Source organism: Saccopteryx leptura, chromosome 1, assembly GCF_036850995.1.
Source record: "Saccopteryx leptura isolate mSacLep1 chromosome 1, mSacLep1_pri_phased_curated, whole genome shotgun sequence".
Classification (NCBI taxonomy): Eukaryota; Metazoa; Chordata; class Mammalia; order Chiroptera; family Emballonuridae; genus Saccopteryx; species Saccopteryx leptura.
Genome location: NC_089503.1, coordinates 106,998,706 through 107,142,884, shown reverse-complemented (window position 1 = coordinate 107,142,884; position 144,179 = coordinate 106,998,706). Strand labels below are relative to the sequence as shown.

The window sequence follows — 144,179 nt, the reverse complement described above, 5'->3', positions numbered from 1 at the left end:
TGGGGCTGGGGTGAGAAGGGAGGTCAGGCGTGCAGGGAGGCTGAGCCGGAGCAGAGCAGACCTCAGGTCTGCACAGGGTGAGAGCGGATCTGCAGAGGAGGGCGCATGATGCCGGGTAATGGAACCCAGAACCCAAACGAGGGGAGAAAGGCGTCCTTGTTGACGGGGAAGTGATCCAGTGCTAGGTTTCAGAGTCTGAGCTTTGAGACTCCCCCAGGGAAACAGCCTTGATGGAGAATCAAAGCCCAGTGACCCGGCAGGCGGGTCAGAGCCCACGCAGGGGGGAGAGGGCACTTACCCGAGGCACGGGGGCTGGGAAGGGGGGCAGCACAGCATGCAGAAGCCCAACTGAAGTGAGTCAGGCATTTATGCAAGAGAGGAAGTACACGTAGAAATGGCAGCAAGGGAGTATTGGCTATAAACAGGGATTGATCAAATGAGTAAGCAAGCTAAGAACAATGGGGGCCAGTTTTGTCATTGCCAGAGAAAATGTTTTTACATATTTTGGAAAGAAAGAAAGCTAGTTGGTCCCATAGTATGGGACTGGAATGAGATCCACTGGCATAGATTCATAATATTTTATATAGAGACAGACATACTAATAACTACAGATATAACTGCATGCATTGGCTTACATGTATACATGCATGTACAAACATCTATTCCACAGAGAGGGCCTGGCACAGCCACACCCAACAGCAGTGAGCACATCTGGTCCCCAGATCCTTGCCTCCAGGTATCACTCCTCAGGCGAGGGGCAAAGAAGTTCCCTAAGGAAACGCCTGATTCCAAGGCTAGGAAAGTTCAGGATGAGCCTAGACCATCTCATTGTACCTGGAAACAATGGCATACTCAAAGAATGAGGAGACCAGCCAAACAGACACTGGAGCCAGACCAAAGGGCTTCCGCCAGCCAAACTGAAATAATGGAACATCACAATACATGGTGATGGACTAGTATGGGCACAGTTCAGACTGGTATAAATGAATGAATGAATGAATTGAAAGCCTTTGAGAAAGACAATGTTTACGTATTTTTAAAGTCTCTTTCCCCTAAATATTAATTACAAAGAAGAAAAAAATTAACTTGCTATCTGCTCTGCAGCCACACTACTTTCTTGCAGCTCCTCCCAGGGACGCCATGCTCCTTCCTGTTCCAGGGACCATATGCATGTGCACTAAGCCCCTCTGCATCTTACGTTTTATAGCATGTAAATGTACTACCTGCTGAAAAAGTATTATTATAAATAAAGGAAAAAAACCCAGAGTCCTCTAGATTACTTTATCTTATCCTGGATCAGCGATAAAGGAGAAGATGGGTGCGAGGAGTGAAAACCACACACTAAGCTTAAAGTGAAAAAAAAAGTATAATTATTAAAAAAGAAATAATTGAAAAGTTCTAACTTAAAGACTAAAGAATAAATAATAAAGTATATGCTAGGTCTAGGGCACTGCAGATAAATGTGAATAAATAAAACTATTGATGGAACATTGGAAGACATTTCCTGCAGGACACCGAGCCTTCTAGGTAGTTATTCTGCAATTGTAGCAGCAACATTAATAATAATAAAAATAGCCACAGTGATAATAATGGCTAGTTTCTAGAACATCCAATCTATTCAAGTCACAGGGTTACAAATTCAATGTTTTATTTAATCCTCACAGTCAACCAATAAAATAAGTATTAGATTAGCCACCTTGTACAATCCCATAGATAATTTGCCTGAACTTATAGAGCTAATTAATAACCATAATCTATATAACTCAAGGGCCCACCAGGCTCCAAACACCATATGCTTCTCATCAAGGCAGCCCTGGGAAATTTCTAGAATAAATTATTACAGGAAAAACTCCAGTGTCAGCATCATCCTTCTGCAATCCCTCATTTCTGCAGTGCAGGAAATGTGAATAGCTACCCCTGTACAACTTGGGCCAGAACGCTCTTTCTCACTAACATTTTTTTGACGTTTTAGTTTTTCAGATTCAATTCTTTTTTTTTTTTTTTTTTGTATTTTTCTGAAGCTGGAAACGGGGAGAGACAGTCAGACAGACTCCCGCATGCGCCCGACCAGGATCCACCCGGCACGCCCACCAGGGGTGATGCTCTGCCCCTCCGGGGGGTCGCTCTGCCGCCACCAGAGCCACTCTAGCGCCTGGGGCAGAGGCCAAGGAGCCATCCCCAGTGCCCGGGCCATCTTTGCTCCAATGGAGCCTTGGCTGCGGGAGGGGAAGAGAGAGACAGAGAGGAAGGAGGGGGGGGGGAGTGGAGAAGCAAATGGGCGCTTCTCCTATGTGCCCTGGCCGGGAATCGAACCCGGGTCCCCCGCACGCCAGGTCGACGCTCTACCGCTGAGCCAACCGGCCAGGGCCCAGATTCAATTCTTAATGAGAGGCTTTACCCATGCATGGATTAAAAAAAAACACACCTTATGTTTGCACACATCGCCACATTATAGTACACCTCTTACTGCCAATCACTCAAAGTATTGAAGTTTCTGAGTTTGATGAGCTGGTAGAAATTGCTCAGCCTTCATTTTCCAGAGGAGGAAGCTGGGACCTCGATGTGGTAAGGGACTTGTCTTACTTCGAGCTCCTGCTAGCTTGGAGCCATCGGACATAAAGTGCAGTCTCTCAACACCAAGTCCCATGCCTTGGGTAAATAAAAGCTTAAATCACAGTGGACTGTCCTAAAGATGAAAGTAAATGAGAAGAAAAGCCTGCTTATCAAATTTGCATTTCTTTATTGAAACAGTTTAATGTAAATAAAACTAACTAGTAAAGGAGGGGATTCTCTCCAGAGGAAGGATTTATCCGTAGATCTCAAATCCCTCCTTGGTCATTGGCCAAGGGAACTGCCATTGCAACCTTTGGACAGAAAAGAATTCCCACTCAGAAGGGAAACAGTGTTTGCCCGGTCCACCCTCCAGGCTCGGACAAGCCCTCTGCTCCACTGCATTTCAAATCAATGTGGTCAAGGATGTTTATACATCTTTAACTATAACTGTGACTTCATCAATTTCATGTGAATCATAGTTTCAGACAAAAATCCCTTTCTGTGAACTTACTCATGTTAGCTATCTCCCTCTTTCCACTCCTAACACGCACCTGTGCACACACACACAAACACTCACACGCACACACACATGCACATGCCTGCTCCACTACCTGCAATAAACGTTGACTTTTCCAAAGTGCTGCTATGATCAGCCCATTTCCCATATGCTTTCTCTATCAAGCTATGCAGAGGTCGGAAAAGAGATAAATACATAAATTATATAAGTTAAATAACATAAGATATGTGTTATATACCTTAAATATATATTTATAAAATAGTATATCTTGTAAAATATACAATACATTAAATATCTGTAAGCTATATGAATTGAATAACTTATAAGTTATAGATGTTAAATAAGCCTATTTTAGCTAATAGCTCAACCTCATATGTTGCTTCTGCAGATGTGCTTAAAAATAAGGAACAGTAAAAAGAAAAATCACTAAAGCACAGCAAGAGCAAGGAAGAGAAAGGAAAGCAAAAAGAAGGCCCAAAAAACCCACAACCGGGGGGAAAAAATCAGTCATTGGAGATAAGCTGAGAATGTTGGAGGATCGGAAAGAGAACCTTGGTTTCAAACTTAAATAGAAGAAAAAAGGCCTGCTTGGAAGAAAGACAGTGATTGATACTGATGAACCAGCCAGAGACTGTGGAAACTACATTTTCAAATGTAGTTTGAAATGGTGTGACTCACTCCTCAGGGTTAAACCAGAAATTGAGTGAGGAAAACATTTCCAGAGACAAATCTGTCCGTAAACATGGTGGCGGGTGGCTGGCTTAGCGAAGGGGAAAGTCAATGGCATCAAATGGGACCACCAGCATGAAACTGTCCAACTCCGATACATCTGTTTCTCAGAACTGCTAAGTGTCCTCCCACCTGATTTCACGGCCCAACCATGAAGTGGGAATGCATGTACTGAATGGTAGAGAAGCATGGTTCTGTAGGAAACGCTCAAGTACAGACATCACTCTTTTCAAATGAGTGCCTGAAATGTCCCAAGGAGGAAAATAAGAAAATCAAATTAATTACACCACTGGGAAATCTCAGGTGGTCATGGTTTTCTAAGGTGTTTGGAGGAAGATTTTCCCATGCTGGACTATTTGAAAAGCAATAACCAGGTACAATCCATGAAGACAGCCAACAGGCCAACTGCAGGGTTAACAACCAGTTTATGAAGAAGTGGAAGACAAACACATGCACACCTGCTCTAAATCCCCAACGTATCTAGTCAGGGATATAGAACCTGGTGGAAGGAGGGTGGTCCCGGCCCTGGGGTAGAGGCCATGTCTCCTGTCCCTGTCGTCTATGGGGTGTACTTCCAGATTGGTCCCCATGTGTGGACAGAGCAAAGGAGGAAGCCTCTTTCATGCTTTGCCATTCCCCTTTTGTACCTAGACTTTCATTAACATCTGAAAAACTCCAGACTGGCAATCTCTTAAAGAAATGTTTATAAACATCAAGGTCTCCTCGTTCTTAACCCAAACCTAGCATCAACAGGCTCCATCCCCCTTGGGAGTAGCAACAGAAGGCTACACAGTGCCTGTCCCAGCATTCCAGAGTCCCAAAAAGCCTGCCTCTTCTCAACCGTTCAGATGAAGACGCTGAAACAAGACAGCATTGCTGAGTACACTCACCAGAGAGATGAGGATGAAAGAATCTGAGAACTGGAAGCTGTACGGTGACATCTGTCTCTGACAAGACACGGATTCTAACATCACTGCAAAGCACAGCAGAGTAGCAAAGGATGACAATAGGTACATGCGTCCTACCTTATTTGGCTCCCAACGCCCTGTGGATCTTTTCAATATTTTTCTGAATTCCATTATCTAAGATTCCTTGTCCACCCTTTCACTCATCGACATTGATGAGAACAGCAGCATCCCCCCCCCCCACACACACACACTGTTTCTAAGAATCATTAGGTGCCAGGTGTTTGCCAAAAGGATGCAATACATGAAAGGCTATACTCAGAATTAGTGTCTCTGGGTTTGATAGGCCAATGTTTGTCAAATTTTAATGCACAAGCAAATCACCTGGGGATCTTGTTAAAGTTTAGGTTCTGATGCAGCAGATGTGGGTAGGATCTGAGATTCTGCATTTCTAGCCAGCTCTCAGCTGATGTCCCGAATGCTGATCCACAGGCCACACATCTGGCAGCAAGGACCCAGGCCACTCACATCACAGAATCAAGGCGGCAGAGGGTCTCGTCCCAGTCAAAAATAAACCGGTCATGCCATACTGCACGATCCCCTCCAACAACCAAGTAAAACATTTTTCCACTTACCAAACCTAAAACCCAGGCCTCCTGTTTTCTCAAAGTTCTTATTAATATCGGTCAGTGAACAGAGACACTTTTGACAGGAACTAGATCTTCCTAAAAACTAATATTTACATGTCCTGGATCTACAAGTCATGCTGCATCAGAAAAGAAGAGAAACATTAAGACATTGGTACTGGGAAACTCTGGACACCTAATCTTCCATGTCTATAATGAAAACAGAAATGCATTTCAAAGTCAAGTCTTCCCAGAAGAGGTAGGTATACAGGAGAAGGCAGTAACATCTCTGGTTGGTGTGGCCCTGTAAGCCAAGTGACTAGCCCAGTAATAATGAGAGCACTGGCCTCTTGTCTCCTACGGCAGCTGAGGGCTCTTGCTTCTCCCGCACTCACCGAGCCACAGGGAACGTCCTTAATTCAAGACCCAGAAAAAGAAACTAGTGCTGCTCCTTGACGTACAGGTTGTTCAGTTTTCTCTCTCACTTCCAATCGATCCTGCTGGGAACTCCCAAAATGAGCCCAATGAATCAAAAAGTAAGCAGAATGGTAAAAGAGGGGGGGCACTCATGTTTAAGAGCCTGTAACCCAAAGCAGCACATCAACAGTGAAGGGAGGAATCTCCCACCAGCCAGGGGCCCTGCTCCAGTCTCATGTCTGAGAAAGGAAATCCCCAAAGGTCAGGGGTGAGGGTGAATTCTTCAGCCTGGGAGCAGAGTCAGGAAATGCAGAGAGCATTTCTTTCCCTCTCTGGGGCGAGGAACAATGAACCCTGAACCACAGTCATGCTATAATTCAAATGAGTGTTTCCTGCCAATAAGCCATGAAGTCGGATAGAGGATCAAGGCTAGAAGCCATGATGAGAAAGATTTCCCACGTGGCTCTGCCAGTGGTGTCACTCCTCAGCCACCACCCCAGGCTGTGGCCGGAGTTCAGGAACGTGGGGACAGAAATCATTGCATTCTTTGATTGTACAGAATGGAACTGGTAGGGACGTTTCATCAGGGCGCAAATTCAGGGGGCCATGTGGTACAATGCCCAGCCGTCTCCAAAGAGGCACCCTCATACGGCACAAATTTCTAAACGTCACTAATGTCATTTGTAGCATTTACACAGAGAACACTTAATTCTTGCATTTTGGGAAATTAGAACCCAACACAACTTAAAAAGTTAAAATGATTATGACAGTATATCCTAGAGCAAACTGACACCTTGCCAGTTAAAAGCTGGGAAGCTATTCTAAACTTTCATTGTGTACTGCATCCGAAGAGAAGGAAGGTCCAAGTTCTTTTTGGAGCATACCTTCTATGTGTTCTGGTGACAAAACATTTTATTTCTCAGTTCAATGTCAAGATGGCTATTCAAGGACACTAGTTGGGGTTGCTGTCAAACATAGCTGTCAAATACATATTTCAGCACAGAAGTTTCACTGAAAATTTGGGTGTTTGTATGGAAGAAATGTTTCTCCTTTATACATGTTTATGGGATCTGAGCCTTTATGTAATTATCTTACAGATAAGGCCTCCTCCTTTGTACTCAGCTCAAGGAGTTGTTCACCAGAGAACAGAAGCAAAGACCCAATGGTTTCAGGAAATGGACACAAATTCATTCTTCACCTTGAGCAGAAGGAGAGATTAGGAGAGGGAATTGGTTATGTCTTGTGGCAGCTCAATGGAAAAAGATCCTCTATTAACACACACAAACACCCTGTCCCTCCACCCTGTTGTTTGAAACTGAACACCTCAGGCCTTGGGGAACATCTGGCAATGGATTTTTACGTTCCCATGCGACTGTCACCCAGGGGCCACGAAGCCAGGCCAAATTCTATAGGTAGGGGCCTCCGTGGCTACTCTAGTAGCAAACATTTGTGCAAATTGCAAGAATGCATGCAGCAAAGACAGATGAAATTCTCAAAGTTGCCTCTTCCAGACAGATGAATTTTAAAAGGCACCAATCTAGGTAGACAGATTACAAAAGAATGCTCCACTTTGGGCTAAGGAATCATAAAAAGGGCCCTTTTCCTCCTGGAGACAGGACTTGGTTCGGCAGGCAGACACAAGTCCAATCATTATCCTTTGACTAGGTGATCGTTGGCGAATTAAGGCACATGAGCATATGAACTTGAAGCCAGCCAGCTTGCATGCCCACAGAAAGGAAAGAAACTCATTTGGCTTTTGGTGCCTTTTAAAATAAACATCCATTAATTGTCTCATTATGTGTGAAAAGCTCCAAAATAATCCCAGTGGACTGTTTCTTTGGCAAAATCACTCAATGATTTGGATCTAAAATTCTTCCATCATCATGGTTACTGCCACATTATTCTGTTACTTAGTATTTGCTTCTTTGTGCTCCTGTACTTAGAATGCATCTGGAAACTGAATTTGAAAATGCCCACCTGATGGTTCTCACTGTTGTCTGGGAAATTTCCTGTGAGAAAGGCCATCAGAGTGGGATTTATACTCAAGAGGCTGTACCATTATCAGGAGGTATTGGAAGGAGGAACATGCTTCCAGTTCCAGCAGTCAACCCACACAAGTCTGTCTCTGGGCAGAATTGGAAGAGACCTACCATGTTCATGGACTGAAAGATCAAACATAGCAAATGTCAATCTCCCACCCCTGCAATTAACATACAGGTTTAGTGCAATTCCTATCAAAATCCCAGTAAGGTTTTTACAGTCAGATTATTCTAAAATTGATACAGAAGGCAAAGGAACTAGAATTGCTAACCCAATTTTTGAAAAAGAAGAATAAAATGGGAGAACCAGTCTACCTGATTTCAAGACTAATTATATAGCTATAGTAATAAAGGTTCTATTGGTGAAACAGAATATAAAACTCAGAAATGGACTCACAAAACTATGTCCAACTGATTTCAAAATTATAATCCATAGTTGAGCTCAAAACAAGACAGGAAGTCTTAATGGGCCGAAGGGACGGAAAGGGGAGGAGAGTGCGTCCCTGGGGGGAGCCATGCCAGCTATCAGATTAGGGATCAGGGCTGAATTCCAGCCGGAGCTGGAATTGAGGCTGGGGTTTAGGGTAGAGCCAAGAACGACATTTATTTTTAATAAAGCCTGAGCTAAGAAAGATTGCCCCTGAGTGCACAGGAATTAAAAATGTTTGTTTATTGACTCAGAGATACAGTCTAGGTGGTGGGTACCTAAACCAGGCCTTTGGTGAAAGTGGGGTACCCCATATAACGGGTCTGAACCCTAATCCTATATCATAACATTTTAGACTATCCTCTCAGTGCAAAAATCTAAACTGAAATACTAACAACAAACTAACCAAGAACAAATCCCTCAGGGTCCCTGGCAACAGCAAATTCAAAGTCACCCCACTGGGATCCTCACAGGTCACAACTCCCACTGAGGACGAATTCCGAGTCTAATTGATTAAAGAACACAATTTCTCCATCAAAGAACTGAGAGGGGAACAAATCAACTAAACTGTTCAAAAAAACAAATCCTATAACTTCAGAGTTATAAAAGTGTTGAGGGGAAAGGGTGGTGAAAATAGCTGAGATGAGCAGAGGGAGAGCTGGGAAGCCAGGGACATGGGCTAACTCAGTCTGACAGCGGGCAGCCTCCAGGGGATGGGGACCAGAGCCCAGTGAGAGGGCATTAAATGGAAGGTGGTGGTCCCAGTTTGTCATAGGTGACTTTTCTTGGGTCTTCAGTTTGCAACCATCTGAGTCTACTCCAACAGAGACTAAATGAACTTCAAATTAGAGAGAACTCCAAGAGAACACAGCCTCCACCATGAGGATGACCACATCTGAAGCAAAAACTATGCCAGCTCTGAGCCGTAAGAATGACAAGCAGATGTCTTGCTGCATATGACAGCGTGTCCTTCCTCAGAAAGCCTTCCCAGATGCCACTCTGAGTGGGAGGCTTAGAGCCAGCCAGTCCTAAGCCTACCGTCCTGTGAATCTGAGCGTGCGGTCACCCCTGGGTGTAAGACAATATAAGTATCCTGGAGATCAGACCTCAGACAAGTGATCAGAAAAATTTAGACACAAGTCCAACCATTAATTACCCTTCTGATGTGGACCACCCTAGGTGAGCACTGGCAAATATGGCAGATAAGCCAATGGACTTGAACCCAGCTAGTCTGCATGTTCAAAGGAAGAAAAGAAACTTATTTGGCTTTAGGTGCCTTTTTTTTAATAAACATCCATTAATTGTCAAATTATGTGTAAAAAGCTCCAAAATAATCCCAGTGAACTGGTTCATCTGGAAAAATCATTCAGTGATTTGGATCTAGAAATCTTCCATCATTTTGGCTACTACCACATAATTTCATTAGTTAAAATTTGCTTCTTTGTGCTCCTGAATTTAGCATGAGTCTGAAATCTGAAAATGCCCACAGGGTGCTTCTCACTGCTCACTGGGGCCATTTGAAATGGAAACGGTACCATTATTCTATTTCCAAGCCTGGGAGCAATTGAGAGCAGTGGGTCTTAATCCCAGCTGCAGGCTGGAATCACCTACTACCTGCAGATTGATTGACCATTAATTGTATGCACTTTCTCCTTAAGGCATTTAGAGGCCAGGACCATGAACATCAGGAGTGCTCAATTTGCATATTGATTGCATCCGTGAACCCACTGGTAGTGGTTAAGATGTTAGGGGTCTGGGGACAGAGGAGGGAGGTGATGGAGCCCAGCACTCACCAGTCCATGGCAGGAACTGAGGGCCGCAGTCCCGATGGAGGTGCCCTGCTGCAGCACTGTGCCCCTGAGGTGGCAGGGTGGGCCGGAGGAGGCCACCATCTTAACGTGGGAGAGGTTCCCATACCTCCTCTCCACAATGTAGCTTTTGGAAAGAAATCCCTGATTGACTGTCAAGTTAAAAAACAGGTCCTTCTCCTCATGCGAAATTCTGTAGTACACCCGGTCCTCTGGGCTATCCAGGTCCCTCTTCCTCCTGCTGCCGGGGAAGGAATGGCGCAAGCCATAGGACAGAAAATGCCCACGCGCATCCACGCGGACCGGCGCCACCACGTGATGTTCCGGCAGGGCCCTGACAAAATGGTCTGAAAAGGAAAGGAGACAAGAGTCAAACAGAGACCTCTGCTACAGCAAGGCAAACTTAGCTTAGAGCTTGCTGAATGCAAAACCCCACCGCTGACTTGAAGTTTCGAGATCCTTTGTACCATACAAACACGTTAACATTAAATTCCCTGAACTGAGGCGGGGCTCCCTCCTGGGTGGCGTTTGACCATTTAAGCAGACACTAGAGCAGAGGTCAGGAACGTATGGCTCGTGAGCCAGATATGGCTCTTTGATGGCTGCATCTGGCTCACAGACAAATCTTTAATAAAAAAAAAATGTTAAAAATATAAAACATTCTCATGTATTACAATCCATTCATTTCCTACTGCTCATGTTCATGGTTGTGGGTGGCTGGAGCCAATCACAGCTGTCCTCCGGGACAACACCAAATTTTTATTGGATAATGCTGAACGTACACAGGTCATTGTATGGCTCTCATGGAATTACATTTTAAAATATGTGGCGTTCATGGCTCTCTCAGCCAAAAAGGTTCCCGACTCCTGCACTAGGGCATAGCTCTGGATGTCAGATAGTTTGCCCAAGACAAATTAAGGCACAAATTAATTTATGAGGAATACTATTGGGAAGGAAGCAAGATCAGGATAACAAACAGAAACGTTTCAGGTCTAGAGTTCATTCATCGTAGCACTTCGCTGTTTATTAAGGAATTTAAACACCTTGGGAGCATCCTGTTAAGTCAAGCTGAAAAAAAATTTTCAAAAACACAACAAACCCATCATACACACTCTGACGAACCCCACACCAATTACAGCATAAGCAGTCCATAATGCAGCAAAGAGCACCTAAAGGAACTTGTGTCTTTCTCCTTTAATTTTACAAAATACATGAAATAAAAGGGTAAGTGAACCTACGAGGATTCAAGGCACGAGTGTAAAATATGAAAACTGCCACTTTGACAACGCAAACCACAAACACTCACTCCTTCCACATATAAGAGCACACGTGCCTTCTGACGTCCTCAAATTTAACCCCTCCGCCACCCCTTCATTCTGACATTAGAGAGTAACAAGGAATGTAACTATTAGGGAGTAACTATCTCTCTGGATTTGAGACTAGTTAAAGCACACCATTAACAGTAAGATAAACTAATCTTTTGTTAGAGGCAGAAACACAGAAAAAAAAGAAATCAAAAAGGAAGGAAGGAAGGAAGGAAGGAAGGAAGGAAGGAAGGAAGGAAGGAAGGAAGGAGGGAGGGAGGGAGGGAGGGAGGGAGGGAGGGAGGGAGGAAGAAAAGAAGGAAGGAAAGAATAAAGGGAGAAAAGGCGGGGGGGGGGGAATTCAACTTGCCACCTCCCAGCTTACTTGCACTTTCTAGCTTGTATGACTTTGTTCGCGCCACCTGCTGATTGGCACTCTATCAATGTACTGTTTATTCCTATTTATGCTTTGAAGTCCCAACTTTTCTTTCTCCTGCTCTCCCAGTTTGAAGTTCTCTTTGCCACCTCTGAACCCCATGCCCTCACTTTCTGTAGCTCCCAGAATAGCCTCATTTTACAATGCCTTTTGTTTATCGCACTATTTACCCCCATACTCTGGGGAGGCCAGAATCTCGTCTATCACAGCCTGGATGGAGCAGCGGCCACGACTACAGCCGGTTAACTAAAAGAGCTGGGCTTGGTGGGGTACAGTGATAAAAGACCTTTACTTCCCAGACAGCTGCCTTCAAATACTCTCTGCCGGAGAAGTTCATCTGCACAGTTTCACTCCTAGGTACTATAAGATTATCTCAATTTTTATAAAATTATAAAATGTCCAGATCCATTGCTTCCAACTGCAGCAGTCTGGAGCGACAGACCATGTAGTGACATGGGCAGAACTTCAAAATACAGCTCGATGAAAAATACAAAACAAGACAAGGTAACACAGAGCCACTCACATTAATGGAAAATACACGTACACAGAAACAATACTACAAAGTTTGCCAGGACATACTCAAACGAAAAATACACATGGAGCCCATTAACACGGTCTTCTATGAGGAGAATGAAAGTGGGGAATGGAGACAAAAATGCACAAATAAAAAAAAAAGAACAAGAAAGGGGTTTTGCACGAATTAATGATGCTATAGGCCAAGAACTAGAAGTCAAATTGACTCAGTCCCCTGTGCCACCCACGCCCCCAAGGACGAGCTGGACCTCTTTAGTATCAGAGCTCCACTGCCCTTCCAAGTTCACACCCAAGAGAAGCATGGCCAGGCTGGGTGAGGCAGGCGTAGTCAGCTTCCATTAGTATCTCTCCTGTGTTTTTCTCCTCTTCTCCTACTTGTAATGATGTCTCTGATCCCCCAGGGTTAGAGCAGTGGAGGGAAGTTAGAGGCAAGAAAAGTCTTATCTAACTGAGAATAGCCATCTTCATGCAATGGTCCCCTCTGTGTGTGGCCAAGGTCCAGATGCTGACTCCCTCTCTCAAGAGATCTCAGGTCCCTTACAAGGCTTGTCTCTGAAGATACAACTCAAAGAGTCAAACATGATTTTTGAAGGTGTAAATGAAAGAGTAAAGCACCCATTTCCCAAAGAATAAAAAAGCAAACAAATACACAGCTTTTGACTAAGTTGCTTTTAACCTAATGGGTTTTTTAAAGAGCCAGCATAAGGCAGCTATATAATATCAAGATAACAATTACTCTAGCTATTTAGTGAGCACTAGCTAGGAGCCAGGTACCCTAAGTCTCTCCTCATTCAATACTTACAACATGCTCTAGATCAGTGGTAGTCAACCTGGTCCCTACCGCCCACTAGTGGGCATTCCAGCTTTCATGGTGGGCAGTAGTGGAGCAACCAAAGTATAAATAAAAAGATAGATTTAACTATAGTAAGTTGTTTTATAAAGATTTATTCTGCCAAACTTAGCGAAAATCTGCCATTATATGCTAATGGCAGATTATTATTATATGCTTTATTATTATTATTATATGCTTTAACTTGCTGTAACTCTGCTTTATAAATTTTATAAAGTAAAGTTACTTTCCTACTTTATAAATCACCATTACTGTGAAACAGATGGGTGGTTAGAAAATTTTACTACTAACAGAGATACAAAAGTGGGCGGTAGGTATAAAAAGGTTGACTACTCCTGCTTTAGAATATTATCCCCATTTCATTGGCAAAGAAACTGAGTCTAAGAGAGGGCACAGAGCCAATGTGCAACATTATTTGGATTAAAATCTTGTGCTTCCTATTTCAAAATCATGTCCTTGCCACGGTACTTCATGTACATATATGCAGTTGCACTTGGCAGAGAATATAACAGAGTAGAGGCAACAGCACTGCCCCTGGCGATGATGATCTAACAACCAAAGAACTGCTTGACTTCTTTAAGAGACCTCAATTTGCTCAGCAATCAATGGAGGTAACAATTGCCTCTTTATAAGGCAAAGTAATGGGAAATAAGACCGGCTTTGCCTCTTGACATTACTGCAAAGGAGGCAGCTAAGCCACGTCAGCCCACAGGTGTGGATGGAAATTGGAGGTCCTGTATGTAGTATGGTTAATGTTAGTGGCCCAACTACAGCTGCCTCATGCACCCTAGGTATACCGACAGTATCTTCATCCTAGGGCAGTGTGAGGAGCCAATAGGTAAATATACATAATAGATTTAGAACAGAGCCTGACAAATAGCACTCACTAGCTATTATTAGTATTAAAGACAGAAATGCTTGGCTACCAGTGATCTCTGTGGCCATAAATACATGTAACTTCCAAGCAGAGAGAAGGAAGAAGTCCCCACTTACCTTGGCTTTCTATCGGTAGGAGTTTAGTTTAGAAGATTAGGTAGCTATAACTTGGCCAACAGAAAGCAGAGTTCAGAGGGAATAGGATAGGGATGGAGAAATAAGATGTCAGGAAATAATAACAGCTCCTAATTTTCACCACTTCTATGGTCAAGCACGGAGATAAGACCACATTAACTTAGTTTTATCTATTGCTCACTGTTGTAAGGAGGACGTGTTACTAACAGTGTCCCTTGTCTTAGCCTCCATCCTCAGCTCTGTAAAAATATAATAAAGAGGCGTGAGCATTTGTGCTGGGCAACCTGACCCCAGAACCCACCCTTGGGAGCTGAGCCCTGACTTCTCCAGGGTCTATCACTGAGCCCCAGACATCAAGGTGGGGGGAGGCTACTACACACTGTAATGACACCATAGTCTGCACCGGAGTTAGCAGGAATAATGATAAGACTGGAATACTTTAATTTGCCTTGTGTAAAATTCAATGTGAAACCACAAATACTGCACGAGACACTCTGAGTGAAGCCCGTTGGCACACGGACTGTTGAAAATATGAAACATTGAGTGGTATTATACCCTCTGCTTAGAATGAAAGGAGAGAGGTGAGAGAACATTCACCCATTAGTTTTTATACATTTTAGGTTAAGTTCGTGATCATTCTCTACATTTGTTTCTATCTTAGTGGCTGAATTTCTTTTTTTTTTTTTTTTTTTTTTCTTTTTTTTTTTTTTTTTTTCATTTTTCTGAAGCTGGAAACGGGGATAGACAGTCAGACAGACTCCCGCATGCGCCCGACCGGGATCCACCCGGCACGCCCACCAGGGGCGACGCTCTGCCCCCCAGGGGGGGGTGCTCTGCCCATCCTGGGCGTCGCCATATTGCGACCAGAGCCACTCTAGCGCCTGAGGCATTGGCCACAGAGCCATGCCCAGCGCCCGGGCCATCTTTGCTCCAATGGAGCCTTGGCTGCGGGAGGGGAAGAGAGAGACAGAGAGGAAAGCGCGGCGGAGGGGTGGAGAAGCAAATGGGCGCTTCTCCTATGTGCCCTGGCCGGGAATCGAACCCGGGTCCTCCGCACGCTAGGCCGACGCTCTACCGCTGAGCCAACCGGCCAGGGCAGTGGCTGAATTTCTAAGACGCCCTTCTGAAAAGGGCAATGAGATTCCTGTAATGGAAATTCATTTTTAATTATCTTCCACAGATTGTTGTAACCTTTCTGCTGCATTTCTTACTATAGAAAACTACATGTGTGGAAATGTTATGGAGAATCATGTTGCTCCCCTCAAAGATGTAATGCACAGGAGGATGGATTTGCTCACCAACCCCAAATAACCCAGAAACGGTGCAGAGAGTAATTGCTCATTATTGTAAATGCACATAAAATATGAAAACTGTGAAGTCTCTCCTGGCATTAAGGAAATATCCCAAATCATTTTCTCCTTGCAGAATCTATTTTTTGCAAATAACATGAATGCATAATTAGCACATTTGTGTCAAATCACACGGCATCACTCTCGGCATTCTCGCACAATCCATGCAGCCCAGAACACATCCCTAACATGGGATCAAGTGCCTGCCCTGTTGATTTCATGGAGCTGTCTGGAGCTAAAGAGGTCACAGAAGTGACTGGTGACTTGTGAACAGCCAGGGAATCACACGCCTAAAGGGACAGCACTGGCTGTAGAAGAGAGGCAGCATGCTGTGTGCGAGATGGAGATTTGCCATCATCCTGATCCTTGCTCGGGAACCCAGTGGGAGTCATTGCACAACTGAGCAGTGGGAAAAGTATGCTGAGCAGAGTTTGTCAAATCTGCCTGCTTTTAGTCCCAGGAAGGATTAGATTTATCTCCATACTCCTTCCGCAGTCTAAAATCCTATCTCTGCCCAACCCTGAGGCCTAGAAAGAACCTTACTGGTTACCTAAGTTCTGACTGTGTTTCTAACTGTGGGACTCTTTTCACCCCTCTGGTAAAGTAGCAATTAATTGGCAGGTGCTCAATAAATACATGTTGGCTCACAGACTGACCACATAAACCGCCCATTCCTCATCTGTAAGTATAAGGATGGGAGAGGTGATATCCAAAGGGATATGCAAGTTTAAATGTTCAGAATTCGGCCCTGGCCAGGTAGCTCAGTTGGTTGGAGTGTCGTCCCAATGTGCCAAGGTTGTGGGTTCAATCCCTGGTTCAGGAACAAACAAGAATCAACCAATGAATGCATAAATAAGTAGAACAACAAATCAATGTTTTTTTCTCTCTCTCCCTCTCTAATATCACTCTTTTAAAAATGTAAATGTTCAGAATTTGGGTGCAATTCAAAAATGCTGTCAGAGTTCAAGTGGAAATCTAGGGGGATTGGCTAATGGTGAAGCAGCAGGCAGGTCATTTGGAAGCAAAACCCAGGTCATCTTATTCCCAGGAAGCCTCAAATTTTCCTTCTCTGATTTGTTTGCTCTCTCAACTTAGTCCTAAATGGAGCTGTGCTCGGAAATTTCTCCTTCTCATAAAATGTGGATTAAGCTCACATATTTTGGTGAAAAGCCTTTTAAAATCTGAAATCCTTTTTTAAAACTTAAAATACCTCCTCATCGCTAATAAGCTTGGAGCACTTTCCAGCCCTTTTTCCATGTCAAACACTCTCAGTGCATAGCCTTAAAGGTGACCAAGGGAACAACCCGCTGCCACTGCCCAGAGGAGAGAAAGCAAGGCCCTGGGCAGTCCGCTCCACACGAGGCTGAGTTCTCTTGCTAAGAAGATGCGGAGCAGGCAGAGCTGAAAACCAAGCCTGGAGAATGTGTGTCTTTGAACCAAGCCATCTCCAAATGCCCTGGGAAGTGCTCACAGGCTTTATTTGTGCTGCCACAGAAGAGAGACTTTTCACAAAGGGGCTGTTTTTCAAAGAACAACAAACGCTGCTATTTTAAACTTGGGGGTAGGAGATTGTATCTGGACCGTTTACACAAGCGAGTGCTGGCTGACTGACATTCAACCCCAGGGCTGCAGGCTGCAGCTTCCAAGGAAAGCAAAATGACTTGCTTCTGATGGCTCCCGAAGTCTCAGCAGATGAGCTCTCCAGCAGTTTTGAACTTTGCAACGTAGGCAGAAATCTCTGTGTGTTAATCCTAAGAAGGGGGGGCTGGTGATCCTTGCCACCCAAGTGGTCGTGGGGATCAGAGGGGGTCAGGAAGCAATGGAAGCTTCCCAAGACTTGAGCACAGTCAGCAGAAATAGGACTTAGTGGATGCTAACCCAGTGGTGGGTGTGTGTGTGTGTCCCTATTAGAGCAATGTTGCTTAATTGTAAGGGGCCAGCCTCTGGAGTCAGGCTACCTGAGTTCAAACCTCGCTCCATCACAGGCTAGGCCCATAAACTCTCCAAGCTTCAGCTGCCTCATCTGGAAAACCGAGACAGTAACAATGGATCCTGCGAGAGCACCGCAGCAGTCTTGGTGCATGGAACATGCTCCAGCACTGCTGACTGTTTTCTCCTAGAAACCCAATGAACTCCCCACCAAACAGGAAAGTGTCTCTGACCCTTCCAGTCCATAAATAGCAGGGGCGACAGTACCACACTTCTAGGGTGTTAGGCTTAAAAATAATTAACAACAGCAATAAATTGTCCGTCACCCTGCTCCAGGGCTTTGCACAGCATCAGGAGCCTCATGGAACTCAGAAAACGACACACTGGCCCTGAGCGGGAGGGCAGGGCAGGGAAAAGGAAGCCCCCCCCCCCCCCCCCCCCCACCCCCCGCTGGTCAATTTGCCCGAAACGGGCTGTTATTTCTAAAATATTGCCCTGCATCTTTCCAGGAAACCAAAACACAGCCAAGCTCACTCACCAGGGGGGCGGAATCACATTTCCCCTTCCTTGACCAGAACTTTAAAACCAGCTAGAAACGCTGCCCTGTCTGCCCTTAGCCAGTTGGAACTTTTCAAAAAAAAAAAAAAAATCATTTTCCGTGTTCTGAATCTGAAAACTTAGGGGGCTGAAACCGTGCGGCTTCAGAGGACACAAAAAGGGAGGTGGGGGTGGTAACCAGCTACCTCTGGGGTCCCGACTGCAGTGGCATCGGGAAAAGACCGGCACGCTCACCTTTCAGGTAGAATTACGGGCTCCTGACCTAACACCCTGCGTCCTGAGAAGCCCCGCGGGCTGAGCGCCCGGCTCCGGGTTCCCTGCAGCTCAGCCTAAAGGCTCTGCAGAGTTCAGCTGAGTGGGGGAAGGGAGAGGGGAGTCACCAACTTCTCACACGTTTTGCCTCTACGGTTTTCAACAGAAATAAAGAAAAGCCACCCACCTTGCCTCCGGTCCGGGAAGCGCACCTGGCCGGGCTGCGGGTGTCTCCCAGAGCACAGCCCCCCAAAGTTCAGGAGCTGAGCCACTACCCAGAGGTTTGCAAGCCAGCTCCTCTGGGCACATGGCATGATTCAGTTGTTGGGGAGAAGAAAAGTCACCAAGTTTTAGCTCTCAGCTTAAGAAACTGAGTCCCCGCCTGCAGCCGAGGGGGGAGACGCCGGGGTGCATGGTCCGGGGTGGGCGGGACAGCAGCGCTGCCCAGATCTCCGTCCGCTTTTTTAAGCAGAAAGGGGCTAGTTACCTTGATTTCCCCTCCCTCCTCCTAAAAGGGGAGTGATTTCAGCTGACAGAGTCGGTTTTGTGCGGGATGTGCCACGGGTCGGGGCGGGAGGGCGCAGCCCACCCCAGATCCCCGGCCTCTCCCTCCCGCGCCGGCCCGCCGCCAGCTCTGTGCATCTTCCTCCGGGACTCCCACCCCCGCGCTGCCCCGGCCCCGCCCAGAGACCCGGCGAGCCGGCCAAATAGGGGAGCCCCGAGAAAGCCACCCTGGGCGGGACTCCGGGAGGGAGGCCCTGCCCCCCCCCCCTTCACTCGGCCACAATGCAGGCAGAGGATGTGGAGCGGGGAGATGGGGCTGAGGAACCCGGTTCCCCACCGCCCCAGCTCAGTGCTGCCCCCTTTCCTGCCGTCCAGTTCCTGAACTTTTCCTAACATCGCACACTCCACCGAGACCCTGGGCTGGTCAGACTTCTCCGGGATCCTCTTCCAAGGCAGGCTGACACTCCCATTGGGAGAATTAATAGATGGCTTTTGTCTTTGCCAAGTCACTCAAAAGGAAACGGTCTGAGCTAATCTGCTAGTCTGACCCTGGACGGGTCCCTTCCTCGATACTAAAGGTGATCTGACTAAATGAGTGTGAGCCACCCTGAGTCTGAAGGTCTCTCTGGTGTTTTTCTCCCTCTGCAACCTCACCCTTCCGAGCTGTCACCACTCACCCAGAAGGAAACCAGGAGCGCAGAGGAAGTCAGTCAGTTCAGGGTGCCTGTTCTTCCTCCAGTTCACCTGAACAGGCTGCCCAGGCAGGGGTGTCCGTTCCCAGGAGTTAGCTTTCCATCACTGAGAGGATGCCACTAACAGGGAGCTTGCCAGGCTTCCTGAGAATTTACTGGAATAATCCAGCCAAGATTTTGCACCTCTAGACTTACACAGGCCTCCTTACCCCATTTAGGAGGAATTTGGCCCCGTGTTGGTTCTACATGGCTTCTAGCCAACCATATGTGTTCATCAAGAAGTTCCAGGTATCAGCTCATCCAGCCACGCCCAGGGCCAGGGCGGCCACATCAAAGCAGTGAGCCAAGTGCAAGGTGGTGCTCACAGGCCTGGGTGCAGAGTCTGCAGACCCCAGCACTTCAAGGGACATGTGTGCGTTTCCTATTCATTCACACATATCAAGGAATATGTATGAGTTTCCATTACAAAGTCCCATAAACTTGGCAACTTAAAACAACCCAATTTTCTAATCTTACTGCTCTGGAAGTCAGAAGTCTGAGATTGGTCTCACTGTGCTTCAACAAACTCAGGGATTGTTAAAACAGCTGCCTTCCTCTCTGGAGGCTCTGGGGGAGAATCCGGTTTCTTGCCTTTCCATGTTCTAGAGGTGCCCACATTCTTTGGCTCGTGGCCATCTCCCCCATTTTCAAAGCCATCAATGGCCAGTTGAGTCTTTCATGTCACATCACTATCTCCTTTCCCTTCTTTTCCACTTATAAGGACCCACGTGGTGACACTGGGCCACCAGGATCATCCAAAAGAATCTCCTTATCTTCAAATGAGCTGATTAGCAACCTTAATTCTACCTGCAACCTTTATCCCCCAACATGTAATGTAACATCTTGTGTTACATCATCATGGGCCAGGCAAAGAAGTGCTGGAAAAGGCAAGAAAATCTGTAATGTGTACAGTCAACTGTGTGCGGGCTGATAGGCTTCCATGAGAATCACTTCTATGAAATCTCTGCCGAAGGCATAGCCTGATTCTTATGGTGACAGAACATCAGACAAACTGAAGTGGAGGGATAGTCACCAAATTACCGGCTCCCCCTTTTTCAAAAGGCCATAAAAGTCAAAGGAAAACAGAAATGGTTCCGGATTAAAGGAGACCCGAGAGGTATGACAACTAAATGCAGAACCACTCTGAATCGAACCCTTTTGTGACAGAGGACAATGTCAGAACAGTTAGTGAAATTTGAAAGGGGAGAGAGGATTGCATGGTTGTCTGGTATCCCTGCTAATTTCCTGAAGGTGATGGATGTGGTTATGTAGAGGAATGCCCTTGTTTGTTAGAGACACATGTTACAGTGTTTGGGAAGGTGGGCAACTAGTTGACAATTTACTCTAAAATGATTGGGAAAGTAAAATGTTCTCTTTTCAACTTCTAACTTTGCTTTAAATTGGAGATCGTTTCCAAAACTATTAATTGTAACAGTCTGTTCTTGTTCTTTAAAAGAATGTTTGGTGGAGATGCTATAGAACTGGAAATTAGAGAAGTCTAATAGTGAGAAGTTAGTAAACAATGAAGTGCTCATGTATGGTGGTCTCTGAGTACCCAGGCCAACAATTGAGGATGTTACCATTATCACACTGGTCCTGAACCACGTGGCCATAAGCCCCTTTATTCTGTCCTGCCTTAAAATCAAATGTGAACTTAAGAAGAGTTTATCTATTGTTTCCAAGGAGAGGAAGAAATTAGAGATGAAATGCATCAGGGAAACGTTGAGTGTCACTGCTTTAGCAAAAGAGAATACATCATTTATCCACTCAGCAATATGTATTGACTGCCTACTCTGTCCATACATAAGGAATATAGCAATAAATAAAATAGATATCTCTCTCTTCATGCTTGTGTATACTCTAGTTTGGGTTGTGGGAGACAGAGGAATAGAAACAAATATGCAAATGTATAATGTGTAAGAGGGTGATAAGAATGATGGAGAACTATAAGCAGGCTACGGAGGACAGGGAGTGATGGAGAGAGTGAGCTCCTGTTTGATACAAGATGGTTATTTTCTAAGGAGTCATTCACTAGCTCAAACTGGAAGTAAGGGCAGGAAAGGAGTCCTGGCTTATGTACCCAACTACGCAGAAGAAAACAATGAGAGAGAGAGAGACCAAAGATTGCATTTTCTTGGTTAAGAAACAGTAACTCCTCTCACTAGTAAATGCAGCTCAATCAGTGACTATGAACTCTGACCTGATTAGAGATTCTCACTTGGAGGGTGGTGTCAGGAAGGGACAGAAGTGTCAAGGAATGTCTACAACCCTAGCTACCCCACTCTTTATATTCTCTTAACCAGAGCCTGAGAATAGCCTGGGTTGTGGGTTCTTCTCCTGAGAGAAGCAGACAAGCTGAATGCCAGGGGTCCTGCTCTGGTCCCACCAGGACACTGCCCTGATATTAATCACTGCTTTTTGGTATCATCCTGGTATCATTGAGAGCTATGCCCCAAGAACCTCTGGAATGAGTAAAGGAAGTTAGTCCAGGTAGCAAGGGGGATATACTATTGAGGTATAATTGATATACATAATCCATAAATGTTAAAAGTTACAATTTTATGTGTTGACATATATATACCAGTGAACCATTACCGCCATGTGTCTGTGAATGTGTGTGTATGTGTGTCTGTCCACGCACGTGTGTGTGCATGTCAAAGCAGAAGTTTCCTCCTGCCCCTACTTGAATCATCCCTCACCACAGGTAGCCACTGTCCTTCTTTCTGTCACAGATTAGTTAGCATTTCTAGAATTTTCTTTAAATGGAGTTATACACTCATGGATTTAGATACGAGCGCAGTAGTTACCGGGGGAGGAGGATGGAAGGAGAGGGAGAGGGAAGAGGGTTGGGGGAAGGGCATAGGAAGCACAAATATAAGGTGAAAGAGGATGATTTGATTTTGGGCGATGGGTATACAACATAATCAACAGTCCAAATGATGTAGAGATGTGTGCCCAAAATCTATGTACTCTTGTTGACCAATGTCACCCTGTTAAATTTAATTTTCTAAGTAAAAAAAATATAAATGGTGTCATACAGTATGCATTCACTTTTGTTTGCCTTCTCTCATTCAGCATCATTATTTGAGATTCATAGGCATTTTATTTGTCAATACTTCGCTCTTTTTAGTCCTGCATAGTATTCCATTGTACAGATCTACCACAACTGGGCTCTTTGTCCACCTTGTCACAAACTTATATGTTGGCCATTGGAAAAATGATGGAGAAAAAGCTTGGATATCTAGCCTTAAATGTGTGCATACTGCTAACTCATTGTAAAGATCTTTTCTTACAACTGATGAAGAAAGGCTCCTATGTACTCCAACAGTTGCATTTCTTTGTGTGTGTGTGTATGTGACAGAGCCAGAGAGAGACAGAGAGAGGGACAGATAAGGACAGACAGACAGGAAGGGAGAGAGATGAGAAGCATCAATTTTTCATTGCAGCACCTTAGTTGTTCATTGATTGCTTTCTCATATGTGCCTTGACCGGGGGTCTACACAGCACAGTGAGTGACCTCTTGCTCAAGCCAACAATCTTGGGCTCAAGCTAGTAATCTTGGGCTCAAGCTGGCGAGCCTTGCTCAAACCAGATGAGCCCATGTTCAAGTCGGCAACCTTAGGGTTTCGAACCTGGGTCCTCTGTGTCCCAGTCCAAAGCTCTATCCACTGTGCCACCGCCTGGTTAGGCACAATTGCATTTCAATGGACAGTATGTGTATGTCTTCAAGATAAAGTAACTTTAAAATGTACACATCAAAATAATAAAAAATAATCATAGTAATTGGCTTTGAAGTTAATCCTGGATTAAGATAAAACTTCTCTTTCCAGTTTTGTAGAGTCTCAACAGAGCTTACGCACACTGCCAGACATGGGTTAGGTCACCTCCACAACCAGGAGGTGAATTTTGACGGCACTTTGATTCTTCCGACAGCAGAAAGCCAGACTCTGTGCTCTCAGAGATTCTTTCATGAGACCCAGGGGACAGTCAACAGAGGGTTAGATGCCTTTGCTAACATCTTAGCCACGCTTTCCAAATGGTGCCTGCAGGACCGCCTTCTTTGCTGCCTCATAGCCCCTCTGGGGGTTGTAGATAACACCCACTCCCACAATTAGTTACCTGTTTTGCTGTCCTGCTAAATCTTCACCATGTCTCCTAACAGGCCTCCCAGAGCACAGGGCTGTGTGGCTCCGTTCCTTGTTTTCTGCAGTAAAGCAGTGGCCATGGTCAGATAAGGTGATGTGATTTATCTTTTGGAGGTGAGAGGGGTGATATGTGTACAGATAGACGATGGAGTCTGTGAAAACTGGCGTGAGAAAATTAAGTGCAGAGAATATGTTTACCAAGTCCACGGAAGAGTGTGCAAGGCAGAGAGAAGTCTGGGGAGGACTCATGGAAAGAAGCAATGTCATTAAGTGGTGAGTTAGAGAGTGGGCAGCAGAGCATGTCGGGCAACAAAGTTGAAGTTAATGAATCTTGTGATGCGTTATGATTGATTTTCCACTTAATTATAAACTGTAGGCACACGGTTCATTTATTCAACTCTGCATTTCTCTTAAAGATAAACAAGGTAAATGAATAACTGATCAGAAAATGGGTGTGAGTGGGTGACTTCATGGGAATGTTCTGGGGAATGATCTACGTTGAGGACTAAGGAGACATCCTTCTATTCCTAACTCTGACTAACCTTGTGAAATAGAGTCTTGTTTTAGTATTCAACTATTCCTTCCTCTCTTTGCGCTCTGGAATAAAGTACACTCCTTTTTGGATTTGCTTAAAGCACACATAGCTATTTAAATCACCAGTCAGCAGAGCAAGAGGAGGTTCACTAACACTGACCTAAGGGACACTTGTTACAACAGAAACACTGTGTGTATGTATCTCAGCAGAGGGAGGGACACTGGCCACTGTCAGAGGAGGATGGCTGTGTTCTGAGCACCCCCTCTCTGGCTCCAATCTTCTACTCTTGGAATACAGACAAGAGAGAAGAACCAATGGCAGGCACTCTGCTGGCAAGCACTGGGTGAGGGGGATCCAAATCCCAGGTCTACATGCAGTTTTATTGAGGGGGAGAAGATATGATAGGTAAAATTTACTTCAAAATATTTTACTATCAATAATAGCAGTGTGTGTTACTTTCAATTTACACTCTCCAAAAAAAATAATATGAACCTTGAGGACAGTTGGGCAATGTTTCATCAAAAGCTCATCACATCGTGGGTCAGCAACTAAGGGACTTGAACTTCTTTATCTGTGATAAACACCAGATGTTTCTTAACTGGAATACTGAAGCAATGTGGCTGGATGAAGATATTGTAGAGACATTCCCCAACCCTGTACAAACAGGATATAAACATTTAGCCCAAGATATGTCCATGGTCAACCTCAAGGGAATAACAGAAATGCACGTTGCCTTTTCAACTTAAATAACTAAAAAGATAATGGGTAAAATATATAAAATAGTGATTTCCAGACAATGGACAACAAGCAGCACAGGACAGCAAATCCTTGAGAGTCAACAAGTGATGTGAGCCCGACAGTTATTCAACTAACTGCCCAGAGTTTCCAGGTTACAGTGCAGGGAGAGGGACCCCCGACAGCTCAATGGTGTCTTTGATCTGAGGAGACAGTTAATGCAAAGTAGCTAGGCGTTTGCAGGACAGATTATGAAAGACAAAAGACATGCCCAGATGGAAGAGAGTTTCAGAAATTTGTAGCTGAGTCCCTTAAGCCTTTAAACGAATCCTGCTCAGCCCCTGAGTGGGAATAAACTCTCTGAAGTCGGGGGAGGAGAGAACACTGGAAACGTCAGGTGGGACAGTTTCAGGGATTACAGAGGGCCAGGAATGGCCTTTCATCCCCCAGTCAAACTGGGAGAAACCCTGTAATGCGCAAGGCATCAGAAGGCTTTTGCCTTAGTAAGGGGGCAAAGTTAGACCTGGAATAAAGGTTGTCCTGGTCTTACCTGATGAAACTTAAATGCAAGCCTTCAAAAGGACCAAACTGTTTACAAGTAACTTAATATGACCCAAAACCAAGTGCAAGAATATTTAAAGAGTACAAAAATATTGAGCGTACAACAAGGCCAAGGTCACCATCTGTGCCATCTAATTAAAGCAAAAAAGGATCAGGCATGCAAAGAAGCAGGAAAACACAGTTCAAAATGAGGAGAGTCAGAGAATAGAGTCAGAAAGAAATAGTAGATGAGGATATTGTTTGAGTTATAATAATTACATTTTGTAGGTTTAAGAAGGAAGAAGAAAACATGAGCATGTTAAGAGATATAAAGAAGACCCAAGTCAAACTTCTATTGTTAATAAAAAAGCAATGTCTGAAATGAAAACTACACTACATAATATTAATAGCTGATTGGACACTGCAGAAGAAAATATTAGTGAACCTGAAGTCATAGAAACTATACAAAATGGAACACAGAGATAGAGACTTAAAAAAAAAAAAAGCCACGGCATCAGGGAGCTGTGAAAAAACCTAATATAAGTGAAATTGAAGTTCACAAAAGGGTTTAGGAGAACCAAAAACAATAAGCCTATGGAATAGGTTGTATGAGTCTTTTATTTCTGCTTACAAATAAATGTGTGTGGTAGATTTTTTTCATGAGACATGCTTCTTTGAAATGTGGCAAAAAGGTGGTGGGGTGGGGACCAAAATCATCCCTTACTCACCTCCAACAAAGATGGGGCTGGAGAGAGTTTAGGGGCTAATACTCAAAAGCATCCCTCACTGACTGTGACGATGTCTGACCTGTGTGTGAATGCTGCGATGGCCCCTCTGATCCTGAGTAAGTGAGCCAGGAAAGAAGTGGAAATGTCAACCCTTCACTGGATCTGAAGCAACTGGGAGAATATAGGAACGGATGCTCCCCTTTCATCCCTGATTGTCACAAGCAAATCTAGAAGTTAACAGCTTGGTTAAGATGACCAGTGCTCTCCTCAAAACACATACATACCAAACAACAAACAAACAAACAAAAGCAAAACAGGGAATGATGTAGAGCAATGGTTTGTAGCTTTGGCCACACATAACAATAACCTGGATAATTTTGTAAAAATAACATCTGGACCTCACTCCAGGCCTGTTCATTCAGAATTCCTGTGGGGAAGACCGCACGGAGTGATTTTAAGCTTCTCAAGAGCTGCTAAGACAGCTAAAGAAACAAAGCATCAATAGGTTATTCTGCCACAGAATTTTTTTGCTCTGTTCTGTTTTCTTTTCCCTGACAGACATTGAGAATCTCAGAGGGGAAAGCAGTCAGTCCTCATCGCTGCCCTCTCTCCCTATCACATTCTCGTTGCCTTGAACTTTCTTTCAGGGAAAGAGTTACTAACAGTTTTTTGTTTTATTTTGTTTTGTTTTTTTTATGTGTTTCAGAGTAGAAATTGGAGGAAAGCTACTTCTTTGTTTTACAACAGTGATTCTCAAACTTTAATTCATCAAAATCACCTGGAAGGCTGGCAAAACCCTAGACTTCTGAGCCCCACCCCAGCCCCACCCCGAGAGATCCGGATTCAGTAGATATCGGGTGTGGACTGAGAACCTGCAGGTCTCACAAGCTCTGGAGGGCTCTTGCTGCTGGCTGGGACCCGTTTGAGAACCACTCTTTTAGAGGACATGGGATGATGAGGGGAAGTTTTTTCTCAACAGTGAAAGAAACAGAGTTTCAATAATTAAAGAAGGAAGTGCTCAACCCCAGGAGATGGAGAACCTTAGGAACAGGAGCAGGAGGAAGGCGGATGCCGGAAGGGGTCCAGAGCCTGCCCCCATGCAGCATCCCAGAGCGAGGGTGCCTATATGGATGTCTTGTGCATAAGGACCACCACGCTGAGATGCTCAACAGGGGACTGGAGGGCGGAGCTCAGCAAGGGAAACAAAGCTGCAGTGGAGCTGCCCGATTCGTTGGGCCGCTGGGACCTGGACAAGCAGCGACAGCAGCGGTGTGCCAGCATGCCGAGCCCAGGGCCCTCCTTCTCCTCTCCAGACAGCTTGAGCTTCACTCGGGCACGGCCCCGATCAACAGCAGGAAGCCTCCAAAGTTGACTGGTCTTGACTTCTCTCCAACTTAGTCAGGGGAGACTTAAGCCAGGTTTAATTTGATTTAGAAAAATAATGAAACGTGACGGTTTTCGCTCTCAGAATGTTATAAAGTAATCCAGATCCAGACTTGTTTTAATATTTTCTGATGAATCAAGTTCCCTATTTAATTGCCGAGTTGTGAGCGTGTGGAACATGGGAGGAGGACCAGAGAAGCATTTGAAAGAGAGTTTGCAGGTTACGGCCAGGTATTCCAACTGGAAATTGCTTTCGTATTGTTGAATGAGTGTGAGTGGTTAGTAAAAAAGATGGAATTTATGACTCATTCATGAATTCTAGCTGCATATAATTTTCCAGGCACTGTGTCAGGAACTGAGGATACAAAGAGGGATTAAACATGGAATCTAGTTCTCCAGAGGTTTAGAGGAGGGGTAGCTGTTTATTATTGTCTGTCTGAGACAGTAATAAGCACCATAATAAATGTTCATACAGCATCCTATGGGAACACAAGAAGAGTGACTCATTCTCCCTAGGAAATATGAGGAATAATAAAATCTTCCAAAGAGGAAATAATGTGGGGCTTGAAGCCTGAAGAACAATCAGTTGTTCACCCGTTGGGCAACAGGGATAGAAGAGGCAAAAAGGACACAGTGGACAGAGAAGAGGTAAGGGAGGTTGCTTCTCAAAATGTGGGGATGACTGGTGAGGTGATGGCAGTGCCATTCAGCATTAGGGATGCTGCAGCTGGTGACAATGTGGTACAATATAAGGTGGGGCCAAATTGAGAAGTCCCCATACTCATATTCAGCTGCTGTGAGCAAGAATAACAGAAGTTTTAAAAAAATGTTTATATAGCCATACCTGTTGGTTAAGCTCTGCCCCAAGCCCCCTGAGTCAGCCCATCCTGGGCTGCTCTGGTCCTCTCTTGAGCCCCCACCCCTCTTCTCTCTATGATTTAGCAACTAGAAGGGTAATCCTGGACATAGTAGGGGCCCTCTACATATCTCTGCTCTTATGTTTAATATGCCCATAATTCTTTCTTAGAAATTAATGTCTTTCTCTAGTATCTAAGAAACTTAGATCATTGAAGTTTAACCCTTCTTCTTTTAGAAGAAATGCACTTATAGCCATAAATTTTCTGCTAAGCTCTGCTTCTGTTGCATCCCACAAAATTTGATATGTTATTTTTGTTATAATTTAGTTCCAACATAATTTTATAATTTATTTTATAACATTCTAAAAATGTTATTCTTTACACCTAGATTGTTTAAAATGTGTTCTTAATTTTGAAATATTCAAGGACTTCTAGTTATCATTCTTGCATTAATTTCTAGTTTAATTCCACTGTGCTCAAAATACATGTTCTGTATGATTTCAATCCTTTGAAATTTTTTGAAACTTGACTTGGGCCAGCCAGCACATGGCTTATTTTGGTGAATGTTCTATGTATATTTGAGAAAGTGTGTATTTTCTGGTTGTTGAGACTAGAGTGTATAATCTATGCTTGGGACATGCCCTGACTGGGGTTTTGCTTCAAAGCCTGAACTATGTACTTTTTCCTCTCCGTTGTGCTAAGCTCAAACTTCAATCTTTGTTGCCCTATCACTGTGTAGTTGTTGAACTATCTGCTCAGCTGAGTAGCCATTCAAATCCTGTTTCCTGCTGGATGTCCTGGCAATCTGCCACCCTGCTGTGAGCCTTTAAGATGATCCCAATGATTCTTGCCTCCTAGTAAACAAATTATTGAACAACTCCTTGCTCTTTGAGTATGGACCAGACTTACTCAGCTCTAAAGAACAGAATAGGACAGAAGCGACACTTCTGATATTAGGTTATAAAAAAACTATAGCTCTCATGCTGAGGTCTCTCTCTCTCTCATCACTCACCCTGGTGGAAACAAACTACTTTATTGTGAATTAGCCCTGTGGAGAATTCCACATGGTGAGAGATCAAGGTCTACCAACAACCATGTGAGTGAACTTCAAGGTGCCTGCCTCACCTTGCTGCTAAGGCCTTCATTCATATAAAACCACAGCCCCAGCTGACAGCATGACTGCAACCCCCTATGACACCGTGGGCCATTGACACTATACTGCCTGCGGGTTCCTGATCCACAGAAACTATGCGATAATAAACGTTTGTGTGTTTTTTTATACTATAAAGCATAAACATAAATTGTTATTCACCAAGAGATAACTAATACAGAGAGATATGAGGAAATAATGAGAAGAAGTTGAATTTATGAATTTTTCAGTTTGGAGGTATTTGTTTTTGTTCTTGAGAATGTGTTAACAGGACCTACTAGACTGAGTTAGATTGGGTGTAAGGGAACATGAGAAACCAAGAATTACTCTCAGGGTTAAATGAAACATCTAAGTGAACAGTAAGGCCATTTACTAAGATTGAGAAGTCTGATGAAAATTCAGCAGCCAGGTGGAACTGTCTAGTAGCAGTTTAATAGAAACTTCTGGAGTCCTGAGGATTAAGGGCTAGAAGTCAGATTTGGAATAATAATAGCATCAGCCTCACTGGATGTGAGCATTAGGAGAGATAATGCAGGTAGAACTCTTTGCACAGTGCACATGGTTCTTGTCTGTAGCAGGTGGAATTGTGTACCCCCCCCCAAAAAAAACACATTCAAGTTCTAGTTCATTGTACCTGTGAATGTGACCTTGTTTGGAAAGAAGGTCTTTCAGATACAATTAATTAGGAATGAAGTCATACTGAATTAGAACAGACCTGAATTAAATGACTGGTGTCTATATAAGGAGAGAAAACAGAGACACAGATACACACAGAGAGGAGACTGTCATCAAAGACAGACACAGAGATAGAAGTGACACAGTTACAAACCATCAGAAGTTAGGAGGGAGGCACGGGTTGCTTTCTTCCTCAGAGCCTCCAGAAGAACCCAACTCTACCAACACCTTGATTTCTGCCGTCTAGCCTCCAGAATGTTGAAATAATAAGTTTCTGTTGTTTTGAATCATCCAGTTTGTGGTCATTTGTCACATCAACCTTGGGAAAATAATGCAGTGTTTAAATAGATGTGTAATGTGAATGGTTATCATTGCTTCTATTATTACTCATATTTTGCTCTGCACAGAATAGGGTTTCAGGTGCTAGCTGCATTCTGGCCACACTCTCTGAGAGTCACACTTGGGCACAGCCTCTCCTGAAGGCTCACTCTGAGTGGTGCTGGCTAGTACTCAGGACCTGGCAGACTTTGGGAGCACACGGCTCTCCTAGTCCAACATGAAGAAAATGTCACCTGCCAGGCTTAAATGTGATTTTTGTGAAATTCAGCATGACTCCCATCTCTTCCTTTGCTTCTAAGCCCAGTATATGATAAACCATCATTGGACATTAATTCTTTGACTCTTAAAATTTTTTTACATGAAGAATTAGAAAAAAAAATGAAAGTTCAGATATCCCCAAATTTGGGGAAAATTAGTACCACCCAGAATGTATTTAAAATATAGATTCTTGGGCCCCTTTTTCATTCCACTGAGAATCAGAAGCTTTGGGGCTGGGAGGCGGCTGCAAGCTTCCTGCTGACTTTGGTGTCACCTGCTCAGTACCTGGCCTCAGAATATTTGACAACCACAATTCCTCCCATATATAATACAAAAACCAAGGAAACCAAGACAACGGGCTTTCAGTGTATGACTTAGGCTTCCTTGCTTTTTTAACAGCTCCTTGAAATATGAGAGACAGATTTAATAGAGAGCTAAGTAATAAAAAATAAAGTGAAACGTGAGCTTAAAGAAGGGGTGCTATTAAACCAAAAATAAAAGGTCCACAGGGCAGCCACAGAAGGGAGGGATAATGAGGGCAGGGCCGAGCTTTTCCGTATTAGAACCGTTCAAAGAAGGTGCTTTTGTTTTGTTTTTGTTTTTACTAAACTCCTGGCGCCCCCTAGTGGGAAAGATAAGCAGTCCAGAGTCTACAGCAAAGCATATTTTCCCTCTTGGAAACTGTGTTCCCTTGCTTTGGAATCAAGATTGCTTCCATTTCCCTTCACATGTTTTGGGTAGCGTGCTACCTTTTCACTAAGTTTTCTTCTATGTCCTCTGCTTTAAAGTCACACCTCTTTATCTCCGTCAGTAAAGACGTGAGCCCATCAGGACTGAGGACAATTATGCTTAAGGTACTTTTGTTTCAGACAGTGAGGAAACATTTTAAATTTCTTAAGTCCATCCTAAAAAGTATAATTTACACTAGACTGCTTGAGCTGGCATTGAAATAAACTGCAATTTGAGAAGTAATTACAATGGTTTACACTAGTTCCCTTTGCCCAAAAGAACATAGATGGTTCCTTAGAATTTACTTCTGTTGGCCTGAAAAACACCTGGTAAATAGTTCTTATCACAATAGTGGCAGAAACAGTGAGCTGGCTGTCCAGAACAGCTCTACGGAATCCTCTATTCCGACTGCATCAAGGCAAAGAGAGCGCAGGTGCATGTGGGTAACCATTTGTGGAAGAGCGTTGGGCTGAGAGCTAGATAGGTGGGATCTATTGTCTGTGAACTTGGCTCACCAGTCCCATGATCTGCCTAGCTTCAGTTCTCAGAGGGCAAAACAGAGGGCAACACTTGAACCCAGCGCTTTACTATGTGAAGATCCTTTGAAAAGCCTCACAATCACAGACATTCAAGTGGTCAGCTAACTAAAAAAAGCAAAGTGGAGCTTGTGTTTGGTTGTGCATTCAGTAAAGGACTAGTCATCTAATTTAGGGTCTGAGCATGAAAAGAAGCCATGATCATCGCTTTAAAAGGAAAAATGGGCAGGAGATAGTGCATTTTTGAGTCATCATCAAATGATTCAAACAGACACGTTTGGGAATAAAAAAAAAAGGAAAAGGGATCACAAATCAAAACAGACTTTCTCTAGAAACATGGGCAATTAAGGGTTGCAACCATTTCCTCCTGAAAATTGGAAGGCGAAAAGGGAAGCTGGCGGTGGGCTCTCCCTCCTCCCCTGCAGCGGACGCCGCAGAGTTCAGCACCTCGGAAAGCGCCCTCTCACCCCCAAGGGCTTACGCATGCTCCTTGGGAGCCCGCGGCCTGCTTTGCGGGTACGAGTTGAACTCCGGAGAAAGCCGTGGGCAACTCACTAGGAACGGACAACAGCGGAGAGATGGGTGCACCAGGCAGCGAGGGCGACACTGACAGACCTCCAGCGAGGTAGACGGATCTCTCCTATTTCTCTTTGTCTTTAAAGGACAGACACCGTACAAGCTGCAGAGGAAGCCGACACCGGTATTTGAAAGAGAAGGAGCGGGTCCCCAGGAGCGGTCCCAGGGGCGGGTCCCAGGAGCGGGACCCCAGGAGCGGCCTTGGGTGGCGGGTGGGCTGTACGCTAGTGCCCGAGGGGCAGCAGGCACGCAGCGGGGAGTGGCAAGGCGACGTCAGACTGGCACAGGAAGGACCGGGAGAGCCCGTCTGGGCCCCAGGACGCTTGGACGCTGAGCGCTCGCGCTGGAAGTGCGGTCACCACGAAGTGGCCCTGCCCGAGCGCAGGAAAGAGGATTAGGGGACTGGGGGAGGGGTGGGGGGTAGAGCAAGAGGGGGGTGGGCGAGGTGGGGGAGAAGCGCAGAGGGACGTCTGTGAAAGGCCGGGGGAGTTTCTCGGAGCGCGGAGGCCCCCAAACCAGGTGCAGAAAGGAAGCTGGCGAAGGGGCCGAGGGCAGCCGCACGTGGCCGAGGGCAGCCGCACGTGGCCGGCCGGGCTACCAGCCCCGTCCCCCCGCCAGGGCTCCCGGGAAGCGGAGAGGGCATCGGGATGTAGAGAGACTGGGCAGAGGAAGTGGGGCCCAACGAAATGGAGCTCGGACAACTGGGCGCGTTTATTCTAGTGACTTTTACGGAGCCCGTGAAAGGGTCCTCTAGGTGTAGCCAGCCAGGGTCGCTGACCACAAAACCTTTCCTCATCACCACCCCAAGTCGCTGACCCCGCAGGCACCTGGCCGCCCTACAGAACGGCCAGCCCACCACACACGAGGTCAGTGGAAGCAACAGAACAAATCCCAACGTCTGTGCTCTCAAAAGCAGCTCATTTTTTTTTTCTCCGAATTCCCTCCAGCATTCAAGGTTTGAGTAAATTAGACATTTATCTGAGGCAATGACTACACACCACCAGACTCTAAGATGAGGCGGGAAAAGGAACCACAGACATTTCCTAACTTGTAAAACCTTGTGGGCCAGTCTCCGTATGCCCTGCGCAGCCACATCTGTAGCTGTGTAGACAAACAGTAATGAGGGAGGGGGGCAGGTCTTGGCAGGGGAAACAGGATGGTGAGCCTTACTAACAGCGACGGGGAGCTATCATTCATGGGGCGCAGACCACCCGCCAGCCTCCCTGCTAAGCGCTGCTCTACAGGACACAGCAGAAACTCAGTGCCTGGTTCAAAGCCCAGCTCAGCCACTTACCAGTCGTGTAGCTTCAGATGAATTACATAATGCCTCTCTGCCTCAGTTTCTGCACCTGCAAACTGGAGATCAGCACCAGCAACCACTTCCAAGACTGCTGTGTTCACAGAGGTGGGACATTTGAAAAGTGGTAAGCATCTTATATGTGTTATACATTATTAATGGTCACAGCTCACCAAGGTAGGAATTATCACCCTAGTGAACAGATGAACAAGTGTGTGTTGGGGACATTCAGCAGTTTGCTGGTGAGCAGCAAAGCCAGGATTCAAAACCAGTCCAGCTCGAAAGCCCAAGGTCTGTCTACTCAACTACGCCACCTCTTAAGGCTGCTGAAAACCTGGTCACATGAGAAGCCGGGGGGGGGGGGTGGCTAGAGAAAAACTGCTTCACTTGGAGAAAAAAACTGTTGGAGGCAGAAGGCTGTTTTTGAAAGGCTTTCGTGTGGATTCCAGAGGATGGAGCAAAGGTGCAGGTTAGAGAGAAATATTTTCACCGTGTCCATGAAATGAGCTGTTATAAAGTGGTAAATCCTTTGGCACAAGATGCTCAAGCAGACTCAAGGATATCATAAATTCATGTGAATTAATTGGGAGTGGTTTAATATGAATGAAATATGCTCAGGTTCATCAAGACCTGAACTGTGCCATGGAAGACATCCTGCCTTTCCTGACCCCTACCCGGAGACATAGTGAGAAAGGTGCATGTCGCTGCTGTCACCTGCACTTGCCCGTATTCCCCACTAAATGGAGGGATAGCCCAGTGTCTTCTGAGACAAATGATGCCTGAAATACGGGCTGTCTTGCAGAGGGCGGGGTGAAAGTGAGGGGCGGGCAGATGACTGCAGCCAAAGTCATACTACCGAGTAGACACCGGGCCGACCCAAAAAGCGCAGAGCTGAAGGGAAGGTTGATTTTCTGCCATGTGCTCCACGATGTTGTGTCGGAGGTGAGGGCCAATGTCTCTTTATTGAGCTAATCCACATATCTAACAAATATAGCCACAAAGCAACAGCCAATCAGTGCTACCAAAGAGGCCGTCATCACCACAACAACGACGCTCCCGGCCATGACAACCAGAAGGCCCAGGCCACCTCCAACCAGGATCTGAGCCAGCTGTACCATGCAGGTGAGGGTGGCGCAGTCCAGGCCCTGGCCTCGCCCGCTGCTCTCCGGGCCCCCTGCTTGGGCCTGCCGCTTCTGCAAGAGAAACACAGGAACAGGGTTTGATCTGCACAGAACATTCTTTAGGGAGCAAGTGGGTTGTAAATACTTCTGACTTTGTGGGTCACGGGGTCTTGGTTGCGACTATTCAACCCTCTGCCAGCAACAATACAGTGTGTCCGTAAAGTCATGGTGCATTCTTGACCGGTCACAGGAAAGCAACAAAAGACTATAGAAATATGAAATCTGCACCAAATAAAAGGAAAACTCTCCCAGTTTCATACCTATTCAGTGCAGTTCGATGTGGGCTCATGCAGAGATTTTTTAGGGCTCCTTAGGTAGCTATCCCGTATAGCCTCTACAGACTCGTCACTGACTGATGGCCTACCAGAACGGGGTTTCTCCACCAAACTGCCAGTTTCCTTCAACTGCTTATCCCACCAAGTAATGTTATTCCTATGTGGTGGCACTTCGTTATAAACACGCTGATATTCACGTTGCACTTTGGTCATGGATTTGAATTTAGCAAGCCACTGAACTTTCCTCTGTACTGTCCACATCTCGACTGGCATGGCCGTGGGCTGCTCTGCTGTATACACAGTGTTATGTCATCATCTGCGCATGCGTACATGCTGCCACATCATCCTACAGAAACTGGGAGGGTTTTCCTTTTATTTGGTGCAGATTTCACATTTCTATCATCTTTTGTTGCTTTCCTGTGACCGGTCAAAAATGCACCATGACTTTATGGACACACTGTACATAAAAGCAGCTACAATAAATACATAAAAAGTTGGCTTTTCAATATAACTTTATGGACATTGGTATTTGAATTTCATGCAATTTTCATCTGTCACAGAATATTAGCATTCTATTAATTTTTTTTAATCATTTAAAAATGTTAAAAAATTCTTTGCTCAGTGGCTGTACAAAAGTAGGTGGCTGGCCATATTTGCCAGCCTGATTTAAGGTCACCAAGAATCTCCACCTTTTCCCTAAGCTGCCTTTCCTAGCTGCCAGAAACTCACAAATTCCAGTGTTAGCATCTACGACAGCTAAATGGTTAATGTATATAAAATTATCTCAAGTCAATAAATACAATCTAGTCTTTGCAGGTTCTAGTTGGGCAGTATGCTAGGCAGGTTACCTATACTATAGATATTTTATTTAATTTTCTAACAACTCTATAAGGTAAGTATAGTATATAATACCCATTTGATTGATTAGAAAACTGAGACTGAGAATTTGAATGATAATTCCTATACTATTAAGAAAAAAAAATTGTGCCCAAAAAATGCACATTATCCTTTGACTATAGAGGAAAAATAAGAAAACAGATTCCTATTGCTTAATTTTCATTAAAATATGCAGGAAATATAAACAAAAACCTAAGAGTGGTTAAATGTAAGGGTCAGCGGAAGTCGGAGTAGAGGAGGGAGTGGTGGGAGCCAGTCTCAATGCACCCTTCTCTATATCACTGTGATCACTGAACCATGTGGATACAGCACCTTCGTGAACAGACTTTAATATTTAATCAATCAACAACTATCCCCAGGGCTACACAGCTGACAAGTGGGGGAGGCAGGATTTGATCCAGGTTTCTCTGAGTACAAAGCCTATGTGTTTCTGCCCTAGTACCACCTAACTCTCTCCTCGGAGGGACAGTTCTGTATTATAGCCGTCTCTTTAACAGCAAAACGCACGCATGCATTGGAACACTGGTGACAACGTTTGCCAGGGGATGAGGACAGCTACCACTGTGGTTCAAAAGGTTTTAACTCTTAGTGAAACCGCCCTGCTGTGGTGTTTGCCAGGTCACATAATGGAAAAGACGGACAGCACTGTGGCCACATGGACGTGATTCGCATTTCAGGCTGTGATGGAATCAAGTCCAAATTATTTCTCCAGCTTTTATATCACTGCTCCAGTTAAACAACTGTAAGCCTACTTTCATGGGGGGAAAGTTGCAGATTTTGATAAGGACATGTGATGATAATCTTCGAGTGGAAATCTGTACCCTGGAGTTCTTTTAGAGCCATTTAGGGCCTTGCCCTCTGGCCTGAGCTCCAGGTGGAGATAGGAGAGGCCTCCCTCAAGGCAGCTGGTGGGGTAACCACCTGCAACCAGCTTTCCTCCATGTCCACAGGGTCAGACGTACCGACACCTGGACTTCCCTCAGAAATCCTTCCAGGCACCTCTGCGGTGGTTGGGCACCAGAAATGCCACAGGTGCACTGGACAGGTGGGGCAGTTGTCAGAAACCCTGGGCTCCCCTTTCCTTGTCTCTGTTTTTGTGGGCTGATTTCTCAGCATGACCGAAAGCCCCTTTCCTAATCAGACAGATGAGGGGGTAAAAATACCTGCACCCCTGCTCCCAGGTGCACAGGGCTCCCAGGTAAAGGGGAGGTGGGCGTGGGCCGGGTGGGTGGCCGTGGCTTGGCCAGACCTTGCTGCATCTGGCTAGGTGTTTAGTGCTGCTGTTTCAAGAACACCCATTCCCCAGCTCTGCCCTACACTTTCCCACCAACTCCCCCAGCCCGCAGGTGAGTCAGGCGTCACCCCGTGCAGAGCACACGACGCACCTGTTCCTCCTGCTCCTCGCGGTGGTACTCGGCAATGAGGTTATAGGGCACAGTGTACAGGGTGCTGGACATCACGCCAAAGGAGGCGCAGAGCCCCAGGGTGGAGTAGATATTCGGGAAGAGCCCGATAAATCCTGTGCCCAGGCCGAACAGCAAATACCCCATGAAGTACAGACCCTTCAATCCAATGTAGGCGACCAGAGCTTTCTGGAAGTCTGTGGGAAGACAAGAGGGAGAAATTATGGCTGGCAAGGCCTCACGACACTAAGAATTTCAGACAAGCCCTTCTTTTCAAGTTCACTTCTTTTTTAAAAAAAAAAAGCCTTTCTTCTGATACCAAGTCCGGAAATAAAGAACCTTCCTATCTGTGCTTGAAAAAGCTGGCTTTTGAAACCAGTGTTAAACCTCTTGCACAGAGAGCTAGAAACTGCTTGTTAGGCTGACCTTCCCCACAGGTAAGGCCCGGGCATCATTTAGCAGACAGCTGAATAGGAACAGGGCAAAAGAGGTGGGGCAAAGCGGCCTTGGCTCCGGACCCTGGGGTGCAGGACGTGGAAGAAAGTGGGAGTCGTTCTCGCTCACCTGGGTCTAGCCCAACAGGACCTAAACAACAACCCAGGTCTCTCGTGGCCCCACGGCCCAAAATCAGGTTGGAAGAAATTTAAACAACCAGATTTCACAGAACAATCCAAGTCATTCAGTTTCTGAGCCTCCCCACCACGCCCACCCCTGACCACCGTCTGCACACTGGAGGAGGAAGGAAGAGGCGTGCATGATCTGCAGACACTCCCCAACCTGCCAGCCCTGGCCAAACACATAGGAGACACCAGTTACGGTGGTGGCTGCCATCACTGTTGGAACAAACTCCTCTGGCTGGCTGGACATGGCCGACTCTGAACTTGGGACCCCACCCAGCAGCTAACCCTGGCTTGCTCAGAAAAGTACTAAAGCAGAGTTCTTTTTTTTTTTTTTACAGAGACAGAGAGAGAGTCAGAGAGAGGGATAAATAGGGACAGACAGACAGGAATGCAGAAAGATGACAAGCATCAATCATCAGTTTTTTGTTGCAACGCCTTAGTTGTTCATTGATTGCTTTCTCATATGTGCCTTGACCGCGGGCCTTCAGCAGACTTAGTAACCCCTTGCTGGAGCCAGCGACCTTGGGTCCAAGCTGGTGAGCTTTTCCTCAAACCAGATGAGCCCGCACTCAAGCTGGCAACCTCGGGGTCTCGAGCCCGGGTCCTCTGCATCCCAGTCTGACGCTCTATCCACTGCGCCACTGCCTGGTCAGGCGAGTTCATTTTTAAAAATTGAAAACTCTGCTTTAAAATGTTTTACATTGTCTTTCACTATGGAAGGGAAAAATCCCTAAAAGCTTTTATCTTCTTTTTTCAATCAGATGTTTTTAATCTGTACATTCCCTATCCTTCCCCTGCCCCACTGAAACGGAACACGTGACCTCGGGATAAATGATCGATACTGGGAATGTGCCTGTTCAGGAGCGAGATTTTCCAAATCCCTCCAAATAAATATCGGGCTTATAGTGCACAGACAAGAAACTGGATTACATGGAAGCAATTATGAAACTAAACATGGTAGCAAGCCATCCATGGAAGACAGATCTCTGAAAATGACAAGTGTGTGACATTGCTTCCTCTGTTAGATTCAGACCATCCCTGGAGGCTGTTGTAAAGGCCGGGAATGAAAGCAGTATAAAGCTAAGTCTATTGGCCCTGGCCAATTTGCTCAGTGGATAGAACGTCGGCCTGGCATGTGCAGATTATGCGGGTTCGATCCTTGGTCAGGACACACATGAGAGGCGATCATCTGCTTCTCTCCCCCTTTTCTCTCTCTTCTCCTCCCACAGATAGACAGTAGCTCTACTTGTCTAGGTGTCAGCCTCAGATGCTAAAAATGGCTCAGTTGATTTGAGCATCAACCCCAGACAGGGGATCCCGGGTAGATCCCGGTCAGGGTGCATGTGGGATTCTATCTCTCTATCTCCCCTCCTCTCAATAAAAAAAAGAAAAAAGCTAAGTCTATCACTGTTTGCTTATGATTATATTTATGCAGAAAATATAATCTAAGGTATCTCAATACCTAAAAGATATGGTCACTATTCATTAGAGGAATGATCTTAATCAAAGAGGATAGCCCAGCCAAGGAGAAGGCAACCAAGGAGAAGGAGGTATCTGGAATCATGAGCAACTTCAGAACAAAGACTCTGAGTCTGTTTGGCACTTTATTCATGAAGAAGAATTAATAAGTCTAAGGGCCAAGCTAACTTACCCTGTGCTGGTCATATCCTCACTGTGCCCCTAGTGAGGACTGGAGGTAAATGATGGATTTAAGCAGAAGCTATGAATAGTAGTGTATATATGAACAATTGGCTATATTTCAGTACTCGGTGTTGCTATTCCTCACTGTAACGGGACACATCATCCCCATGTATTTATCAAGAATCTGGTATTTTAAAAAGCAAAATATAAAAAAGTAAATACAGAAATATAAAATCCAACATTCTGCTAGACCAGAGCACTTTGGACCAGTGGTTTTGAACTTTTTTACACTTGGAGACCGGTGAAAATAGGAGAATTATTTTGGGGACCACTAAGGCAGAAATTACCCTGAGCATAAGCAAATTTGACTAAAACCGTTGGGTCTGTAATCTTCACACAACATCAAGGTGGTTGACTCTTTCAAGGTGGCACACAATTTCTGGCAGATTGTTCTGCAGACTGGTGGTTGAAAAACTGTTTTAGAAGATACTCTTAGAAGGAGGAAACTTACAAGAATAGAGGGAGGAAGATATAGCATTGATGCACAAGCCCCAACATCCAACCTCGACGCCTCTTTCATAGATATGAAACTCTGTGGAGTTGTGTGGACTGTAGGGATTCCCATGGTACACAATCTGAAAGAGAGATTTGGGGCTATTGAGATATAGATGCAGGATGGTAGGGACCCCTTCTTAGATGCTATGTTTCTCCATCCCTGGGGAGCTACATCGATCCTATCCTAGGCACAGATCGATCCTATCCTCCCTTGACCATGTCACCCGTCTCATCCTTTCACACCTCTGCTCAAGGACCTTTAGGAAGTCCTAATGCTACTGCATCCAGTCTAAACAACATCTCTCTGCATCATTAACACCTCTGCTTCACCTAACATCTGGCCCCTCCCAACTTAGGCTACCCTGCCATCCATTTCTGGTGCAGCCAATAGGCTTCTGACTCATCTCCACAAGTGCCTTTCCTATTCCTACATGCACCATTTTCTCCCTCTCTTCTATTTTTCCAACTCCAACTCACTCTTCAAGGCCCCAATCATAGTACCCCCTTTATGAAGCCTGCCATGACTGCTACAGCTCACATTGATTTTCCCTGTTTGTTGCATTTGATCAAGTAATGGTTTCATAGTATCCTCCAGTTGACTAGGGCATAGTAACTTGCCTCTGGAACCTGTCTGGAAGCCAGCTCCTTAAAGATCCTCTTTCTGACACTCTTAAGTGCCCGTCCTAGAGGTTAGCCCAGAACAAGCTCCACAGGCGCTGACTGAAAGGTTAACATGCGAGTCAATGAGTGTGTGCACAGACATGCTCATTACCTGACCCATGAAGTCTGTGAAAAACAGCATGTTGGCTAGGAAGGCAGTCCATCCCATGAGGTGGCTGATGCAAAGACAGCGGTAGTGGGGAGGCATACTCATCAGGGCCCTCAGCAGTGACCTCATGGTCATTGTCCCTTGAGTCTGGAATAAACATGAAACAGGTGTGACCTTCAGTGAAGACACACGGGCAGCGGTGGGAGCCAGAGCACTCAGCCATGTTACATATCATGTCGACCATCACACAGGGTCCCACTTTCTGGGCGTAGCGCTAAAGTTTCCAGAGAGTGGTCTCTAGGAGGTGTAATGTTAAGTATGTGTAGATGCTTAGCAGTTTCAGGCCCAGAATGGGGCTTTGGGGACCTGAGGGGAAAGGGAATAGGAATGGATATTGGATTTATTTTGCTTTGGGCTAAAATGCAAGAGACATCTACCTTTGAATGACAGAACCACTACATGAGGACAGAGCTCACAGATTATTATAATTCTTAGATTTCTTGACTATGAAAATGTGGTAGACTAAATTTACAGAGGGCTGTGATTTCCAACTTGTGGTATTGCCTCATGATTACATATTGTTACATGGCAAAGGGATCTTGCAAATATAAATTAAGGTTACTAATCAGTTGACTTTGAGTCCATCAAAAGAGATATTATCTGGGCAACTCTAACCAAATCACATGACCCCTTTAAGAAAGCAGAGAATGTTTTCCAGCTGGGAGCAGAAGGGGAAGTCAGAGCATTTCAAAGCACAAAAATTGCTAGTTTTGAAGGTAAAGGTAGCCAAGTGGAAAGAATATGAGCATGATCTCTAAGGGAAAAGAGGGACTCCTAGCCAACAGTCAGCAAGAAAACAGGGACTTCAGTCGTAAGGAATTAGGTTCTACCTGAATGGGCTTAGAAGCCTATTCCTCCCCAGCTGAGCCTATTCCTCCTCCAGGATGGAAATACAGCTCCACTGACACCTTCATTTCAGCCCTGTGAGGCCCTGAGCAGAGAACCCAGTTGAGCCCACCCAGATTTCTAACCTACAGAACTGTGAGATAATAAATTATGGTTTTAAACTGCTAAATTTGTGGTAATTTGTTAGGTAGCAATAAAAAACCAACACAGAGAGCCAGCTGGTTCCCTGCTCTCAGCCAGGTTTATTCCCATGGATCCTGCCATCAGCCAACACATATAAATGAACCCTATGTTGAATCAGAGGTGAGAACACTGTAGAACAAATAAACACATGGACACACACACATGAATACACATGCCCAAAAGGATTTAATTTAGACTAAGATTGTGTAAAAACCAGAGGCTCCAATTTTCTAATATCAGGAGCCTTGAGAGAATAAAAGAATTTTGAACTATTGACACAGCTATTTTGAAATACCAAGAATAAAATAGCCTGTAACATCTTGACATATAAGAGAAGAAAGAAACCTCAGGAATACAGGGCAGTCAGTTGCCCTGAAGACGCTAAGACTATAAACATCAACCATGCTAGGGGCATGAGTCTTTCCTGTCAGATTTTTATTTATTCTAAATCTTGATGTTATGAAATTGCATATTGGCTAGTTTATTTATAAGATGGTCTCATGAGATTTTCTGTTTTAATTATAACAGCATATTGTGTTTATACCTCTTTTTTTTTTTTTTTTTCTGAAGCTGGAAACGGGGAGAGACAGTCAGACAGACTCCCGCATGCGCCCGACCGGGATCCACCTGGCACGCCCACCAGGGGGCGACGCTCTGCCCCTCCAGGGCGTCGCCCTGCCATGACCAGAGCCACTCTAGCGCCTGGGGCAGAGGCCAAGGAGCCATCCCCAGCGCCTGGGCCATCTTTGCTCCAATGGAGCCTCGCTGCGGGAGGGGAAGAGAGAGACAGAGAGGAAAGAGAGGGGGAGGGGTGGAGAAGCAAATGGGTGCTTCTCCTGTGTGCCCTGGCCAGGAATCGAACCCGGGACTTCTGCACGCCAGGCCGACGCTCTACCACTGAGCCAACTGGCCAGGGCTGTTTGTACCTCTTAACCTTACATGAAAACGTTGTTTAGTTCCTTGTTGCAGGAAATTGTATTTACTCATGGTAGGTTTGTTGGATAAATTGATTTTTTAATTAGTCAATTTTATAGTATTTAATCTATTGACCACGACTGAATGGATTTCCTTATATTTAATCAGTATTTAAAAGAATAGGTATTTCCTTAGAGTTAAGAAAAATAACTGCTTTCCAAATGTGAACTATGGTACCTGTCAAAATAAATGGTGTGCACAAAAGAAGCTCAATGCCGAATTACTAACTTCCCACAGGAAGCAGCAGAAAAGATACAGACTGAGGAACAACAGCCCAATTCATACCACAGACTACGTGATTTATTTTCGCTTTCTTTCGCTTCTTTCCAAAATGCAAAATTTTAAAAAGTGAATCTGGCCAGCAGGTAATCAGCTTCATTCCAAATAGTAATTTGTGCTTCTGCCTTATATATGATTTTCAGCCTGCTTTCATTGTAACCCTAATTTTTCCTTTCTTCCAAAAATAAACATGAGGTTTTCAAACTGTGCCTAATATTTCTGCAAAAGACAGGAATGTAAATGTGCAAAGCTCTTTTCAGTATTTTAAGTCAGAAGGAAAATTCAGCTGGCATCTCTCTGACTCATCAGTTCCCTATTTTTTCTTTACTTTCTTTCTTTTTTCTTTTTTTTTTTTTTATTTAGTGAGAGGAGGGGAGGCAGAGACAGACTCCCCCATGAGCCCCGACCAGAGAGCTTAGCTAGGTTCATTCACCAAGCTTATACAGTCACTAGGATTAGGTGCTAGTGAGTTTTCTGAGACTAACAGTTGGCCCAATGCCTGTTCTGCCTTTCAGTGGTTCTGAGCCCCAGGAGCTGGAGTTCTGCATGTAGTGTGTGCCTTTGTCCACTGGAGAGTGGGTGGTGACAGATTTGTAAGTGAAAAAGGCACAGAGCCTCAATGGGGAAAGGACCTTCACAAGAGTGTCCTCAAACGGGGACTAGTGAGATACTGAAGCGAGTAGTAATGGCAGGGCGGAGTTACAGGTGGATTTTATGGGATCTGAAACAATTCTGGCCTTTCATCATTATACAAAAACAATCCCAGTTCTCAAACAGCACATCCCCCCTCATTCTGGGAAGTAATGACCTTAACAAACAATGGTGGCCAGGGCCCTGGCCCTGACATGCTGTAGACCTTCACTGCTCGGGGGAGGCTCCCGAGATGCACATTTGGAATAGAAGGGTCGGATGCTGGCTTTGAGTGTAGGATATATTACTCTGCTTGTTTGTTTGTTTTAATTTTGTTCTTTAAACCAAATAAAACCAATCAGAGCCTACGGTGTTGTGTATGTGGCATGTACGAGAAAGTGAATTGTATTTGATGCCTTTATTTTCTTACTAGTGTGGAGGGTTTTATGCTTTTCAAAAGGCTCCCATTTATCGGTTCCATTTGCTCCTCTCAACAGCCTCTGCTGAGTCACAATAAATGGTGCAGAGAGACAGTTATAATCTATCAGGGTAATAGCTCCTTTCCTTAGTAAAACCCTACCTTGTTTTGTTCTTTAAACTGTGACATTATTTTTTCTTTACTTTCTTTCTTTTTTCTTTCTTTTTTTTTTTATTTAGTGAGAGGAGGGGAGGCAGAGACAGACTCCCCCATGAGCCCCGACCAGAGAGCTTAGCTAGGTTCATTCACCAAGCTTATACAGTCACCAGGATTAGGTGCTAGTGAGTTTTCTGAGACTAACAGTTGGCCCAATGCCTGTTCTGCCTTTCTTAGGAGTAATGAAAGTTTCAGCCAGGTGTAGGGCTTGCAAATCATGCTATTGTCTCCATTTACTTGCAGCTCAGTGTGTTCATGTGACTAAATTCTGGTCAACAGTAGGTATGCGGAAGTGATGTTTGCAGCTTTTTAGTTGGGTCCTTAAAAGGAAAGGATCATGTTCTGCCCTTTCTTCCTTCCTGCTGGCAGAATGCAGACATAATAATGATAACTGGAGAAGCCATCTTGGACCTCAAGATGAAAGTTCCATGTTCAAAATGCAAGCAACAAAACAGAAGGGTCCAGCTCCAATCCATCCATCTGTACCTTTATAAGAGAGAGAAATTAACTTACTTCCTGTTTAACGTAATGTGGGTCTCCTATAAACTAACTCATGCAGGAGCCCAAATTGAAATCCTAACTTGATTGTTCCAAAGCTCTTGCCCCAGCAAGAGAAGTGGAGCTCACAGAGGACATGAGATACACTAAACTTGTGTAAAACTTCTGTTAGAGTACAGATTAAGTCTGTTTCCTATTTGTGCTTAGAGCACTCAGCATTCTACCAGGCTTATAATAGCACGTACTGTATATTTAGCATTTTACAAAGTTACGTAGAACCATTCTAAGTAACTATGCATGGGTAATTTCATATAAGCTGCACAAAACCCTAACAGGTACATAAATTTCTTTCTCATTCTACAGAAATGTAGATGCCCAATGTTATACATCACAGAGGTGGAAGAAGCAGGATTTTAATACCTATGCTCTTAATCATTAAGCTACCTACAGCAAGTGCCTGATAGTTATTTTCTGAATGAGGAACACAGGTGAGCCAGCTAGAAGAGCCAAAATTTAAAATCAAGTCTCCCACAACCTCTTACCAGTAAGGGAATCCTTGTTCTCTGCCCCCCCCCCCCATGTTGCTATTCAAACTCAGCTTGAAGGAGGACACAGAACTTGCTACAATGATGGAAATGATCTATCTCTGCAGTGCCTCTGCAGTAGCTACTAGATCTATCTCTGCAGTGCCTACACAGTAGCTACTAGATCTATCTCTGCAGTGCCTCTGCAGTAGCTACTAGATCTATCTCTGCAGTGCCTACACAGTAGCTACTAGATCTGTCTCTGCAGTGCCTCTGCAGTAGCTACTAGATCTATCTCTGCAGTGCCTACACAGTAGCTACTAGATCTATCTCTGCAGTGCCTCTGCAGTAGCTACTAGATCTATCTCTGCAGTGCCTACACAGTAGCTACTAGATCTATCTCTGCAGTGCCTCTGCAGTAGCTACTAGATCTATCTCTGCAGTGCCTACACAGTAGCTACTAGATCTGTCTCTGCAGTGCCTACACAGTAGCTACTAGATCTGTCTCTGCAGTGCCTACACAGTAGCTACTAGATCTGTCTCTGCAGTGCCTACACAGTAGCTACTAGATCTGTCTCTGCAGTGCCTACACAGTAGCTACTAGATCTATCTCTGCAGTGCCTACACAGTAGCTACTAGATCTGTCTCTGCAGTGCCTACACAGTAGCTACTAGCCCCATGGGGCTGTGGAGCAGTTAAAATGCAGCTAATGCAATCAAAGAACCAAAGTTTCATTTTAATGAATTTTAATTTAAAATTTTAATTTATAATTACTAGACCCATGGGACTAGTAGCTACTCTATTGGTCAGCATTGCTCTATCTAGTCTCTTCTTTTTGACTATTTTCTCTTAACCTGGTTCCATTTCTGGCACTTAATAAAATTTGCTTTAAAATTTTAAGCTAATTAATTCAGTGAGCAGTTCACTAGAAATGGACTAAAAGGAATATCTAATCAACTTATGAAATACAAATTCAACATGCTCAGCCCAGTTACCGACCCAGGGCTACTGTCATTTGCAGAAACAAATGTATGATCCTCATCTAAGAACTGAAGATATCTCTTTGGCCTGAGGATAGCCCAGGCTTCTCTTATGGTCTAACATTTTGCACGTGGCTTCATTTTTCCTGGTTAGACGTTTTGAAAAGAGGAAGAGACAGGCAAACCAGAGGACAATGTACACACTTTCTCTGAGGTGTAAAGTTTCAATTCTAAAGGATAATAGCAACTGGGGATTTGAGAAGTCAATTATACTTCATAAAACTCCTAACATCAAATAAACAAACAACAAAAAAAGACAAAGAATAATTAAAAAAAGAAAAACAACCTTAGAAGGACAAGAATAAGAATGTATTCCCAAGTAAAAAAAAAAAAAAAAAAGAATTTGCATCTTTACCTGTTCGGTGGGATTTTGTTTTTTTCCTCCCCGCATGGCCAGTTCCGGGTTTACATAACCATTTTTAACTTTTTCAATAGACCCATACTCATGTGTTCTGTCCGATGACAAGGGAGGGGCCTGGGGGGCTTGCTGTGGGAGATTGGCCTTTGTGGCATCTCTGAGTGGGGCTTCGGGGATACTGCACAGGTGAATAGTAACACACAGGATGAGGACCAGGGCGGAGAAAAAGAACATGACCTGGAATTCTGTGCCCAGCATTCTTCCCAGTTTCAGGTGGGCCCAGTCGATGGCACCCAAAAGGTAACCCAGGGCACCACCAAAACCTGGAAAGCAAGGAAAAGCTATATTAGCATAGTTAGCAAACCATCTTCCCTGTCCACTGTGCCCGGGCCCTGCCCTTCAGCGGGAATACAGCAGTGGTGCCTGGTTGTGACTGGCGAGGTAAGAGAGAGGGGCTAATAAAACACATGCAGCCAGGACAGGTAGATTCAGAACTTGGCTCTAGCATGTACTTGCTGTGACCTTGGACTTCTTCACGCATACTATGGGGATGATAAAACTATGAGTATACAGTCATAACTAGAAAACGGTGCCAGGCATGGGGGCGGGCTGGTAAATGCAGCCACTGTCAGAATACTTGTTGCTACTGGAACCTGTATAATTTTGTTAACCAATGTCACCCCAACACATCCAACAAAAAGAAAGAAAAGAAAGCAAACAAACCAAAGGAATTCTTGTGGCCTTTCCAAACTATACTGTCTATACTGCTTAAAAACTAAAATACCTGACCTTAAAGAGCCCCAAAGAAAACCAATTTCTGACACCAATAAAAATAATTATTTGTATTATCATATATCTATTAATAAGGTATCTAAGGCGATGCACGGTTGCGAAGATCAAACAGCCTTGGAATCTGTCTTCTTTCCTCTATCAGAAGCTAGAGGTTCTTGGTCCCAGTTGATAGCAATCAGAATCCTAAGAACTAAAATTTAAACATGAATTTTTAAAAACCCTATTATTACCTATCAGTCTACCATATTTCCCCATGTATAAGATGCACCCTTTTTCAAAAAATCTGGGGTCTAAAAACTGGATATGTCTTATACAGTGGTTATAGATTTCAAATGCCATAGATGGAACTGAGGGTGAGGCAATATATGAAGACAGTGATTCATCATCAGACACAGATGAGGACAACCTAATGGATGGGAGTTCGACAGTGATGAGGAGTTGTATGAATTTTATGATCAATAAAACTTGAGTTCAATAACTTTATGTAATACATTTTTTTTTTGGAATTCAAGGAATAATGAGAACTGAGGAACAGAATTGAGACAGAGGAGGGATCAAAGGGACCAGAGGAAAACAGGACAGAGGGAAAGGGGATGATAGGATGGGATAAACCTGAAGGGAAGTGGGGAGGGTGCTGTCCGGAGGGGGGCAAGAGAGATGTTGAGGGGAATAGGGGGAGAGGGGATGCATTCGGGGTGACCCTAGAATCTATGTAAACACAATTAATGAAATTTAAAAGATAACAAAAAAAAGAAAAAGAATAAATTCTCCTTTCCTCAAAAAAAAAAAAACAACCCACAAAACAAAACAAATTTCAGGCCCCAAAATTAAGGTTCATCTTATACATGGGGAAATATAGTAATGTTGGAAGTCCTGTTATTAGTGACTCATTCTTTTCTGTTCCTGTTTTAAAATGCAAGTGCTCTTGGTATGGACAAGAATTTATTTTTATCTTATTTTACTTTTTTAATGAGACTTTATACTACGCAGCACCAGAACAGTAAGTGTTCCTTGATGCTTCTCCTGGTGGCAGACTGGTGGCTCCCAAGGACGCTGTGGTGAAGGAGGAGCACGTCACGGGGCCAGAGGGGTCCCGGAAGTCAGGACAGGGATGTGAAACCTTCTACTTAAGTCAGATACCATTAAATGTTAACCTCGCATGCTGCCTTACCAAACACAAATATCGGCCCTGGCCGGTTGGCTCAGCGGTAGAGCATCGGCCTGGCGTGCAGGGGACCCGGGTTCGATTCCAGGCCAGGGCACATAGGAGAAGCGCCCATTTGCTTCTCCACCCCCACCCCCTCCTTCCTCTCTGTCTCTCTCTTCCCCTCCCGCAGCCAAGGCTCCATTGGAGCAAAGATGGCCCGGGCGTTGGGGATGGCTCCTTGGCCTCTGCCCGAGGCGCTAGAGTGGCTCTGGTCTCGGCAGAGTGACGCCCCGGAAGGGCAGAGCATCGCCCCCTGGTGGGCAGAGCATCGCCCCTGGTGGGCGTGCTGGGTGGATCCCGGTCGGGCGCATGCGGGAGTCTGTCTGACTGTCTCTCCGTTTCCAGCTTCAGAAAAACACAAAATATATATATATATATCCACCTGGACAAATCAGATTCTTTTTGTTTTTCTTGCGTGAATGAAGTCTTCATTTTATTTCTGCAATAATGACACATCCTTACAAACCAGGGAATCAAGGAAGAAAGGAGAACTTAAGACACTCTCTGTCTCTAACTCTAAATACCTAAATTTACATACATTCTGACCACAAGAACACAAATCTAAATGACAAGTACCATGAATCTTAATTAATCCAGACTGGTGGAAGAATGGAGAGTCTGGTCACTTCACATTCTGGTTAGTTGCAATTTACTATAGAAGATATTTACAGATTCACTGAATTACAAAATAAAATATTATTATCATGCCCTGGTACTAAAATGTATTTAAGGTAGAATTATGGGAAATTGTAGTCAGTGGTGTGCACTAAAGTAAAAAACACACGTTCTCTGCCAACGGGCATATATGGTCTAGTTATAGCTACGGGCATACATAAACAGACAAATGGCACAGGAAGTACCTGTAGTGGATGGCCTGAGTCTGGGGTCTGAGAGGGAGGGGAGGCCCTCGAGGCGCCACCATCTGTTGCTGATTCAGAGGGCAGTCCTGGGACTTGTGGCACCTCTGGATCATTCTTAGACAAGGACTCTCTTTATACAGCCGTGGGGATGCCCAGGGTGTCAGTGGCCATGTGATAAGCCAGGCAGTCAACCAAGAACATATTAAGAGCAAAGCACTATGCAAAGGCTTATCTAAGTCAGGGTTTCTAGGTGTTGGCACTACTGACATTTTGGGCTGGATCATTCGGCCACACAGGGCTGACCCCAGAACTGTGGGATGTATAGCAGCATCTTCTGCTTCTCCCCACGAGTTGCCAGTAACAACCTCTCAACTCCTCCCCACCGGTTACGACAACCAAAAATATCTCCAGACATTGCCTGATGTCCTCTGTGGGGCAAAATAACTCCCAGTTGAGAACCCTTGACCTTAATTAACCCTATAAAAAACTTAAACGTTTCTTTTTTCAAGCTATTCCTCATTTGTAACCAGATCAATGGTTGCTTAATCATATTGTCACTTAATTCTTCTACCATTTATGCATCCTTCCTTCAGATTTATTGTTCCTCTGAACAGAGAAAACAGAACAGAAGACACCTTCCCACTTGAAAGAACTGACATGTAAAATAAATCATCCAGTTTGATGGAATGGTGATTTGTTAATGAAAATAAACATATAGATAGAAATATAATGATTGATTTATATTAAATCAATTGAGTTCTATAATTACAGGATTCCCTAGTCCAGTTTTTTCGGTATTTTTGTTTGTTTGTTTTTTGTAACAGAGAAACAAAGAGAAGGAGAGATAGGTACAGACAAACAGGAAGGGAGAGAGTTGAGAAGCATCAATTCTTTGCTGTGACACTTTAGTTGTTCCTTGATTGCTTTCTCATATGTGTCTTGACGGGGGACTACAGCAGAGCAAGTGACCCCTTGCTCATGCTAGTGACTTTGGGCTCAAGCCAGCGACCATGGGGTCACATCTATAATCCCACACTCAAGCCAGCGACCCTGCACTAAAGCTGGTGAGGCCTGTGCTCAACCCAGATGAGCCCACGCTCAAACTGGCGATGTTGGGGTTTCGAACCTGGGTCCTCTGCATCCCAGGCCGACACTCTATCCTCTGCACCACCGCCTGGTCAGGCCCTAGTCCAGTTTTATGTCTACCAGTTGAGTGTACTTTAATAAAAATTTATTGAGCACTAAATATATGTAAAGGACTTCACTAGTGTCTGGGGACAGAAACATAAGTAAGACACAGTTCCCCATTCCCTCCTCCTCAGAAGGCAATTCCAAGTGAGAGAAACGATAAGTAAACAACTACTTTCAAAAACCTGTAATAAATAATAACTTAGATTAGTGAACTGGGTGCCTAAAGTGTATAGAGGAGTTCTGAAGAGTTTATTTTTGGTCCTTAGCTGATGGCAGTGAGATGATATTGTTTAATAATTTTAGGATGCCTCTTAATTAACAATGATGTTAATATGAGTTCAATACATCAGTGAATCCAAAGGCATGTGGAGGCAGAAGGATGTGTGGAGCTCAGAAAGCTGAAGTAGGTCTAAAGCCACTGGCCACAGTGGTTAGAGAGACAGCATGAAATGAAGGGGCTTGGAATTATGCCTGGTTTCCACCCCCACCTGTGTGCTTTCTATCACGTGACTACGGGCACTCCTCCTTGGAGAAACGGGGTTGGTGATGCCTGCCCATACGAGTCCGTGAGGGTTAACGTGATAATAACCAGAAAGCACTAGCACATGTAGTGGCAGAACCAGAACCAAAATTCAGTGATCAGCTGACTTCCTTCCTATAGAAACCCGAACTTCAAAGCCTCACCCAGAAACAAAAGAGAATGCTAAAGATGCCCCTTGACTAACAATGGGGTTATGTCCCAATAAACCATTATAAATTGAAAATACAGTAAGCTGACATGACATTGATCACACTTTAGCCTAGTTTACCTTAAACATGCTCAGAATACTCATATTAGCCTACATTTGGGAAAAATCCCATTAGCCTACAGTTGGGCAAAATCACCGAACACAGTGAACACCCTGTAGAGCATTGGTTGTTTACCCTGCTGATCTGGTAGCTGCCTGGGAGCTGGGGCTCCTGCCGCTGCGCAGCATCACAGAAGAGTATCTACTACATATCATTAGCCCAGGAAAAGATCAAAATCAAAATCTGAAGTACAGCTTCTACTGGATAAAAGTGCTTTCACATCAGCGTCAAGTCAAAAACTCTTAAGTCAGGCCATTGAAAGTCGGGGACTGTCTGTGCTGCACTGAGGGCCACAGTTCACCTCGAGGTGGATGAAAGGACTTATCCTTCTAGGCCCAGTGATAGAATCTTGGATCTCTCCAAGGATGGAGACCCGGGCTTACCAGTGACCTGGTGTGGCATGCAACAAGTATTGGGGATGAAACATGTATCTTAAATCTGCAAAAAATAAAACTTGTTAAGTGCCTGATTTTTAAAATATCATTCTAGGGCAGTGCTTCTTTTTTTTTTTCTTTTTTTTTTTTTTTTAAGATTTTATTTATTCATTATAGAGAGAGGAGGGGGGGAGGAGCAGGAAGCATCAACTCCCATATGTGCCTTGACCAGGCAAGCCCAGGGTTGTTTTTTTTTTGAACCGGCAACCTCAGCGTTTCCAGGTTGACGCTTTATCCACTGTGCCACCACAGGTCAGGCTAGGGCAGTGCTTCTTAAACTTTAATGTGCACATGGACCATATGAATGTTGTGTTTCTGTTTTGTTTTGTTTTGTTTTGTTATTTGAGACAGAGAGACAGGAACACTGAGCTGCTACTGTATGTACCCTGCAACCTCCAAGCTCGGGATGATGCTCCAACCAATGGAGCTATCCGGACAGGGCTTAATTTTTATTTTTTTAGAGACAGAGAGAGGAAAGAAGAGAGAGGGGTGGGGGAGGGAAGCATTAATTTGTTGTTCCACTCAGTCATGCATTCTTTGGTTGCTTCCTGTGTGCGCCCTGAACGGGGATAGAACCTACAACCTTGTCGTGGCAGGACAATGTTCTTAACTGACTGAGCTAACTGGTTGATACCATACCTTATGCTAATATCCACAGAAAACCTCTAAATATTTTCTCAAACTCATAGCAACACTATCATGTGTTAGCCTTGGAAAAGTTTCCAAAACATAGAAGTTCAATCTTCTAATTATCACAAGCAGCAAAGCAGAGATTGTTTGGCCAAGACTGACCCTGGCAAGTGGTAGCCACGTTGCCCTAGGTACTTTAGAACAAAAGAACTCTCAATGTGTCATGTTCAAAAGCCAAAAAGTCTCTCATGACTTTGTTGTAGTTAATTTCAGCAGAAGGAATTATGGGACTTAAATGAGGAGAATGCAGTTTGAAGCTCCATGGTTAGGGGCCCATGACAGACAGGGATGGACTCCTGCTCATCTCCCCTCAAACGAAGAGGAACTGCACTGTGTCAGCACTGAAACATTTGCTCAAACAAATACTGACCCAATGGCTTCTATGTGTAGGCCCTGCACTTGGCTACTCAGACATAAACCACAAAACTTGAGAACCTGCTTCTCATGGGACATACCTAGTCATGAGAGGCCACCGAATATGTCCAAATATAAAATAAATAGATTGGTAGGGCTATGAAGACAGTCATATAAGGTAGACTGATAGAGTCTCCTCTCCCAACTAGCTAGAAAAATCCTCATGGGCCATGATGGCGCTATAGCCTCATTTATAACCCCGCAGCCCAAGGAGAGTCCTAACAGGTGCTCTATGAACGCCTGTTGGCCATTAGCAGCATAGCTCTAACTAAGTGACCCAATAGCAGTCAGAGGAGGCCAGCAGCAGCCCAAGGGAACAGCTCCATTGTCCTGGCATAGCCGCTTTCAAAGCAGGAGGCCAAGGAAATGCCAACTCTTTATGTAACTAGAAATCTCTAAAGGGGTTTTATCTGCTTGGTTTGTTTCTGTTTTTGTTTTTAAATGTGGTCCTTGGGATACTTGCCACAGAATCACCTGGGGTGCTTATTAAAAATGCAAATGTCTAGGCTCCCACCACAAATCCACTGGATCAAAAGAACTAGACTAGGGGCCCAGGAAACCTCATTTTTAACAGGCTCTGAAGTAAGGCTGATGCTACATTACTGATCTGAAGAAAAGAAACCAGAAAGTAAAACACACAGAGTGCACAAGGCCTCTTTTCATTTCGGATGTAAATGTCTCTACAACGGTTCTTTAGAACGCTCCTGGGCAAACTTCCTTTGCAAGACTCCGCAGCCTGGTCACAAGCTGACTTTGTTTAGAGAACTACACTGGGAGACAGAGCCCGCGTGATGGGAGCATTCCATCAACTGATCCATTCATTAGAAAAAATGCATGTGCACAGAAACTGGACGGCTTCCGCAGAACTGCCTCCCTCATCGGCAGCTGAAGAAGAGACTTTCTGGAATATTCCCTACCTGTGAAGAGGGCATGGTAGTGGAGGCCCTTCTCTTTGTCCTGATGAGAGCAGACATCAAATAAGTAGGCTTTGATGGGCCCATCAATGAAGTCAGCAGCAAAATCAAAGAGCACCACACCTATCATGGTGATGGTTATGGCCCAAACCAGCTTCTTCTTTGGGTCAGCAATCAACACTAAAAGGGAAATCAACGTCAGGTTACCTAAATCTTGGTTGGAAATGATTCACATTTTTATTCCCACCAAAACTTCCTGTCATCGAATTAGTCTTTGCTTTCATTTTGTTTTGTTTTTCCAAATAAAGACTTCATTATTTCTTTTAGGTTTTAAAAATTCTGTAAATAAAAGTCCAGCAAAGGCAAATGTATAGAGACAGAAAGTTAATGGAGTGGTTCCTTGTCCTGGTGGAGAGGAGAGAATGGGGAGTGACTGCTTCTAATGGTTACAGGCTTTCCTTTGGGGATGATGGAAATGTTGTGGGATTAGATGGTTGCACAGCCTAACAGATACACTAAAAATCCTGCATTGCACACTTTTAAACGGTGACTTTTATGGTGGTGAATCATTCCTCTTTAAAGTGGTTTTAAAAATGATAATGTGCTTATTGTAAACCATTCCAACGACATAGAAAAGCTGGAGGAAATGCTTCACTCCCTTTATGCACTTACACACATCTGGAGAAAGGTGCACATCCATGCCTTACTGCAGTGCTTCGCAAACCTTAGTACGCTTAGCCACCACTTGCATGGCTTGTTAAAATGAATTGTTGGGCTCCATTTCCCGTGATTCTTCCATGATTTCTCAGGAGGCCTGAGGTAGGGCCTGGGAATTGTCATCTCAAGAGCCCCACGATGCATCAGGTCAGAAGACCACACTCTGAGAAGCTCTAATGGGAGCAGGTCTTTGTGCTCATTTATAACCAAATCTCTTCCTATCTTTGCATTTCAATTAATGAAGAGCAATTTCACAATTTTTAACAGCTAAACATGAATCATTCTATAGATATGCCACAATTCATCCACCCAATCTTAACTATTTCCCCTTGCTTTCGGTTAACTTTTTAAAGAATAATACGTAATATATGCACGTTTCTAAAAATTATAGTATGAAAAATAAGCCTCTCTTCCACTTCTCATCTCCAGGCCTCTAGCACCCCTCCCTGGAGGCAACATTCTTATCAAGCTTTTTGTGATTCTTCCAGAAATATCCTACCTTTATGAATGTATGCCATTGTAAATATATGTAAATGACACCTAATTATCCTGCCTCCTTATCATACTAGCTAACTTGAGAGTGAAAGGCCTAAAACTGTGCGCTTTTTTTATGTTTAAGATCCTGTTTTCACTGCAACTTTTTATCCACTACCACAAATTATTGATTCATGGCGAGAAAAAGTGCTCACTATCAGGTTTGCTTCTGTCCAGAACCTACAGTGTCACATGTCCCCGTGAGCTGACAGACGGGTGTTCTGCACCCACTAAGAGGCTCCACATAAAGCTCCGGGCAGAATTAACCTTTATTTGGACACACAAGCAATTTCCTGTAAATATTATTGCCGGCTAATTTGACAAAGTACTAAGTAAGGTGGAAGGGGTTCAAAAACACTGCAATGAAAAACTATGTGAAAATATTTAATAACATAGATACAAATTTAATCCTATTTTAAATTCTTCACACACAAAAAATAAACTAAAATGCATCCTGATGTTTCTAAAATTAAGGCTCCCCAACTCACAGAATGTGGGTCATTCAAAGTTGAAAGTTAATTGTAACCTAGGAGAATTAAATAGTTCTAACCAACTTTTAAGTGTCACCTAAAGAGATTTGAGTCACTCCTGTTGAGCTGCATGGCCGGCCCCTTTTCACAGCTGCCCCCCTCACCCCCACGCAGTGCACTGACCTGATATAACGGTGTCTCCGTTGAGGTACAGAGCCATGCCCAGTAGCATCATGACGCCCAGGGTAAGGATGTAGGGTCTGCGCCGGCCCCAGCCAGCCCGGCAGTAGTCACTGGCCAGTCCCACCACGGGCTGCAGCAGGAAGCCCAGGACGGGGCTGAGGAGCCACACCACGCTGTACAGGCCCCTGGGCAGGCCCACGCTGAGCAGGACAGGGGTCACGTAGGCCGCTTCCACCGCATAGCAGAACTCCCGACCGAACATGGCCATGCTGTGCATGATGAGCCTGCCCGTGGGTCTTCTGGGCGGCCCCACAGAACCAAAGGGACCATCCTCAGCTAGGGACATATAAGTGTGGGTGCCAGGCTGTCCGCTGTTGCCGCCCATGGACACTGGGTGAGGAACCTGCCCGCAAGCCCACCACCTCCTGCGGGGCCCCTCTGGTGTGAGAGCCGGATTTGACTCGGGCCTGGCTGAGCAGTCAAGAGAGATGGTTAGGCTGGGGGAAGGGCTCCAATTCTTTCATGCCTCCAAGATCACAAGTTATGATGAGAGGGCAGGGAGGCGGGGCCTAGAAAGCCTGCTGGGATTAGCTGCTGCCAGCCCCCTGGTCCCTTAAGGAATCTTCCTTTGCACCATGCTCTTTCCCTCTCTGTCTGGCTCTCTCCCTAGCACACACACTCTATTTACACACACTCACACACACAGCTTTGAGACAGGAAAGCCCTATAGGCAGGTGTTAAGTCAAAATATTAATCGGTTGATATCTTTTAAAAACTTTTTCTACATATATTCCGTTTTCTCCTGAACACAAGTTTTCTACACACACACCTGAAAGGTCAATTAACTAGATTTAGAACAGGAGAGGGTTGCACCTGTCCTCTAAATCATGAGCTGTCCCAGCACTGGGATACTCCTTCATCACACTGAACACACTTTATGATTAGATGGTTCTGTGCTTGTTCTCGTTCTCCTATGTGAATCAGTCTCCGATCCCCTTAAGAATAGGCATCAGGACCGTTTTGTTCCTTATGGTACCCCCAGCAGCTAGCACAGTTGGCACCTGTAGTAGGCCCTCAATAAATAATGGCTAACGGAATTACTAAGTATATGCCAGCCAGCAGCCTCTTCGCTCAGATGCATGTCCTCACCCTCCCCCACCCCCACACTCTGCATTGTAAGAAACTACATTTCCCAGGTTCCATTGCTCTCTGACTGTTCGGGGCGGGAGAAGGGAAGAAATCCCACCCCGCTCGCCCTTTGTCCTTCCTGAGGAGTCTCGAAAAGGAGCTGCTTGTCCCCTCAGGTCCAGTTTCCACTCGGGAAGCTTAGTTTCTGGGTTCTGGCAGCTACCTTTCCCTCTGTCCCTGCAACGCAGGGGTGGCCCTGGCTTCCCAGCGTTGCTCCTATCTGGGTGCCTCACGTCCTTTCGGCTTCTCAGCTCTTTTCTCCCCAGTCTCTGTATCAGATTTCCTCCGTTTTAAAGACCCGGAAGTGGGTCTTATTTTCCTTGCTGGACCTGGATTCAAATGAAAAGGCTGAGTGCCGGGGGAAGCATGATCTTATAGGAAGGGCCCTAAACATGGTTCAGGAGCAAGAGCTGGAGTCAGGAGTAAGAAAATTCAAGTTTCAATTCTGGCCCTGCCTCTTACTAGGAGTAGTGAGTGACCTGGGCAAATCACTGGAAATGCTGTTTCCCGAACTGTGTATCAAGACTCCCTGGGGCACTGCAATGAATTCACAAGGGTGTCTCAGGATATTTGAAAGATTTTAGTAAAATGAAAGAAACTCAGTATCTCTTAGACACCACATGACCTACTTGTGAGGTAGTTCACACTTTCAACCTAAGACCACACTACAGAAAATGAGAGCACCAGTGTCCACGCTAAATCCAACACATGTACAGCTATGTAGTGTAATACAGGGGCATATGACCCGCCAGTAATTGGGATTAAGAAGGAAATAAATATTAAAATATGACTTCTTTCCATTTATGTGTATTACATTTTTCAAAAAGCTAATTACGTGTCAGGACATAAGTATATAAGTTGTTGGGATTTAATTATAAATAGGATGGTAGATATTTCTTTTGACCTAGGGGCACCATGAAAAATTACTGAGACACTAAGGGAATTGTGAACTAAGAAGGAAAGTTAGGACCATCCAAGCCTTCTGTTCTCATCTGCAAAATGACGAAACCTGCCTCAGTTTCCCCTGTGATTGTTGAAAAGCAATGGAAATATTGTATGTAATGGGTGTTATTGTCAGTGGCTGCCTACCCAACCATTCTCCACTATCCCAGTTCTGAGGGACCCTAGATTAGATTCCAGACTCAACCCCCCCACCCACCCAAACACTCACACCCATGTGCTTCCAGGAAGCTGAGTCCAGGGCAGCTCCAGGAGCAGGCTGGCTCTACCTGAGAATAATCTTACCTTTCCCTGCCAAAGACAGGTGTAGGACTGGCTTGTGATTTAGCTCCCTCTAAGGGAACACAAGATGTTTGCTGAGGACTCTTAAGACCCTCTCTTCTTCTGGATGTTAATGTGTAGATACGAGACCCAGAACTCGCTACCACGCTGAGGATAAAGCCAACACATGGAGGATGGCTGGCTGGCAGTCAGGAAAGTGCAGAGAAACAGGGTCTGGGTACCTGGATTCACGCAACCCAAAAACTCACGGTCCTCTGGACTCTAGGAGTGTGAGCCAAAACTTTTCTTGTTTTGGATTTCGTTACTTGCAGCTTGAGACATTCTTACTTGACTTAAGTAAAAGAATGTTGCAAATTCTCAAGTACAACAACATAGCTGTGACTGAACCTGGGATGTCTTTTAGAGGCAAGACATGAACCCAGAGCTAAGAGGCCCTGATGCAATCTGTCACCTTGTTCCATGGGACTTGTTTTATTACCCTACAGTTGGTAGCACCACATCACTCCCTACATTGTAGGATCAAAAGAGAGTGTAAATAAATGTGTACTGAATTATATGTTCAAGAATATAATTCTTAAGTATTCAAGTATATGATTCCCCTTAGGAAAATGTATATTAGAGCAGCCACTATGAAAAACAGTATAAAGTCTTCTCAAAAATTAATAATAGAACTATCATCCAGTAATTCCTCTGCTAGTATTTACCCCCAAAACATAAAAACACTTATTCATAAAGATATATGTACCCCTATATTCACTGCAGCATTACTTACAATATAGCCAAGATGTGGAAACAACCTATACGTGTCTAGTGATCAATGACCGAAGAAAGAAGTGGTGGTACATATAGCCATAAAATATTGCCATTTGCAACAACATGGATGGATCTTAAGAGTATTATGCTAAGTAAATGAGGTGAAAAAGGACAAAAACTGTTTGCTTTCACCCATCTGTGATATGAAAAACAAAAGTAACAAACCAATAAACAAAAACAAATGCAGATCCAAACAACAGAAGGGCAGTTATTAGAGGGGAAAAGTAAGGGGGCTGAAGTGGGTGAAGGGGGTCAAATCTATGGTAATGGAAGGAAACTAGACTCTGGGTGGGGAATACACAATGGAGTACACAGATGTCAAACTATGATCTTGTACACCTGAATTTATATATAATGTTATTAACAAAATATTATCCAAAAAACTTAAAATGAAGTGAATACAAAAGAAAGAATCCCCTTTCACTAGAGTTTCCATCTCCTTACCTGTCCCCTCACCTATTTCTAAATCTAGAGTTTGCCAAAAGGTGACTAAAAAAAGGAAAAGTATAGCATTTTCTGCACATGGTCTCATAATGGTCCCTCGTCTATCGAGGGGGTTAGGTTCCAGAACCCCCCGTGAGAGGCAAAAATCCGCAAAGTAGCAAGCTTATATTTATTTTATTATTTATGTATTTTTAAGGCTTTATAAACCCTGCCCACACTCTTACAAACCTTTCCCACACTTACTTTGCTCATTTTACTGCAAAAACAATTAAAATAATAAATATATAAAAATACCTATATACCGCAAAATCCTTCAATATAGTGAAAAATCGTGATACAAAATTAGATATATACAATTTAAGAATCCGCAATACGGTGATACCGTGAAAAGTGAACTGCGATATGGTGAGGGACAACCGCACTCGTCAGAGGAAAAGTATGGGTCACAAACAAATTTACATATATTTACTCAATAAAGGTTCACATTCTACAAAACTCAATTTCTCAAACATTTTGTATAAAGTTAATCACAGAAATTAATATTCTAAGCTAACTCATCTATTTACAGATTTCTGCTTTTTACTCTTTTCCTCAGCGATCTATTCAACAGATTTTTTAGCACCTCTTATGACAATAAGAAGATAAAATTACTTGATTCTAATCCATGAGAACAGTGCTACTTAAAGTGTGGCATTTGGGCCAGAAGTATTATAATCAATTTGGTATAAATGCGAATTCTTGGGTCCTACCCTAGACTCACTGCATAGGATTCTCTAGGTGTTGGGTTCAGGAATCTGCATTTTAACCTTATCCCCAGATGATTCTTTTGTGTGCTAGAAGTTCATGTCCTGGTGAAGAGTTATGTTAACTACACTAAAAGCAATTACTATCCTTGAAGATATGTACAAAGTGCAATGGGAACATAGGAAGAGTTCCTAAGCCTAGGAGATAACAACTGGCACCTAGGACATTCCAGCTCATCACAGGCATTGTCTAAGACATCACAATGATAGAGTGAGATGTGAAGCCAGGCCTTTCTGCTCCTGAGTTCATAATCCCTGTACAAAACCACCCTAGGGTTGAGAAATGGAGGTTTCACAAGACTGTGTTTGCGTCAAATCTGAGTTTGCTAGATCAATGTGCTGGAGCAAAAGGGGCCAGGAGTATTGCCAGCCCTAGACAATGTTGCAGCCTATGGAAGGGAATGGACGCAGGGGACACCACAGTACGTATATTTGAAACTTTAGGCAGTCCAGTATAAAGTGCTGGGAACTGAGGGGTAGGGATGGGGTGGGACAGCTACAGTAGAAGTCTTATTATAAATGAAGGACTGATGTGCTATATAAATGAGTCAATATTTTATTCTTTAGGAAAGTAGAAGACCACTGAAGACTTTTACAGGACTGAAAAGACCATTTTGGTGTCAAAAACATGATGAAAAAAACCAAGGCAATGACACCAGAAATTCACGTCAGCAGGGAGGCTGAGCACAGTCCCGGGAAGAAGTAGGAGGGGTCTGAGTGAATGAGAGACGGGCAGGATGGATATGGGCACCATGGTGATGGGGCTGACAGCACAGCATCACTGAGCTTCATTCCTTTAAATAGATATTCACCAAGGTTCATGATGGGCCCGGCACTATTCTAGGAACAGAACGGGGCGGGGGCTTAGCAATGAATAAAACCTACCAAGTCCTTTATAATTCTCATGTGCATTTGTTAAGAGGGAGCGAGGCCTGGAGTTAATATAATGTCAGTAGTGATATGTGCTGTGAAGAAAAATAAAACTGGTGAGGGGCCAGCGAGGAGCTGTCCTGTCAGAAAGGAGGCAGGAAACGATTCTCTGTAAGATAACATTTGGACAGTGGCCTAAGTGAAGTGAGGGGTTAGCCAGGGGCCAGCTGGACGGAGAAGGAGACATGATAGGAATGGAAACTGGAAATTGGTAAGAGGAGGAAGCATCTACAGGGCCTATCAAATGGATGACGGTGCAATTTACCCAGGAGACAGGTCTGGATGGTGCCACAGGCAGCTGCACAGAGGAGTCAGCCTCTCAGTAGAGTGGCCTAGATGAAAGGGGGCAGTTAGCTTAAGGAACTGTCAAGAACATTTTCTAAAATTCCAGTTCAAAGACACTGGCTGAATAATTTCCTTATCAAATTAAAAGTATCAGGCTTTTCTATCTAAGAACATTCATTTTGGTAAACGGTAGAGCCAAAAATATTTCAATGAGTCACGAAATGCTATTTAAGTGTTACTTGAAGGATTTTCTTGAAAGCTTTTCAGACTTAAAAGCTCACAAGTAAACTTTAGGGAGGGAAAGCTTTATTTGATAAAAATCATTGTATTAATTCATTTAAAGTACATTATAAATATTTAAGTGTCTTATCAACAAATATAATCTATCAAGTAAATGGAAGGCAGAAAAACTGCCCCAAGTTAGTTTAGGTAAACTAAAAACAGTCCTAAATAGTTGAGATGTTGTGATATGATTTTTTATGTTTCCATATGCACATTTGTATGTATTATTCTCTATTATAAATGCAATATTCAAATTCACTTGAACTGAGGGGCCTAGGCTTTAGAGATTAGCTCTCGGCTTATTACATTCAATAATTTTATTTGCATTAAGCTGATCAATCTCTTCCTGGCTAAACCCAAATTCTTTAAGTATCTCTTCAGTGTGCTCTCCTACAGAAGGATCCCTTTTGAAAGAAGGGGCAGCTGGGGTGTTTGACAGCAGAGGGGCAGGGCGGGGACTCACACCCTGCTTCTCATCAGTGATAAATGAGCCCCGCTCCTTGCTGTGACCATGCTGGGCAGCCTCCTGAAGAGTCAGAACCGGAGTCACACAAGCGTCTGTGCCGTCAAAGATCTGACACCACTCTGCCTTTGTCTTCTTTGCAAACACATCTGCAAACTTCTTCTTCATTTCTGGCCAGTCAGTCATGCTATGCTGATCGGGAAGTTCATCAGACTTCAGCCCAAGTCCTGAGATGAAAAACACAATTTCTTAAAATATTCTGATTTGGGTGGAATGATTATAATTCATGAAAATGAGTTTTAAATTTACCCAAATAGGATGTTCTATCAGGGCTTTTCAATTAGGTCAAGAGAAGAAATTCAGACTCAGCTTGCATGTGGAGCCCAGGGCTGGAGAGGGCGGAGGTAGTAGGAGTAGCAAAATTCAAAACAGACTTTCCATGCCCAGGTTTTATTATTTACACATTGTCAAAAGTAGCCTACTTTTAATGGTCTAGTTTCCAGAAATCTATTTCTTCTCTTTGAGTAGGTTTTCTTAAAGAAACTTCCTCATGATATTATCTGACATATTGGATTAAAATAACCTCATATTGTATATAACGCTCCCAAACTCTACAAAAGATAAATTTTTTAAAAACTTACAACTGTTTACTTCAGTTTTCAAGGAAGAAGCCTAATGATAAATGATTACAGTCAAGATTGTAAATTTATAAATAATATTTGTTTCTCTGTATTTCAGCAAATTGAAAGAGTTTTAGGAGGGCAGGGATATTTGCTTTATTACCTTCTTAAAAACACTGCCATAAACTTGTAACAAAAAACTGGTAATCAAAGACTCATTATAAATTGTCCTTTTTTTATTACTATTAATTTTAGAGAAAGAGGAAGGAAAAGAGAAAGAGAGCACAAGAAACATGGATCTGTTGTTCCATTTATTTATGCATTCATTGGTTGATTCTTGTATGTGCCCTGAGCGGGTATTGGACCCACAACTTTGGCATAGTGGGACGATGCTCTAACAAACTGAGCTACCCAGCCATGGCCTGCAAACTGTTCTTACAGAAACAGGACAGAAAGTTGTCAGCCACCTAGGCACCAGTGGGACATGCAGACTTTTCTCTCAGGCATGAAGGGCCCCAGAAGGCCCATCCACACAGTGCAAAAAGGACAGAAGCTTCCAGCTGGGAGTGGGAGGAAGGATGGCTTCCCCTGCTCATGGCCTGCTCTGTGCTTCCTCCACAAGCACCTCCCCCTGATGATTAAATTCCACCCAAAAGGGCCACCTTACTAGGCTTTGGTGTGAACGTCATTTATTCCCTCATAGGACAGCGTTCTTAAGTGTGGGTGTTTAAGAGTGAGATAATAACAATAAAATCCCCTCTTTCCTATTTTGTGTAAATTTAGCCAAGTTAATCAAATAATTCTCATTCTGATCATCCTTTCCATCCCCACCATGATGAAGAACAGTGCTCAGTTGCAAGCTGCCCTGCAGATGCCGCCACCATGGAGGCAAGAAGACAAGAACACTGCAGGAGCTTTTTAGGGTTTTGAGGGATATAAGGAAATAAGGAGAACTCACAGGTTCTGGAGAGTTGTGAACAGACACCTGTGACGAATTTAAGCAGATTTTTCTCTGTAGCCACTTGTCCCATTCAGATATCAGGAAAGATGAACCCATAGTTTGAATTTTTTTACTGTAATCTATAAAGAAAAGTTTCTAAGGAAATCTTTCACTTTGCTTTCTCTTTCCTGTTTGTCCCATAAGTAGTGAGATAGAATAGCTACTGTTGAAAACATTTTTGCATGTTTTAAAAACATTTTTTAAATCAAAATGTGATGAGAATCACAACACTAAGTAAAATTGGAGCCAATATGTTCTCTAATAAACCTTATATTTGAGAATACACAGGTCATAGTTTATATACTGGGAAATGCTAAAAATCAAAAGGCCCCAGGTGCCCCCAACACTGGCACCCCAGCTCCCCCATTGTCCTATCACCCTTTCTCAGCACACCCTTCGCTTCCTGTCCACGGCCCTGACCAAGGCCACAGGGTTAGCTAGCAGTGTAGGTTCAGGGTGGGCCGTTTACTATTCTTTCAATGGTCCTTTATGAAGCTCTGACCACTATAAATATACAATTACAGACTGTGGCTGGTTTTTACAGGACAACCAATATTAAATTGCTGCTATTATACATCAAATAGACTTTCAGGGATTGGTCTTGGGACTCAAGCACTATTTAAAACTTCGGAAAATGTTTTAATTTCCAAAAAAACTACCTTACACATACATCTACAATTACACAAAATACTTATTAAGTACACATAAGAAACTTTACTGCTCTATTACACAGTATTAAGCACATATTAAGCAGCCAAAAATTCATGTTACAAGAATGCAATGATATATATGCAAAGATTAATGTTTATTAGTATTAAATATCATTTGTTTAATAAAAAACTGGATGGATATGTAAATGAACTTGAATAAAAAAATGGTGAATAAATTTTAGTTCAGGTATACCACAGAATATCATACAGCTGCTATAAAAAAAGGGTGAGGTGAAGACCTTTCAAGTTGACAAGTAATGATGTCTTTGTTATACTGTTTTAAAAGGTAATAGCTACTAATTATAATTTTATATAATTGTATATATTACATATAAATTATAAGAAAATAAAATAATTGTGTTTGTATGTGCATGGAAAAAAAAAGTACAGGAAGGCCACATCCCAAACTTCCCCAAGTGGAAGGACAAGAAAGAATTTTTACTTCTTACTTAATAAATTCTGTAATGCTTAGTATTTTTCCTAAAAACCACATTATTATGGAATTTTTAAAATGTTTTTTAATTATGTTAAATATACATACATAAAATTTACCATTGTAGTCATTTTTAAGTGTTCAGTGCTGTGGCATTAAGAATATTTATATTGTTCTAGGTCCTAGAATCTAGGACAATAAAAATCACCACCATCCATTTCCAGAGCTTTTCATCTTCTCAAACGGAAACTCTGCATCCATTAAACACCAATGCTCCATCCCTCTCTTCTCTGACAACTACCATTCTACTTTCTGTATCTATGAATTTGACTACTCTAGGCATCTCACATAAGTGGAATCATACAATGTGTGGCCTTTGTGACTTGTTTATTTCACTTAGAATAATGTCTTCATGGTACATCCATGTTGTAAATGTCAGAATTTTTTTCCTTTTTAAGGCTGAATAATATTTCCTTGTATGTACACACCTCATTTTGTTTATTCATTCATTGAGAGATACCTGGGTTGCTTACACCTTTTGGTTATTGTAAATAATACTAATAAACATGGGTGTAAAAATATCTGGTCAAGTCCACACTTTCAGTGCTTTTGTGTATTTACCTAGAAGTGGAATTGCTGGATCATATGGTAATTCTATGTTTAACTTTTTCAGGAGCCACCATATTGTTTTTCACAGTGGCTGCAAAATTTTACATCTCCACCAGTAATACATAGGGTTTCTGTTTCTCTACATCCTTGCTAACACTTGCTATATTCTGGTTCTCTTTTAATAATACTTTGTAATTTTAAAACAACTTTAAAAATAAGCTTGAGAGAGGTAAACTAAGATTATCCAGCCTGAGGAAAAGAAAAAAATAAATAAATGAAAATAAACAGAACCTCAGAGACCTGTGGGACATCATCAGAAAAATACCAAAACGTTCATTAAAGGACTCGCAGAGCAGAAGAAGGAGTGAAAGGGCAAAAAAAGTCCTTGAAGAAATAATGTTTAAAAATTCCCAAATTTAATGGAATGTGTTAATTACATATCCAAGAATCTCAAGGATGTCAAGCAAGATAAACTCAAAGAGACCCACACCTGGAACTAATAAAGGAGCCCAGGGAGGTTGCAGGAAACAAGATCAGCATACAAAAATCACTACACGTCAGGTATTTCTATCTGAACAATCTGAAAATGTTACCATCTACAGTATCAAAAAGAGTAAAATTCTTCAGAGTAAATTGAATCAAAGTAGTATCGGACTTGTACACTGAAAACTAAAAAGTGTCACTGAAAGAAAGTGAAGAAGACCTAAATCAATGAAAAGCATGACATATTCATGGATAATAAGGCTTAAGATTGTTAAGATGCCATACTCTCCAGACTGATGTACAAACTCAACACAACTCCTGTCAAAATCCTAGTTGTCTATTTTGCAGAAATTGGCAAATTGGTTCTAAAACTAATATAAATATGTAAGGGACCCTAAATAGCCAAAATAATCTTGAAAAAGAACAAAATTAGAAGACTCACATTTCCTGATTTCAAAGTTACTACGAAGCAACAGTAATCAAGGCAGTGTGGTACTGGTATAAGGATAAAACACATAGATCAGTGAAACAGAATTAAGAGTCCAAAACCATTCAATGGGGAAAGCATAGTCTTTTCAACAAATGGTGCTAGGAAAACTAGAGCCACACACAAAAGAATGAAGCTGGGTCTCCACCTCACCTCCTATACAAAAATTAAAACTCAAAATGGATCAGAGACATACTTGTGAGCATTGAAACTAAAACTCTTCAAAAGAACATCTGGGTGCAACTGTATAATTGGAAGTTCTTGAATAACTTCTATGCAAAGTTTACTAAGGGATGAGTAATTTAAAATGTGCTCATAATGCTAAGATGTTATTAGAACTCAACAGTAACTGATTGCAGAAATTGTTTGGAATTCAAAGCAACAGAAATTTTTCAGTGAGTATGTTTTATCACTGTCATTTACAAGTGCCCGAGCCTGATGATAATAAAAAGCTGGCTGAAGGATGGTCAGTTTTATTATTATATTTAAATTCTCTATACATAATGCATAAATATACAAGGTGCAAACTGCATTGTACTTTGTTCCTGCTGCTTCCCAGGACTATCCGCTGCCATGGTAGGAGCATTGCTCCCACCGCTCAGCCCTCTGTAAGGCATATTCTGTCCGTAATTTTTAATTAATTTATTCTTAGTTTTAATTTCTGGACAAAAAGTCATCTATGTGATCCAGACAAACCATTCTGTTATACAGTTTTTCCAACTATATTTAAGGTTGGTGAAGTAAACATAGTTGATGATAAAATGCTCTCTGATGCTTGCAGACTCATTTCAGCTATATGCAAATAACTTGGAGTAGTGCATTGCATCTGAAAAACTACTATACATAACAGTGAAGCTCTAAATTTAAAGTTGAAAGATAAATGCACCTTGACCAGTTTGTCACAACACTTCACAGTGTATATGCTAAAACTTCTTAGATACCAAATTACCTATAAAGTGAACTTTAAATTTCAAACATTTTACAGGAATGAATAACTTTAATTCAATCATTTAATTAGGGAAGAAGGGATAGCAAATTTTCTTGCTAACTTGTAGCATGCTAGTAAGACAGGAAGCTGCAGAAAAGGGAAACTGCAGTAGCATCAAGTGAGAATAACGTATTCCAACAAAATCTCATTGACCAAAGCCTCTCTGTGCTCTGGTGACCTTGGCATTGAAGTGTCATTAGGGACATCTATCAAGGAACAGGATGACTAGCAAGTCATTTCTAGGAAAGTATAACATAACAGCACATAAGAACAAGATAAGTATCTGATGCTACTGAGCATAAATATAATAAAAACAACCCACAAGAGAGATTATTATTTTTTAAAATTCTGAGCGATTTTATAGGATTGTAAAATTACATGTCAATTTAAAAGATGGGGAAATACCCCACAATAGCATGGCTATGATTAGGTTAATCATAAAGTGGGTGTGTAATAAAAGACATCATGAATTTCAAAAGGCCCCAAAATAGAAGCTAAAGAACATTCACAAAAAAAGGTGGTGGGGGAGGGATGTGAAAGTGACTTACCTTTAATCAGCAGTGCATAGAACTGGGGTTCTATTGCTCCCACAGCCATGAACTCCCCGTCGGCAGTCCTGTAGGTTGTGTAGAAAGGTGCTCCGCCATCCATCATGTTCTCTCCTCGAGGTTTCTCCCACAATGCCGGTGTTTTCCACAGAAAAGAACTGAGATATGCTGTTCCTTCGACCTTGAAAGAAGCAGAATTCAATCCAAGCCAGTTTATTAAACTGGAAAAGCATGATTACTTTCTACTTGCTTTATTTTTTTAATAGTTATGCAAAAATGTCTATCTTAGAGTATAAGAAGATTATGTTCCATTATACAACTTTGGTATTTTGAGAAAGTGAATTAGAACAGGTTGATGGTGGAGTGCGTTTTCTACACTATTCAGTTCAGGAAACAGTGTTCAGAAAACTAGATGGTATTACTTTTGTTCTCCCTTTCAAAGAAGACTGGTAAAATGTTGATAATTTTTGAAGTAGGGTGAGTGTACATAGAGAAGTTCATTTACAATATATTCTACTTTTGTATATGTTAAAAACTGTCAGGATAAGAGAGACAAGATGGCGCTGGAGTAGGCGGACGTACCAGCATCTTCCTCCCAGAACCAAAGTGGATTACAAACTAATTTTATGAACTATCATCTGGAAAAACCAACTTTGGACTAAACTAAAAGGACTCTTCAACCAAGGAACACTGAAGGAGCCACACTGAGACTGGTAGGAAAAGCGGAAACGCAGAGAGGGCTGCCCAGCTCCTCGGAGCGAATGGCAGCAGGGAGAGACTCGCGTGGCGGGAAGTGAGTTTAGCAGAGGGGAAAGGGTCCTGAGCCCCAGGAACAAAGCCCCAGCCTGCAGCCCCAGAGCCCAGAAGAGGCGTAAGGACAGTATGGAAACAAGTCAGGATACTGTTTGTGAGAGAGTCTGATTTCTCAGACCCAGGATCCTTCTTAAAGGGACCGCGCAGAACATTTCTCTCAAAAACAATCACCTGGGGCTCCTGGGGATGGGGGGAGAGAGGAGAGGACCACAGTAACAGGAAGAGAGTGTAATCTAGGAGGCATAGGGAGAAACATTTTGGGAGATAGCCACCCTAACCCCTGGGACGAGTCACTCCCCAAAGCTGAAGTGAATATTTCCCCCGGAAACAGCAATACCAGCAAAGGGAAGCAGGAGAGCAGCCAAACAAGCTCCCCCGCGGCATTCAGAGCAGAGTCGTATAGAAGGAGGGAGCTTTTGGGTCTACAGTAGTGAGTCTTAGGATCCGAGCTGCAACGCCCCCACCCATGCAGCTGAGGGCGCACTGGAGAGCCGGTGGCAGCGGGAGACAAAAGCGCGGTTCTGCTGACAGGGGCGGAAGCCGGCTGGCCACCACTGGGCTCAGGTGTGGGCTCAATCTTGCCCAGCTGGGGAGAAGGGGACGTGCAAAAGCGGTCAAGCTCAGCTGCTGGCAGCCTGTAATCCAGCCTCCAGGAGAAGGGCGGGAACCCCGGAAAGGGTGGAGACCAGCCCCGGAGCAAGGGCAGAGGAGCACAGCCCTGCCCTGCCCCTGCAACCCAGGCTTGCGGTCTGACTTGGTAGCCGGCTCCTCCCGCGGGGGTGGAGCCAAAAGCCCAGAAGAGGCGGAGTTCTGCTACGGAGCTGAGCTTGGGCATGCAGCCCTGCCCGCAGCCCTGCCCGGCGGTAGAGCCAAGGCTAGCAGCTGTTTTTTGAGTGGGATCCTCCTGCAAGGGCAGGGCGAAAGCTCGGAAACAGGCGGAGACCTGCAGCTGAGCAAAGGTGCTCACCAGTGCCCTCAGGACCGAGCATAACGTCACACACGGGGGCGGGGCAAAGGCCAAGGCCACCAACCCTTGTGCACCCGAGCACGTGATCACAGCCACTCCCGTGAAGAGAAAATGCGGAGGCAGAGAAATACAACACAAACAAACCAAGAGAAATCCCCAGAAAAGGACCTAAGTGAATCAGATATAACCAAATTACCAGATGCAGAGTTTAAAATAATGATTGTTAGGATGCTCAAAGATATTAGAACAACCATAGATGGCCATTATGAAAACCTAAATAAAGAGATAACAAATATAAAAAAGGACATTGAAATAATAAAAAAGAATCAGTCAGAAATGACAAATACAATATCTGAAATAAAGAATACAATGGAAGGAATTAAAAGCAGAATGGATGAAGCAGAGAATCGAATCAGTGAGTTAGAGGACACAATAAATAAAGGCACGGAAGCAGAGCAGAAAAAACAAAAGAGACTCAAAAAGTCTGAGGAAACTCTAAGAGAGCTCTGTGACAACATGAAGAGAAATAACATCTGCATCATAGGGATTCCTGAAGAAGAGAAAGAACAAGGGATAGAGACTTTGTTCAAACATATTATAGTGGAAAACTTCCCCCAATTAAGGCAGGAAAACATTTCACATGTTCAGGAAGCACAGAGAACTCCATTAAGGAGAAACCCAAAGAAACCAACACCAAGACACATCATAATTAAATTACCAAAGCTAAATGATAAAGAGAAAATATTAAAAGCTGCTAGAGAATAAAAGACTATCACCTACAAAGGAGCCCCCATAAGGATGACTTCTGACTTCTCAACAGAAACACTTGAGGCCAGAAGGGAATGGCAAGAAATATTCAAAGTAATGCAGAACAAGAACCTACAACCAAGACTACTTTATCCAGCAAGGCTATCATTTAAAATTGAAGGAGAAATAAAAAGCTTTACAGACAAAAAAAAAACTCAAGGATTTCACTGCAACCAAACCAAGGCTGCAAGAAATGCTAAGGGACCTGTTGTAAACAGATCAAAGGAAAAAAAGAATATAGCAAAAGAGAAAAACAGTTTTAAAGAAAAAAAATGGCAATAAACAATTACATATCAGTAATAACCTTAAATGTTAATGGATTAAATGATCCAATCAAGAGACATAGGGTAGCTGCATGGATAAGAAAACAGGACCCATACATATGCTGTCTACAAGAGACACACCTTAAATCAAAAGATGCACACAGACTGAAGATAAAAGGATGGAAAAAAATATTTCACGCAAATGGAAATGAAAAAAAAGCTGGAGTAGCAATACTTATATCAGACAAAATGGACTTTAAAACAAAGACCATAGTTAGAGATAAAGAAGGTCACTACATAATGATAAAGGGAGCAATCCAAAAGGAAGATATAACCATTATAAATATCTACGCACCTAATATAGGAGCACCTAAATATATAAAGCAGACTTTGATGGACTTAAAGGGCGAGATCAACAGCAATACTATAATAGTAGGGGATTTCAATACCCCATTAACATCATTAGATAGATCCTCAAGAAAGAAAATTAACAAAGAAACAGCAGACTTAAAGGACATATTAGATCAACTCGATTTAATAGATATCTTCAGAACCTTTCACCCTGAAACAGCAGAATATACATTCTTTTCAAGTGCTCATGGTACATTCTCTAGAATAGACCACATGTTAGGGCACAAAAGCGAGCTCAACAAATTTAAGAAGATTGAAATCATATTGAGCACTTTCTCTGATCACAATGGCATTAAACTAGAAATCAACCACAATAGAAAAATTGAAAAACATTCAAACACTTGGAAACTAAATAGCATGTTATTAAACAACAAATGGGTTAATATTGAGATCAAAGAAGAAATTAAAAAATTCCTAGAAACAAACGATAATGAGCATACATCAACTCAAAATTTATGGGACACAGCAAAAGCAGTCCTGAGAGGGAAGTTTATAGCATTACAGGCATACCTCAAGAAGCTAGAAAAAGCTCAAATAAACAACTTAACCCTGCATCTAAAAGAACTAGAAAAAGAACAGCAAGTAAAGCCCAGAGCTAGTAGAAGGAAGGAAATAATAAAGATCAGAGCAGAAATAAATGACATAGAGGCTAAAGAAACAATACAGAGGATCAATGAAACCAGGAGCTGGTTCTTTGAAAAGGTAAACAAGATCGATGAACCTTTAACAAGACTCACCAAGAAAAAAAGAGAGAGGACTCAAATAAATAAAATTAGAAACGAGAGTGGAGGAATAACAACTGACACAACAGAAATACAAAATACTGTAAGAAAATACTATGAAGAACTGTACGCCAAAAAACTAGACAACCTAGATGAAATGGACAAATTCCTTGAATCATATAATCTTCCAAAAATCAATCTGGAAGAATCAGAAAACCTAAACAGACCAATTACAACAAATGAGATCGAAACAGCTATCAAAAAACTCCCAAAAAAGAAAAGTCCTGGGCCTGATGGCTTCACAAGTGAATTCTACCAAATATTCAAAGAAGAACTAACTCCTATCCTTCTCAAGCTATTTCAAAAAATACAAGAGGAAGGAAGACTTCCAAACTCCTTTTATGAGGCGAGCATAATTCTGATTCCAAAACCAGGCAAAGACAACACAAAAAAAGAAAATTATAGGCCAATATCCCTGATGAACTTAGATGCAAAAATCCTCAACAAAATATTAGCAAACCGGATCCAGCAATATATGGAAAAAATCATACACCATGATCAAGTAGGATTTATTCTTGGGAGGCAAGGCTGGTACAATATTCGCAAATCAATCAATGTGATTCATCACATAAACAAAAGAAAGGAGAAAAACCACATGATAATTTCAATAGATGCAAAAAAAGCATTTGATAAATTCCAGCACCCATTCATGATCAAAACTCTCAGCAAAGTGGGAATACAGGGAACATACCTCAACATGATAAAGGCCATCTATGACAAACCCACAGCCAACATCATACTCAATGGGCAAAAATTAAAAGCAATCCCCTTAAGATCAGGAACAAGGCAGGGGTGCCCCCTTTCACCACTCTTATTCAACATAGTTCTGGAAGTCCTAGCCACAGCAATCAGACAAGAAAAAGAAATAAAAGGCATTCAAATTGGAAAAGAAGAAGTAAAACTATCATTATTTGCAGATGACATGATATTGTATATAGAAAACCCTAAAGTCTCAGTCAAAAAACTACTAGACCTGATAAATGAATTTGGCAAGGTGGCAGGATATAAAATCAATACTCAGAAATCAGAGGCATTTTTATACACTAATAATGAACTGTCAGAAAGAGAAATCAAGGAATCAATCCCCTTTACCATTGCAACCAAAAAAATAAAGTACCTAGGAATAAATCTAACCAAGGAGATTAAAGACTTGTACTCGGAAAATTATAAAACATTGATAAAAAAAATCAGGGAAGATACAAATAAGTGGAGGCATATACCGTGCTCATGGTTAGGAAGAATAAACATCATTAAAATGTCTATATTACCCAAAGCAATTTATAAATTCAATGCAATACCGATTAAAATACCAATGACTTACTTCAAAGACATAGAACACATATTCCAAAAATTTATATGGAACCAAAAAAGAACACGAATAGCCTCAGCAATCTTGAAAAGGAAGAAAAAAGCAGGAGGTATCACACTTCCAGATAGCAAGTTATATTATAAGGCCATTGTACTCAAAACAGCATGGTACTGGCATAAGAACAGGCACATAGATCAATGGAACAGAACAGAGAACCCAGAAATAAACCCACAGCTCTATGGACAACTGATATTTGACAAAGGAGGTAAGGAAATACAATGGAGTAAAGACAGCCTTTCAACAAATGGTGCTGGGAAAACTGGACAGCTACCTGCAAAAAAATGAAACTAGACCACCAACTTACACCACTCACAAAAATAAACTCAAAATGGATAAAAGACTTGAATGTAAGCCGTGAAACCATAAGCATCTTAGAAGAAAACATAGGCAGTAAGCTCTCTGACATCTCTCGCAGCAATATATTTGCTGATTTGTCTCCACAGGCAAGTGAAATAAAAGACAGGATAAACAAATGGGACTTTATCAAACTAAAAAGCTTCTGCACAGCTAAAGACAACAAGAACAGAATAAAAAGACAAACTACACAATGGGAGAATATATTTGACATAGCATCTGATAAGGGGTTAATAACCAAACTTTATAAAGAACTTGTAAAACTTAATACCAGGAAGACAAACAATCCAATCCAAAAATGGGCAAAAGAAATGAATAGACACTTCTCCAAAGAGGACACACAGATGGCCAACAGGCATATGAAAAAATGCTCAACATCACTAATGATTAGAGAAATGCAAATTAAAACCACAATGAGATATCACCTCACACCAGTCAGAATGGCGCTCATCAATAAAACAACACAGAATAAGTGTTGGCGAGGATGTGGAGAAAAGGGAACCCTCCTGCACTGCTGGTGGGAATGCAGACTGGTGCAGCCACTGTGGAAAACAGTATGGAAATTCCTCAAGAAATTAAAAATCGAACTGCCTTTTGACCCAGCTATACCACTGTTAGGAATATACCCCAAGAACACCATAGCACTGTTTGAAAAGAAGAAATGCACCCCCATGTTTATGGCAGCATTGTTCACAATAGCAAAGATTTGGAAACAGCCCAAGTGTCCATCAGAGGACGAGTGGATTAAAAAGCTTTGGTATAATATATATACTATGGAATACTACTCAGCCATAAGAAATGATGACATAGGATCTTTTACAACATGGATGGGCCTTGATAACATTATACTGAGTGAAAGAAGTAAATCAGAAAAAACTAAGAACTATATGATTCCATACATAGGTGGGACATAAAGATGAGACTCAGAGACATGAACAACAGTGTTGGGGTTACAGGGTGGGGGGAGGAGAAGGAGGGGGTTGGGGGAGGGGAGGGGCACAAAGATCATGGCTTTTCAGCATTTGCCATATTCCCCCTTAATCTATAGACAGACAGCAAATACTTACGTATGGTGTTCCCACTATAAAGACTGCTGTCTTAGGGACAAATGCTGATAAATTTATTTCAGCAGTTCCTCCTTCTTCAAAGACCTATATGTCAACATAGAGCTCCATGTTTCATAGGACATACTAAAGCTCACTCCATGCTCCCTGGAGCTTTAGCACAAGGGAATGCCCCCCCCCCTTTTTTTTTAGTATTTTTTCTTTTATTTATTTATTTTTTGTATTTTTCTGAGGATGGAGATGGGGAGACAGTCAGACAGACTCCTGCATGCGCCTGACTGGGATCCGCCTGGCATGCCTACCAGGGGGTAATGCTCTGCCCATCTGGGGTGTTGCTCTGTTGCAACCGGAGCCATTCTAGAGACTGGGGCGGAGGCCATGGGGCCATCCTTAGTGCCCGGGGTGGCTTTGCTATGGTGGAGCCTTGGCTGAGGGCGGGAGGAGAGAGACTAAGAGGAGGGAGAGGGGGAGGGGTAGAGAGGTAGATGGGCGCTTCTCCTATATGCTCTGGCCAGGAATTGAACCCGGGAATCCTGCACACCAGGCCAATGACTCCGACGGGTCTACCATATCATGCTTTTTACTTAAAAAAAAAAAAAAAATTTACATTTCTTTTGAATGCTGATGAACAGGAGACACCAAATCTTTTTCGCCTGCAAACTACTACCTTCTTTATTAGATCTAGCTAATAACACTGTTTTGTATTTTTCCAAATAGCTCCAGATATATGGAAAAGATTTATATAGGCAGATGGGGATCCTCAAACCCCTCAGCAAGATCTTCTGAGAATGGCTTTTAAGATACCTAGAGGCAGAAAAAGCCCAATAGAGATCAGGGGAACTACCAGCTTTTAGGATACACCCTTAAAGGCTCCAACACCCCAAAGGGGTCTCATAGGATGCCATCTGGGTCCTGCTTCAATAGTGGAAAGGAAGGTCATTGAGCTAAAGCCTGCCAGGCTTACACGCCTCTGCTGTGAGGAAACAGGGACACTGGAAGGTGGGCTTCCCCCTCGCTCCTCTAAGGGAGGGTTCAGTCTCTCCCAGCCCTGCTCCAGCCACCTATGACCTAACCTTGCCCAGAAAGCTGGGGTTTGCCACTGAAGGCTGAAGGTGCCCAGAGCCGTCGGCCCCATCTACGACACTGTGGACGAGCCTAGGGTATTTCTTCCAAGAAGCAGGTAAACTGATCTCATTTGCACAAGGGCCACTTAACTATGTTTTGCCTGAATATTCAGGTTTTTTATTCTTCCCTCAAAGATCTCTGTTGTGGGTGTTGATAGTCCTATTTTCTGCTGCTTTGCTTAATATATAGTGTTTCCTTTATCCCTCCTACCTCAATGCCCCACTCATATTTCAGGCTGGGACCTACTTCTAATTTAGAGCTCTCTTTCCTCCTTTTGCCAACTTGTATTATGAATTTACCTTTGCCACCCAGCTTAGTGTATCCCAAGGTTCTCTTTACCAGGCCACAGTCACAGAGCTCCAGGGAAAAGCAACCTGGTCTCAACTCTCCAGGCAGAGGAGAACAGAAGCTCCATATCCACGCATGCTGCAAATGGCTTTTTCCAGTCTACCTGAATCAGTACCAGCTAGAAGCAGTGGTCATTGGGACTTGGACATGAGCTGCAAAGTATAGAATGGTGACAACAATTCCAGTGCCATGCGGACTTTTCCTGTGGGGAACTTTCCTGGACTCCTGCTCCCTGTGACAGCTCCTAACAGACTGAACTGTGGTTGGGTTGCATTTTTCAGGGATTTGGCATGGTGATGGGACCAACTTGGACTTGGTGAACATGTTAAGGACACTACTCTTTTATGGATTCTTGTTGTATTGGCCAAGAGTTGGCTTAAAGGCTTTTAATCACTGTAAAAAAAAATAGAGGACTGGATGAAGAAGATGGGGCACATATACACCATGGTATACTATTCAGCTAGGAGAAATGATGACATCGGATCACTTACAGCGGAATGGTGGAGTCTTGGTAGCATTGTGCGGGGTGAAATGAGCGAATCAGAAAAAAACAGGAACTGCAGGATTCCATACATTGGTGGGACATAGAAGCGAGACTAAGAGGCATGGACAGGAGTGTGGTGGTTACGGGGGGGGGGGGGGAGGGGGAAGGAGGGAGAGGGGGAGGGGGAGGGGTACAGAGAGAACTGGATGGAGGGTGGCGGAGGACGATCTCTCTTCGGGTGATGGGTATGCAACAGAACTAAATGACAGGATAACCTGGAAATGTTTTCTTTGAATGTATGTACCCTGATTTATTGATGTCACCCCATTAAAATAAAATTTTATTTATAAAAAATAAATAAATAAATAAATAAAATAGGGACCTTCTACAACAGAAAAAAAACACAAAACTGTCAGGATAAAAAACTAAAGCAAAAAGGCTTTTAAAAGTCCATCTTCTGATCTCAAAATCTATAAATACACTCACACAGATATATGAAGCGTATCATATTCTAAGGGTAAATCACATGACTGTAAAATTTAGCTTATTCTAAGTTTGACTCCATGCCTAAGAAAACTATATTTTAGTATTTACTACATCTTAACTTCAATGATCACTAAGAAGTTTCAAATACAGGCAAATCTCCCTTTATTGTACTTTGCAGATACTGTGGTTTTTACAAATTGAAGGTTTGTGGTAACCCTGAGCCATGCAAGTCTACTGTTACCAATAAGCTCAGATGATGCTTAGCATTTTTAGCAATAAAGAATTTTTTAATTAAAAAGTTAAGGGCCCTGGCCAGTTGTCTTGGTGGATAGAGCGTCAGCCCAGCAAGTGGACATCCTGGGATCAATCCCTGGTCAGGGCACACATCTGCTTCTCTTCCCCTGCCTCTCTCCTTCTCTTTTCCCCCTCACAGCCATGGCCTGAATGGTTCGAGCGTTAGCCTCGGGTGCTGAGGATAGCTCGGCTGACTTGAGCATCCGCCCCAGACAGGAGTTGCCAGGTGGATCTCCGCAGGGTGTATATGGGACTCCCCCCCCCCCATTTAAAAAAATAAAAAATAAATAAATCTAAAAGTTAAGGTATTTATATTGTTTTTTAGACATGATGCTATTATACACTTAATAGACTACAGTATAGTGTGGACATAACTTTTATATGCACGGGGAAACCAAAGACTCAATTACCGTATAATATTCACTTTATTGCAGTGGTTTAGAACCAAACCTGCAACATCTCCAAGGTATGCCTGTAAACATAACAATATGGGTGTCATGTATACGGGTTTTCTGAGTCCAAACAAACTAGTTTAGGAATGCCAACTTCCCAGAGTCTTGAAGTAAAAGAAACGAATTCATGTCCTGAGTTATGAGTATCTCAGGCTTCATGCACTGGGCCCTTCAGAGAAGCCTACTTCCCATCCTAATGGTTCCAGCTCCCCAGGAAGAAAGCCATCCAAGTGTCCTTGTCTCTGAGGTTACCCACAGAGGGCCCATTCCCACTGTGAGCATGGAATTTCTCGGTTACTAGCTGTGAAACGAACACAAATGATCACTTTGGATGCATCCCAGTTTTCTCTTTTACCTTGAAATCTCTTGTACACCTGAACTTATGGCTCTGATACTTGACACCACCAAATAGTGAAGTTTGTATAAACAGCCTACAGTGGTACAATTTTTTGAATCTATGTTACACAGGTCTTAGAAAGTACCCACATTTACACATGTGCACATCCATATGTATACTTATAGTGATATACACAATCACACATATACATTTACATATATAACCTCTTACACAATGCACATACTGATGAGTCTGTTGAAAAAGGATGCACTAATGGAGTTACAATTCCAGTTTGGCCCACTCAGGACACAAACATGCTCTAATCTAATCCCACCTTTACTTAGCACCAAGGGAGGACACAGGACAAGAAACAGCAGTTTCCACCCCATAAGCTTCCCAAGCACATAGCCCCTTTGCCCCCTGCCCCCCCTTCGTCTCCTGACCCCCCACACGGTGTACGTGGCCACAGAGGAGAGCCCTGTGACACAGGGAAACAGCAGCCTCAATTTCCTAACCTTTCACATTGTTCTCATTATGAAGACCAAAGGCTTGCATGCCAACGCATGGCACCCCAGGTCAGGTGCACTCCCCAACATCAGGGGTAAATGCAGCAAAACGCCCCCCATGTTCCACAGTTACCTGAACTCTACAGTTTCCAGGGAAACAGTACTAGGAAGAGACAACTCCACGTCATCACATGCTGCTTGCGTCAAGGATTCTAGTGCTAAAAACATTTGAAAACTACTGGCCTAAAATAATAAGGTACTCAGCTTCCACAACTACATGTATCACGGGTTCCCAGAGATGGGGGAAGGAAGGCATGTTATGCTTTCCTGATCCATTAGGCCTTGAGCAATTAGCCAACACTCACTATACCCTGGTGCAAACACAGCCCTGAGAGAGCTTACAACATTCTCACATCACTAAAACCTCACCATCTTCCTCATCATCATGAAATTCTGATTAGACACAGTCTGATGAAAGTAGCAACTACCTTCTATTTATAATTGACTTTAAATAAGCAATTACATGCTGTTAGCAAATTATTTAAATTATTTTAAAATAAGTACTTAGCCTTAACTTCTCCTTAAAACTCCCAAGGCCCATGTTTGTCCTTAGTTCAGTCCTTTTGGATCACAGGGACCAGTAGAGGGCAGTAGAGGGCAGTAACTGAAAGCTTGGGCTCAGTGTCAGCCCACCTGAGTGCAGTGCTTCCGACCCTTTAGACTTCTTTTCAGCTAGCCTCTCCAAGTCTCAAAGTCTTCAAATGCCAATGGGAGTGGGCACACCCTCTTCAGGAAGCTGTGTGGATCAGAGGAGGACATATGCAAAGCACCTAGCCTTGTACTTGCCTTGTAAGTGAAGTTGGCACTCCTGCTGCTACTAGCGCATGCTAGGACTGGGATAGGACCTGAGACAGAGATCAGTGGACACAATGGACAGTATGAGATCTACCCTCAGGGCAGCATCACAGGCACATAAGCAGTGCAGGGCTGCAGGTGATCGGCCTCAGAGAAGGAGGTGCAAGTCAAGGTTTCAGAGAGGAGAGGCTCTGGTAGAAAACAGCTTCCAAAACGTCACTAATGACAAATCCCGCTTATATTTGATAGTATTGCTTGGTATTAAACTCCTGAGGTCACTACCAACATATGACCCCTAACACTTCCTTTTTCTTAGAGCTTTCTCTTTCCTTTGTTTGACCAGGAGGGCTATCCTCTGGTCCTCCACTTAGTTCTCCTTAGCCCTTGCTTCTCTTCTGCTGGCTCACTTCTCAGATGCTGGTGTTCTGTACCCTTCCCTAGCAGACCACAGACTCACGTGGCTCCCCAATGAATGAAACCTGTTTCCTAATTATTTTTTTTGATGAGGGGAGATAGTGAGACAGACTTTCACATGTACTCCAACTGGGATCCACCTGGCAACCCCCGTCTGGGGCCAATGCTCAAATAAACCGAGCTATTTTTAGCACCTGAAGCTGACACATGCTTGGGCCAACCAAGCCATCTTCAGTGCCTGGGCCGAGGCTCAAACCAATTGAGACACTGGCTGTGGGAGGGCAAGAGAGAGAAAACGGGAGAGGGAAGACGAGAGATGCAGATGGTCGCTTCTCCTGAGTGCCCTGACCAGGAATCAAACCCAGGACACCCACACACCAGGCCGACGCTCTATCCACTGAACCAACCGGCCAGGGACCAGTCTCTAATTTCAAGTATTCCATTGAGATATATCAAAGGCACTTCAAACTTGAAGTGACCAAAACCGAATTCTTTTTCCTTTTCTTCTTCTTCTTATAATAATAATAATAATAACAGCAACAAATTCTTACAGAGTGCCAGGCACTGTTTACTCACTGAACATTGAACTCATGTAATTCTCCAACAATGCTATGTGGTACATACCATTTTTACCTGTTCTACAAAGAACCAAGGCACAGAGTGGTTAAGTAACTTAACCAAGATCACAGAGCTAGAAAATGGCAGAGCTAGGACAAAGGAAGTCGGCCACCAGTCTGCATACTTGACCACTGTGCCACATTACCTCTTCCTTCAGTAATCCTCCCCCAGGGTGCCAGTGACATCATTCACCAGGTCACCCAAGCTAGAAATAAGAGAGCCACCCTTTTTTTTTCTTTTTTTTTTTTTTTTTTTTGTGACAGAGACAGAGAGAGTCAGTGAGAGGGACAGACAGGGACAGAGAGACAGGAAAGGAGAGAGATGAGAAGCATCAATTCTTTGCTGTGGCACCTTGGTTGTTTATTGATTACTTTCTCATAACCGGGGGGCTACAGCAGACTGAGTGACCCCTTGCTCAAGCCAGCGACCTTGGGCTCAAGCTGGTGAGCTTTGCTCAAACCTGATGAACCTGCACTCAAGCTGGAGACCTTGGGGTCTCAAACCTGGGTCCTCTGCGTCCCAGTCCTATGCTCTATCCACTGCGCCACTGCCTGGTAAGGTGAGGGAGCCATCCTTGATTTCCCCCTCTCCCCTAACTGCCGATGCATTGCCAAACCCCAGCTACCGTATTTCCCCATGTATGAGACGATCCCATGTATAAGACGTACCTTAATTTTGGGGCCCAAAATGTGAAGAAAAAATGTATTGAACTCAAGTTTTATTCATCATAAAATTCATACAACTCCTCATCCGTGTGAAAAAGCAGGAAATGAAAGTTAAAAAAAAAAGTCTACAACCACTGTGTAAGACGCACCCAGTTTTTAGACCCCACATTTTTTGAAAAACGGTGCATCTTATACATGGGGAAATACTCATATTTTCCATCTCAAATATCCCGTACATCCAGACTCGCTTTACCCTAACTACGTTCGTACTTTAGCATGTGCTCTTACCTCTTGGCAATAACCCAGGAACCATCTCTCTGCCTCAAGTCCCTTCCCAGTCCTACCTCCAGAGGTATGTCCAGATGCAAACACGCAGTGTCACTGGACTGGGCTCCTACCAGCGAGCTGTGAGACCTCGGGCAGCTTCCTACACTTCAGCTTCTCCTCCTCTTTAAGACAGCAGTGTACTCTGAATGACACTGGATTAGCAGAAACCACACAGGAAAAGTACCTTGTTGAACACCCACACAAGACACATGAGAATATAAAAAAATCGGAAGAATTATGTCAAAGTCTCCCCTACAAGATGCTGCAGGAAGGTCTAGACTGGTCCATTTTACCTTAGCACCTTTAAGACTCCTTTCTCTGCTAAGGAAGACACCTACGCCCGGTTCTGAATAAGGACTTCTTGAAAACCATATTTTAATCACAAGAAACAGATTGAGGAAAATTTATAAGACACAGGAATCAGGAAAGTCATGAAAATTTTAGAAAATGGACTCCACAAATACATGATCAAGGTATGACATTCTGACTATGTAAAGGATATGAGGCTATTTTTAAAAAACATATCCTTGATAACTTGGATTCACATTTCAAATCTCTCTGATCTCGTCTTGTTCAGGAAAGGAATGAAGGCAGCCATGTATTATACTTAGAAACATTTGGCAGGATTATCATCTCACCCAACTAACACTTACCATGTTTGCATCAATGACCTGACCTTTGCCAGAGCGTGTGCGTTCAAAAAGAGCGATCATGATGCCCAGTGAGCACATGAGGCCTCCGCCACCGAAGTCGGCCAAGAGATTCAGGGGGGGATATGGACTCATACCACTTGGGCCAATTTTTGAGAGGACACCTACAAAAAAAAATCAGAAACTAACTGTAAATGTAGTATCTCTTTTAAATATACAAACATCATAGAAGAATAACCAATCCCCTAGTGGCTGACATAGTGAAGACTATTACATTACATGCTTTCCGAATTTTAAGTATATTCAGCCTATTTATAAACAAGCTTTCCTTCCAACAAGAGTCCTTGTTTTTTGTTTTGTTTTGTTTCTTCTCTAAGGCTTAATTCCACCTAACATATTCAGAATTTTATTTCTAAGTTTTTGCTTACTGAGTAAAATGAGAAAAATGACTCCAAGAGGAAAAACATTGTTATTAATTTAGTTTATGGCTTACCAACAGTGTAATGCATTTCTATTCTTGAGACTTAATTTACTCAACAACACATAGTTCTTATATTCTAGAATCAGGCCATTCTAAGACATACTCTCACGGGCAAAAATTATAATACAATGGTATTTCAATCTGCAAACCACACTTGTCTAGTATCCACAGAAGTCTGAAATGGTGACTCAGGCAAAGATTCACAATGAAGGTGGGGGAAGACGGTGTCAGAATCAAACTATATCAACATTTTCAAACTACAGAACAACTATCCCTATTACCACCAAGTTCCTGACTTCCTAGCAGAGGCTAACTTGAGAAGTGACCCCACAGATGTAGTAATTAGGTTACTAGTCAGAGTATATTACCTATCAAATGTGTTACGACAGGCAAAAAGGTTGCGAGTGACAGTTCCAAGACAAGCCAACCCTTTTTAAACAACCATACTCTCCTTGCTGATTTAAATTACCTTTAAAAATTTTTTTTAAATATTACTTAGAAAATTAAATTTATAGGGTAACACTGATCAATCAGAATACATAGGTTTCGGGTAAACATTTCTATAGCATTTAAACTGTTGATTATGTTGTGTACCCATCACCCAAAGTCAAATCATTTTTCATCACCATATATTTGTCCCTCTTTACTCCCCTATCCCAAACCCCTTAAAGATTCTTTATAATTAATTAGTATAACTGTAGATCTGGACTGTAATCAAAATTAAAAGTGTAGAGAAATTATTTTTGCAACACACCTGACAAAGCCAAATAATTGATGTCATGGCCTGCTACCCTAGATAATCTTCCAGACTGGCCAAAGCCACTCAATCTGGCATAGATAAGTTTTGGATTCTCCTTCTGCAGAATCTCTGGGCCGAGCTGGAGCTTCTCCATGACACCTTAAGAGAAAAGCAGCAATTGTTTTTAAGAGAGCATGAATTGAAGATCGGTTTAGTCCCTCTACTGTGGTAAACATAAAAAACAGCACTCCTGTAAGTAATACTAGTAACACTTGTTACGGGTTTATAGCACGTTTCCAATAGTTAAGAACCCTAAGAGTGAGGCTACCGCTGCTGGAATGCGTGGCTTCCGCCCCAGAATGCTACTTCCTCCCAGCCCTTCCCTATTTCCCTTCAACCACATCCATGCCTCTTCAACCCTATAGTAGGCTTTCCATCCCCTTAGTCCCTTTATAGCTTCTCAAATCCTCTCCTTTGTAATTTATTAGACATGGTTTGTTCTCTTGGGTCTTTATTTGGTCAAACATTCATTTTTGAAAGCAGCTATTCCTTGCCGGACAGTTTCTTTGTTGAGGCCCGCATCAGCGCCTGCCACCTCCAACACATAATGTATGTAGATATGTGTGTCTTCCATTTCCCCCTCAGCTCAGCAGCTTTTCTGGCAGGATTCCTGCCTGGTTCCACACTGGGCCTCCAAGGCTTCTAGCATAGCATCTTCACAAGAAGGTTCAGTAAGTACCCATGGAAAGAGAGGTTAGCTACAATAGCATCCAAGTTCTTAAGTTATCAGCAAGAACAATATTTATTGCACAAAATTCAGATAACTGACCTAAAGTCTCCTAGAAGTAAAAGCAATAAAGATTGCATAATACATTCACTGTTACAGACTTCCTAAGGCTGTAATAAAATACAAAAGAAATCTAGCTCTCTTGCTGGATAAACACCAGCCACAATCCCGTTACCTGGCAGCTACATCTGAAGTCACCCCTCTACTTCCTTCCTAATTACAAGACTCTAGACTAATTATTTAACCACCCTGAGCTTTCTTCATATTCAAAAGGAGAATTATAAATTATGATATAATCCCAATTATATTATCCTCAAATCTGGCTGTGAGAGAAAATGAGTTAACACATCTACATATGCCTAGTGCCTCAAAGATATTCAATTCATTCACTAAACATTCGCTAACTTCCTGCTGTATTCCAGGCAAACTTTTGGATCTGTACTTGAGCAAGAGCACTTGGACAGCTAAGAATGGATCTGAGTGGGGCCAGACCCAAACCTTTCTTTCAGAAACGTTGTTACAGCAGTGTTAACTAGGCTACAGCAGGTATGGAGCCAAAGACTCCTGAGTTGTAGAGAAGAGGGAGAATAGCTGGATTCATGATAGCTGAAAGGTGGAGTGAAAGAAAGATTTGGAGTCCTGGATGAAGTACACGTTTCTGTTTAAGGGAACTGGGTGGATATTGGTTCTGTTCGCTGAGATAAACAAGGCAGAAGAGATGCCATTTTAGGAGGAAAGATGATAGGCTGGGTTTAGGATTTATGGAGATTGCAGTGCCCAGGGGACAATCGGGTGAAAGAGGTACACAGGACCTGTGTGTTCCTACAGTCCAGGGCTCTGGAAGAGTAGTGTACAGTTACAGATTCGAGCATCATCTGTCTATAAAACGTAAAAATAATGGGAAGGGATACGGTGGCCCTAGGAAGCAGGGTAAGTAAAATTGAGCTGAAACTGGTACTTGGGAACACCAGCTTTTAAGGCAGGGAGTGTGAGCCTGGATCCGTGAGTGGCTGGCTTTAGAGGGCACACGGACCCCATCCCCAAAATGTAACCAAATGGCTGATCCTTGATGCCTTTTTCCTGGGAGAGACCCTATCACTTTCATTTGAGTCTTTCATAAGAGTTCGTGACTGTAATGCTGGTGGCCTAGGCCAGGCAGGTCCACATTGGAGTCCCGCAGATGGTAGAAGAACTGCCGAGCTGTAAGAGTGCTGGGCCATTTCGTTTAATCAAGTCTCACAAGGCAGACAAGCACACAGGCAGGGGAAACCACCTCTCAGGCAAACAAACAGTAAAATGGCCGCTCACAGTGGCGGGCAGGCAACCCACGCATCTGCAATCCCCCATCTCTCATCGCTCTCCAGCACAAGCACCCATAGCCTTATATAGGCTGTGCACACGTGCCTCTGCAAGGTGCTCACGCTCATCAAGCAAAGTGCTTGCAGCTGGTACACCAGCCAGCAAGCCTAACACAGCAACCCCACAATGACGCTCAAATAATTAAGAGGGGCAGCTATAAATGGGTATTTAGAAGAAAAAAAACTTGGGAGTAAATTGAAGAGAGGTATAAGGATCTTCCAAGTATGAAAGATGGTCTCCTGGGCGGGGGGGATGTTCAGCCACATCAAATGAAACAGAAAGGTCTCGAAAGACGGGGGACAAGAAGGGCTCCTGTGGCAACAAAGCCAAGGTGTAAGCTCGGGGGGCCGGGCTCACCGTGGCGGAAGGGCTCCAGCACCACGTCCGCCCGGGCGCACAGGCGGCGCAGCACAGCCACCCCCGGCGGCGTCGTCAAGTTCACAACCAGCGAGCGCTTGCCGCGGGACAAGTGGCTGACGTCGCCGAGACCACCGAAGCTGAGGGGCCGGTCCACACGCACCACGTTCGCCCCGAAGTCTGCCAGGACCATACCGCAGAACGGGCCCGGGGCCAGGCCCGCCAGCTCCACGACCGAGATGCCCCGCAGCGCCATGGCACGCTGTGCTTAGCTCAGCAGGAAGGGAACTGGGACGACCGGCCTCCCGTCCCAAGTCCTACACACAGCCCGGAGCGCCGTCTCGCCCCCTGCGCCTGCGCATAGCCACGGAGTCTGCGCAGTGGCGCGCTGCCCGGGCCCGCCCCCCGGAGCGGAGAGCCAGGTGGCTGCTGAGCTATGGTTCTTGTCTCGCTGCCAAGCCCGATAGTGCCTCTCGCGCTTCCCCTTGAGAATTCTCCGCCTGTCACCGTCCTCTTGGAAAGCTATCATTCTTACCTTTCTGATCCCAGCCGCTGTGCCCTTCGGGCGCCCACATCGGCCCGGTCCGGGAGAGAGAAAAAGTGAATAAATGTTTTAAAACGACGCTATTTTCAACCGTAGTCTGCAGACTGTCCCCTACACCGCCCCTACTTCTTAGCCAGGTGGCTTGAGATCCCTTCTAGAGGCACTCGATTTTGAGAGATAAACTTTGTGGATTCCATGCCTTAAAAAAAAAACGTTCAGGCCGCCATTAGGACAAGAGCTGGCGGCAACGGTTGGTGAAGAAGCTGCCCTGTACCATTTCATCTTGTGCAAGCTCAAGGGGACTATCAAAGATCCATTATTACAAGAGGAATTTACAGACTTTTCCTGTTAAGACCTCAACTTGTGTTTCAGAAAAGCAGAAATACTGTGAAAGATTGAAATAAACTAAATCATTCAAAACTAAGGCATATGTAATGAAGCAACTTTTAGTACTTATAGAGAAAAAGGATTATTATACCATTATAAAAATCCCGATGGATTTAAGTACAATTAAGAAGCGTTTGGAACATAGATATTATGTGCAGGCTTCAGAATGTATAGAAGACTTCAATATGATGTTCTCGAATTGTTATTTATACAACAAGCATGGAGATGACATCGTTCTTATGGCACAAGCTCTAGAGAAGTTGTTTAAACAGAAATTATTGCAGATGCCCCAAGAACAGCAAGTTGTGGGTGGTAAAGAAAGAATAAAGAAAGGCAGTCAACAGAATATAGCAGTTTCTTCTGTTAAAGAAAAACAGTCTCCTAAAGCATCAGAAAAAGTATTTAAGCAGCAAGTGAATCCTTCTGTATTTCCTGAAACATCTATTTCTCCTTTAAATACGGCACAAGGTGCTCCACCCAGCTCTACCTCGCAAGCAGTGGCCCAGGTTACAAAGGGTGTGAAGAGGAAAGCAGATACCACAACTCCTACAACTTCAGTAGTCAAAGCAAGCGGGGAATCTTCCCTAGACTTCCAGAAAGAAAAGTAGCAAAAATGCCACCTGTAAAAGAAACTGGGCAGAAGAACGTTTTGCCAGATTCTCAGCAACAATACAAAGTTGTAAATAGTGTTAGAGTAACTGAACAATTAAGACACTGTAGTGAGATACTTAAAGAAATGCTTGCAAAGAAGCACTTTTCATATGCATGGCCCTTTTATAATCCTGTTGATGTGAATGCTTTGGGACTCCATAACTACTATGATATTGTGAAAAATCCAATGGATCTTGGAACTATCAAGAAAAAAATGGACAACCAGGAATATAAAGATGCATATGAATTTGCTGCAGATGTTAGATTAGTGTTCATGAATTGCTACAGGTATAATCCTCCAGATCACGAAGTAGTAACAATGGCAAGAATGCTCCAGGATGTTTTTGAAATGCATTTTGCAAAGATCGCAGATGAACCTGTTGAGAGTATGCCTGTATATAACAGCAAAACAGATACCACAAAAACTCTTGGTAGAGAAAGCAGTAGTGAAGCTTCCTCTGAAGATAACTCTTCCGGTGATTCTGAAGATGAACAAGTTCAGTGTCTTGCAAAGCTTCAGGAGCAGCTTAAAGCAGATCATCAGCAACTACAGGTTCTATCTCAAGTCCCTTTCCATAAGCTAAAGAAGAAGAATGTGAAGTCTAAAAGGGAAAAGAAAAAAGAAAAGGTTAACAACAGAGGTGAAAATCCAAGAAAAAAGTTTAAGCAAATGAAATTAAAGGAAAAGTCCAAGAGCAGTCAACCAAAGAAGAGAAAACAACCAGTGTTGGCTCTGAAATCTGAGGATGAAGATAATGCTAAACCTATGAGCTATGATGAGAAAAGGCAGTTAAGTCTGGATATAAACAAACTCCCCGGAGATAAACTCGGGAAAGTCGTTCATATAATAGAATCAAGAGAGCCTACACTGAGAAATTCCAACCCTGATGAGATATAGACTTTGAAACACTGAAGGCAACAACACTGAGAGAACTAGAAACATATGTTGCTGCATGTCTAAGAAAAAGACCACCAAAACCTCGTGCTGAGAAAACTACACCATCCACAGCTGTTGTTGGAATTGGTTCCCAACTGAGTGAAAGCAGCAGCAGCAGCAGCAGCTCATCTGAGTCTGAAAGTGGTAGCAGTGATTCCGAATCAGAAATGTTACCTAAATTTACTGAAGTGAAACAGATTGACTCTCCTCCTAAAGAGAAAGTAAAGATACAATCTTCCATACAAAATATAATCTCTTGTTCTACAACCCTTGTTCATCAGACTACACATACAAGTGAAATACCACCAAATCACCACCAGTTAGCATTTAATCATCAAGAATTAGAACATAAACAGAGTGTGAAAAACATTTCACCTTTACAAATCCTGCTTCCTTCAGGTGATTCTGAAAAAAGCTTGAATGGCCTAACAGTGATGCATCAGTCTGATGACAACTCAATGGAGTTAGAATCTGAATGTCAAGTTCCTGTGCAGAAGGATATAAAAATCAAGAATGCAGAGTCTTGGAAAAGTTTAGGCAAACCAGTCAAAACTTCAGGAGTACGAAAATCCTCAGATGAGCTCTTCAACCAATTTAGAAAAGCAGCAATAGAAAAGGAAGTCAAAGCTGGAACACATGAACTAGTACAAAAACATCTGGGACAGAACAGAAAGGAACCAAAAGTGTTTCAAGGAAATCAGAGGGACCCTGATTTCACTCTAGAATCTTCTTCAAATAAGATGCAAAACAAGTGCCTTGGAAAAGAGCAAAAAGAACATCAGCAGTCACTGGAAACTCAAGAGAAAAGTAAACTCTGGCTTCTCAAAGACCATACTTTAGCAAGGGAGAAAGAGCAAGAGAGGAGGAGAAGAGAAGCAATGGCTGGTACCGTTGATATGACTCTTCAAAGAGACATTATGACAATGTTTGAAAACAACTTTGATTAAAACTCAGTTTTTAAATTAACCATCAACTGAAAATGAATTATATGAAAAATTAAAATGCATATGGTAAAATGATTGCTTTCAGACACCAGTCTTATGTTGTATTTTGACTGATCTAAAATGATCAAACAATTTTCACTTAAAAAAAAAAGTTCAAGTAACACTAAGGAATATGTGCAAAGGTAATGTCAGAGAGAGCTTTAAAAATCTTTTTGATTTGTCACCTGCCACTTCCACGGATAAAGATCGAGCTTATAATATTAATACACAATCATTTTTTCTTTTTAAAGTACAAAAGTAAGCATCATAAATAGCCCTAGTACGTTTACAAATCGTTTCCCCTCGGCTCTGTGATTTGAGTGTAGCTGGCCTGACCATTTTTGACTGGTCTGGAATTTTAATAAGAGCCAGAAGAGAGTGTCCGGCAAGCTCTGCACGAATCCATTGACAAGTAAGGGATTATATAAACCGAGGCAGTGTAGGCAACATCTGGTACAATGGTAATCAAGAACTTTTAGGCAAGCTTGAAGTAGTTTTGATTTAGAATTTATTTCAGTAGAATTTATTTCAGGATTGTGGCTTTCCCTACCAGGGGTTGCCTCCCACTTGACCCAGACACCTTCTCTTTGCCTCCATCTCTGAACATCCTCTGTTGAAAAACATACTGAGGCATATTATTATTATTACTTAAGAACTTAGAGGAACAAAAATCTATTACAATCTGACAGCATCAAACAAGATGTGGTTAGGAGCCCTACCAACATGACCTAAGGAGAGACTTTTATAAGAAATAAAAATAAATAAATAAATAAACCATCAAACAAACAATAAAGGAAGAAGTGGGGTCTGCTCAGCTTTTGATTTTTGGGCGCAGCTTCTGAAAGGTTCCAGAGGAGTGGTTGCCAGTTGTGGGACAAAGTTCAGCCTGAGAGATTAGCGTCTTTGGCCTTGAGGTTACTGCAGTCTGGGGCATCGCCCTCCAAGGTGTCATTTGTCAAGAGATTTTTTGAAGCACTGTTAGAATTGTTCTATTTAGATCAAGATGTCTGTCTAGCAAAGCAAATGCTTCCAAGAAGAGGTCTCAACAGTTAAAAAGAAATTCAAAAAGAAAAATTGATGATGAGGAATTGGAGTTATCAGAGAAAGAGGTGAGAAACACAGTGGGGAAAAAAATCATCCAAAGTGTCTGTCTAATGAAGAAACAGGACAAACAGAGCAAACTAGTCTAAAACAGGTGAAGCTAGCATCCAACAGGAGAAAATCCTGATCCTGGCAGCCTCCTTCCAAGAGTAGCAGAAAGCATTTGCAAACTGTAAAGGAAATGGTAATAATAGCAACTTTGAGTAGCAAAGGTAGAGAAAATGAACAAATTCAATATCATCTCAAGTGCCTAAAGAAAAGATTGTTACAACTGCATGAAACCCTAAAAGTCCTTCCCCAGAAGCTGAAAGATTTAACTAATGCATCAAGTTTACTGCAACTGGAAAGGGCACATCGCAGACCTAATGAAGAAGGTCTGGCATTATTGCAGGAAGAAGTGGATAAAATAGTACAGACCATAGAGTCAGTGACTGGAAGTATTTAGAGCCTAAAGAACAAAATTCACATTCTGACCAGTGAGGTGGAATAAGAGAAGGAGAAGGCAAAGCAGATGTTTCAAATAGATAGTAGTGAGGTATACTCCCTTTCAGAACTTTCTCAGAAGAGATTTAGCATACCTATACTTCAGAAAGAAATTTTGTCTCAAATTCCAAACCATTTTTTGATTAATGCAGAGGATATTTGATACTATGACAATATATAAAGTGTTTGAGTGCCTAGTTCATAAAAACATAAATTATTCTTTAGGTGATGACTTGCATTTTCTGTCTGGTTATTTGGAACTTAAGAAATCCACAAATGCCTATTACTTTTTTACATAACTTTCTAGACTTTGTGGTATAATTAAGATTTGTCATGTGTCTTTCATTTTTGAGGTAGCATGAATATTTTATCTCTTTGGTTGGTTTAGTGCAGGAGTAGTCAACCTTTTTATACCTACTGCCCACTTTTGTATCTCTGTTAGTAGTAAAATTTTCTAACCGCCCACCAGTTCCACAGTAATGGTGATTTATAAAGTAGGGAAGTAACTTTACTTATAAAATTTATAAAGCAGAGTTACAACAAGTTAAATCATATAATAATAATTACTTACTAAGTACTTTATGTTGGATTTTTGCTAAGTTTGGCAGAATAAATCTTTATAAAACAACTTACTATCTTAGTTAAATCTATCTTTTATTTACACTTAGCATACATAGAAATTACATTAGTTAATTGAATTATTAATGGGATCCCTGAGGCTAATGCTGGGAAACTAAATATTGAATATCCGGTTCAATTTTTGTGTGGAACAATCGAAGGTCTCCCCTTTTGGAAATATTCAGGCAGTTTCTTTCTTTCATCATAATATGATTAACAGCACTAAATCCTGATTCCACTAGATATGAGGTAGGGAAAGGTATCAATAAACTGAATACCATTTTCCACATATTTGGATATAAGACCGGCATTTTTTTTATTTTGTCATAGGTTTTCATATCCACCACTGTCGAATTTATGATTACTTTCTTCATCATATCTAATTTCTAACAGTTCTTCTTGGCAAGTTGTATCAGCCTCTTCAATATTTGAGGTAAAAGGATTTTTCATCCAGTCATATATCTTCAATTTCAAAATATCTTCAAATCATTTTTCCATGTCCAATTTAAGTCTATTCAGGTGGCTACTGAATCTGTCTATATCCTCTGGAGTTACATCATCTTTTATAGATGATAATTGAGGAAACTGATGAAATTCACTCTTCAATAGATTATGACAAAGTAGTTCAAGTTTGTCAATAAATAATAGCACAATACTTTGGCAACCTATAAGAGTTTTATTAGCTCCTTGAAGCTGCACATTGACATCATTAAATCTCTTGAAAATATCTGCCAAGTAAAAGGCATCATTCTTCAATGTTTTTAGCTATTGACACAGATTGATCTCATTATTACTTTCAAAGAATTGTATGATACTATCATATAATGCTACAAATCTAGCCAAAGATGTACCCTTTGACAGCCACCGAACTTCTGTGTGCAAAAGTAACTTAATAAAATCTTAATTATTGTCCTAGCAAAGCTGCCAAAATATCCTATCATTCTTTTCAATGGATTTGATCTTGTTTATGGCTTGAATTATTATAGTTAATGATGAATGGAGACTTGTACTTAGATGTTTTCCTACAAGATGATGTCTGTGCACCACATTATGAATACATAAAACATTTGCACTTCCTGTTTCAAATAAGCAACAAATCCACAATAGCAACCTACCATTGATGGTGCTCCATCAGTAGCGCATGCAACAATATTATTCAAAGAAATATTATTTTTTGTAAAGTATGTTCTCACAGTATTAAATATAGATAATCCTATTGTATCTGTGATGAGATTTATTGCGAATAGCATTTATTCTCATAATATATTGTTTTAATGAAAATAGCATACAGATGCCATCAATAAAGCATCATTATCTGCAATGGTAGATTCATCCAATTGTGTGGAAAATGAAGAGTTTTGAAGAATACTTATAAGTTTTCAACATTAACTGCCATTTCATCAATTTGTCGCTTTACTGTGCTATCACTTAGGGCCGTGATGGTGAACCCTTTTATAAAACCCACCCACTTTTGCAGTGCTGGTCAACCTGGTCCCTCCTGCCCACTAGTGGGCATTCCAGCTTTTGTAGTGGGCAGTAGCGGAGCAACCAAATGGCACTGCGATTGGCGCCCAATTACCCTATTACCCCTAAAATCTGGGAATCGAGATGAAAATATGAGTTAATTGGTGTCTCCACTGTCTGGCAGTTTCTGTCATAGAAGCGTCAAACCATGGAGTTCTTTGTCTATGGGGTAATAAAACGATGAACTGCTAATTTTGGGCAACAATAGCAATCATAAACTGCCCGCCGGATCGGGCAGCAGGAGTGGACCCGGGGTCAGGTACCTGGCTGCTCATGGATGCTGGCCAGGTGGTCGCGGAAGAGGTCAGGTGCAGACCCAATACAAATGCCCTATAACAGAATCTGACCGCTGTCCTGATCTTGACTGTTCAACAGTTAGTCGATTAGTATGTAATCGCAGCGCCGTTAGGTTGCTCTGCTACCACCCACCATGAAAGCTGGAGTGCCCACTAGTGGGCGGTAGGGACCAGGTTGACTACCACTGGTTTAGTAAGTAGATGTTAAATACTTATTTTCCCCTATAATCAAATTATACTTTTATTTTATAAAATTATTAAAAAGGAACATAGCACATTTTCCCCCTTACTAGCCAAACCAAAAACAACTTTCTAAACCTTTCCTCATTATGGTGATAATGTGTATATACATGTAAATAAATCATCACTAAAATATATAAAAAATTACTTCTACTCCCACAAAAGGAGGAAGAAAAGCAAGGAAATTATTGATGAGCTATAGCTTGAAGCATACTTGGCTGTCTGTGATTGGTTGTTCTCAGGTTTGGACTTTGTAATCTTGAGTTATAAGCAGGCTTAGATTTTGGTTTGCTTATGGAGGCTGCCACAGCTTTGAGCCACCTCAATCAATAGCCTTCTCATTTAATTAACTTAACACTTCTTTATCCCTCTTTATCCCACGTTCCTCTCTTTGTTCAGGCATAAGATATTTTAGTGCCTTCTTTTTTGTTTTTATTTTGACAAACTTAAAAAGAAAGAAAAAATGACAAATGATATAGCAGACATCCAGACTGACACATTGATTATCTTTGATATTTGCTTCCCACCTATTTTTCTAAAGAATAAACATTTCAGATATAGCTTAAACTACCTTGGATAAGATTCACATGAATCAGAAATCTTACACAGCCTCCAGTTTTACTGACAAGTTCAGAGACATAGGTCATAGGAAGGATCAGACGATGCTGAGGTCTGGGAAATCCACAAGACTCTTCAGGTCTTCTTCCATTGGACATATCCACTCAGTTACAGGCTAAACTGTGTACCTTCAAAATTCATATATTGAAGTCTTCTCAGTGCCTCGGAATGGGACTGAATGTGGAAAGAGAGCCTATAAGGAGGTAATTAAGGTAAAATGAGGTCATACGAGTGAGTCCTAATCCAATATGACTGGTGTCCTTAGAAGAAAAGATTAGAACACAAAAAACACAGACTGGGTATTACCGTGTGAAGACACAGCCTAAGGCAGCCATCTGCAAACAAAAAGGAATGACCTCAGAGAAACCAAATTTGCCTACACCTTGATTTTGGACTTTTAGCTTCCAGACCTATGAGGAAATAAATTTTTGTTGTTTACCATCCAGTCTGCGGTATTTTGTTATGGCACCCCTAGCAAACTAATATACCATCTGTCAAAGTAGAGCCCAAGCTCTATGTTGATCAGGTGTCCTTGATTCAACTTTCCCGTGCTTGAGACTACTCTTGAGGTGACTATGAGGATGCTACTGATCAGTGCCGACACAAACTGCCACTGGAGGAAAAACACAACCAATGCACAAGTTAGTTGCAAGAATCACACAGGCAATTTATTACTCACAAAGCCTTTTGGCGTGCCTGGGTACAGCTTAAGGGGGCCCCTGTCAGCGTGCTCCTCTCAGCTGTCTTTGGTCAGAGCTCAGAGCTGCGTGGAGACAGTCCACGTTCACGTTGGAGTCTGGGCAACTACCTCAGCAGGGGGCCCCTCACCTTTAGTACCTTTTCTGACCAACACCTTCTAACAGGTGTCAATCTACAGGATTATCACCTCAAACCACCTTTTCCGGAGTTCCTTGCAGAAAGCCCTTTTTATGTTAATCTACTGAAATGTCACATCAGGCCACTTTTAAGATGTTCCTAGAGAAGCTTCTTGTTTATGTTAATTTACAGAGTTATGACATCAAGCCACTTCTTATCTATGTATAATTTTATACACACACACACTAACTGGGCCCTGCTCAAAAATCAGAGTCTGTTTATCACATCTGGACATACTATATTAATTCTATCCAGACAGTATAGCTTTATTTAATTTCCTTAACTAATTTTAATATTATATCTTAATTACTTTTATATATATCTTCCATATTTTTTAATATTTCTATATGTGTAATTATTATAACATTATATTACTATAACACCATCTGAGCCACAATTATAGATGAGGTCTCTAATGAGGTTCTCAGGTCACCTAGGAGACATCATTTTGCATCCCAGATAGTTACTTAGCTATGGAACCATGCTTCCTAGATTCTAAGTTTATTTAGCATAAGTAATTCTGTGACCAGGAATATCCTGTTAAGTAAATTCAAATGATCAATTCTCTTCCTCTTGGCAAATGTTATTTATCTATTTATCCAAGATACAGTTGATAAGGAAAGCCACCTGCCTTTTTATTTGGCTTCCTAGGATATCCCTGTGCTAAAAGGAGTAAATAGATCATTGGCCAGCTGCTTTTAACTCCTTAATAACTAAAGTCTTCTCTAACAACTCCTACCCAAAATTACATTTCTTGGCTTCCTTCACCCTACTATCCAAGACACAGCACTCCCATGATTTTGATATATGGTCCACAGTTTGTTATATCTGTAGTATAATACAGTATAGCTATTTTGTGGGTTTTATTTACCTACATGATATTACATTGCATTTACTCTTCGGAACTTGCTTTTATACTTCATCCTATGGCAACTTGTCTCCCCATTTCTACTCCTTACTCTTAGATCTTGACTTAAATAATAAAAAAAGAACTCATTGGAAAGAGGTCAGGTAGCTTACATAATTGCGTGAGAAAGCCGAAGTCAACAGTTGGCAGGACTCCAACAGCTAGAGTCATATTCAGGGTCATAACATAAAAGTCCAGTGATGATACTGGTCTTCACAGTCTCCATTCACCTCTGCCCTGCTGTGGAGATTTGCATCAGCCAGAGTCTGACTCAAAATGATGGAGGTACTAACTCAAAGGGCTTTCCTCTGCCCAGTAAAATGGAATCATTAAATTCCAATGACTGGGGCCCTGGCCGGTTGACTCAGTGGTAGAGCATCGGCCTGGCGTGTGGAAGTCTTGGGTTCAATTCCCGGCCAGGGCACACAGGAGAGGCGCCCATCTGCTTCTCCACCCCTCCCCCTCTCCTTCCTCTCTGTCTCTCTCTTCCCCTCCCACAGCCTGGGCTCCATTGGCACAGAAGATGGCCCGGGCGCTGGGGATGGTCCCTTAGCCTCTGCCCCGGGTGCTGGAGTGGCTCTGGTTGCAACAGAGCGACGCCCCGGATGGGCAGAGCATCCCCCCTTAGTGGGCGTGCCGGGTGGATCCCGGTCGGGCGCATGCGGGAGTCTGTCTGACTGCCTCCCCGTTTCCAGCTTTGGAAAAATGAAAAAAAAAAATTCAAATGACTGGGACTTGAAGATGGCAGCAAAGTAGGTAGACACACAGACTCCCAGCTTTCACCACCAAACTGAATTACAAACTAATTTAGGAACAATCAGTGTGAAAAACCAACTCTGGACTACAAGAACAGCTCTCAAAAACCAAGGAGCAAAGAAGAAGCCACAACAAACCTGGTAGGGAGCACCTGACTCTCCCCTGTTTACAGGAACAGAGGGAGAGTGAAGCTGAGAGCCCAGAAGGGCTCTCACTTCAAGGAAAAGAGTGGAAAATACTGCTCACAACCACTTGCCTGGCGACCAGGAAACAAGGTGTTTTGAAAGAGCCAGCTTGTCTTCCAAAAAGAAAGGGGAGAGAGAGAGAGACAGACAGTGAGGGGCAGAGGAATGCAGGGGACAACCTGAGAAGCTGACTCATCCACTGCTGGAGGCAGCCATAGCTGGGGGAGGGGCTGATCCTTCCACAAAACAAAAGACTAAAGTACTTCCGGATCACAGATCTCCAGACATCTTTCCAGCTCCAATCAGCGCAACAAGACACAGCTGAAAACAAGAAATGAGGAGGAGGGGCAGTAACTCAAGTCTCCATGGAGATCTGAGATACACCTCTTCCTACTGAAGCTGAGAAATCACCCTGCCCCCAGAGAGAGAGAGAAACTGGCAGAAGAGGCCTTCAGAGTCTCAGGTTACACCCACCGCATTCCTGGATACAGTTTCAAATAAGCCCCCTGCTGAGATCAGTAAACAAGACTATCACCTGTTAAGAAAACAAACAAATTAAGACTTCAAAGCATCCCAAATCCGAAAGTGAATTACAAATAATAGCCTATGCCAACCCAAGAAGACCTAGAAATAACACAATTGAAAACTGGAGACAGACAACAACAAGCCTAAACTCAACCAGCTCTACAAACAAAACACCCAAACACACAGACATAATGAGATGACAGAGAAGTGCAATCCAAATGAAACCACAAGAGAAACCTCCAGGAAATGAACTGAGTGATATGGAAATAACCAAACTTCCAGATGCAGAGTTCAAAATAATGATGGTAAGGATGCTTAGGGACCTTAGAACAACAACGAATGGTCATTACAAACACCTAAATAAAGAAATAGCAAGTATAAAAAAGGATATTGAAATATTAAAAAAAAATCAGTCAGAGATGATAAATACAATATCATAAATGAAGACCACAATGGAAGGAATTAAAAACAGGATGGATGGAGCTGAGGATTGAATCAGCAAGTTGGAGGACAAGTTGAATGAAGGCATGAAAGCAGAGAAGAAAAAAGAAAAGAGATTCAAAAAGTCTCAGGAAACTCTTAGAGAGCTCTGAGAAAACATGAAGAGAAATAACATCTGCATCATAGGAGTTCCTGAAGAAGAAGAAGAGAAAGAACAAGGGATAGAGACTTTGTTCAAACATATCATAGCTGAAAACTTCCCTAAATTAATGCAGGAGAAACTCTCACAAGTTCAAGAAGCACAGAGAACTCCATTAAAGAGAAACCCAAAAAAACCTATATCAAGGCACATCATAATTAAAATACCAAAGCTAAATGATAAAGAGAAAATATTAAAAGCTGCAAGAGAAAAAAAAGCTATCACCTACGAAGGAGCCCCCATAAGAATGACATCCGACTTCTCAACAGAATCACTTGAGGCCAGAAAGGAAAGTCAAGAAATATTCAAAGTAATGCAGAACAAGAACCTACAACCAAGACTACTTTATCCAACAAGGCTATCATTTAAAATCAAAGGAGAGCCCTGGCCGGTTGGCTCAGTGGTAGAGCGTCAGCCTGGTATGCAGGAGTCCTGGGTTTGATTCCCGGCCAGGGCACACAGAAGAAGCGCCCATCTGCTTCTCCACCCCTCCACCCCTCCCCCTCTTCTTCCTCTCTGTCTCTCTTTTTCCCTCCCACATCCAGGGCTCCAATGGAGCAAAGTTGGCCCGGGTGCTGAGGATGGCCTCTGCCTCAGGCGCTAAAATGGCTCTGGTTGCAACGAAGCAACAGCCCAGATGGGTGAAGCATCGCCCCCTGGTCCCCTGGTGGGCATGCCAGGTGGATCCAGGTCGGGCACATGCAGGAGTCTGTCTGACTGCCTCCTGGTTTCCAACTTCAGAAAAATACAAAAAAAAAAAAAAATTAAAATCAAAGGAGAAATAAAAAGCTTCCAGACAAAAAACAGCTCAAAGAATTCATTACAACCAAACCAATGCTGCAAGAAATGTTAAGGGGCCTGTTGTAAACAGATCAAAGTGGGAAAAGAATATAGCAAAAGAGGAATACAGCTTTAAAGAATAAAATGGCAATAAACAAATACATATCAATAATAACCTTAAATGTAAATGGATTAAATGATCCAATCAAAAGACATAGGGTAGCTGCATGGATAAGAAAACAGGACCCATATATATGCTCTCTACAAGAGACACACCTTAAAACAAAAGCTGCACATAGACTGAAGGTAAAAGGATGGAAAAAAAACATTTCATGCAAATGGAAGTGAAAAAAGAGCTGGGGTAGCAATACTTATATCAGACAAATGGACTTTAAAACAAAAGATATAGTAAGAGATAAAGAAGGCCACTACATAATGATAAAGGGAGAAATCCAACAGGAAGATATAACTATTATAAATATCTATGCACCTAATATAGGAGCACCTAAATATATAAGGGAGATTTTGATGGATATAAAGGGTGAGATCAACAGCAATACTATAATAGTAGGGGATTTCAATACCCCACTAACATCACTCAAGGAAAAAAATTAACAAAGAAACAGCAGGCTTAAAGGACACACTAGATCAACTGGACTTAATAGATATCTTCAGAACTTTTCACCCTAAAGCAGCAGAATATACATTCTTTTCAAGTGTTCATGGTATAATTTCTAGGATATACCACATGTTAGGGCACAAAAGTGGTCTCAACAAATTTAAGAAGATTGAAATCATATCAAGCACTTTCTCTGATCACAATGGCATGAAACTAGAAATGAACCACAACAGAAAAGCTCAAAAATTCTCAAACACATGGAAACTAAATAGCAGGTTGTTAAATAATGAATGGATTAAGAATGAGATCAAAGAAGAAATAAAAAAATTCTTAGAAACGAATGATAATGAGCATACAACAACTCAAAATTTATGGGACATAGCAAAAGCAGTACTGAGAGGGACGTTCATAGCACTACAGGCACACTTTCAGAAGCTAGAAAAATTTCAAATAAACAACTTAACCCAGCATCTAAAAGAACTAGAAAAAGAACAGCAAGTAAAGCTCAAATGTAGTAGAAGGAAGGAAATAATAAAGATCAGAGCAGAAATAAATGACATAGAGGCTAAAGAAACAATACGGGGGATCAATGAAACTAGGAGCTGGTTTTTTTAAGAGGTAAATAAGATCGATGAACCTTTAACTAGACTCACCAAGAAAAAAAGAGAGAGGACTCAAATAAAATTAGAAATGAGAGTGGAGAAATAACAACTGATACAACAGAAATACAAATTATTGTAAGAAAATACTATGAAGAACTGTATGCCAGAAAACTAGACAACCTAGATGAAATGGACAAATTCTTTGAAATATACAATCTTCCAAAAATCAATCTGGAAAAAACCTAAACAGACTAATTACACCAAATGAGATTGAAACAGTTATCAAAAACTCCCAAAAAAGAAAAGTCCTGGCCCTAATGGCTTCACAAATGAATTCTACCAAATATTCAAAGAACTAACTCCTATCCTTCTCAAGCTATTTCAAAAAATTCAAGAGGAAGGAAGACTTCCAAACTCCTTTTATGAGGCGAGCATAATTCTGATTCCAAAACCTGGCAAAGACAACACAAAAAAATAAAATTATAGGCCAATATCCCTGATGAATATAGATGCTAAAATCCTCAACAAAATATTAGCAAACCGGCCCTGGCCGGTTGGCTCAGCGGTAGAGTGTCGGCCTAGCGTGCGGAGGACCCGGGTTCGATTCCCGGCCAGGGCACATAGGAGAAGCGCCCATTTGCTTCTCCACCCCTCCGCCGTGCTTTCCTCTCTGTCTCTCTCTTCCCCTCCCGCAGCCAAGGCTCCATTGGAGCAAAGATGGCCCGGGCGCTGGGCATGGCTCTGTGGCCTCTGCCTCAGGCGCTAGAGTGGCTCTGGTCGCAATATGGCGACGCCCAGGATGGGCAGAGCATCGCCCCCTGGTGGGCAGAGCACCGCCCCTGGTGGGCGTGCCGGGTGGATCCCGGTCGGGCGCATGCGGGAGTCTGTCTGACTGTCTCTCCCTGTTTCCAGCTTCAGAAAAATGCAAAAAAAAAAAAAAAAAAAAAAAAAAAATATTAGCAAACCGGATCCAACAATATATGGAAAAAATCATACACCATGATCAAGTGGGATTTATTCTGGGGAGGCGAGGCTGGTACAATATTCACAAATCAATCAATGTGATTCATCACATCAACAAAAGGAAGGAGAAAAACCACATGATAATTTCAATAGATGCAGAAAAAGCATTTGATAAAATCCAGCACCCATTCATGATAGAAACTCTCAGCAAAGTGGGAATACAGGGAACATAACTCAACATGATAAAGGCCATCTATGAGAAACCCACAGCCAACATCATACTCAATGGGAAAAAATTAAAAGCAATCCCCTTAAGATCAGGAACAAGGCAGGGGTACTCCCTTTCACCTCTCTTATTCAACATAGTCCTGGAAGTCCTAGCCACAGCAATCAGACAAGAAGAAGAAATAAAGGCCATTCAAGTTGGAAAAGAAGAAGTAAAACTATCATTATTTGCAGATGATATGATATTGTATATAGAAAACCCTAAAGTCTCAGTCAAAAAACTACTGGACCTGATAAATGAATTCAGCAAAGTGGCAGGATATAAAATTAATACTCAGAGATCAGAGGCATTTTTATACACCAACAATGAACAGTCAGAAAGAGAAATTAAGGAAAAAATCCCCTTCACTATTACAACCAAAAAAATAAAGTACCTAGGAGTAAATTTAACCAAGGAGACTAAAGACTTGTACTCGGAAAATTATAAAACATTGATAAAAGAAATCAAGGAAGATACAAACAAGTGGAAGCATATACCGTGATTAGGAAAAATAAACATCATTAAAATGTCTATATTACCCAAAGCAATTCATAAATTCAATGCAATACCAATTAAAATACCAATGACATACTTTAAAGATATAGATCACATATTCCAAAAATAATTTATATAGAACCAAAAAAGAACACGAATAGCCTCAGCAATCTTTTTTTTTTTTTTTTTTTTTACATAGACAGAGATAGGGACAGACAGACAGAAACGGAGAGAGATGAGAAGCATCAATCATTAGTTTCTCGTTCCGCGTTGCGACTTCTTAGTTGTTCATTGATTGCTTTCTCATATGTGCCTTGACCATGGGCCTTCAGCAGACTGAGTAACCCCTTGCTGGAGCCAGCGACCTTGGGTCCAAGCCGGTGAGTTTTTTTTTTGTTTTGTTTTTTTTTTGCTCAAACCAGATGAGCCCGTGCTCAAGCTGGCGACCCTGGGGTCTCGAACCTGGATCCTTCCACATCCCAGTCCGACGCTCTATCTACCGTGCCACCGCCTGGTCAGGCTAGCCTCAGCAATCTTAAAAAAGAAGAAGAAAGTGGGAGGTATTACACTTCCTGATATCAAGTTATACTACAAGGCCATTGTATGCAAAACAGCCTGGTACTGGCATAAGAACAGGCATACAGATCAATGGAACAGAACAGAGAACCCAGAATAAACCCAGAGTTGTATGGACAATTGATATTTGACAAAGGAGGTAAGGGCATACAATGGAGTAAAGACAGCCTCTTTAATAAATGGTGTTGGGAAAATTGGATAGCTACCTGCAAAAAAATGAAACTAGATCACCAACTTACACCATTCACAAAAATAAACTCAAAATGGATAAAAGACTTAAATGTAGGCCATGAAACCATAAGCATCTTAGAAGAAAATATAGGCAGTAAGCTCTCCGACATCTCTCTCAGCAATATATTTGCTGATTTATCTCCACGGGCAAGTGAAATAAAAGACAGGAAAAACAAATGGGACTATATCAAACTAAAAAGCTTTTGTACAGCTAAAGACAATAAGAACAGAATAAAAAGACAAACTACACAATGGGAGAACATATTTGATAATACATCTGATAAGGGGTTAATAACGAAAATTTATAAAGAACTTGTAAATCTCAACACCAGGAAGACAAACAATCCAATCAAAAAATGGGCAAAAGAAATGAATAGACACTTCTCCAAAGAGAACATTCAGACGGCCAATAGGCATATGAAAAAATGCTGAACATCACCATCACTAATCATTAGAGAAATGCAAATTAAAACCACAATGAGATATCAACTCACACCAGTCAGAATGGTGCTCATCAACAAAACAACACAGAATAAGTGCTGGCGAGGATGTGGAGAAAAGGGAACCTTCCTGCACTGCTGGTGGGAATGCAGACTGGTGTAGCCACTGTGCAAAACAGTATGGAGATTCCTCAAAAAATTAAAAATCGAACTGCCTTTTGACCCAGCTATCCTACTTTTAGGAATATACTCCAAGAACACCATAGAACTGTTTTAAAAGGAGAAATGCACCCCCATGTTTATGGCAGCATTGTCCACAATAGCAAAGATCTGGAAACAGCCCAAGTGTCTATCAGTGGATGAGTGGATTAAAAAACTTTGGTACATATATACTATGGAATACTACTCAGCCATAAGAAATGATGACATCGGATCATTTACAACAACATGGATGGACCTTGATAACATTATATGGAGTGAAATAAGTAAATCAGAAAAAACTAAGAACTATTTGAATTCATACATAGAGGGGGCATAAAAATGAGACTCAAAGACATGGACAAGAATGTGATGGTAACGGGAAGGGGAGAGGGGGCAAGGAAAGAGAGAGGGGGGTGGGGGGAGGAGAGGGCCACAAAGAAAACCAGATAGAAGGTGATGGAAGACAATTTGACTTTGGGTGAGGTGTATGCAACATAATCAAATGTCAAAATAATCTGCAGATGTTTTCTCTGAACATATGTACCCTGATTTATCAATATCACTGCATTAAAATTAATAATAAAAAGAAAAAAAAGTAGTAATAATAAAAAAAATTCAAATGACTGTGGTGGATTGAAACACATCAAATATATGAGAAATGTTCAGTTAATAATAATAATACTTATTAATCACCTCTGGAGGTTGCTAAGGCAACCAAATCATAATTCTAAAAATTGGTAAATAAAAGAGAAGAAACCAGGCATTCATTTGTCTCTCATGTGAACAATATTTCAGGATAACCAAACAGCTAGTGAAAAAAGTCTTTCTTTTCAAATGTCACTATTTTGCAACTGCCTCCAAAAATAGTGAATTTAAGTTATAATCATCAGTGATTGCTAAAAACATTAGGCAAGAGGTTAATTGGGGGATTTTATATTACATGAGCCTGACTGAGATATCCTGAACCCACTAATCAATTTTAGTATTATAACAATAGACAATAAGACATTATGAGTCCCTTGGTATTATGCAATAGATAATACTATTCATAAAGTTTTCTGCAAAAAGAACAAACCTAATTCTAATCAAGCAATTAAATTTGTTTAGGGTAAATGCAGAGGACAGAGGAAGATGATGCAGGGGATAGAAAATTATGCCATATGCTCTCGCCAGGCATCCTCGTGGGAGTGACATCGTCTTTAAACCCTGCGTGGCAATCCCTGACGCACCGCCGTGATGCCCAGGGAAGACAGGGCGACCTGGAAGTCCAACTACTTCCTTAAGATCATTCAACTTCTGGACAATTATCCAAAATGCTTCATTGTGGGAGCAGGCAATGTGGGCTCCAAGCAGATACAGCAGATCCGCATGTCTCTCCGCGGGAAGGCGGTGGTGCTGATGGGCAAGAACACCATAATGCGCAAGGCCATCTGAGGGCATCTGGAAAACAACCCTGCTCTGGAGAAACTGCTGCCTCATAGCCGGGGGAATGTGGGCTTTGTGTTCACCAAGGAGGACCTCACTGAGATCAGGGACATGCTGCTGGCCAATAAGGTACCAGCTGCTGCCCGTGCCGGTGCCATTGCCCCATGTGAAGTCACTGTGCCCACCCAGTACACTAGTCTGGGGCCGGAGAAGACGTCCTTCTTCCAGGCATTAGGCATCACCACTAAAATCTCCAGGGGCACCATTGAAATTCTGAGTGATGTGCAGCTGATTAAGACTGGAGACAAAGTGGGAGCCAGCGAAGCCACACTGCTGAACATGCTGAACATCTCTCCCTTCTCCTTTGGGCTGATCATCCAGCAGGTGTTTGACAATGGCAGCATCTACAACCCGGAAGTGCATTCACGCTTCCTGGAGGGTGTCCGCAATGTTGCCAGCGTATGTCTGCAGATTGGTTACCCAACTGTTGCATCAGTACCCCATTCTATCATCAATGGGTACAAGCGGGTCCTGGCTTTGTCTGTGGAGACTGATTACACCTTCCCACTTGCTGAAAAGGTCAAGGCGCTCTTGGCTGATCCATCTGCCTTTGCAGCTGCTGCCCCTGTCCGCGGCCACCACTGCTGCTCCTGCTGCTGCCGCAGCCCCAGCCAAGGTTGAAGCAAAGGAAGAGTCGGAGGAGTCGGACGAGGATATGGGATTTGGTCTCTTTGATTAATCTCCAAAAAACAACCAGCTCAGCCAGCTTTATTTGTGAAACAAAATAAAGGCTTACTTCTCTAAAAAAAAGGAAGGAAGGAAGGAAGGAAGGGAGGGAGGGAGGGAGGGAGGGAGGGAGGGAGGGAGGGAGGGAGGAAGGAAGGAAGGAAGGAAGGAAGGAAGGAAGGAAGGAAGGAAGGAAGGAAGGAAGGAAGGAAGGAAGGAAGGAAGGAAGGAAAGAAAGAAAGAAAGAAAGAAAGAAGAAAGAAAGAAAGAAAGAAAGAAAGAAAGAAAGAAAGAAAGAAAGAAAGAAGAAAGAAAGAAAGAAAGAAAGAAAGAAAGAAAGAAAGAAAGAAAGAAAGAAAGAAAGAAAGAAAATTATGCCATATAACACCAACAGGTATAAACAGAAAAATCCACATCATTGGAAAGCAACTGATAATGATATGAGAAAGCATTTCAGATTTCAAGGCTTAGCTATATCAATCAAATCTTGTTTTGAATCATGATTTAAACAAACATACCATACGAATATATTTATGAGACAATTGGAAATATTTTAAAACACTGACTAGATAATAGATGACAGTAAGAAATTACTATTTTGTTTTTGGGATTATAATATTGTTTTAAACCTCATTTGTCTGAGATACATACTGAAGTGTTTACTGGCCTTGAAAGTTAGTAACTTCTCTAATATCTGGCCAACCAGATATTAGAGTTGCCATGGAACAATGCTCCCATCTCCCCCTTTCTGAGTGGGATGCCCATACTTACTACCCTTTCCATATCTCCCCACTGTGTTGAATGGGTAGATGGGAAAGCAATCCCTTGTCACTTTCATGTCACAGATCAACAGGTCAAGAGGAACTATATCCAAAGAGCTGAACTGAAGAACTCCGTTCAGAAAGCCTGATGCACATCTAGATCTGATGCAGATGATGAGATTCTGGGCTTTGAGCTAACGCTATGTAATAGGATGAGACCTCTGAGGACTTTACAAGAGGATAAATGTGTTTTGCATGTGGGAAAGAAAGGAAAACTTACTTCTTCTGTGTGTTTCTCTTTTACTTTCACACTACTACCACACTCATAACACTTCTGATTCCAGATGTGTGGGCTCTTTTTTCCTCCACACCAAGCAATCCTCTGTGACACCAACTGGGTATCCTACAATAATACAATTGAATTCTGACAACTAATGACAGATAGCACAGACTCCACAGGTTAAGGACTTAATTTCACAAGACTGACCCTCAATTAAGATTCTGATCGCAGCCTGACCAGGCGGTGGCGCAGTGGATAGAGCGTCAGACTGGTATGTGGAAGACCCAGGTTCGAGACCCCGAGATCGCCAGCTTGAGCGTGGGCTTATCTGGTTTGAGCAAAGCTCCCCAGCTTGGACCCAAGATCTCTGGCTCAAGCAAGGGGTTACTCAGTCTGTTGTAGCACCACGGTCAAGGCACATATGAGAAAGCAATCAATGAACAACTAAGATGTCGCAACGAAAAACTAATGATTGATGCTTCTCATCTCTCTCTGTTCCTGTCTGTCTGTCCCTATCTATCCCTCTCTCTGATGCTTTGTCTCTGTAAAAAAATAAAAATAAAAAAAAAATTTAAAAAAAAGATTCTGATAGCAAGTAATACCTCCCCAGGTTACCCTCAACTTCTGTCTGACGTGGCTAAAGGTTGGAGGTTCTCATGACTCCCCCAAGACACACACACTTGGATTTAATTATTTGCTAGAAGAGCTCTCAGAACTCAGAGAAACACATATGTTTACCAGTTAATTATGTAACAAAGGATATAATCAAGGATACTGATGAACAACCAGATGAAGAAACACCTTTTGTGAGGTCCAGGTAGGTTCCAACGACAGAAGCTTTTGTCCCCATGTAGTTGCAGTGTGACACCCTCCCCCCAGCATGTGGATGTATTCACAGACCCAGAAGTTCTGTAAACCCCACGCTTTTGGGATTTTTACTGAAACTTCATGATGTAGGCATGATTGATCATTAACTCCATTTCCAGGACCTCTCCCCTCTCTGGAAAATGGAAGGGTAAGACTGAAAATTCCAAACTTTTAATTATGGTTTAGTGTTTTTTTGGGACCAGTCTCCATTCAGTAGCCCACCAAGAATCACCTTGTTTAAAAAAAAAGAAAAAGATATTATTTTCTTGGCTGGATGGCTCAGATGGTTAGAGCATCATCTTGATACACAAGGGTTGTTGCTGGTTTAATCCCCGGTCAGGACACATACTGAAAAAGATTGATGTTTCTGTCATCTGTCTCTCTCATCCTCTCTCACACACACTTTTCCCCTCTCAATCAATAAGTAAATTAAAAAAAAACTTTTAAAACAAACAAAAAGTACATTAAAAAAAGATACTATTACCCAAGAAGCCCCAAGGGATTTAGGAACTCTGTGTCCAGAACTGAATTCAAAGAACAAATATTAGAACAAAATATTCTCCTACTCTTAAAGCTAAGGAAATTAAAAGGGTTTAGGAACTGGACTCAAAAACTAATGTTAGAAGATTCTTCTTGTACCCATATTTAAAAGGGTTTTAGTAATTTTGTCTTAAGAGCCCGTGGTAGAGAACAAATTATTCATAATAGAAAAAATAAACCTGAAAACAGCAAAAACATTTTCCAAAATGGAAAAGGGCACATAAATTAATACTTATATATTAAAGATAACTATAGCAAGATACAAAAAAATATTGATATATAAAAAGCATACTATCAAATGTTTTGTTTTATTACTTTGTTACTAAAAATAAAAATTATAATGATATGCAGGAAAAGACTGACATAAATACTTCAAAATGCTAATATTGATAAGGTTGAATAAAGAATAGAAAGTAGAAGCATTAAGTTAGAATATACATATAGTTATAGTATAGGTGATAGACTTTAAGTAAGAAAAGCTTCTGTGTTATATTTTTTCTTCAGAAGCAAGCAGTTTGAGTCGTATACTCCTGCCTCATGAACTTTTGACTCCTAACCCATGAACTTTGTAATTTCTGTTTTGTGTCCCTTTAAGGCATATAGGGAGTTACTTTGCAGATGAGTTCCAGGAACACAGGATACCAGAATGCCAAAAATAAGATCAAGGGCACCCAGTTTATCGCTCCACTGATGCAGAGAACATCCTGGAGGACATTCCTACTCACCAGACCTCCTACTTCCTGCTTCCTGCCGCGGACTAACCAAAATTTAGTAGTAGGTTACTAGCCTCGCTAAAATATATGATGAGTGAGCAACTCATATTGTTAAGACAGTTTTTCGGATGTTAGTCCACTGTTTCCTCAGATTGCCACAATTTGAAATACAGGACATTCTTTTTTTTTTTTTTTTTTACAGAGGCAGAGATAGACAGGGACAGACAGACAGGAACGGAGAGAGATGAGAAGCATCAATCATCAGTTTCTCTTGCGACTTCTTAGTTGTTCATTGATTGCTTTCTCACATGTGCCTTGACCGCGTGCCTTCAGCAGACCAAGTAACCCCCTGCTGGAGCCAGCGACGTTGGGTCTAAGCTGGTGAGCTCTTTGCTCAAGCCAGATGAGCCCGCGCTCAAGCTGGCGACCTCGGGGTCTCGAACCTCGGTCCTTCCGCATCCCAGTCCGACGCTCTATCCACTGCGCCACCACCTGGTCAGGCTAAAGGACATTCTTATATCCAGTAGGTCCCTGTCTCTCGTGGAATTGGCTGAAGGGTGACAGGCAAAATAAATCCTGTCTTGTTTTGGCAACAGTATTATGTTTGGTGGAATGATTAATCTTTATACTAAATACTTTTGTGTATTTTATAAAATTTTGACAGGATTTTTTTTTGTGACAGAGACAGACAGAAAAGGATAGATAGGGACAGACAGGAAGGGAGAGAGATGAGAAGCATCAATATTTCATCGCAGCCCTTAGTTGTTCATTAATTGCTTTCTCATAGGTGCCTTGACGGGGGTGGGGGGGAGTGGGGAGTAGCCAGCGACCTTGGGCTGGTGAGCCTTGCTCAAACCAGATAAGCCGCACTCAACCCTGCGACCTCAGGGTTTCAAACCTGGGTCCTAAGCGTCCCAGTCCACTGCTCTATCCACTGTGCCACTACTTGATCAGGCTCGACAGTATTTCTCATAATCAAAAAAGGACAAAAAAATTTGTTGAAGAACCACTTCAAACATAATGAAGCATGAAATTGTCTCTAGCCATAAAATACTAACTACCCTATCAACAGTTGTCTCATGCCGTGAGCTGGGTGTTGTTTCTCTTATGAATCCCTAGCCCAGGAGTTGGAAACCTATGGCTCGCAAGCTAGATGTGGCTCTTTTGATGGCTGCATCTGGCTCACTGACAAATCTTTAATAAAAAATAGTAACGTTAAAAATATAAAACATTCTCATGTATTACACAATCCATTCATTTCCTACCGCTCATGTTCATGGTTGCTGGTGGCTGGAGCCAATCACAACTGTCCTCCGGGACAACACCAAATTTTTATTAGATAATGCCTAACGTACATGGGTCATTGTGAGGTCAGGAAGTAAACTTTCCTCCTTTTAATCAAGTAGTCAGCTAGCTAATTGCAGAAACCCTTTTGACAAAGAAGATGGCTAAAAGAAAAAAAGATGAGGAGTATCATACTTTTCAGCAGGAATGAACAGAGGAATTCGCCTTTGTGGAGAGAGCAGGTTCTGCAGTGTGTCTAATATGCAATGATAAAATTGCATTGATGAAACGGTCAAATATAAAGCAGCACTTCAACACATGCCATACTACATTTGCATCAAAATATCCAGCAGAGGACAGCAGAAAGAAAGCATGTCAAGAGCTACTGTGCAGAGTGCAAGCTAGTTAGCAGCAACTTCATGTTTGGACCCAACAAGGTGACTGAAATTCGGCTAGCTTTGCTGGTGCTTTAGCAATTGTGAGAAATGGAAAGCCATTCACAGATGGGGAGTATGCCAAAACATTCATGCTTGATGTTGCCAATGAACTTTATGATGACTTTTCGGACAAAGACAAGATAATCAAACGAATAAAAGACATGCCTCTGTTGGCAAGAACTGTACCATCATGATGGCAAATGAAATTGAGGCAACACAAGTGAAGAACATAAATGCAGCACCATTCTTTTCTCTCGCTTTGGATGAGTCAACAGACGTAAGCCATTTATCCCAGTTCAGCATGATTGCAAGATATGCTGTCGGTAACACTCTACATGAGGAAAGCCTTGCTGTTTTGCCTATGAAAGAGACAACAAGAGGGGAGGATTTATTTAAGTCTTTCACTGAGTTTGCTAAAGAAAAATTCTACCTATGGGTAAACTTATTTCGGTTTGTACTGATGGTGCTCCGTGCATGGTGGGGAAAAACAGAGGTTCCATAGCGCTTCTTCGTGAACAAAAAAAGGGACCCATCCTAAGTTTTCACTACATCCTACATCAGGAGGCGTTTTGTGCTCAGATGTTTGGCGAACAGCTTGGTGAGGTGATGTCGCTGGTCATTTGGGTGGTCAACTTTATTGTTGCCCGAGCCTTAAATGATCGCCAGTTTAAAACACTGCTGGATGAAGTTGGGAATAATTATCCTGGTCTGCTTCTGCACAACAATGTGCATTGGTTGTCAAGAGGAAAGGTGCTCAGCCATTTCGCGGCTTGTCTGAGCGAAATCGGACTTTTCTTGAAATGAAAAATGTCGAGCATCCTGAGTTAGCTAACACTGAGTGGCTCCTGAAGTTCTACTATCTTGTGGACATGACTGAACATCTGAGCCAGCTCAATGTGAAAATGCAAGGCATTAGAAATACAGTCTTATCCCTTCAACAAGCAGTGTTTGCATTTGAAAAAAAGCTGGAACTCTTCATCTCCAACATTGAAACAGGTCGTTTACTACACTTTAAAAAACTGGGAGAGTTTAAAGATGCATGCACAGCAAATGACCCTGCTCAACATCTTGATCTCCAGCAGCTAGCAGGCTTCATATCTAATCTCCTGCAGTCATTCAAAGTACGCTTTGGAGAATTTCATGAGCGTGCTCATCTTTTTAAGTTCATCACCCATCCACACGAGTGTGCAGCGGACAGCGCCGACCTGAGTTACATCCCTGGTGTCTCCGTCAGAGATTTTGAGCTACAAGCTGCTGACCTGAAGGCCTCAGACATGTGGGTGAATAAGTTCAAGTCACTGAATGAAGATTTGGAAAGACTTGCACGACAGCAAGCAGAGTTGCTGAGCAAACACAAGTGGGGAGAAATGAAAAAACTTCAACCCGCGGACCAGCTGATTGTCAAAACTTGGAACGCACTTCCCGTCATATACCACACACTGCAGCATGTGATTATTGCTGTACTGACAATGTTTGGCTCTACATATGCATGTGAGCAGTCTTTCTCACATCTAAAGAACGTTAAGACCAACCTACAATCACGTTTAATGGATGGAAGTCTCAATGCCTGCATGAAGCTTAATCTCACCACGTATCAACCAGACTACAAAACCATCAGCAAAACCATGCAGCACCAGAAGTTGCATTAATGGTAAGAAGTACTTTATTCATCGTTGTTTAGCAACAACGTAACAACATTATTAAAAAGAATTCAGAGACTTGCTGTACTTTAAAAGTGTTGGTCTTACATAAAATGCACACATTTACTTGTATTTAGTGTTAAACACATTGTATGGCTCTCATGGAATTACACTTTAAAATATGTGGCATTCCTGGCTCTCTCAGCCAAAGAGGTTCCCGACCCCTGCCCTACCTCTTTGCCTTCTGTGGCTATTAATACATTCTTCTTTATCATCTGTACACTTACCCTCTTTTATCTATCTTCCTCCATGAGGCTTGTTCAACAAAAGCCTTTGAGATAAAAAGTTTTCCTGAAAGAAAGGGTTCACTGTGCTATACACTAGCCAGAAAAAGGACCTGGTCCTGGGGCATGCATTCTAAACCACCAACAGCAGGACTAGATGGAGATTGCAAACATGTCCACATCCTGGGGTTGACAGGGATCCTTTATACAGTGCATTCAGGGAAGAAAGTTATAAAATGCATTGAAAGGATTTACACTGGCTATAAATAAGGGGGCAGAGAAAAAGTGAATCAAAGAAAGTTCTGGGATAGGTGAATAGTCCATAAGAAAGTAGTATTTGATGCTTCTGTGTTGGTTGCAGGCAATAGCCTGGAAAGTTCATGTGTACGCAGGGCGCTATTGCACCTAGTAGACAGCTGTTCTTTCAAGACAGCTTCTTGGAAGTTGAATCAAACTTTCAACACACATTCAGGAATGCTAGCAATTTTTCGTTGGTTTCAGCCCCTGATTGTTAACCAGTGAATTTCTCTTACCTCTTCCTCCTACCCTCCAGCCTGCTGTGATTTAATTTAGGGCATCTCAAAATTTTTCTCTTGTCAGGTTAAAAACTCATGGAAGGTTAAGAATTGCACTTTAAATGCTGAGTAGCTCCCTTAAGTAGTGCACTTTCTTTGCACAAAGTAGATGTTTTATCAATAACAGCTATGCCCTTTGCAGTTTACATTTGATTATTTTTTCCTCTGCTTGAATATTTTTTACTTCAACTTTTGTTCACAATTTGCTCAATAAAATTTCTTTAATATAATGCCTATATTGTTCAAAGTTCAAATGCAGCAGCTCTTTCTGCTCTGGAAAATCACCCAACCTGATCATTTTGCAGAGCAGCTTTACAAAATCTACATGCTTCGTTCATGGAGTTTGCCTTTGCTTGGGTTTTATTTTTATTTTTATTTTATTTTTTTATTTTTATTTTTTCTGAAGCTGGAAACGGGGAGAGACAGTCAGACAGACTCCCGCATGCACCAGACAGGGATCCACCCGGCACGTCCACCAGGGGGCGATGCTCCGCCCACCAGGGGCGATGCTCTGCCCCTCCGGGGCGTCACTCTGTTGCGACCAGAGCTACTCTAGCGCCTGGGGCAGTGGCCAAGGAGCCATCCCCAGCGCCCGGGCCATCTTTGCTCCAATGGAGCCTTGACTGCGGGAGGGGAAGAGAGAGACAGAGAGGAAGGAGAGGGGAAGGGGTGGAGAAGCAGATGGACGCTTCTCCTGTGTGCCCTGGCCAGGAATCAAACCCGGGACTTCTGCACGCCAGGCCGACGCTCTACCACTGAGCCAACCGGCCAGGGCCTTGCTTGGGTTTTAGAATTTAAAATCTGGTTGCTTAGATGATAACTTTTAAATTTTCCATGACATCTACCTACTATCTCCTCTTTATAGCCTCAGTTTTAGGAAGGTTTGTAAAATCAGTCTTTCAAATCTAATTTGGTCATGAGTAAAACTGTGTGAAACATTGACAATTATTTTGGCCTTCTCCCACCTTCCTTACTAATCATTCTTCTTTATACCTAGGGCTTACTTGCAATCCCTAAATGCTTTCCACTGGCCCACAACCAAACCTTGGGTGTCTCTACTGAGGTGAAAGCTAGAGTTTAGACTTCTACATAGAAAGACTTTTCCCCTTCAAGATACTCAGATATCATTGAATGTCAGTGTCTTAAAACCTCAGAAGGTTGAAGCTATAACAATGGAATAACTGAAAAGTAGAGTTTTGGGTAGACAAGAGACTCTGCTCTTTGTCTACATGATTGATTGTATGACCCTTCACGTCATCTACATGAAAATGTTTTAACTTTGTGTTAACAAATCCTAGTGACTTACAATTGTGTAACTATTCAACTTTATTAAGAACATTATAAAACAACATCTTTAACAAAGGAGTGTTTAGTTTTTACACAATGTTTATTATGTTTTTCTTGGTTGCATTTGATCTAGAGCCTAGTGAATACCTTCCTCTAAGCACTTGCACTGTACTGTTGGTCCTTTAGATATAGAATTCCTTTGGATAGCATGCAATATCTAAATATCTATTGCCAATGCATTTTTACAGAATATTTATGACATTTGATAACTTCAACCCCAAGACCCCACTGCTCCAGGGGACAAAGTAAAGAGTGGGAAACATATACAAAATCACCAAAATATTACCAGTCAAGCACATTATAGCTAGTATACATTCATTTTTTAAGTAGCATTGCATGTGGATTCAGGAAGAGTTTTAAAATATTTGCATATGGAAATAAAAGGGTCTAAGGCTGAACTGAGCATGAAACACACTGTTAGCTAATAGGGCAGCTCTAATTCATTTTCTCCAGTGGTAAGGAGGTAACCAATCAAGGAAACCCACAGTTTAAAAGCCTCTGTGGGAATTCAACTTGTAATGGAACACAAACTAAGAGCTATTACTTCTCAGGGAATTCATTATATGATATTTGTCAGCTAAGCTTCTCTCCAGGGCATCTTAACTATGATTCAACATTAGGGTAAACACATATCAATGATGCTTTCTTTGCTTAAAACATACCAATATTAGGTTTATTTGGATATTGGCTTTAGATAGTATCTATAGTGCAGTCTCATGAATATTGCTTTGGTGATCAACTGAATCCTTGGGGAACATATTTTAGGGGAAGGAACAGGCAAAAGTCAAGTGGCAGCTTCTCTGTGAATCTTGGTTAAATGTGGTACTCAAAAAAGTCATATTTTTGTTTAAAAAGGTTAAGAGATTTTATTATATATCTCCTAAGTGGAATTCCTTTATATTTTGTATTCATTAGTTTGACTGTATATAACTGAGTCTGCAGCTACCTTCAACATGACTTGTCAGTGTGTACTTTAAACTGAGAGAAGAGAAGGTGATTATATCCCTACAATGCTGACCTACTCTTACCTCAGCTGGTTCTGCAGGTCACTGTCAATAAAGATCTATTGTAATCCATGAAGCACAATGGAAAAGAGCCAATCTGACAAACCAGACCTGGTCAACCAAACTGTGCACCATCAGAAAATTTTATTTCGAAAAATAAAAACTATTAGAAGTTAGGATTTAATTACAGCAGTATCCTTATTTTATTTAAAAAAGAGGATAAATCAATTATTTGTGAGCATTGTGAATGATTTCGTTACCTAAAAGCTATCAGGAATTACTTTGAAAATCTATTCTTTATTCACAAATATTGACCCACTGGATCAAAGTGTTACTTCCCAGTCTAGGCTTTACCAATGTTTCTGGTACCTCAGTGCTGGCAAGTGCCCCTGTTCTTGCCTCAGCCCTATAATAACCATTGCATCCTCTTTGCTGAAAAGTTATAATGATGAACCCCAAGCCTTGGGGGTTTCTGAAAGCTGCTATTAAATTAAAAACAGAGCCACCAAAACTCTTTGCAAATGATTTCTCTGATGGTAACAATTATTTCCAACCTGTTTCAAGAGGAGAATTCTCTTTTAGATGCCTAGGGAAGAATGATAAAAGTAATAAGGATATTAGTCAAAGTCATCTGAGAAAACTGTTTTGTGTTTTATTCCTCTGAGCCCCTGAGTCATCCCACATTATTACTGTATCTGTAGCTTGATTAGCCATGTAACCAATTATTTCCTTTAAAAAAAAACAACAACATGTAGAACCCTCAACTCTACTGCACCTCAGATCATAACAATACCAGCTCAGCTATAAGTCTTTCCAAAAGTGGAGCTGGTCTATTCATATATTTACTTAGTTTCAAATAGCAGGAAGCCTGCAAAGGTAGAGAAACGTTGGTGGTCCCCATGAAGAGCGCCGTTGCCCATCCTCAGCCAAACCTCGTCCCCTTTGGCCAGCTTCAGCACAGCGTGGTTGCTTGATGTATCTGATTTGCCCTTGGTTTCATAGCTAGAAAGAAAACAAGGTACCAACTAGTTAGTCTTTGCAATGGGCAGCCTGCTCTTTACCACAATCTGTCCTTCCCTCTCTCTCAGCTTTCATGCATTTAGGTATAGTCTTATAATTAAGGAAATTCATTTGAATGACATGTGAACAGAAATGAAATGTGCCACTTATAGAATTGGCCAATGCAACTCTCACAAACACCCCTCCTTGATCCTTTCTCATTATGATTGTGTGGGATGCTAATGACAATGACCAGAATGACCCTGGAAGTTATATGTTGAACCCTCTGTTGTCTGCCACAACCTGGAGCACCCACTCTGGACTGTATCATGAGAACAAAAGGAATTTCCACTATGTTCAAACCCTTACATTGAGACAATGTTATAGCAGTTTAGTCTACCCAAACTAATTGAGAATTCAGTACTAAAGAGGGTGCTACTATAACCCAAACTAAAATACAGGTGCTCCTTGATTTACGCTGAGACTATGGCCAAATAAATCCATTGTAAATTGAAATATCAGAAGTCGAAAATGAGTTTAATATCCTAACTTATTGAACATCATACCTTAGCCTAGCCTACTGTATACATATTCAGAACACTTAATTAGCCTACAGTTGGGCAAGATCATCTGACACAATAAATACACTGTAGACTATCAGCTATTTACCCACATGACCATGTGACCGACTGGGAGCTGTGGTTCCTGCCGCTACCCAGAAGCATGAAACTGGAAGTATGGCTTATACTGAATGCATATTTCTTTCACCCATTTGTAAAGTAGAAAAACTGTAAGTCAAACCATTATAAGTTGGGGACTGCCTATATGCTGCATTGACTCATGGTCAGGCAGAGAGCAGTGAAAAAACGAATATTGTGGGCTTGAAACTGGAGACCCATGTTACTGCCAGAGGGCGTTTGAGAAAACATGTGATATCCTGGAAGGTAGATCTAATGCCCACCAAGCTTATCCACTAAAAAAGGAAGTAATCAAAAAAGCCAAAACACTCTTTGCTTCTTTTAGAAAGATGTTTCTAGAGCCCAGACAAGAACTGACAGGTTAGAAGCAGAAGCAGAGAAAGCCTAAAATGTTGAGGCCTAACAGGCTTGGAACAACCAAGTGCTTTTATCCCAGAAGGAAGAGATAAAGTTGATGTTGGCCTATTAAGACTTCTCATTGAGTGAAATAGACAGAATCAATGATACAATCTGGTCAATTAGCAATATTGCTTTTCTAGTTCAGTCTCTTTAATAAGCAGTGTTGGGAAAACTGGACAGCCAAATGCAAAAGAATGAAACCAGACCACTATTTTATATCCTACACAAAATTAAGTCAAAATAAAGTAAAGACTTGAATGTAAGAAATATAAAACCAGAAGAAAACATAGAGGGTAAGCTCCCTGTCAATTATTTCTTGGCAATAATTTTTGGAATTTGAAACCAACAGCAAAGGCAACAAAAGCAAAAATAAACAAATGAGACTATGTCAAACTATAAGATTTCTGCACAACAAAGGAAACTATCAACAGAATGAAAAGACATCCTACTGAATGGGAGAAAAGATTTGCAAATCATATATCTGATAAAGGGCTAACATTCAAAATATATTTTTAAAACTCATACAATTTAATAGCAAAATAAAAATCCCAAATAAGCTGATTAAAGATGGGAAGAGGATCTGAACAAACATTTTTCTAAAGAAATATACATATGGCCAACAGATGCATGAAAAGATGCTCAGCTTCACTAATTATCAGGTAAGCAAAAATCAAAACCACAATGAGATATCACCTCACACCTATTCAAATGGCTATTATCAAAAAGACAAGAAATAACAAGCATTGGCAAGATGGGGAGACAAGGGAACCCTTGTGTGTTGTTGGTAAGAATACAGATTGGTACAGCCAATATGGAAAACAATATGGAGGTTCCTCAGGAAATTAAAAATGGAGCTAACATCTTATCTACTTTTGGATAATCATCCAAAGAACATGAAACCACTAACCTGAAAACATTTATGCATCCCATGTTTATTGTAGCAGTACAAAATATGGAAACAACCTCAAAGTTCATCAATGTATGCATGAATAAAGATGTAGTATATGTATACAATGGAATATAATTCAGCTATATAAAATGAAATCTTGCCGTTTATGACAATATGGATTAAACTTGAGGGCACTACACTAAGTGAAAAAAGTCAGATAAAGAAAGACAAATACTGTACCAGCTCAATTACATGTGGAATGAAAAAGAAAAAAAAATCTTATAGATACAGAGAACAGACTGGTGGTGGCCAGAGGCAGGGGGTGGGCAAAATGGGTGCGAGGAGTCAAAAGGTACAAAGCTCCAGTCATAAAATAAATAAGTCATGAGGATGCAATGCATGGCCTGGAGACTCTCATTAATAATAGTGTATTGCATATTTGAAAGTTATGAAAAGAAAAAAATTCTGTAACTATGTATGGTGATGGATGTTAACTAAACTAGACTTAGTGTGGTGATCATTTTGTAATAGATACAAATAGCAAATCATTATATGGCACATCTGAAGTGAATACAATGTTGTATGTCAATTATACCTTTAAAACATGTTTTTTTTAAATTGTCATTCTACCTAAATCTATTGTTTTCAAGGTCTTCTGGTAGCCACCACTAAGTTGAGAGAGAGAGACATGAAGACAAGAAATATGTCATATACCCTGACATAGGCATATGTCAAGAAAATAACATCCAGTGTGGTTTACTAACACATATACCTAACTGGTAGCAAATAGATTTTAAAAACCCAAAAAACAAAAACACTGCTAAGTTTCTGAGAAAATGGTATTACCTCCCCTCTCTAAAAAACCCCCACAAAACCTGGCCTCAAAAGTGCTTGGATGTTCAACTAAATCCTCTTTGCCTTAAAATATGCACCTGCAGAAAGTAGGCTCTGAAAGATTCCAAGGAGAACCCACTCACCTTTTAAATGTGGCCACAGGGATGAACAAGCAAGGAGGACTCTCTCAGAGGACAAAATCAGGCACCAAAGAGGAAAGCAGCCCAGAAACCACCTTGAAGAAAAGGACTGCTCATCCTCTGAAATTCTGGGCTCTGAGCGGGATGCATTAACTGCAGTTTAGGGTACTTCCCATGGGGGCAGAGATGGGACACAGGGATTTTAAGTGTGGGAAGAAGGGTTCAACAGATTCTTGGTAGCCAGAGGGGCAGAGAAGGCTAGCTGTTCACCAGACTTCACACCCTCTCCTCCATAGGAGTTACTCTACACTTCTTTGCTGTCCTTGGTTGGGTGAAATCAGGTAAGGAACAATGTGGCAAAGTTCTCTGAATTGAATACTGGATGCATAAAAATTTCACAAGATTTTTGCTCATTCCTCCTTCTGACTGTGGCCAAGACAATGACCAGCGAGAATTTGGAAGTCAGTTTTATAGAAGGCTGAACCACTTTCAGCAGACTATGTTTTCAAAAACCGAGCAGAGCCCCACCACCACCACCAACCTACACACAATCCCTTCCTTCTCCCTCTCTGCCTTTTACCTTCCCCTACCTGGAACTGGTCAAGAAAAATAGAGCTTCGGGTTGTTCAAGCCACTGCACTCTGATCTCTCTGCAGCACAATTTCACATACCTGACTCATTCTTTACTTCCACGTGCTCCCCTGGGGGCCAAGCTCCAGAAAAAAATATGGTAGTCCTTACAAGTCACAGGAATAACAGGGAAATGAGGACAGCCCCAAAGTTTTTCATTGCTAATTCACCACCAATTTAATTACAGGGAAGATGTTGGATCTCTGCCTCTCTCCCACATCCTAAGCTTACATCAGAGCAAGTTGAAATATTTTTTCCCCAAGGAACCCTAGTGCCAGGTTGCTAGGATAAATATCAGAGTAGTAGCACCACAAAAAGAGGAGAACTTACTGCCACTCTCAACCCACCAGCCCACAGGGATGGCAGACAAGGTCATTAACAGGGCTAAGCTCTAAGTGAAGGAGGTGGGAGAAAAAGATGAGAGGGAAGGAAAGAGGTGAGTTAACAAAAGAATACAAATTATTAGCAGTGGGGAGTGTTTATAGTAATTAGGTCAAGGCCTCTTAACCTGTTTATGCTCAAGTGCATCAGGTTTCTTTCTTCCCAATTAGTAATTATTATCTGGCCATATATTGGGCTGTGGGAGCTTTCAGCGATGACAGGGTCCATTCACATCAGGCTCTGTTGCTCCCTATGTGGTCCCCTGGCATTGTCCATTCACTGAGCAACTAGTGGTGGTGTGGATGTCCCCTATGATAGAGAAGAATACCCACCTGTACATGCTGAAGACTGTATTCCCGTTGTGCATGAGGTAGACATACACCTCCTCAACATCCTCGTGCTTCATCATGCTGAAGGTGAAGAAATACACACCTGAAAAAGGCAGGTACTCATTCACATTTATGCTAATATAAATGGAGGACCGTGAGACAGCGGGGAGCTGTCTTCCCACTTCTTTCATTAATATTCTTATTTGTATAGTGCCCCTGTATCAGCTCTCACCTTCAAACTGCTTTACATTTTGTTGAGACTTTTCACTGTGGACACTGTATGTCCCCAATAATATTACAAACTCGTTAAAGGGCAGAATCAACCTCATGTTGGCTGTATCTCACTGCCTCCTCCTGCCCTGGCCAGGGTGCTTAGGGTGAATAGATACTGTTCCAGGTCCAGATGAACTATCATCCACACCTGTGTCAGGGCTCATAGGGATGGGTCCAGAGCCTGCATGATAAACATGGCCCTCTGGGGGCCAAGAAAATAAATAAACCAAGTGTAACAAACAGTATGATGGCAACGAACGGTACAATTGTCACCCATCTTAGCCAAAGGCCAGAAAGCTCTGTAACGCAAATATGGGTTCATCAATTCTAAAGAAATAGTTCCAGTAATTTTTTATGTTACACATCGAAAGTAGGTAAAATTATGAAAAATAAACAGAAAGATGCAACTTTGACTCAGCATAACCTTGCCAACAAAAAAAAAAAAAAAGAAAGAAAGAAAGAAAAAGAAAAGAAAAGAAAAGAAAAGAAAAGAAAAGAAAAGGGAATCCTCCTACTCTGCTGGTGGGAATGCAGACTGGTGCAGCCACTGTGGAAAACAGTATGGAGACTCCTCAAAAATTAAAAATCAAACTGCCTTTTGACCAGCTATACCACTGTTAGGAATATACCCTAAGAACACCATAGAACTGTTCCAAAAGGAGAAATGCACCCCCATGTTTATGGCAGCATTGTTCACAATAGCGAAGATCTGGAAACAGCCCAAGTGTCCATCAGTGGATGAGTGGATTAAAAAGCTTTGGTACATATATACTATGGAATACTACTCAGCCATAAGAAATGATGACATCGGATCATTTACAACAACATGGATGGACCTTGATAACATTATACTGAATGAAATAAGTAAATCAGAAAAAACTAAGAACTATATGATTCCATACATAGGTGGGACATAAAAATGAGACTCAGAGACATGGACAAGGGTGTGATGCTTACGGGAGGGGGGGCGGAGGAGAGTGAGGAGGTGGAGGAGGGGAGGGGCACAAAGAAAACCAGATAGAAGGTGACGGAGAACAATTTGACTTTGGGTGATTATGCAACATAATCAAATGTCAAAATAACCTGGAGATGTTTTCTCTGAATATATGTACTCTGATTTATCAATGTCACCCCATTAAAATTAATAAAAAATAAATAAATAAATGAAATAGAAAGAGAAAAAGAACAAAAAAAAAACCCACACAACGGCAACCTACACTATACATTCTTCTCTCAACAATTGAGTTTCTATATCCCCAACTAAATTGCAAGTTATATATCTGATAATGGGTTAATAATCAAAACATATAAAGAACTTATACAGCTTAATAGCAAAAACATAGAAGCAAACAATGGGCAGAGTATCTGAGTAGAAATCTTTCCAAAGGAGACTTACTGATGGCCAATAGCATCAGAGGGATTCAGCCAGTTTGCACCAGTTCGGTAGAACCAATACCTAATTTTTTTGTTTAGTTCTGCAAACCGGTTGTTAAAATGGCACTTGTAATCAGGGTTCTCTCTAAGATGGGTGCCTGAGCAGCTGCTCAAGGTGGAAATCACAAATTTACATTCCTTTTTTTTTTTAATTTATTTTATTTTATTTTTTGTATTTTTCTGAAATGAGAAGCAGGAAGAAAAAAAAAAGAATCATTCTTATTTGAAAAGGGCCAACATATTTTAAAAGAAGAAAATTCCTTGTAAGATTTTAGGGCTCCTAACTAAAAGCAACTTAATATAAACTGATCCAATCGAAATGCCAGTGTAGACAGATAACACCTTCACTAAATGATTAATAAGAATCCAATAACAGGGAGATGAGAGAAGAGGAAATTCTTTTCAACTCCAAAGGATCTTGGATTTGAGAGTGCATTTTGGAAAGATGACTCAATATAAATCACCAAGCTCTTACTGATTTCCATGCTATATTTTTAAACTAATAGGATGGTCTCATCCTACTTTGTTCAAGCTTCTGGAATAAAACAGCACAAACTGAGTAGCTTATAAAAAACAGACATTTATTTCTCACAGTTCTAGAGGTCAGAAATCTGAAACCACAGTGCCGGCATAGTCAGATGAAAGCCCTCTTTCAAGTCACAGACTTCTGGTTGTATTCTTTTCTGGCAGAAGGGGCTTCGGAGTTCCGTGGGGCCTCTTTTTTAAAGACACTAATCCCATTCGTGAGAGTTTCACCTTCACAGTCTAATCACCCTGCAAAGGCCCTACCTCTAAATACCATCACTTTGGACATTAGATTTTCAATGTATGGATTTTGGAAGGACACAAATATTCAGACCATAATAGGCTCTATGAAAGGAAAAACATCTTCTAAAAAGTACTTCATAGTTTTACACTCTTTTCCAAAGGTGCAATCAAGTAAGATAGAAGCTGCAGGGGTACCTACCTTCTCTGAGTCAAGTTAAACCAAATGAAGAAGCATGACAATGCTTCATTAGTGCAAGGCTTGCATATTCAGCGTGCTGGAATAAAGGAAATAGTATAAAAACCAGCCAGGTCCATTCAACACCTCGATGGTCCACAAATGAAAAGTAAAGGCAGATAAAAACTAGAGGACTCAAAGAAAATAATATAAATGTGTTCAGTTTTTTATATTTTACAAAACTTATTACACCCACACATACACACACTAATTTTCAATGCCTCAAGAAGATAAACTGAAATCAAAGGTCAGGAAAAGACATGTGTTTTCATGAAAGAAAGAAAAAAGATGATGACTACTATAATAAACAGAGTGCAGAAGCATTTTAGAATGAGCAGACTAAGGAACCAGATGGTAAATAACAAAATCCTTAGACTTAAGAATACAAAAGTGAATATAAATTCACATAAAATCAGAATTATGTCCGGCCCAAAATAGTTCTAAAAGATTACTAAATCTGCAAGTTTCAATTATAAAGCCATTGAAAGCAAAAGAGCAATTGATTGCACTCATCTAAGCATTTATATAAACTGTGGCATATGTAGTGCTTAATTAAATAGTTATAGGAAAATTATAACATAAATCTTTAGAGCAGAAAAGTCACAAAACAAAAATCATGAAAGAACTTTTAAAGCTAATTGAATTGTGATGAAAGATTGTTTCTGTCACTTCAGATGTCAGTTCATTTCTGACTTCAGCGGGGTAGAAAAATAAATTGAGGCACACATTAAAATCATTGGGACAAATCTAACATGGTCACTGCATCCATCAGAATTTTGTTCTTTTTCTTCTGGATACCATTGGAGAAACAAGAAGAACTGAAAAGAAACATCAAAAAGTGTCCATTTACTAGAAAATCAAGAGACTAAAAAAAAAAACCCTTAAAATACTTGTAAACGCTGTCAAATGTCACAGACAGCAGGCAAAGTCCCATGGAGGCAACGTGAGGGAGGGGCAGGGCGTTCTGAAGAGGTCATCTGGCAACGGACCTCAAACGGTGCGGACAGTGCACTCCCTGACCGGGAAGGGCCCTGCCCCTCTGAAGGACAGGAGCTGAACAGAACTCCTCTGAGCAGGGCTGACATGAAGCAAAACTGATGTTTTGGAATAAGGTTGCTAAATAAAGAACAGAAAGTGTGGAAAGCCATCCTGCCAGCAAAAATTAGGAATCTAAACACAAGAGCAGTGGCAAGTGCAAAGCTGGTGTCAGGAGCCTTCCTGGACCCGCGCAGCCTGGGGAGGAGGAGGAAGTGTGAGCACGCGGGGACACACACAGAGGAGCACACCTAAGAAAACAAAACAAGACAAACACCCGGTGGGTCCCCTGAGAGCAGGGCACGGTGCCATTGAGTTAGCAAGGCTGGGTTGCTATATGATTGCATATAGATGGGTCTAGGAAAACCCAACTCAATTAACTATCAGTCAATTTTAAAAACTGGAAAAGAACAACAAAAATTACCATTCGGTGAAGAAAGTGCACCAAGAGGAAATGTTGTTATGCAGTAGATGAAAAATGTAAGCAAATATTCCATTATAAGTTTAAAATATATTAATGAAGCAAATATCTCTATGAAAGGACATTATGAAACAGAATGTGATAACGCCTTTATTATATTTGCCAGTTTATTATAAAGGATATAATAAAGGTTCTGAACAAAGAGACAAATGAAGAGATATATAAGGTTCCAAACACAAGAACTTGTGTCCCCTTGGGGTTTAAAGTCTGCCACCCTCTGGATATGTGGATGTTCACCAATGCAGAACCTCTCCAAACCCTGTATTTTGGGAAATTTTTGTAGAGGCTTCATCTCAAAGGAATAATCCTCCTTCTGGGAGGATGGGGGGTTGGAGGGGGGCTGAAAGCTCTGAACCTCTGCTCCTGTCTTGATCTTTCTGATGACCAGTTCCCATCCAGAGCTATCCAGAAGCCCACCAAGAGTCACCTCAAAGACACTCTTACCACCTAGGAATCCAAGCTATTAAGGAGCTCTGTGTCAGGAACCAAGGTGGGAGATGAGAACAAAGGATGCTCCCAGGGCTCACAGCATTTAGGCAATCACCAGGAGCCAGAGGAGAGAAGCAATATAAATATTTTCTATGGTTTCACATTCTGACTGGTCACTCTTAATGTCACTGATCTCTTTAGCCAGATCAGTACAGCAGAGAAATGAGCATAAGCATTTCTTGGAAATAGGAGGTGAGATTATGAGATTACCACCTAGACATTTGGGTGGTCCTTCAATATGAGATTGGAGAAAGAAAATAGTGGCTGACATTTCTGAGTACTTTATCAGGTATAATTATTCTAAATTCTTTTTTTAATTGAATTTATTGGGATGACACTGGTTAACAAAATTATACATGGTTCAGGTGCCCAATTCTATAAAGCATCTCAGTAATACTGTATTGTGTGTTTACCTCTCCAAGTCAAGTCTTCGTCCATCACCATTTATTCCCCCATACCTTCCTTCCTCATGGTACAAATGGCCAGACAAAAAGAGAAATTAAAAACTGTGACATCACAACTAATGTAAAACAGGAAAAAAAGTAAAAAAAAAAAATGCATCATTGGAACAAGACAGAAGTAACTGAAAGTAGCAAAAAGAATTAATCCTCAGAAGATACAATTAAGAACATGCAGGATAGAAATAGGAAAAGCAAACAACATGGAATGGAAATAAAGAGCACCGAAAGATTGCAGGAAAGATACAGAAGACAAAGAACAGTTAAAAACAAAGCAGCCTGACCAGGCAATGGCACAGTGGATAGAGCGTCGGACTGGGATGTGGAAGGACCCAGGTTCGAGACTCCAAGGTCGCCAGCTTGAGTGCGGGCTCATCTGGCTTGAGCAAAAAGCTCACCAGCTTGGACCCAAGGTTGCTGGCTTGAGCAAGGGGTTATTTCAAGGGGTTATTTGGTCTGCTGTAGCCCCACGGTCAAGGTACATATGAGAAAACAATCAATGAACAACTAAGGTGTTGCAACGAAAACTCATAATTGATGCTTCTCATCTCTCTCTGTTCCTGTCTGTCTGTCCCTATCTATCCCTCTCTCTGACTCTCTCTGTCTCTATAAATAAAATAAAAAAAAGCAAACAAGGCATAATTGGAACCCTTAAAGAAGTGAACCAGCAGGTGTGCTAAGGGACCCTGGGAAGAGTTTGGGGTTTGAGGGTTGTTTGTAAGTGGCCCACCCTACAGGGAAGTATTTTATCACTGACATTTTTTAGAATTGCTGGCCTGTGATAATAATAAAAGTCTGACTTTTAATTGGTTTCATTAGAGTCTTAAAATATTGTATATAGACAATGTACCCCTCATTGCCTGGCTTCTTAACACAAGTCAGACTGCTCCCGCTGCCACTCCACCGTAGTACAACAATGAGAAGAAAAACCAGAATTTATATTTACATTTGAAAATGCATCTCATAGAAACTTTCCTGGAAAAAAAAAAGGCTTATACACATATATTAATAGGACACACTGCATATCAGAAACAGTTAACCCAGGATGACCAGCACTTGTCCTAGAAAAATGATTGGAATTGAAGTTAAAGAAAAATTCTTTGAGAAGTCAAGCAAAATGATTAAGTTATTTAGCTAAGAAAAATTTCAGAGTTTTCCAGGCCAAATGCCAGAAGACAGGGAAGAAAGGGATATAAGTCAAGGTTTTCATACTCAGCTAAAGTTACCACAAAAAGTATGGAATGTGAAGTATCTGGGAATACCAATGTTGTAATTGTTAAGAAAATAGAGGTTAAAGTTTAGCTAATAAAAAGATGTCTGGGAAACTATGGTGAAATGACTAATGGTGAACATTGAATATGTTAAGTCTAAACCAATAACATCTGATTGAGAAGCACTATTCTAGCCTGACCTGTGGTGGCACAGTGGATAAAGTGTCAACCTGGAAATACTGAGGTCGCCAGTTCGAAACCTTGGGCTTGCCTGGTCAAGGCACATATGGGAGTTGATGCTTCCAGCTCCTCCCCCCTTCTCTCTCTCTGTCTCTCTCTGTCTCTCTCTCCTCTCTCTCCCTCTCTGTCTCTCTCTCCCTCTCTCTCTCCTCTCTAAAATAAATGAATAAAAAAAATGAAAAGCACTACTCTAAAACATACCTGTCTAAAGCAAAAATGTTAGTAATTTATTGTATGCTTAGAGCATGTAAATAAATTAAAAACAAAATAACAATAATGCAAAAGATGCGAGGGAAGAATTAGGAAGATACTGTTGCAAGATCATTATACTATGCATTAAGTAATCATATTATTTGAAAGTAGATTGTGATTAATTAGATATAATGTTGGAAATGCCACAACAACTAAAACAAAATTCTAAAAAGAGTTTTAAAAGCAAGTCAATAACACTAAGCTGGAATAAAAATGTGGCCAAGAGATGGGGGGAAAAGAGAAAATAGAAACAACAAGCAGGGAAAATAAGAAATTGCAAGAGGATAATTTTAATCCAAACATATCCAATAATCACATAAGTGTGAATGATCTAAACTCTCCAGTTAAATGACAGAGATTGTCAGATTATATTAAAAAAATTAAAACTATATGTTATCTACAAGACAACCACTTTAAATGTAAAGATATATGTTACTTCAAGTAGAAAGATGGAAAATATACCCCTGAAAACACTATAAAAAAAGTGAAATAGCTATAATATATTAAACAAAGCAGACCTCAGAAATATTTTCAAGGATAAAGAGAAAGTTTACATGATGATAAGGGGTCAATTAATCAACAATCTATGTTTCTTAAATCATGAATGAATAAACAAACTTTAATACATCTATTTAATGAATACTATATAGAAAAAAAGAAAGAAACAAGCTACTGATTCACGCATGGACATAGATGAATCTTAAACACATTGTGCTAAGTAAAAGAAGCTGGATCCAAAAGACCATGTATTAAATAATTCCATTTATATAATATTCCTGAACTATAGAAATGAAAAACAAATCAGTAGTGGTCAGGGTTCACAGCTGTTGACTACAAAGGACACAAGGGAGTCTCTGGGATGATGGAGTATCTGATATGGTGGTGGTAGAGACCCATGTCTATCCACTTCTCAAAACCAATATAAATGTACATCACAAAAAATCCATTTTTCTGTACACAGAATTTTTTTTTTAATTTTTCTGAAGTGAGAAGCAGGGAGGTAGAAAGAGAGACTCCTGCATGTGCCTGACCGGGATCCACCCGGCATGCCCACCAGGGGGCGATGCTCTGCCCATCCCAGGTGTTGCTCTGTTGCGGCAGGAGCCATTCTAGTACCTGAGGTGGAGGCCATGGAGCCATCCTCAGCTCCAAGGCCAACTTTGCTCCAATGGAGCCTTGGTTGTGGAAGGGGAAGAGAGAGATAGAGAGAAAGGAGAGGGGAAAGGGTGGAGAAGCAGATGGGCAATTCTCCTGTGTGTCTTGGCCAGGAATCAAACCTGGGACTTCCAACTGCCAGGCCAATGCGCTACCACTGAGCCAACCAACCAGGGTTTGTACACAGAATTTAACTCAATTCGAATGTAGGGAAACTCACTGTGAGACTCTGCCAAACAAATGTAGCTGTATTATAAATGAATAAAGTGATCGAAGTAAAGGGCATGGAGAAGAAAGGGTATGACAGTGTGGTGAACGAAGACTGGAAAGATAAAGAGAATTGTACATAAAACTTTATACTCTAGTTGGTAAATTTGTTTCTAATGGGAAGCAGGTTAGCAACTTTATACCTACTTAACAGTCATCTCTTGCCATGTCACAGTTCACTTTTACTGTCTCCCTGTATCACAGATTTTTAAATTGTATATATCTAATTTTGTATTACAGATTTTTCGCTATATCATGGGATTTTTGTGGCATATAGGTACTTTTATATATTTATTATTTTAATTATTTTTTGTGATAAAATAAGCAAAATAAGTGTGGGAAAGGTTAATAACAGTGTGGGAAAGGTTTATAAGAGTGTGGGGAGGGTTTATAAAGCCTTAAAATATACATAAATAATAAAATAAATATAAGGTCGCTACTTCACGGATTTTTGCCTATTGCGGGGGATTTTAGAACCCAATCCCCACGATGGACAAGGGACCACTGTATTTGAATATTAAGGCTCAAAAAATAATTAAATACACTATAGTTGACCAAAGCCAGGTTCCTCATTGTCAAAGAAAGGAGTTACTGCTAATTAAAGGGAATGCTAGAATGAACCCAGTGGTGCTAAATTTAAGTCAGATGAATCAGAATGAACTTGTTTGTTTGTTTTCTAATACACACTACTGATTTATAGAGAAGGAAATAAATATAGATACTGTGTATACATGGGTTAGTATACATATTTCTTAGTTCTGTCTATTGATAGGATCTAGAAGCAGTGACATCATGGTAGCAATGAGCACATCTCATACCCAGATCTTGGTTTCTAAATACTACTCTCCAATGAAAGGAAAAGGGCTCCATGGGAAAGTGGTATTTCCAAAGCTGGGATAGGGGACAATGCCAGTTGAGCCTGAAGCAGCTTATGGTGCTAGAAAGTATGAAAAATAGTAGGGGACTGATTAATGACCCCCAAATATGCCCATGTCCTAGAATCCTCAGCATCTGTGAATATTATTTTATGTGACAAAAGGAACGTTGCAGGTATTATTACTTCAGAATCTTGAGATGGGGAGATTATCTTAGATTATCCAGGTGCTTCCAAGGCAATCATGCTGTCCTTACAAGAGAGTCAAAAGGGTCAGAATCTGAGAGGAGAAGGTGATGGGACAATGGATATGGAGACTGAAATGATTTGGCCAAGAGACAGGGAATGTTGGCAGCCTCTACAAAGTGGAATAAAGTCCCTGGAGCTTCCAGAAGAACCAGCACTGCCTCTACCTTGAGTTTAGCTCAGCTGAACTAATTTTGGACTTCTGACATCCAGCATTGTAAGAGAATAATTTTTGCCTGACCAGGCAGTGGCGCAGTGTATAGAGCATCAAACTGGGACGCGGAGGACCCAGGTTCAAGGCCCCAGGGTCGCCAACTTGAGCGCAGGATCATCTGGTTTGAGCAAGGTTCACCAGCTTGAGCCCAAAGTCGCTGGCTTACGCAAGGGGTCACACGCTCTGCTGTAGCCCCCTGGTCAAGGCACATATGAGAAAGCAATCAATGAACAACTAAGGTGCCGCAACGAAGAATTAATGCTTCTCATTTCTCTCCTTTCCTGTCTGTCTATTCCTATTTGTCCCTCTCTCTGTCTCTCTCTGTCCTTCACAAAAATAAAAAGAGAGTAATTTTGTGTTGTTTTAAGCTTCTTAAATTGTATTTGTTGAAGTAACAATGGAAAATGATACAGAAGTGCTTAAACTTTTTGAAATGTTTAAAATTTTTTCAAAGGATCAGACCTGCCTTGGGTGGCAGCCAGGAAAGAATAGTGTTCTGACACATTTAAACTGTGAGAATTATGATCTAAGGCAGAGGTCCCCAAACTTTTTACACAGGGGGCCAGTTCACTGTCCCTCAGACCATTGGAGGGCCAGACTATTAAAAAAACTATGAACAAATCCCTATGCACACTGCACATATCTTATTTTAAAGTAAAAAAACAAAACGGGAACAAATACAATATTTAAAATAAAGAACAAGTAAATTTAAATCAACAAACTGACCAATATTTCAATGGGAACTATGAACCTGCTTTTGGCTAATGAGATGGTCAATGTCCGGTTCCATATTTGTCACTGCTAGCCGTAACAAGTGATATGACGTGCTTCCGGAGCCATGACGCGTGCATCCCGTGTCACTGGAAGTAGTACTGTACGTGAGCGATGCTGCACTTTGCTTCCACCAATGAAAGAAGTGCCTCTTCCGGAAGTGCAGAGTGGGGGGGCAGATAAATGGCCTCAGGGGGCCGCAGTTTGGGGACCCCTGATCTAAGGACTTTAAAAGTCAGAGGTAACTATGCCCTCTTAGGGATTATTTGATTCAGTTCAAATGACAGGTAGTAATCTTAGTGACCATGGCCATCAATTTTTAAAGTGTTTTTGTCTTTGCAGATTCTAATTCACTTACTATACTTTGAAATTCAACAGAAATCTTTATATGAGCGGTTTGTTTTAAGCAGAATTAGAAACATTTTGCAAATTCCTTAATGTCTTCCTCTCTTTGTTCCCTCTCTCCCTCCCTCCCTTCCTCCCTGCCTCCTTCCCTTCCTCTCTACCTATCTCCCTTCCTGCCTTCCTTCTTGATTGCTAGATTGATTAGTTCAGTAATTCATTTATTTTTACATCTCACCTGATACTGGGGCCCCAAATCTACCAGTCATGACATCAAAGAAGTTTCCGATGTTGGTCTCCACACTGCTGAAGATGATCCCGCTGTTCTGATTGCTGAAGTGAGTGGCCAGAGAGGCCATGAATGCAATCTAAGGAAAGAGTTGGAGGTTAAATAATAGCTCATTTATTTTTAAAAAGTAAGGTTTTTATACAAGTAAGTTTATTTCAACATTATTTGTAACAGCAAGATGGGAAATCACTTACATAATCTATGGAGAATGAACTGAATAAATCATAGTTATTTCTAACATTTTCATGCTATGTAGCCGTTAAGCCGATCAGGTGTTTCAAGGAACGTTAGATTTTAAAATGCCTTTTGAAATATTAACATTCTGTTGTCAAATTATACTGGTGAAATCTTCTACTTATACCTATTAAATATACATCAGCATTTTAAAGATCTGAGAAGCCCTTAGCCAGGGTATATCCATTCACAAGTTTAGAGTTAAGAGATTCTACTTTGAGAACATTTAACATCCATCTTATCAGGTACCTCTAACCAGGGCCAAGTGGCATCTGTCTCCTTTTCTTTGTAAATTAATACTGGCACACGGCTGTCAGGTTGCTAAAATTATTAAGCAGCATTCATTAAAAAGTTACAAAACTGCAAAAGCAGTTAGAGTAACATACAGGACCTCTTAGTTTACAAGGTCCAGAGAAATGATGTAATTTATCCAGGGTCAAACAACTACTATCTATGTCCAAATAAAAGGTAAAGTTTTCCCTCTTTAGTCTTTCAGACAAGAGTTGCTTTATATTCTAATTCTTTTAAAATCTCTCATATGATAGTATGTTCCCTCAATTACTTTATTTAAGCAAAAGTTACTGTTTAAAAAAGACATACCAGGTCAATAATACATTTAATTAAAAAAAATGCTAACTTTCAATGTTCACAGGAATCCCTTGAAGAATCAAGTTAAAAAATATTAGCTAAAAAAAAAAAATCAACTCAGAGTTACTAATTTTCTTGGTAACCTAACTTCATATTTTCATGTTTTAAATGTTATTGGCAACAAAAGAATTTGAAGATCACTTAAAAGAGAAATAAAAAAATAGATAAATGGGCACTTGAACTTAGGACAAAATATCCAATTATAGCCTCATAAATGGATTTTAAAACTTTAATCTAAATAGACACAGTCTGATCTGGAAATCTGTACATCTGTAGTGATAAAGAAGATAATCCTGAGAAATGTTAAAGGAAAATTGTGTTATAAAATGTGAGTTGATAAAAAACACAATATTATACATCAATATGTGATTTAAATTTGTAAATGTAACAAAATTAATAAATAAATGGAATGGTCAAATGAGCACTTATAATATTTTATGTGTCCAGAAGTTTATATATTTGCATTGCCAAAAACATTTTTATGATATTTAGCATATCTTCAAATTTGGAAAACAGGAGATGAGCTGACAGTCAGGGTTGCCTTGTATTTGGTCTTCTGAGGGAGTTGAATTTCGCCCTTTAAACATTTCTCTTCTCCACATGAATGATTGCAAAACACACTGAGCAGGACCTTATGCCCACATCCTGGATCATTGATAAACACACTGGGACTCGGATTCATGCAATACCAGTGAGAGCCCGAGAGGCATTCGAGCCTTCTGATTCCTGGCCCCTGACGCTCAGGACAATTTAGAGGTCGCCTGGACCTGTGCCAATGGCGATTTACCTGCAGTTCTGGTGGAATCCCTGGGTAGCCCTTTTCTCCTTTGGGGCCATGCTGCCCCCGCTCTCCTCGTGGTCCCAGGTCACCTTTGTCTCCTTTCTCACCTTTGGCCCCTTCATGACCAGTAGCTCCATTATTGCCATTGTTTCCATGGTTTCCTAAAACAACCAGACAGCATCACGTGAGAAAACCTGTCACTCACACTCACCATCTAGCTTTATACAAATGTAGCCCCAAAATGTACAATCTCAATTGTAAAAGGGGACCGTTTGAAACAATCTCTAATACAGCCATCGAGACACCATCAAACGGGATCTCTTTTCAATGAGACACTGAAAACAGCCCTACATACTCTTAAGCAGGGGTCCCCAAACTTTTTACACAGGGGGCCAGTTCACTGTCCCTCAGACTGTTGGAGGGCCGTACTACAAAAAAAACTATGGCCTGACCAGTTGGTGGAGCAGTGGATAGAGCGTTGGACTGGGATGCGGAAGAACCCAGGTTCGAGACCCCGTGGTCACCAGCTTGAACGCGGGCTCATCTGGTTTGAGCAAAGCTCACCAGCTTGGACTCAAAGTCGCTGGCTCAAGCAAGGGGTTATTTGGTCTGCTGAAGGCCCGCGGTCAAGGCACATATGAGGAAGCAATCAATGAATAACTAAGGTGTCGCAACGAAAAACTGATGATTGATGCTTCTCATCTCTCTCCGTTCCTGTCTGCCTGTCCCTATCTATCCCTCTGTCTGACTCTCTCTCTGTCCCTGTAAAAAAAAAAAAAAAAAACTATGAACAAATCCCTATGCACACTGCACATATCTTATTTTAAAGTAAAAAAACAAAATGGGAACAAATACAATATTTAAAATAAAGAACAAGTAAATTTAAATCAACAAACTGACCAGTATTTCAATGGGAACTATGCTCCTCTCACTGACCACCAATGAAAGAGGTGCCCCTTCCAGAAGTGCAGCGGGGGCCGGATAAATGGCCTCAGGGGGCCACATGCAGCCCACGGGCTGTAGTTTGGGGACCCCTGCTCTTAAGGATCCAAAACCTGTTTTTCTTATAAAGCAAGACTTGGATGAAAAATTGTGTAGAAGACTGATTATCAAAGTATCATTTACAATAACAAAGATTAGAAACCACCTAAATGTCCACTAGTACTGGAAGGGCTAAATTTTTTAAAAAATGATACAATCAGGAAATGATGTTATAGAGTCACAAAAAAGAATATTGAACAAAAATTTTTAATTAACATTAATAATATTCATTATATTTTTAGATAAAAAGGTTATAAATCAATAGAGATAGCATGATGCTATGCTTGAAAACACACACACACAGTATGTGCACGAATCACATAAATATGTTTACAGTGATTTTTTTCTGAATGGATGGAACATGAATGATTTTTGTATCATTCAACATACTTTTATGTTTTTTGAAGTTGTCTACCAAGGACATGTTCCGCTTTTATAATGGGGGAAAAAGTAAAATCATGGATGAAAAAGAATAATTTTGAAAGCAAGATTTGGATAACAATTTCAACTCTTCACTTTATTTTGCCACTGAGACAATTTCTACACCTCTTTTCTATTTATATTTGTTGAATTTCAGGTTCTTTTCTTTTATTGTTTTTTTTTGGGGGGGTTGCCTGCTACCTTTGGCAGGGTGTCATATGAGGCTTGAAATCCTTCCAGGTGGATGAACTTTCACTGTGTTTAAAGGTTAATGAGCTAGTGACAAAACTGTTCCTGATGGCAAACATTTAGTCAAGGACAGCATGTCCATTAACTCAGAATAGTTTAGATCTGAGGTTGAGGTTTTAGAATAGTCTGAATATCTCTGACCTCTAACCACTGCACCTGTTGCCTGCTATCCTTGATGGCCAACAACATCAATTCTAAGCCAGTACTATAAAGGGGCATTTTCTCTCTCTTTTTTTTTCTGTATTTTTCTGAAGTGAGAAGCAGGAAGGCAGAGAGACAGACTTCCACATGTGCCCGATTGGGATCCACCCAGCAAGCCCACCAGGGGGCGATCCTCTGCCCATCTGGGGCGTTGCTCCTTTGCAACCAGAGCCATTCTAGCGCCTGAGGCAGAGGCCATGGAGCCATCCTCAGTGCCCAGGCCAACTTTGCTTCTATGGGTAGAGTCTTGGCTGCGAGAGAGGAAGAGAGAGATAGAGAGAAAGGAGGGGGGGTGGAGAAGCAGATGGGCGCTTCTCCTGTGTGCCTTGGCCAGGAGTCGAACCTGGGTCTTCTACACACCGGGCCGATGCTCTACCACTGAGCCAACCGGCTAGGGCCACATTCTCTCATTTTAAATTTGGTTATATTCGAGAAGCCACTCAAATGTATTTAGTTAATAAATTAAGTCTCATTTAATAAAGGTTAGCATCAATGGTGTAAATTAGGGAAGAACAAGAGGACTTTTGCCAAATGTTAAGAAAAGTTCCAACCAACCCGTAGGAATTGACATAGGGAGAAAGAAGACAATTAACCCCCACCCCCAAGGTAGATTTGAAAGTTCTAGGGTAGAAGTGACCTGGGTTACTCTGTCCTTGGCTGACCCAGGATACTAGCAAATTATCCAAAGCCCATATGCCCAGGACACCACTCAGTAGAGTGGGGATAGCTCCGTGGTGGGTCTAGAGGGGCACGGTGGAGCTCTACAGTATTCCCCATGCCACCTCATGGTGTGGGAGAGCAAAAATGTTCCCTTGAGCCTGAGAGAGGCATAAAAGACAACTGAGAGATAGCTGAACGAGAAAACCTTCCAGCCAGGGGAAGAGTAATTGAGCTGACCTGAGAATCTGACAGAAGGATGGTAGCTCAGTGAACACCCGGTGGGGACACCTATAACCCAGACCAGTAAAGTCTCCTCTCCTTCACATCCTCTTTTCATAAATTCCCTGAAAGTCAGATATGGTGTCTCACAGGGACCATGATGCGGCAGAAACACAAAAAAAGTATGACCCCCTTGCCGTCAGGGAGTTCCATCCTCCACGTAGCTGAAGACTCCAGCCTGGGAAGCTGGTGCCCCAGGGTGTCTCAGGCCTGTGGGATCCTTCGAGCGGAATAGATAGTTACTATTGTAGACAGTTCCACCTTTACTGTCTCTATAAACCCATCTACCCCCACTCTCTTTTGGCTTTTCCACGCACACACAAGCGATCTCAGATCATTTGCTTTCAGCCCTGCTTCTATTTTGGTACCGTCTGCTATTAGGCAAGTGACAGTGCATCTCTCCCATGCTTACCTGGAATGCCAGGGGGCCCCGGGGGTCCAGGTGGCCCTTGGTAGCCTCGGAAGCTGTAATCTCCATGGCAACACTTGCTGCAGTCTGGGGGTAGTCCTCCCGAAGGTGGAGACTTTAAAAAGATACAAAGAGAAGTTTCAGAGGAAGGTAATCAGAAAAACGGTGTGGGGTGGGGATGTCAATGGCAAAGGAGTCAGGGGTAGCTGAGGTGAACCAAAGATCAAAGGAAAAGGAAATAGGAGGGTCAACAGAAAAACATACTCTTAGGCAAGGCTATGAGGGGGGGCAGTATTTCTGTATTCCTAAGAAGTACTTTTATGTTGCTACTGATGAAGCAAAAGAGGAAAATGCAGGAACAGCCTCTTCTTTCCCAAATTCTAGAAGCCTCCATGTCACTAGATTGAATGGATGACACTCAAATAAGAATTATCAACTTCAAACATAGTTATTAAGATTGTGTTCATGATATTGGGTTAAGAGTTCTTAGAAGTTCTCAACTATAACTCTAGCTTTTCAAACAGCCACAAAGTACCTAATCGCCTTAGGTTTGAAATCAAGGAAATGATTTTTATACATTGTCTCATTTTAAGTTTGATTTTATTTGAGAGCCACTCAAAAGCATTTAAAAAATTAAACTTCATTTGATACATCAACAGCTGTAAATCAGAGAAGTTGTTCTGAAACAACTTTAACTTCCTCTTAATAAGTATTTAACATGACTCCACTTTGAAATTTAAAGTGATTATCACATTGATCAAAAAAATATTTAATGAATACTTAATGGACACTAAATGCATTCAAATAAACACTGAGTTAAACACTTACTTATTTGAAGATAAATTTCTAAAATTTGAGCTTTCACTTCAAGGAGCCAGAGATCTTGTGGAAGTTGATTCACAGAAGGGTTAGAGTTGCTTATAAAATTTGAAATCTCCTCTAAATTGGCAACTAGACTTTTAATTATACCATAAAAAATACTTCATATTTGTGGAAACTTTCCTAGACACCAACTATATAATTCAATGGTTTCTTGAAAACAGCATATTGTTGCTAAGCAATGGCTTAAAAAAGAGAGGGAATGAAGAAAGAAGAGATAGGGAGAAAAAGAGGGTAGGGAAGATAAAGAGGGAGAAAAGGAAGGAGGAAGAAACAAGGCAAAATTCACATTTTCTCTATCAATCAGAAATTCAAGCAGAAAATGGGTCAAGGTTCCACATTGTCATCCATTTAGGCTTCACTTTTTTATATCAAAAATGGGCTTGGACTTTCCCCTTACTCTCTCATTCATTTTCCCTAAAGGTTTCCACAAATCTATTCCCAGAAAAGGCCAAAGAGTGTCTGCTGCCTAGGCATTCCTTGGCCCCAGCTCAGAGCCCCAAGTCCTGACGGATCAGGGGCTCCCGTGTGGAGCTCATTTTTAGTCCAGTCCTCAGTCTGCCAGCCCCAACTATGCACGGGTAATAGAATCTATGAAAAGCTTTTGTAAAACGAGTGGAGGGAAAGAAAGTCAGCCAAAGGAATTGGTCTGAGGTGAGGGCTTTCAGACACTTGGAAAGTCAGACTCCACAGCACCGCCCCGCCTTCTCATCCAAAGATATAATATGAGAAGTAAGTATTCCATAGTTTCCTGGTATGGTCTCGCTGATGTGAAAATGCAGCCCTTTAAACTCCAGTAAATCCAGTGCCAATAATAGATTTTAGAGAAGAAGGGAGTGGAAGGAGGTATTATCCTGATGGGGGACCATTTGTTTAAGAATAGAACAGAAATACTGAGACGTTAAGAATGTCAGAAAGATGACTGGACTGGAAGATGAACTCCCATCTCAGTTCTGTGTGACCGAAGGGAAGTCATTTCCTCCCAGACATCATTTTTTTCTTGTCCACTAAATTAGAAGATTGTGTAAGATGGTCATGAATTTTTTTTTCCAGTTCTAAGATGCAAAAAAAGATTCTAAAGTCTTTTCCAAAGCCTTAAATAATGACTTAGGAAGGTTTTTTTGTTTTTTTTTTTTTTTGTCTTTTTTTGAGAGAGATAGAGAGGAAAAGGGAGAGGGACAGATAGGAACAGAAAGACAGGAAGGGAGAGATGAGAAGCATCAACTAACAGTTGTGGCACCTTAGTTGTTCATAGATTGCTTTCTCATATGTGCCTTGACCGAGGGTGAAGGGGGGCGCCTCCAGCTGAGCCAGTGACCCCTTGCTCAAGCCAGTGACCTTGGGCTTCAAGCCAGAGACCTTTGGGCTCAAACCAGTGACCATGAGGTCATGTCTATAATCCCACCCGTAAGCCAGTGACCCCGTGTTGAAGCTGGTGAGCCCACGTTCAAGCCTGATGAGCTTGTAATCAAACCAGCAACCTCAGGATTTTGAATATGGGTCCTCAGCATACCAGGCCAATGTTCTATCCACTGTGGAACCACCTGGTTAGGTAGGAAGATTTTGTTTTTAAAGTCTAGTATCTGAGCACAAGACATTAAGTCCAGGAGATGAGGTTGCTCAGTACCAGAGCTGACTAAGACTGGGTGCCTGCCCAAGCTACTTGGGGTACTCCAAGAGCCACTGAAACAGGGAGGGACTTATGCTTACTATGAGTTGGGTACCTCCTGAGAACCTTCCTGCAGCATTTCACATGGTCCTCCCTTTGGCCTAGTTTTCAAAGTTCAGTCAAATGGCACAAATGTTTGTGAGTCTTTTGATGGATTCTTAGAATAAGATGGACAGGATGTGTTAATTAAGACATTTTCTCCTAGGTAAGGGGGAATTAGGTAGCTACTGTATGTCACTTTCTTAAGTTTATCAACTCCTTTCCCAAAATTAAGTCAAATCTGAACACCAAGGACACGCATATAGGCAATATGGGAGGAGGAAGGTGTCTCTAAGATACGTCCTGTCCATTTTGTAGATGGATGCCTAGAAACAGCTACTCAGAATTCAACTCTGCCTTTAAGTAACTTCTAGGTAAGGCCGTTCATAGCTCCTTTTTTAACCTAAGTAAGAGGGAAGAGAAAGGAAGGAAGGGAAAGTAGGAAGAGAGAGAAACAAGTGTTCAGAATGAAAAGAGGACACTGACAAAGGGTCATGTCTATAATCCCACCCTTAAGCCAGTGACCCACGGTTCAAGCTGGTGAGCCCACGCTCAAGCCAGATGAGCCCGTGCTCAAACTGGTGACCTCAGGATTTTGAACCTGGGTCCTCAGCATACCAGGCAGGCCAGTGCTCTATCCACTGTGCTATCGAAGAGCTATAGAGAGGAAAACACCAGGAAAAGAGAATCTGGGTCTGCTCACCTACGATCTCTGCATACTTGAGTTCATCATGGACCCTATAGGCAGAGTCATCCTTCTAGAACACAAACCTGATCACCTCACTGCCCTGCTATGAACAAACAAAGAAACAAACAAGACTTACTGGCAAAGTAAGTTCTAAGCTCCTTAATGGGTCAAAAGCGTCCTCCAGCCTGGCCCTAAAATCCCATATCTTCCTCCCACAGACCAGGGGCTCCAGCCACACCTACTCCTCGTGAGCTCTCTCAGGCTGTTCACTGTAGCACACTTAAAAAAAATTTTTTTTCCTGGGGATAGCCACCACTCCAACACTTTTCCCCAACTGCCTTTTGTGCATTGACTTGGTCACATGGTAGTTCATTACCTGTTCATTTATCCTCGCTAGAATCTTCAGAGCTGACCAGACATAGGAGCTTGGGTAGATTTATGCCCACCCTAAAGCTTGGCACATAGTAGAAGCACAGGAAATAATTGGCGAGAGAATGAATGAGGAGAAAGGAAAATTAAAATAAGAGGTGTAGAGGAAGTGGGGAGAAGAAGAAGAACACAGTACAATCCTGAATCCATTGTGGATCTCCATATCCACAGGCAGAAGGGTTGTCTGGAAAATGTCTAGGATATCAATGACTGAATCTCCTCAGTATCCCCTGGTGGGGATTTGTTTGGAAATACTTTAGGAAACCAGGGGAATTTGGAAGCCTCCCTGACTTCAAAAACAGTCTTAAAGTGGTTTCTTCCCTGGCTCATCTGATTTCAGCATGCTAGACGCCTAGGGGGACTAGAAGGTGGGGCAGAGTGAAAATTAATGCGAATTTCAGTGCCTGCGGGATGTGGGTTGCCAAGAAATAATGACCGATGACAGTCTACATCTGCTTTCTGCGGCTTCTAGGGGCTCATTCTGCCACGGCCAGCAAAGATCCCGTTTACCGAAATAGAAAGTCCAGACCAAGGCTTGGACGAAAGTGAAATTATCTTCACCACTATGGAAAATACAACTTAGCATCATCCATCAATCCTCCTTTTAGCCAAAAGATTGTCAGGTGAAAGGACAATCTCTGAAAGTGGCTTTCGGAAAAGAGATTGCACTTAAAGGTTATCATCTCTTCTGCGGCTCCTTAAAGCAACCCTTTCCTTTCCTTGGCAGTGCCCACAGCCTTGTGCGGTCAGAAGTCCCGGGTTATTCCCACATATACAGGTGATTCTCTGTGTGATCTTGATCAGATAACCAGTCTCAACGCAAAAGTCTCTATCTGCGGTAGAAGGGTTTTCGATTTCAACTGGCATGTGCTTTTTCAGGGCGTATTTAAATGCATCAAAGCAGCGAATTCTTGTAGTAAAACCTATTTGTTCATAGATCATAAAATTCAAAGTAACTCCCCCTGCCCCATCATCTAACTTCAGCACGCTTGATATCTAACAGTTAAATCAAAATCTGTTTCTTCCTTATGTTGCTCACCTGAAGCCAATAAAATGTTACATGTCAATTATACTTCAATTTAAAAAAGTGGAAAATAATTTTTAAAAGACATTAAAAAGTTTCTTTCTGTTCTTAATGTTTAAAATAAATTGAGTTTTACCAATTTGCTATTCATCACACTGAAAATTTAACTCACTCCCATACGACCCTAAAAGAGTTAAAGATGCTTCCTTAATGCCGAGCTTATTCTCTTGAGAAATGAATCACACGCTCTGTGGCTATCAGGAATTAAATTACACAATAAGGTTTGTATGTTAAATCTACACAGTCTCTTTTTGTGGCTGTTATTTGTTTTAACTGTCTGGTCCTTTTTAAAACAGGCTCACCATAGCAACTTAGCCATCTAGAATGCTGTAAATCAGAGCGAGAGGTCTGGCACAGAAACATCACAGTAAACTCTCAAATCAAAGCGAAAAACTCAAAGAGCAGCATCTCCCGGCTGGGAAGGATTAAGAAAGGCTCGTTCCCTTATGATCTGCAAATGATCGCCTGATTACCGATCGCCCTCTGGCTCTCTGCACAGGTCAGCCGTGCTCCTTCCCACAGCGTGGAAGAAGGAAACCGAGTCACAGCACGGCAGGGAGCTGGCGGCCCCTCTGTCCTTTTTGCGGGGCGACACTGCAGCCTCTCTTGATCGCAGCACATCGGTGCTGGCTCTGCTGGTTTTCTAACGGAGACCCACCGTCCCTCCCGTGGCACAGAGCAACCCAGAAAGAGACCCACAAGCAGCTCAGCAAATGGCTCAAAAGCATTCATCTCAGAATCACAGCTGGAAAGAAAAAAAAGAAAAGAAAAAGGAGCAAGAACAGCAAAACTCATGCCGCATCCACAGTAAATCCTTAGAAGAGAATTCTGAGTACCTGGCCCCAGAATGGGGTGATCTGGGCTAGGTCATCTACCTCGGGGTGCGGTAGCTCATCTGGCCTCAGGGGGTTTAGGTCTGTAGAAGTGTTATTATCCACAGTCCCAGTTCTAGGGTGGCTCCGCTCTCTCACTTTCTCCCTCCGGGAGCCACTATGGCCGGTCTGCTGGTGGCTCTGCACTATTCTCGCCACCACTTTATTAGCTCTTCCGCTCACCTCCATGTATTCATCTTGACACAGGCAAAATGGGAGGAAAAGCAAAGCCAGCAGGTGCCAACAGATGAGCTGCCCCAACATGGTTCTCAACAGAGCCACGGAGCCTCCAGAGAAGACGGCCGGGGCTCCCGGCGCCGTGGTCTCCTCGGGCAGAAGCCAGGGCTGGAGATGCGAGCTGCAGCCAGCCGTGCGGTTTTATACTTTGGTGTGTAATAAATAAGGCTGCAGGCGTGCCAGAGGGGGAGCAGAACGGCCCATTCATCACTTCCACACATCACAGGCAAAGCGGAGTTGTGCACACAGCTCCCAGTTGCTGGGGTTCGTAAATGTCACACCTTGGCACGTTTCTTTGTTAAAGTGTGAAGAAAACATGAGACCAGCTGGAAACTGGGAGCGTGTGTCCAGCGGTTTGCTGCCGTGAGGAGAACGTGGAAAGGCTGTGCCTCTGCAGACTAAGATGCCTTTTGGAAAAGCCATCCCTCGGGTTTGCCAGGAAATCCGGGCTTAACTGCACCGATCCTGTCTGAAATGACAGTGGAAACCCATTCAGGGCAATCAAGAGAAAGCTCCTTTACTTTCTCTGAAAAGTTAATATTTCCCCCTGTGGTTGGCTTAAAGAAAATTATTTCCCCTTCCGGACACCAGTAGCAGGAGGCAAGCAGTTGGAGATTTCAGAACACTGGGCTGAATTCAGATGCAGTCTCTGGGGTTAACCAATGCATTTCCCC

The 144,179-nt window shown here is 42.1% G+C and overlaps 5 protein-coding genes and 2 pseudogenes across 8 annotated transcripts in view; 3 read left to right on the top strand and 4 right to left on the bottom strand.

Moving 5' to 3' along the window:
• ADAMTS12 (ADAM metallopeptidase with thrombospondin type 1 motif 12) overlaps window positions 1–18,841 on the bottom strand; it is a 232,126-nt gene extending 213,285 nt beyond the window's left edge. Inside the window, exons 1-2 of the mRNA XM_066373705.1 lie at window positions 18,432–18,841; window positions 10,007–10,368 (exon numbers count right to left, since the gene is read on the bottom strand). Coding sequence (XP_066229802.1) covers window positions 10,007–10,368; window positions 18,432–18,558 — 489 coding nt within the window. The 5' untranslated portion in view covers window positions 18,559–18,841. The remainder of the gene's footprint in view (window positions 1–10,006; window positions 10,369–18,431) is intronic.
• A 16,064-nt stretch (window positions 18,842–34,905) lies between these two features.
• On the bottom strand, window positions 34,906–57,074 carry SLC45A2 (solute carrier family 45 member 2). Of its 2 annotated transcripts, XM_066360781.1 has the most exons (7): window positions 56,586–57,074; window positions 54,685–54,861; window positions 47,328–47,653; window positions 41,307–41,450; window positions 40,491–40,614; window positions 37,701–37,915; window positions 34,906–35,155 (listed from the first exon to the last, which is right to left on the bottom strand). In XM_066360781.1, the coding sequence occupies exons 1-7, from the start codon at window positions 56,968–56,970 to the stop codon at window positions 34,931–34,933; spliced, it is 1,596 nt and encodes a 531-aa protein (XP_066216878.1). In that variant the 5' UTR covers window positions 56,971–57,074; the 3' UTR covers window positions 34,906–34,930. The 2 variants fall into 2 exon arrangements, 1 of the variants encoding a protein (XP_066216878.1); XR_010748230.1 differs by lacking the exons at window positions 34,906–35,155; window positions 47,328–47,653 and having other exon boundaries at window positions 37,808–37,915.
• A 3,648-nt stretch (window positions 57,075–60,722) lies between these two features.
• Window positions 60,723–87,367, bottom strand: AMACR (alpha-methylacyl-CoA racemase). 2 transcript variants are annotated; one of them, XM_066373668.1, is made up of 5 exons: window positions 87,028–87,367; window positions 84,540–84,683; window positions 83,308–83,468; window positions 68,914–69,094; window positions 60,723–63,262 (listed from the first exon to the last, which is right to left on the bottom strand). In XM_066373668.1, exons 1-5 carry the CDS (start codon window positions 87,281–87,283, stop codon window positions 62,853–62,855), a joined length of 1,152 nt encoding a protein of 383 aa, XP_066229765.1. In that variant the 5' UTR covers window positions 87,284–87,367; the 3' UTR covers window positions 60,723–62,852. The 2 variants fall into 2 exon arrangements, with proteins under 2 accessions (XP_066229765.1, XP_066229775.1); XM_066373678.1 differs by having other exon boundaries at window positions 87,223–87,367.
• A 677-nt stretch (window positions 87,368–88,044) lies between these two features.
• Window positions 88,045–90,493, top strand: LOC136388994 (bromodomain testis-specific protein-like). Its single transcript, XM_066360780.1, is given in 3 exon segments — window positions 88,045–88,549; window positions 88,552–89,499; window positions 89,502–90,493. Coding segments are annotated over 3 exon segments (2,424 nt in total). The 5' UTR covers window positions 88,045–88,065.
• A 117-nt stretch (window positions 90,494–90,610) lies between these two features.
• LOC136388111 (centromere protein Q pseudogene) lies at window positions 90,611–99,098 on the top strand (annotated as a pseudogene).
• Window positions 99,099–105,633: 6,535 nt separating this feature from the next.
• LOC136388993 (large ribosomal subunit protein uL10 pseudogene) lies at window positions 105,634–106,705 on the top strand (annotated as a pseudogene).
• Window positions 106,706–116,477: 9,772 nt separating this feature from the next.
• Window positions 116,478–143,605, bottom strand: C1QTNF3 (C1q and TNF related 3). Of its 2 annotated transcripts, none has more exons than XM_066360778.1 (6): window positions 143,233–143,605; window positions 137,612–137,723; window positions 134,356–134,510; window positions 132,636–132,765; window positions 121,656–121,755; window positions 116,478–117,355 (listed from the first exon to the last, which is right to left on the bottom strand). In XM_066360778.1, exons 1-6 carry the CDS (start codon window positions 143,530–143,532, stop codon window positions 117,196–117,198), a joined length of 957 nt encoding a protein of 318 aa, XP_066216875.1. In that variant the 5' UTR covers window positions 143,533–143,605; the 3' UTR covers window positions 116,478–117,195. The 2 variants fall into 2 exon arrangements, with proteins under 2 accessions (XP_066216875.1, XP_066216876.1); XM_066360779.1 differs by having other exon boundaries at window positions 143,452–143,605.
• Window positions 143,606–144,179: the final 574 nt, after the last annotated feature.

What these genes read in the sequence shown, in the direction of transcription:
- C1QTNF3 (XM_066360778.1), bottom strand. Translation starts at nt 143,532, where the DNA reads ATGTTGGGGCAGCTCATCTGTTGGCACCTGCTGGCTTTGCTTTTCCTC. An exon ending in GGGGCCCCCTGGCATTCCAG is followed by an intron (nt 134,511 to 137,611) that starts GTAAGCATGGGA and finishes TGGTTGTTTTAG; the next exon opens with GAAACCATGGAAACAATGGC. An exon ending in GGATTCCACCAGAACTGCAG is followed by an intron (nt 132,766 to 134,355) that starts GTAAATCGCCAT and finishes CTCTTTCCTTAG; the next exon opens with ATTGCATTCATGGCCTCTCT.
- AMACR (XM_066373668.1), bottom strand. Translation starts at nt 87,283, where the DNA reads ATGGCGCTGCGGGGCATCTCGGTCGTGGAGCTGGCGGGCCTGGCCCCG. An exon ending in CAATTATTTGGCTTTGTCAG is followed by an intron (nt 83,469 to 84,539) that starts GTGTGTTGCAAA and finishes TTTTTTTTGTAG; the next exon opens with GTGTCCTCTCAAAAATTGGC. An exon ending in AGGTCATTGATGCAAACATG is followed by an intron (nt 69,095 to 83,307) that starts GTAAGTGTTAGT and finishes GCTTCTTTCAAG; the next exon opens with GTCGAAGGAACAGCATATCT.
- SLC45A2 (XM_066360781.1), bottom strand. Translation starts at nt 56,970, where the DNA reads ATGGGCGGCAACAGCGGACAGCCTGGCACCCACACTTATATGTCCCTA. An exon ending in CGGAGACACCGTTATATCAG is followed by an intron (nt 54,862 to 56,585) that starts GTCAGTGCACTG and finishes TTTCCCTTTTAG; the next exon opens with TGTTGATTGCTGACCCAAAG. An exon ending in TCACAGACTTCATGGGTCAG is followed by an intron (nt 40,615 to 41,306) that starts GTAATGAGCATG and finishes TCTCTCTTTCAG; the next exon opens with ATTGTGTACCATGGGAATCC.